Source organism: Lithobates pipiens, unplaced genomic scaffold (assembly GCF_037356315.1).
Source record: "Lithobates pipiens isolate NorthernLeopardFrog02 unplaced genomic scaffold, aLitPip1_a1.2 Scaffold_16, whole genome shotgun sequence".
Lineage (NCBI taxonomy): Eukaryota > Metazoa > Chordata > Amphibia > Anura > Ranidae > Lithobates > Lithobates pipiens.
Genome location: NW_027507748.1, coordinates 53,730,091 through 53,874,269, shown reverse-complemented (window position 1 = coordinate 53,874,269; position 144,179 = coordinate 53,730,091). Strand labels below are relative to the sequence as shown.

Sequence of the window (144,179 nt, the reverse complement as noted above, 5' to 3'; positions counted from 1 at the left end):
AACTGATGATTGCATGGCAGGCTGGAGGGTTGTTGCCCAAGGGACCGCCCCCTGTCTGTTGCATAACAAGTAATGCCTAGTATTCTCCTAGTGGTGGGCATAACAACCCAATGGCTAAGAGAGGAGCTGTGTCGGTTGGTGAATATAAGAGAAAAAAATATATATACACTTATTTTTGTTTTCACAATATTATATTTTTCACCTATTTTATTTGTTTACTTTTCTTACATAGCGGCACAATTGTATTTTTTATTCAAGAGTGCGGTGCGCACTTATATTGAAAAAAAAATGGACTGGCCGTGCGTCCAGGAGCAGAGGCTGTTTGACTGTGAAAATGCAAAACGCCAAAAAAACGTGGCTAAACATGGCTTAACGCTAGAACAAACTTTTAGTTGCGTTTGGTGTTTTTACGGTAAAAACACGTATAAACGCTATTCAAAAACATGGCTCTAAGTATGTTTTTAATGCTGCTTTTTCCTGATAGAAGCACTGGCTTTTTTTTTTAAATGTCCAACATACGAACAACTCATTCATCCAAGCGCCATTGGCTGTAATGGAGTTGGATAGTCTAGGTTTTTGGGAGCATGTGACCTCTTACGCTGGCCAATCGCCAAAGCTGGACAGTGTCATGTGAGCGTAGTAATGTAATCCACACAAGTAAGCTCTGGCACCGGCACTTACCCAGGGTGGTAGGAAGGGAGTGTAAGGAGAGACTGTCATTTTGCCCTGAGTAGACTATTTAAGGCATGCTAAAATGATCAGAGAGAGTCCACTTTCATATCTTCATATCCCAGGGCCTATTCGTGTTGCTCACAATCAGGCTTGTTGATTATCATCACTGGCCAGTGCACCATGGCTTCTATATTGTAGGGCTTGGGGACTACCAAGAAGGTATAGCCAGACAGGTTATGGTAAAAAACCACTTAAAAATGTGTCTGTGAAAAGTAACACCCCCCCCCCCCCTTTCCCTCAAAGCTAATACACTCCTCCTTTCACCACTACAGCTGGCACCAAAAAGCCTGGTAATAGCCCAGGGCAGTGATGGCAAACCTTGGCACCCCAGATGTTTTGGAAATGTAGTTCCAAAACATCTGGGATGCCAAGGTTCACCATCACTGGCCTAGGGGAAGCAGTGCTATCACCCTCTGTCAAGTGATTAGATCCAAGCACTGTTGTATGCTCCCTAACACGGTAAAGAACTGGGTGTGGGGTGGCTGAGCTGCTGGAGGAGTAAACATCAGTGGGTCGGAGGGGACCTTTTCACAGAGACTGTCACTTTGCCTGGATGGGTAAAGTACGTTTTTTTTTTTTTTTCTCCACGCGGGGCAGATCAGTGCTGATCCACCCCGTGGATATCCGCTTGCTCAGCGGGGACAGAGATGGACCTGTCACAGCACCACTCTCCCCTATGGGAGATCGGGTGACGACTGACCGCAGTGTCCATCATCCCCCCGATCCAATGATGGATGGAAAAATAGCTTTTTCCTCCGTCACACTTTTTCGGAACGGCTTGGATGTCAGCGGACATGTCACCGCTGACATCCAATGCTCCATAGAGCTCTATGGAACATCCGTTCAGGTCCGCCTGAAAAACTGACAGGCGGATCTGAATGAATCGTCCATGTGAAAGGGGCCTTAGTGTCTTTATAAACTAACCATAAAGTCTCTTTATGAAATCTCTGCTGTGCTTTTCATTCGTTAGGAACTATGTGCGCCACAATTGCAAAACGTTTTTTGCGCATAAGCAAAGCATTGCAACGACAGCGAGCTGGGGTTGACGTGGCACAATATTACACCCTAAATATAGATATAATAAACACTAAAAGATGGAGTTGGCCATAAAGAGAAGGTGCTCTGTGACACTTTAAGCCTGGGTTCACACTATTGCTAATTGAATGTGGGTTTTCCTGCATTCAATTTGCATGACAGGAGACCGTGATTGGCTCTCTATGGAGCTGGTTCATATAGCTCTGTTGCGGCTGCAGAGCGGCTTGCACAGGAGTCCTGTGCGTCTTTAGCTCCATTTCATCTCCAAATTCCAGTAAAAATTTGATGGGCTTGTTCGCATCACAGAATGCGGCTGCTGTGTTTCTGAATGCATGTTTTTGATGTTTTCCTCAGCAGTTGTTCCCTCCGCTTTTAAGGTTTTTTCGCACTGGTGTGAACTATGCCATGGGAACTCATATAACCTACTGTCCATGCAGTTTTGATGCAGAAAAAAAAAATTGCACTGGACTGCGCCTGGCGTGAACTGGCCCTTAAACTATCCAGGGTGTCAGTTGCACTGGCAGCATTTCCCATACACAGTAAATATAAAAGTGATTGTCTGTAGTTCATTAATCCCCCGTTATGAGTTGTAGATGCCGTTGGTATATCACTCAATTCTGATTACCCGCTATTTACCATCTGAGCAAAAATAACTCTGAATACGCTTCCATCAGCTAGAGCTTATTAAGTGTTTAGTTTCACCTAAGCGTGGGATTCCTACACAGATACTATTTATTCCAACGTGTACTTGTGGGCAGCAAATGAATCATAAAATAGGAACGTTAATTCAAGGTCAGGATTTTTTTTTATTTACACTGAAGCATAAATAAGAATAGCTACAAAACCTACTGGCCTTACTTACAGACCACCTATTCAAATCAACAAACCTACCCAATAGGACTTCATATAAATGCGTTTCATTCACATCCATTGAGAGACACACTGGGAGTCTTAAAGGATAAGTTCACCAAACAAACAAATGCATATATTTTTTGCAGGTAAAAAAAAAAAGTGCATTTATATTTGGAGCCTGTAAAGCATGTGATCAGCAGATCTCAAGCTCCTGAAGACCTCCCTGCTCCCATCTTCGTCTGGTCTTCCTTCCGGGTTCATGCTCTCAAGCCATTTGAATGGCCCTCAGTGTGCGCTGACCATTTCCAGTGACATTATCAACTGGACCCAATCTGACTATCTTCTAAACAGCACAAGTTTAACCACATGCTGACCGGGCCATACCCGAAAGACGGCTACGGCGAGGTTGTCTTATACTGGGACTTATCCATGGACGTTCCTTCCAGAATCTTGCTCCCATGCGCACCTGGGAATATCCGTTTTTTTTTGTACTCACCGTAAAATCCTTTTCTCTGTAATTCACCAACTGTCACAGCTCCTCTCTTAGCCATTGGGTTGTTACACCACCTTTAGGAGAAGACTAGGCATTATAGGTTATGTAAAAGACAGAACTTTCCAGTTCCACCCAAGGGCCAGTCCCTTAGGTAACAACCCCTCAGCCTGCCATGCAGTCATCCGTACGGCAACAAGCAGTATAACCTAAAGAAAAAACAGGAGGGGCGGGTGCTGTGTCAGTCGGTGAATTACAGAGAAAAGGATTTTACGGTGAGTACAAAAAAAAATCCTATTTATCTTATATTCACCGACTGACACAGCTCCTCTTTTAGCCATTGGGGCGTCCCCAAGCAGTGTCAAATCATAGGTGAGGAAACAGCATAAAACTTCATCCACCATGGAAAGTGGGAACTAGTGTAACTTTACCCACAAAACCTACAGTGTGTGGGGAAAAAACCCACCACAGAACCAGGGTACACCTCAACCGCACCAAAAAAACTGCGGTAATTAATGCAACAGTGCATTAACTTAAAGGTACTGTGTTTTTATCAAAAAAATAAAAAAAATTACACAATTGCAACTATACAGCCACTTGCAAAACCTTTCGGCCAAAACAGGCATCAGCCGATGCACTGACATCTACCTTGTAGAACTTCGTAAACGCGTGGACAGACGACCAGGTCGCCGCTTTACACACTTGAGCAACAGACGCTTGATGTCAGAAGGCCCAAGATGTTCTGATTGCCCTTGTGGAGTGGGCCTTGACTGGAAAGGGGGGCACCTGCCCCTTCAAGGCGTAGGCTTGTACTACAATCTGTCTAATCCACCTGGAAATGATGGCCGACGAGACCTCCATGCCTTTCTTTTGACCAGCCACCAAAACGGTGAGTCTGACTTCCGGAAGGGAGCCATGGCAGACAAATACGCCTTCAGACCCCGAACCACGTCCAGAGAATGAAGGGCCACTTCCTTAGGATGTGTCGACTTCAGACACAGAGATGGTAACAAAAAGTCCTCGTTGATGTGAAACCACCTTCGGCAGAAAAGATGGTTGTGGACGCAACCCCACCTTATCCTTGTGAATAACCAGATAGGGCGACTTGCAGGACAAGGCCGCCAGTTCCGAAACCCTCCTGCCCGATGTGATGGCCACTAGAAAGAGTTTCCCACTTTCTGGGAAAGAGTCAACAGGGGAATCTCTCTGATATTTTCAAACAGCGTTTTTTGAAGCGCCGATAACACCAGGTTCAGATCCCACGGGGGTAACTGTGGACGCATCGGAGGGACTACATGTCACACCCCTTGAACAAAAGTACTCACTAGAGAGCGAGATGCCAGGGGTCGCTGAAAAAAAAAGACAGCCAAAGCTTATATTTGTCCTTTAATGGTGCTCAAGGCCAATTTCTGGTCTACTCCTTGCTGAAGAAACAGCAGGATCCTGGATATAGAAAAGGAGCGCGGATGCCATCCTTTCTCCTTACACATGGAGATGTAGGCCTTCCAGGTACGATCATATATCTTCCGAGAGGAAGATTTCCGTGCTCTCAGCATAGTTGGAATCAGAGTCCAAAAGACCCCGGTTCCTCAACACCTGGCTCTCAATAGCCATGCCGTTAAAGCCAGCGATGGTAAAGCAGTATGGAGAATTGGACCTTGAGATAGAAGGTCCTCTCGGTTTCAGTGGAGGAAAGGCGTAGATCAGCTGATACTGATCCCACGGATTTCTTGTCCTGGACACGAATCTCGGCACCTTCCGATTGAGATGGGAAACCAGAAGATCAACGTCTGGTGTGCCCTACCATAGGCACAGTAGTCTGAACACCTCCGGATGCAATGCCCATTCTCTTGGGTCCAGCATCTGACGACTTAGATAGTCCGCCTGCCAGTTCTCCACACCCGGGATGTAAATGGCCGGTACATGTCGCTCTGCCCAACGAAGTATGCGGCGACCTCCTATGCGGCGGTCGAGCTTCTTGTTCCTCCTTGATGATTGATGTATGCCACTGAAGTGGCGTTGTGTGGCTGGATCCTGATCGGACGCCCTTGCAGTCTCAACGACCATTTGGAAAGGCATAGCCTGATCGCTCTCAGTTCGAGCAGATTGATCGGCAACTTGGATTCCTCCATCAACCAGAGGCCCTGAGTCGACTGAACTCCCATCACTCCACCCCAGCCGGATAGGCTGGCTTCCGTTGTGATCACTGTCCAGTCCAGGAAGTCGTTCCTACCTCTGAAATGAAGCACCGGGGACCTCAACCACCAGATCAGGGAATCCCTGACTAACTGGCTCACCTGGATTTGTCGATCCAGAGACAACGGAGATTTGTCCCATTTTGTCAAAATCTCCTTCTGCAGGACTCTGGTGTGGAACTGAGCATATGGCACCGCCTCAAGACTACCATGAGTCCCAGGACTCGCATGCAGAAGCGAACGACGACCACTTGTGGTTCATCAGCAGCTTGACTGAAGGGAGAAACACTCTCGCTTCCATGGAGTCCAGCATCAAGCCTAGGTACTCCAGACTCCAGTCAGAACTATCACCGACTTCTTTCGGTTCAACAGCCACCCAAATTCCTGCAGGGTCTGCATGATGATCGCCACATCCACCTCTAACTCTCAGGCGGAAGATGCTCTCAGGAGGAGATCGTCTAGGTATCCCACGATCGTGATCCCGCATTGCCCTAGCAACGCCAACACAGGAGCACCTGGTGTAGTGGTTAGCACTCTCACCTAGCAGCAATAGGGTTGCTGGTTCAAATCCCGACCACAACACTATCTGCCTGGAGTTTGCATGTTCTCCCTGTGCCTGCGTGGGTTTCCTCCGGGTACTCCGGTTTCCTCCCACACTCCAAAGACATGCTGGTAGGTTAATTAGACCCTGTCCAAAAAAATTGGCCATAATATGTGTATGTGTATGTCAATGTTGTAAGTGTGTCGGGACTCTACAGGTTAAAGGACCGCATAAATAGCTGCAGATAGACACCAGTGGCAAGGAAAGCGCCCTGAGGCGATTCAGTTCGTATAGGTAGCGCTATACAAGTCATTCATTTATTCATTCATTCACCTTGGTAAAGACTCGGGGGGCTGATGACAACCCAAAAGGGAGAGCCACAAACTGGTGGTGGGCTTCCCAGACTGCAAATCGCAGAAACTTTTGCTGCTGGAGGCATATGGGTATGTGCAGGTGCGCATCCTGGATGTCTAAGGACGCCAGGGAGTCCCCTTGATGGAGTGCAGCGACTACCGAGCGAACTGATTCCATTCTGAACCTCTGCACTTTCACAAAGTGATTGAGGGCTTTTAGATCCAAGATTGGACATACCTCTTCCTTCTTGGGGACTACAAACAGGTTTGAGTAGAACCCCTGGAAAAGTTCAGATTCCGGTACAGGTACAATCACCTCGCGATTCAGCAGGCCCCTTACTGCCCCCAAGAGGGCCCCCTCGTCAAGCCGGGAGTAGGGGTATGCTGGAGGGGAAGAATCTGTTTTGTGGCAAAGAGAGGAACTCTATCTTGTAGCCTGAGGAAATCAGATTGCAGACCCACTCATAGAAGACTTACAGAATATTTCTGGAACTCATAATTATTTGATGGCAACTATTGATGTGAACTCTCTTTATACCAGCATCGTACAAAAGGATGGGCTATTGGGCGTAGAAAAAGCCTTATATGAGCGGACTGATATGAGGCATGATCAGGTACAATATATAATCGAAGGGCTCCGTCTAGCAATGGAATGTAACTATTTTTGGTACGGGCAGCACTATTGCATGCAAACGAAGGGGGTAGCCATGGGGGCACGTTATGCCCCGAGTGTGGCAAACCTCCTCATGGATCTCTGGGAGGAGGAATACATTTATGCCAGGGCTATACCGGAGCTGAAATACCTACGGAGATACATAGACGATTTGATTGTGCTTTGGGAGGGCACAGCTGAGTCCTTTTAATTCCTCCATAGTCTGAATAAAAATAAATATGGATTAACCTTTAGTGGAAAATCAGACAGACAAAAAAATCGAGTTTTTAGATCATGACATTTTTAAAGAAGGGGACACCTTAAATACTAGAACTTACTTTAAAAGCACAGACCGTAATGGTTACATACCTAGATCAAGCTGTCACCACCCAAGATGGAAAGAAAATGTCCCTAAAGGACAACTCCTAAGAATTCGAAGGAATTGTAACTCAATGCTGGATTTCTCTACACAGGACGGATAGACTAATAGCACAATTTGTTGAGAAGGGATATAGCCAGGGCACACTGGTCAAGTTGAAAGATAAAATCGCTAGTATGGACAGAAAGACCCTCTTTAAGAAAAGTAAAAAAGAAAAAACAAAAATGGACTTATCCTTCATTACAGGCTACAACACACAGTATCGTGATGTTGAGAAAATAGTAAGGAAGTACTGGCCCATTCTACAGGAAGATAAAACCCTGGCTAATATCCTTCCAAAAAAAAACAATTTTGTATACAGAAGAGCCCCTAATCTTCGTAATTTGCTGGTACACAATGTAATTGATCCCCCCAGGCCTATAAAGATTTTTGATGAGATGAAGGGCTTTTATAAATGCAATAGATGTCTCCCATGTAAAGTGAGTAAAGCCCAACCCCGTAAACGTGAGTCTTTTAAGTCTAGAACGAACCATAAAGAGTACAAAATACGTAACCTTATCACATGTAGAAGCACACATGTCACTTATGTTATTGAATGTCCTTGTAAATTGCAATATGTAGGGAGAACCACTCGGCCCCTATTTGTTCGGATAAGAGAACACATAAATAACATCAAAAAAGGCTTTCCTAATCACAATCTCTCTCGCCATTTTGATCAGTTTCACCAAAGAGACCGATCAAAACTTGTCTTCTATGGGATAGACTGTATCACGAAGAACTGGAGGGGGGGTAATAATACTACATGTATATCCCAGAATGAAACAGCCTGGATATATTGCCTAGACACCTTAGCCCCTAAGGGGCTGAATTTGGATATTCATTTAAATTGCTTTATAGCCAATCCATAAAGCCCTTTTGCCACCTGTGTTTCTTTATGATACAGTCTTTATAAATAATCCCCTGTTACCTGTGTACTGAAAATATCCCTCCTACTTTATTCTATGTGGGGGTGTATATTTTATGATTTAATATTCTATGTTGCTGTCTTGGACTCATTTTATATATTAATACTATTCTCCATTTTCATTTACCTATTTATTTTATTTATTTATTTTTTTGCACTTTATATCTGGTTTCCTTTAACCTACCTCCTTGTTTCCGCCAGCCTATACTAAGGTACTTCCTGATGTTGATAAAGTAAGATAATTTCCGTACGAATTAAAAATTAAAAATGTATCTGCTTGTATCTTTTGATACAAGTGGAAGTTCCCTTGCCACTATGTTGATTGTGATCTTCCCCTATTTTGGGGTTTTGGGAGAAGCCCATAAGATAGCACCTCTCTTTTATTATTCATTTTTTAAGCATATTCTTCATAGATAATTTGGACATTGGGGTTGGGTTTACAAGGTAATAGATGGGTTTGGCATTTATACAAGATCTAGGTTTGCAATATGGGAAATGGCCACTAGATGGCTATTCCCCTCTTGTTTGCGGTGTTACTCATACTAATACATACCAGCTTTATTCCTGCCCTGCTTTACCTTAATAGTAACCTTATTAGTTCTAATACAACCTTTCGTAGCAGGGGTTAGGGGGGCCCCATTCATGGGTTAATAAGTAGCCCGTGTAAAAAAGCAGCCTGGTGTTATGTTTCATTTAGTATTGCCTTCCCCGCCCTAGCATTATTACTGTTGACTGTATGGGCTCTCCCTTTCTAAACAGCCTAATAAGCCGGCCTTATGCAATGTATGATTTACTATGGGTGGGTGGACTTTTTGCGTGGGTCGGCCTATTACATACTTCCTTTTGGCTTATGGGCGGCCTCTCTTTGAATATTTAAGAAGTGGGTGTGTGGATGCTGAAGACGTCCTATGACGAAACGTGTCTGACGTAATCACGCACACCATTTCCGGATTGCATTGAGCTTAGGTGGAACGCAGGGTGGAGCGCACGCTTATTCTCCTCGTATGCGTGCCGTTTATCGTTTTTTGCTGGGACTGTCAGCCTTAGTTCAGTCTGGAGGGTGATATCCTCCAAAAGGATCAGCGGCTATGACTTTCCTTTAGGCTGTCGCATCTGGGAGTCGTCTTACCGTGACCCCACGGCAGAGATAACTGCATTTAGGATCTTCTCCCCCTGCCTATATCTGCTTCATCTAGAAGTACCTTTGCTCACATACGTTTTTATTACAGAGAAGGTGTGCAAACACAATCTCCCTTCTCATCATTTTCTCATTTTTTCTCTTTTTTCCTATTTTCTTTTTTTACTTTTATTTTATTATTTTTTATGGTCTAAATTTTACAGTGTCAAATTTTTTTTTATCACCCTGTAAAAAGACTTTGATTATTTATTTGGTCTGGGACTGTACCATCTATGTATACCCCCCTAGGGGGTCATGTTATTTGTTTTTTAATAATTTTTTTTTTCCTTTGGTGTGCTAACCAATAAAGTTTATGGTTTTAAAAAAAATTAACCTTTTGAGACCTGGAATTACTACACTATGAGGCCCCCCTTTTTTCTTTCTGAGGACACTTCAATCTATCAACACTAGCCCTCCTTATACACCAAGAAAGGAGAAGAGAGTGGATAACTGCCTTCTCTTGGATTTTCCCTCTGTGGACCAGTCCCTGCTGCTTGAGATCTACAGGCCTGACTGCCCTGTGTGGGCTTAAAGTTCTGGTGAGTGGGGAGCTGAGGGGGTGAGCACGGAAGTCACCTGAATTATATCTGAGCACCAGTCACTTTAATTTGTACTTACCTGAAGAATTTGAGGATACATATCTCCCACCTGTTGTGGATTGCAATTTATAGGACTTTATTTGGAGTATATATGAATTTATCCATGGACTTTATGTATTAAGTTTATTTCTATTTTTATTTTTATTTTTCCCTCATTTTTGGTCTTGTTGTTTTTTCTCACTTGCTATTACAATATCTGGTTGCTTGCACAACATTTTGCAACTTTTGCACATTTTTGCAATTTTTTTGCATCTTTTGCACATTTTTGCTCATATTGCACTCAGTGGCCTTTACCACACTTTTTGTGTATCATAGCATTTTCTGTTATATACATACCTACTTATATATATATATATATATATATATATATATATATATATATATATATATATATATATCTTTAGCACTTTATAAGCTCGCACTATATTATTTATGTTTATATATTTGTCGTTGTGATCAACCTGTTTATTGGGCACATGGCTATATAAGTTGATATTAGTGTTTATACATGTACTCATGTGCTTGGTATATCTACCCATTTTTTGGGCCATTTACAATATACCATAGACAGTAATACTCACTAACTACATATTGAACTTTGTTATACACCATTGGGGCAAAGTTATATGGCCTTGTTTATCACTTGCTCTGCCTACTCTTCTTTTCTGCATCTATTTAGTGGATGGTGAGGGGTCCCACCATCAACCATTTATCGGTAACTTCTAGCCGGTGGTGCTGTATGTGGGGTTATATATTTATGTCTTTACATATATCTGCACACATCCCTTCCTAGTCACTACAGGTAGCGCCTGGCCCCCTTAATATAATTATTTGATACTTGCCATTACTTGCGATCCTTCTTAGGACTGCAAGATATAGGGGTGGCGACACCGTTTTTAGTGTTTTGTTAGTTTATACTGTGGCCTGCCCGTACCTCCATAGCGCGGTCTGGTTCCGTGAGACCTGTGTTTACTACAGATTGCAGACCCATTGGTCGGATAGTCAAGAGGACCACCGGGCTGCAAACTCCCGAAGGCGACCCCTCCACCTGAGTCATGGGTGGGGGCAAACCTTCATGTGGCAGCACTTTTGTTCGCAGGCTTGATATGCTTGCGGTTCCAGGGACGTTTCTGTCCTTCCGTAGTTGAGCTGTGGACGTTTAGCCGAAGCTTCCACATGAAAAAGCAGTTTGTGAGCGGAAAAAGAGGGCCCTTGCCTACGGCGTGGCTCTTTAGTCTTCCTGGCCTGTGGGAGTAGCGTACTCTTACCACCTGTGGCATTTTTAATAATGTCATCTAAAGAGCCGGTTGCCAAAGGTGGGAAGATCCGTCAGAGCTATTTTGGATGCCTGGTCAGCAGACTAGCATTTTAACCAAATCAGGCGCCTCAGCACCACTGCTGACACTGAAGCCCTGGATGACAGGGGAACAGTATCCAGGGCCGAGTCACACACGTACTTAAGACCTTGCACTAGTTGGTCTGCCAGTTCCACGCAGACAGGAGAAGCATGCTGCTCCCCCAATTCACGGTGCAACAGTTTTGCCCACTCAGTGTCTGCGACACAAGTGCGGATGCCAGTACTGGTCGCATGGTTGACCCTACAACTGTAAACAAGGAATGAGCCACTGCCTTGGCCTTCCTGTCCGTGGGATCCTTAAATATAGGAGTCCCCTCTACCGGGATCTTGGTTACTTTGTTTAACCTGGATACTGGAAGGTCCACTACCAGAGGAGCCGACCACTTTTTGAGAAGGCTCTCCTCAAAGGGGTAACGCACCACCATGTATTTGGGGACCGAAAAGGTCTGTTGCGGCGACCCCATTCCTTGTAAATGAACTTGTCAAAATAAGTCAGATATGGGAACACCTTAGGTGAACGGGCTGGCTTACGGGACCCAAAAGGGACCGCTACAGCAGCAGAGGGATCCGCTGGCTCCTGAATCTTCAGGGTATCATGCACAGCTGTGATAAGTGCTCCAACAATCGCTTTGTCGTGCACGGACCCGGACAGGGACTCATCCTCACTGTCTGAACGGTCCTGGTCAGCGTCTGAAATGACAGAACAGGGGTTACCAGCCTCAGCAGGGCCTGGGTCTGCGTCAGAGCTCTCCCCAGAGGACGGGGGCAGGGAGCGCTTTTTAGCACCTTTGCGCCCACACACCGCCTCCATCTTGTTACCTAAGGGACCGCCCCTTGGGTGGAACTGGAAAGTTCTGTGTTTTACATAACACATAATACCTAGTATTCTCCTAAAGGTGGCGTAACTACCCAATGGCTAAGAGGAGCTGTGTCAATCAGTGAATATAAGAGAAATGTGTGTTTTTCTTTTTTAAGCTTTGCGTTGCACTGCATCTAGTCCCCACTTGCAAGTGACCTTTGAGCACTGGGTTTTAAAGGGGTTGTAAAGTCAGAAGGTTTTTTTTTATATCTTAATGCATTAAGATAAAAAAAAAAACTTTCTGTGTGCAGCAGCCTGCCCTTATACTTACCTGAGCCCCATCTAGATCCAGCTATGTTGCAGGAATGTCTTGGCTGCCCAGGACTCCCCTCCTCATTGGCTGAGACAGCAGCGCCATTGGCGCCCACTTGCTGTCAAAGTCAGTTGGCCACTAAGAATAGAAAGGGGGCCGGGCTGCAGCTCAGTGCCTAAATGTATATAGGAAGCTGTGACGCTGCTCAGGTGCCCCCATAGTAAGCTGCTTGCTGTGGAGGTATTCAGCAGGCAAGGAGGTGCCAGGAGGTCCAGCCAGAGACCTGAGGAGGAGGATCCAGGCTGCTCTGTGCAAATCCATAACATGTTTGTTATTTTTAGTCTTATTTTTTTTTAAAAAGACATTACAATCACTTTACGTTTGCTGCAGAGCATGTCAGATTTCAGGGTGAGCATTGGGAGCTGCCTCATTTCCATTGGTTTGGCCATGAAGGGGGCTAACACTGACTCCTGATGTCATCCACTGGGTACAGCATGACGAAGCATCTACCTCTTGCAAAGAGTCTACAGTGACTTTTTTTTTATTCTTTATATTCTGCGATACAAATAGAATGTCCAGAACTCTAAAGGTCCTATCCTAGCTGTATTAGCCGAAATCTCGCGAGATTTCGGCTGCATTAGCCGCAGTGTCTCCTGGGATTACTTGGACGAGATCCCAGGAGACCGTGCGGGGTTCAGCCGGAAGTGATGCTGATCCCCGCAAGAGACCGCCCATCGCCGCAGGGGAGGAAAATCAAATACTACGAATTACAAAAGGTGGATTAATAAAAAAAAAAAAATGTGGCATTATCAAATGTACGGTCTAGAGGCAACAGAATGGGAAAATGTATTATTATGAGTGCAGAACCGCTTTAAGCATAGAAATTTGTAGAGAAATTCTGTTGACATGCAGTTAATCTCAATGATTTGAAACCAATGGTGGCTCTGGTAGCTGAGAGGTGTGTGATGAGCAAACTCATGGCAGAATGTTTTTCCATTTGTATAGAAGTAGGCGGAGTATGGAATTAAAAGGGGAGTTGGGGGGGGGGGAGAGAGATATAGGGTATTGGAGGGCTGGGGAAGAGGATAAAATGAATAGGGAGGTGGAAGAGGAAAATGACATTGTTCACTGACCCTCACTTGTTCCCAGGTTTTGAAAGTATTTCAGGCCTTGATTCTTTGGGCTGCAACATGTCTGAGTCTAGACACCAGGGAAAGGTAGCTAGTCCCATTGAACCAGGTGCAGTGGCTGTTTGGCACCATCAGTAAGTGCAATGCAATATCTGGAATCATGTAGTCCTCTTCTATCAGTCTTCCTTGGCTCCATCAGTTGTAGCTGGGTCTTCTCAACTGAGTTTTTTTTTTTTTTTTTTTTAAATTGTCAGGCAGAAATGTATGTTCCAAATTATCCAGTATTCTACAGACTCTGATCATTAGAGGCCATAAGCAAGCTCCTACACCCTGGCCAGCAGATTCTGTATTAGATTTGCCCACAGCCTTAGCAACTCCCAAGCCATTGGTCACAGAGAATGAATGATTCTGAATCCCTCAAGTCCTTGTCAGATATGGTTACAGATGAGGAGTCACACTGCTGTCTACTGCTCTAACTTCCAAGATAAGTCTATTCTAGCCCTTATTGATGCAACCTGCACTACACTGATAATAGAGGATCCTTCCTCATACACATAATGAGAATATGGCAAAATGATTGTCTTCTTTTTGTAGGTTTTTCTCATATCAAACAAGAGGTTACTAAGCTTACGAAAAATCTTGTATGACAGAATACATCTAGGGTATTCTTTCATTTCTGAGCGTGCATGGTCTAGCTCTTCCTATTATTTTTTATTGGAGGAATCCTGTACTGATTAAATGAAAACCGCATGATCTGGTATCATTCTAGAAAACTTGTTCCTCTAAAACTGTTTTATTACGAAGATTGGAAACCCCAACATGATGTTTGCTCCCCTTAAGTGCTTGCTGGCCTTGTATTAATTTGGTGCAGATTTTGTTGAGAAGTAGTCTCTTTCCTCTGTGGATCCGGCCAGGTCTCCCCCTTAAAGTGGTAGTATGGTCGATTTTTTAACTTTTACCTACAGGAAAGCCTATAATAAGGCTTACCTGTAGGTAAAAATAATATCTCCTAAACCTGTACGGTTTAGGAGATATTCCCCTCGGTATGCGCCGCTGACTGCAGCGGCGCATGCGCACAAGGGGGTTCTCTCCGTGAAAATCCGGCAGCGCTCGTGCGGCCGGACTGAAATCTCCCGCGCGCATGCGCGGGAGTGACGATATCGCGGCTCCGGCCACTCACAGCGCCGGAGCCGAGATACCCGGAAGAGACGCCGAGGGAGCATGTCGGCTCCCTCGGCGTGGATCGGGCCAGATGTCGGGGCCTCGTTCTAAGGTAAGTATTTCATAATGAGCTAGTATGCGGTGCATACTAGCTCATTATGCATTTTGCTTTGCAGGTTTAAAAAAAAAAAATAATAAATTGCGGGTTTACTACCGCTTTAACAAGACATCTACTATTCTGGTGGCCTATAGCCCTGCTTTTAATAATTTTAGCCAATAAAGAGTTGGACGCCTTCTCCAGCACTCTATTCCTGTTCCACCTTACACCAAAATGTGGGTGGGCCCAAAAAAAAAGATGCTGGGTGGTACATCTATGCTACGGCACACTCTACCAGAGCCCTAACTGCTCTGGTAGAGTGCGCTCTGATTTGAAAAGGTGAAATCCACCTTTTTAAACCATAAGCCTGAATAATAACTCACCAAAACCATTTAGAAATAGTAGATTTCAAGGCTGCCTGTTCCTTCCTGGGACCCTCTGCCAGTACAAACAAAACATCAGTTTTTCGGAAATGAGCAGTAGCTTTCAAATAGACCTTAACTGCACTCACTACATCAAGGGAATGTAGTGACTTCTCTTCCGCAGAATAACGTTCTGCAAAAAACTAAGGTAGAACAACGTCCTGGTTCAGATGAAAACCTGACACCACTTTAGGCAGAAAGATTGGATGAGGACGCAACACCACCTTGTCCTTGTGAATAATTAAATATGGCTCTTTACAAGAAAGAGCAGCCAACTCTGATACCCTTCTTGCAGAGGTTATAGCAATCAGAAAAAAAATAGGATTTTTGTACTCACCGTAAAATCATTTTCTCCCGAAATTCATTGACGGACACAGCTCCAGTAATCTTGACTGTAGGGTTATTATGCCACCTTCAGGAGAGGACTAGGCAGAACATGTAATACATGTGAAAAACAACAGAACTTTACAGTTCCGCTCAGGGAGCGGTCCCTCTGGCAATAACCCCTCACCCTGCTTCCTGCAGTTCAGTATGTCAACAAGCAGTATAACGTAAACCAATAGGAGGGGAGGGTGCCGTGTCAATCAATGAACTTCAGAGAAAAGTATTTTACGGCGAGTACAAAAATCAAAATCCTATTTTCTCTTTCATTCATGGACGGACACAGCGCCAGTAATCTTGACCGTAGGGACGTCCCCAGTGTCATAACGAGGGGTGGGAACAGCAACATAACTTCACCCACAACCACAACGGGGGAGTTCGCCATCTGAACCAACCGCATCAGAACTTTCGGTCAAAATGTGCATTAACATTCAAAAAGGTAACTAACTTTCTCTTAACAGAAGAAAGAGTGTAAAATTGCAACATTACATGGGCATCTGCAAAACTTTGCAGCCAAAGCAGACATCAGAAGATGCGCTTACATCCACTTTGTAAAAGTGTGACCAGATGACCAAGTCGCCGCCTTACACTTGAGCAACTGACGTTTGATGACGGAAAGCCCAAGAGGTCCCAATTGCTCTGGTGGAGTGGGCCGTGACAGGAAAGGGGGGCACCTGTCCCTTCAAGGCATAAGCCTGGACCACGATCTGTCTGATCCACCTGGAAATGGTGGAGGACAAGACCGCCAGTCCTTTTTTTCAGACCAGCTTCCGAATCAGAGTATGACTTCCGGGATGGAGCCGTGGCAGACGAATACACCTTCAGAGCCTGAACCACGTCCAGAGCATGAAGGGCCACTTCCTTAGGATGTGTCGGCTTCGGACACAGAGATGGTAACACAATGTCCTCGTTGATGTGAAACACCGAAACCACCTTCGTCAGAAAAGATGGTTGTGGACACAAAACCACGTAATCCCTGTGGATAATAAGATAGGGCGACTTGCAAGACAAGGCTGCCAGTTCCAAAATCCTCCTGGCTAATGTAATGGTCACTAAGAAGACAGATATACCCTTAGAGCTCGGACCACGTCCAAGGAATGGAGGGCACCCTCCTTAGGATGTGTCAGTTTAGAACACAGATATGGTAACACAATGTCTTAATTGAGGTGAAAAGCCGAAACCACCTTTGGTAGAAAAGAAGATTGCAGACGCAAAACCACCTTATCCCTGTGGATAACAAGATAGGGCGACTTGCAACACAAGGCCACCAGTTCCAAAACCCTCCTGGCTAATGTAATGGCCACAAGGAAGACCACTTTCTGAGAGAGCGTTAAAGGGATTTCCCCGATGTTCTCAAATGGCGGTTTCTGAAGCGCGGACAACACCAGGTTCAGATCCCACGGAGGTAAGGGTGAACGCACCGGGGGACTACATGCCGCACCCCTTACCAGAGAGTGAGATGCCAGGCGTCATTGGAAAAAGACAGCCAAGGCTGATATCTGTCCCTTGATGGTGCTTAAGGTCAGTTTCTGGTCCACTCCTCACTGTAGGAACAGCAGGACCCTGGAAACGGAATAGGTGCGCGGACGCCACCCCATCTCCTCACACATGGAGATATAAGCCTTCCACGTACAATGGTATATCTTCCGAGAAAATTTTCATGCCCTCAACATAGTGGAAATCACCGAGTCAGACAGACCTTGGTTCCTTGGCACTTGGCTTTCAACAGCCATGACGGTAAAGCAGGATGGAGAATCGGACCTTGTGACAGGTCTTCTCGCATTGATAATCGCCAAGGAGCGTCCGCCACCAGGCGTACTAGGTCGGCGTACCAAGGATGCTGAGGCCAATCTGGGGCAATCCGTAGCACTGGAATCCCCTCGGCCTCCACTCTGCGGAGCAGACGTGGTAACAGTTTGAGCAGAGGAAAGGCGTAAATCAGCCGATATTGCTCCCAAGGTGCCACCAATGCATCCGCCCAAGGATCTCTTGTCCTGGACACGAACCTCCGCACCTTTCGATTGAGCCGAGAGGCCAGGAGAACCACATCTAGTGTGCCCTACTGCAGGCAAAGAAGCCTGAACACCTCCAGATGCAATGACCACTCTCCTAGGTCCAGCATCTGGCGACTTAGATAGTCCGCCTGCCAGTTTTCTACTCCCGGGATGTATATGGCCGACAGGGCCGGTACGTGCTGCTCTACCCACCGAAGCATGTGAACGACCTCCCATGCTGCAGCCGAGCTTCTTGTTCCTCTTTGATGGTTGACATATGCCACCGCCGTGGCATTGTTTGACTGGATCCTGATCGGACGCCTTCAGTCTCATCGACCATGTGGAGAGGCATAGCCTGATCGCTCGAAGTTGGAGGACATTGATCAGCAGCTGGGATTCCTCCCTCAACCAGAGGCCCTGGGTCGACTGTACTCCCAGTACTCCACCCCAGCCAGTCAGGCTGGCGTCTGTTGTCATCACTGTTCAATGAAGAGGTAAAAACGACTTCCCAGACCGAAGATCTCAGCCACCAGAGAAGAGAGAGAGTCCCTAACCAACTGGCTCACCTGAATCTGTCGATCCAGGGATAACGGAGATTTGTCACATTTTTCCAATATCTCCTTCTGCAAGACTCTGGTGCAAAATTGGACGTACGGTACGGTCTCGAAGGAGGCCACCAAGAGGCCCAGGACTCGCATGCAGAAGAGCAGCGACAACCAACTGTGGTTCATCGACAGCTTCAGCATGGCTCTGAGAGTCTGCAGTTTGTCTGAAGGGAGAAACACTCTTCGCTTCCACGAAGACCAGCAGTAAGCCTAGGTACTCCAGGCGTTGAGTCAGCACAAGAACTGACTTTGAGGTTCAACGCCCACCCAAATTCCTGCAGGGTTTGCATGGCGATCACCACATCCTCCCTTAATTCTGAGGCGAAAGCTGCTCTCAGAAGGAGATCGTATAGTTAACCCACAATTGCAATCCCACATTGTCGCAACAATGCCAAAATTGGAGCCAATACCTTGGTAAAGACTCAGGGTGCTGAAGCCAAGCCGAAGGAGAGAGACACAAACTGGTAGCAGTCTTCCCCTACTGCAAATCTCAGAAACCTCTGATGCCTGGCATATTGGTATATGCAAGTACATGTCCTGGATGTCCAAAGACGCCAGGGAGTCCCCCTGATGTAGTGCGACTACAGAGCAAACTGATTCCATTCTGAACCTCTGTACTTTCACAAAGCAATTGAGTGCTTTCAGGTCCAAGATTGTAGTCCACAAAAATGAAGGGGTACATCCAAACAGATTGGAATAGAACCCCTGAAACCTTTCTGGAACAGGCACCATCACCCCACAGCTTATCAGTTCCCTTTCTGCCCAAAACAGGGCCTCCCGGCGAGCCAGGAGTAAGGATATGCTGGAGGGGAAAAATCTGTTTGGTGGCCAAAAGAGGAACTCTATCTTGTAGCCCAATGAAATCAGTTCGCAGACCCATTGGTCGGACAGCCAAGAGGCCCACCAGACTGCAAATTCCCGAAGGCGATCCCACCCACGCGATTGACGGGTGGGGGGTGGGGCAAACCTTCATGCGGTAGCACTTTTGCTCTCTGGCTAGTTAGGCTTGCGAGTCCAGGGACGCTTCTGTCCCTCAGTAGTCACCCTGTCGGACTGGGTGCGCTTTGCTCAAGTCCCGGGCAGACGAAAAAACCTCTTGAGCCGAAAATGAGGGCCCTTGCCTGCGGCGTAGCTCCTTACTCTTCTTGGACTGTGGGAGAAGAGTGCTCTTCAGACCTGTGACATTCTTTTTTTTTTTTTTTTTTTTTTTTTTCTTTTTTTCTTTTTTTTGCTACTTCAGCGGATTTTTCATGAGGTCCAATCAGATTAACGTTCATATACGTTATCCTCATCTTCACATCATTGTAGCATTTATTTTCTAATTGAGATCCCAAACAAAGATTCCCCTTTTTTTTTTTTTTTTTTTTTTTAAAACATTATAAAATTCAACCCTACCCATTTCTCCCCTTCTTCGCTCCCTTACGCCCCCCCCCCTCTCCCCCCGCCACCCCTCTCCCACCACCTATGCGTAGAAGTTCCAACCTTCTCAGAATCTGATATGCTCAGCGTAGCTCCATGATTTTTTAAATTTTTTCCACTCATGCCATAACTCTACTCCTGTCTGTCCCCTATCCTCCTGGCTTTCCCTTCGCCTAGTCATCCGGTAAGTCTCTTCCACAGTATCGATCCATTCCCATGTTGCTGGGCTTTCCTCTTTTTGCCAATTTTTTGGTATCAGTCCTTTGGCTGCATTTAAAAGATGTGGTACCAAAGAATTCTGATATTTTTTCGTTTCCTCCCTCGTACCGTGAAATAGAACCACCCATGGATCCTCGGGGATTGAGATATTTGTAATTTCTCTTATATGGTGTAATATTCTTTTCCAATATTCCTTTATTTTGGGGCACTTCCACCACAGGTGGGCCATTGTTCCCACTTCCCCGCATCCTCTCCAACAATCCCCGGATTTGCTTGGATCAATTTTATGCATTTTGTCTGGGGTAGCGTACCATCTGGAAATAAGTTTATAATTCATTTCTGCTGTTCTGCTATCGACTGCAGATTTATGTATAAGTTTAAGAATTTTCCTCTTAGTGCCATTATCACACAGTGTTCCCATGTCCATTTCCCATTTCTGCATATAGGGTAGACTCTCCAGCTCCCCTTCCTCAGCCAGGAGCCCATACAGCTTAGAGATTGTTCCCCTGGAGTCTTCTGTTAAGCAAAGCTTCTCCAGGGGTGACCACTCCTCTTCCGTTTTTAATGGCTGTGGTAGGCTACTGACAAAGTGAGCCAGCTGGAGATATCTCCACTCGTCTATTTTACCTAAATCCCCTTTGTGTTTCATCTCGTGTAGTGTCAAAATCTTTCCTCCTTTTATAATATCCCGCACCTGTGCCTTTTCTTTCAACCAGTTTCCGCTATTTATTTTTAACCCTGGCGGGAAATATTCATTTTCTTTTAATTCCAAAAGTGGCGAATTATATTGCTTATTTAAATGCTTATAGACCCTATCCCAAACCCTAAGTGTGTTTTGTGTCAATATACTAGTGCCTATATCTAATGTCCTGTGTTTTGGCGGGTTCCACACTATTTTATTCAACTGTGTTTTACTCAGCACATTCTCTATGTTAACCCATCTTTTTTCCTTATTGTTAACTTTTACCCACTCTATTAATCTCGACAATACGATAGCATTGTAGTACTGTTGTATATCTGGTACCGCAAGTCCCCCTTTAAGTTTGCTTCGCTTCAGGATATCAAAGGAGACTCTAGGTTTTTTTTTATTCCATATGAATCCCCCTAACAGAGTCTTAATCTTCGAAAAATAGAACTTCGGTATCTCTATGGGGATCATTTGGAATTTATAAAGGATCTTAGGAACAATGAACATCTTTAAACTAGTAATACGTCCCAACCAGGTCAAGGGTCTATTAACCAATCTATTGCACTCTTTCTTGATTTCATCTAGCAATGGAACAAAATTTAATTTAAATAAGTTCTCTAATGGGATTGTAAGTTTTATTCCCAAGTAATTTATTGCCTTCCGCCAGGGAAAACAGAATTTTTTTTGAAGCTCCCTTTTTTCCAGTTCGCCCGTATTGATATTAAGTACCACCGATTTGGCTATATTAATTTTAAAATTCGAAAGTTGGCCATAATGTGCTATAGCTTCCATTAATTTAGGCATCGTATTACTTGGCTCCCTGATATAAAATAACACATCGTCAGCAAACGCAGCCAATTTATGCTCTTCTTGTCCGATTAAGATTCCTTTGATCCGTGGATCCTTGCGAATCGAGGCAAGAAGAGGTTCTAGGGATAGCACAAACAGCAGGGGTGAAAGAGGACACCCCTGCCTTGTGCCGTTTTTCATCTCGAAAGGTAAAGAAAGCGTACCGTTGATCTTAATCCTTGAGATTGGATGGTAGTAAAGTGTCTTAATCCTTTGGATCATTTTTGGTCCCACACCCATTGTCTCCAGGGTTCTGAACATGAACCCCCAGTCTACCCTGTCGAAGGCCTTCTGGGCATCTATCGACAGGAGTAGACTCGGGGCCCCTCCCCCCTCACCCCGGGACAAAAGGAGCAATGTTCTCACTCCGTTATCCCTCCCCTCCCTTCCAGATACAAAACCCACTTGGTCGGGGTGGACTAATGACTTCATTAAAATCTTCATTCTACTGGCCAAAATTTTTGCAAACAGCTTTGTATCGGCGTTCAATAACGAAATAGGCCTGAAATTAGAGCACGAAGTCTCTTTCTTCCCTTCCTTCCGTATAACCGTTATAGAGGCAGTCCTTGCTTCTTCACTCAGTTCGTACTCAACCCCTAGATTATTCAAATAATTACATAGGTGGGGAATTAATAATTTCTTAAATTTCTTGAAATAGAATACCGAAAACCCATCTGGTCCCGGACTTTTACCAGATGCTGAGTCCATCAGAGCCTTATTTAATTCCTCCTCTGAAATAGGTTTCTCTAAGGTTTCCATTTCTATTTCTGAAATTTTTGTCAATCGGGCTCTTTCCAAATATTCCTCTATTTTTAGTTCCTTTTCTTCCACCTTGAGTCCTATAGGCTGGTCTACTGCATATAATTTCTCGTAGTAACCCCTAAATATTTCCGCGATCTCACTCGTTCCGTAAACCATATCTCCTTTATCTGACTGAATTTTTCCTATGTAGTTTCTGGATTTAACCCTCTGTAATCTTCTTGCTAAATATTTAGTAGGTTTGTTATCTCCATAGTACCTATCCCTAGCTAATTGATTAAACGTTTTTTGAGTTTCCTGTTCCATCAAGGTTCTTAATTCATCCCGTTTAATTACCAATCTTTGAAAAATTTCCTTATCCTGATTTGGGTGTTTTTTATGTTGCTGCTCTATTCTGAATATTTCTTCAATCAATGTTTTAATTTTTCCTGATCTCTCTTTTTTTCTTCTGGCTCCCATTGATATCAGGATCCCCCTAATATAGGCTTTGTGGGCCTCCCATAGATTCTGACTTGAAATATGTCCGGTATTGTTGATCGAAAAATATTGTTCTAATTCTTTACTGATCTTCTCCTCTCCCTCTGCATCCTGAATCAAACCTTCGTTCAGCCTCCAGGTGAAGGGCTTACGCTCTCCTCCCCTTAATTGCAGCTTCATCCTAACGGGGGCATGGTCGGAGAGTGAGACCACCCCAATCGAAGTCTCTTCCACCATTTCCAGAATTCTATGGTCTACAAAGATATAATCGATCCGGGAATACGTCCTGTGCACAGGGGAGTAGAACGTGAAATCTTTCTCGTTTGGGTGCTGTACTCTCCAAGCGTCTATTAATTGACAATTATGAAGTTTTTGTTTTATTCTATTTAATTGCACCTTACTAATCCCCTGTGCCCTGGACGTACTATCCAATCCCGGATCGACACAAAAATTCAGGTCCCCCATCAAGATTACTGGTCCTCTCCCAAAATCTCTTAGTTTCCCCAGGAGGCCCTCTAAATATTTTGTAGGGTCCCGATTAGGGGCATAGATATTAATCAGTGTACATTCCATATCTCTTAATTTACCTCTTAAGATTAGGTACCTACCCTCCGGGTCAACCATTCTATCTTCTAAATTAAACTGTATCTTCTTTGAGAAACCAATAGCTACTCCCCTTCCTCTACTTGTTATCGCATCACCGTAGTACCACACAGGAAACTCCCTTGAATATAGCTTAATATTGGCCTTATGAGAAAAATGGGTTTCCTGTAAAAAAATTACCTCTGCTTTATAAAACCTCAATTCCTTCAATATCTTATGCCTCTTGCTAGGCGAATTTAACCCTTTGACGTTATATGACATAAAGTTTATGGCTTGCATTATTGAGTCTCTAGATTACCTAATGAGAATATCTTTCTTACCTCCTCTACCATAGGTTTTCCTTCCCTCCCCTCACCCTGTCTCTCCCTTCCCCTACCCCCCGACCCTCCCCTTCCCTCCCCCCCCTCCCCCCCCCTCCACCAACCCCTCCCCCCACCCCCTCCCATTCTATCCCACCACCCACCCTCCCCCGGCCTAAATCTGGCCCTTGGCTCACCGAGTGGTCCGGTAATCCCAACCCTCGATAAGTCCTGTAGATTCTAAGGTACAGAGCAGTTTTCGGCCTCCCCATCCCCTCCCCCCCCCGGGACATTTCTAAGAGGGGGGGAGGGGTGGCCAGACCAGCCCCCCACTGCCACACAAATACTTAGACATAATTTCACACACTTCTCTCCCTTCCTCCCAGCCACCCCCCTCCCCCCCCAACACCCCCGGCTCCCCTTCTATCCAGCCCGGCAAAGCCGGTGCCTGAATACCCAAACTCTCGCAGAAATCCAGTAACTCGTCTGGGAAACGCAACCTAGCTGTCTTGCCATCCTTAAATCCTATAAGACAAGCCGGAAACCCCCAACTATAACGTATGTTCTGCATTTTCATCAGCTCCAACAGAGGTTTCAGAAGCCGCTTTCTAGTCAAAGTCTCTGCGGCTAAGTCTGGGAAAATTTGTAGATCTGATCCTGCATAATTTAAGATCTCTCTCCCCTTTAATTTTGACCATATCTCGTCTTTGTCTTCACAGAATCTGAATCTGACAATAATGTCCCGAGGCTTATTCAATCCTCCGTTCCTTAATCTACCTACACGGTGGACCCTTTCAATTTTGGGGAATCCATCCTCTCCTCTGCCCAGGAGTGGATTAAACACTTTTTTGATAATCTCCCTTAGGTCTTCTTGCTTGCTTTCAGGAACTGCACGTATTCTTAAATTTTGTCTGCGATTTCTATTTTCTTGATCCTCTAATTGATACAAGATTTTCCTCTGATTCTGATTAATTAATTTAATATGGTCTTTTACTCTTTCTAATTCTAGGGCTTGCTTTTCCATATTGGACTCCACTTCTTCCACTCTGTTTAATAGGTGGCCCAGATCCCCACGTAATAGAGCAATTTCTGATTTTATTGCGGCTTCAAGATTAGATAGCATTTCTCTCAGGACTTGCTGAGTTAGAGGCAAGTCTACTCCCTGGTGCTCTCCATCTCTACTCAACTCCATTTCGCTTTCGGTTGTAAGGTCATCCCTTGAGTGTTCCCTGCTTTTCCCCTGTTTTTTATCTTGACCCTTCTTTTTTCCTGTATTCGGGGGTATTTCTTCCGCCCCCTCCCCTTTTGGGCTTCCCCCTTGGGTCAGATATTGCTTAATTGTGCTGTCAGTTGTATTTTTTGGGGTTTTAAGGCCCCCACTCCGCCCATTCTGTTTGGAGGATTTATTCATTTTATTGCACGAAGATTAAAAGTTTTAAATTGTCACTCAATACGTGGGTTCCTGGATGTACTCCTATTCCATCTCAAAAAAAAAAAAAAAAAAAAGGGCCCACACCACGTTGTGCCCTCCTTAGCTAAAGCCTTCTACCATCTCCTGCACTCCTAGGTTTTTAAGGGGGGTCTTTTAAGACAGCACAAATAGGGTATAAGACCCCACAGCACTTGTTTAAACAAACATACAGGGTAATTTGATCTTAAGTCCGGGCCAATAAGACCAGAAGAGCACACAGCGAGAAGCACACACACCAGCGGAGCCCCCTAGTCAGTTTTTTTACCGCCTCATGTCCAGATCAACAGGTATTAAGGGAAAAAAGAAAAAAAAAAGAAAACGTTGAATTAAATATCCCCCTTAGCCGCCATGTCTCGTTCTTTTGGAGTCTGAAAAGAGATTGCACTCCATATATTTAGTATAGCCTCCTAATATGTTGCCCGACCAAGCTGGGGTTTCCGTTAAAGCCTCAGGTGGGGTGTCATTACCATTGCAGCTTTCCACAGATCTGCTCTTGGGTTTGCATAATCACACAGCTATTTTTGGAATGCTCTTTCACTCCCCTGATCCAGCAACTCTAGCAATAACCACCCAATCACTTTTTATAACCTTCAGCACAACTGCAACACAGATCACAAATTCATCATTGCTTATCTGCTCCACGTTGCCATTTGGTTTCGATCCTCTCCTTCACTTGTGGTTACGATGGATGAGAGCCCTTCTCCGTGCTAGGTGCTAGTGGTGAGCCGAGCGGCGAGGGGGGGAGGGGGGGGAAGACAGCGGGGACACGGAGAGCCCGCACTATATCCTCGTCCTGTCTGTTCCCCATGTGGCATCCAGCAGGGGGGGGGCGGTCTCCGGAGCGGTGGCGTCTAAGGTGGAACCGGGATGGATGTTTCCTCCAGCTGGAGCCTCTCACTCTCCCAGCTGTCTCCCGCACAGCACGCCGTCTTCTCGCTCCGACCGGCCTCTCACTGCTTCCTCCCTCAGAACCTGCGTCCTACGTCATCAGACCTGTGACATTCTTAATAATGTCGTCCAGCTAGGCTCCAAATAGCCGCTCACCAAGGAAGGGTAGATACATCAAGGCTTTTTTAGATGCCTGGTCCACAGACCAGCATTTCAGCCAAATCACTGCTGAAACTGATGCTCTGCAGAGCAAGGGAAGCGTATCCAGGGGCGCGTCACAAACGTACTTAAGGTCATGCTCTAACTGGTCTGCTAGTTCCATGCATACAGGAGAGGCCTGCTGCTTCTCCAGTTCACGGTGCAATAGTTTTGCCCACTCAGTAAGTGTCTGCGTTACGAATGCTGTGGCCAGTACTGGTTGTATCGCTGACCCCACTACTGTAAACAGGGAGCGGGTCACTGCCTCGGCCTTCCTGTTGATAGGGTGCATAAATGCAGGAGTCCCTTCTACCGGGATTGTGGTTACTTTATTTAACCTGGATATTGGGGGGTCCATGACCGGGGGAGCCGGCCATTTCCTAAGAAGGCTCTCCTCAAAGGGGTAATGCACCGCCATTCTTTTTGGGACCGAAAAGGTCAGTTGCGGGCTTCCCCATTCCTTGTATCTAAACTTATCTAAATAAGTCAGATACGGAAACACCTTAGGTGTACGGGCTGGCTTACGGGACCCAAAAGGGACCGCTACTTCAGCAGGGGATCCTGCTGTATCCTGAATTTTCAGGGTATCAGGCACAGCTGTGATAAGTGCTCCAACTAGCGCTTTGTCTTGTGCGGACCCGGACGCGGAATCATCCTCACTGTCCAATCGGTCCTGGTCAGCGTCCTCTGATACATCAGAGCAGGGGCCACCAGTCACTGTGGGGGCCGAGTCTGAACTCTCCCCGGACAGGGGCCTTTTTGCCCGCACCCCGCCTCCACCCTGGCAACGAGCGTTTCAAGGACCGCCGACAAAGCATCCAAAGGCACTGCACTGTTTGCAGACAAGCTGGTTGCAATTGCAGGGAGGTCTGGGGAAGAAAGACCAGTTTCTGATGCCATGTTGACCCACCCTGTCTGCCACCCTTGGGGACTTAGGACATGGTGCGGGGCCTCCACTGCAGGACTCACCACCCTGACCGACCGCTGCGCTGTTACAGGTGCCTGTTTCCAGTGTCAGCTCCCAGGTGTCCAGCATTCTGAGGTACAGGAACCAACACGGAGGAGAAAAAAAATGCACTGAGGCTACAAAAAAAATGTATAGAGAAAAATCACAGGGAAAATGGCTGCTGACCATGCTTCCCACAGAGACTTACAGAAAATGGCCGACAAGTAACTATGCACAGTGAATGAACACAGACAGACAATGGCGGAAGACAGCGCTATGGCGGCAGCACATACAGAGCCCACAGACACCAGAGAGATCACAGACAGCCTAGGGACACAGCCAGCCAGCGCAGCCCCCAGACAAGGATTAGAGCCCCCCGGAGGACCCCTGGCTCAGGTAAACACAGGATCAGCAGCCCAGTCATGCAGCATCTCCCCACAGGGTGGGGGTGGTGTAAAATAGGGACAGGGAGAGAAGACAGGGAGGAGAGTGACCCCCTAATCGACCTCCCAGGGAATGGCCAGCTGCTCTGTCCCACCGAGGCAGGAAGAGCTGTACTTAACATCTGGACAAGCTGGGGACATCCCATCACAGACCCACACCCTAGCAGTACGGGGTGGCTGCTGGCCACGGCACACTGTGACAAAGACAGCTGTAGTCCGGTCATATGTGTGCCCCAGAGCATTGCGCTCACCGGTCACCCCTGGAGCCTGAGGGGCAGGTCGTGGCCGACCCAGTGTGTAGCTAGGGTCTGCACACGCTCTATGGCCAGGCTGGGGAAACTACAAGGATCTATATTATCCAGCCTGTCACCCAGCCAGCTGTTGAGAGCAGATCACAGGTTTTTAAAATATTGTGCAAAAAGGCAAAAACAGAAAAAAAAATCCCCAGGACCGATGGTCCTGGCAGGGAGCCTAGGTCCTTCTTCACTAGGCAGAAGAAAAAAAAACTGAGCTGCAGGAAGCAGGCTGATGGGTTATTACCAGAGGGACCACTCCCTGGGCAGAACTGTAAAGTTCTGTTTTTCACATGTATTACATGTTCTGCCTAGTCGTCTCCTGAAGGTGGGTGGCATAATAACCCTACGGTCAAGATTACTGAAGCTGTGTTTGTCAATGAACGAAAGAGAAAAACAATTTTCTTGTCAAAAGGATCAAGGGAGTATACCGTATCGGCTCAAAGGGCTGTTTTTGCAATACCGACAAAACTAAAATTCAAGTCCCAAGGGTGTCTTAACTGGCGGATTAAGCCGCATTACCCCTGGCATAAAAACCTGGATCAAGGAATGCAAAGCAAGTGGTCTTTGAAACAATACCGATAAGGTCGAGACCTGACCCTTAATAGTACTCAAGGCCAGCATAATTTCTACCCCTAATTGCAGAAAGGCAAGAATTGTACCTATGGCATACTTCGAGGATGCCAACCCTTGGATTCACACCAGGAAACATATGCCCTGAAGACTCAGACTATAATATACGACTCTGGAAGCCGGTTTTCTCACATTAACCAGGGTAGATACCACTGTCCCTGAAAGCCCCCCAATTCTTTAGAATGTGGGTTCCAATAGCCAAACTGTTAAATTTAGGGTTTGTAAGGTAGGATGGAACACTGGTCCCAAGGGGTTACCAACTTATCCGTCCTGTATGCGAATGGATCCCTTGTCTTTGACACAAAGTTGTCCAATTTTTTGTTGAAACTGGACAACAATAGATCTACGTCCAGGGTCCCCCCATTTTTGGCATATAACCAGGAAGATTTTGGGGTGAAGAGAACATTCCCCCCGGGAACAGCTGCTGGTGACTCGAGAAGTCTGTTTGCCAATTTCTACTCCTGGAATGTAGACTCTGCCCAAGCCAGGATATTTTTCACCTCCCTCTGGGCTGCATGACTCCTGGTGCCTCCTTGGTGATTTAGGCCACCACTGTGGCATTGTTGGATTGGATTCTGACAGGACAATCCCATGACCTAAACGTCCAGGGCCTCAGAGCCAAGCGTGCCACCCAAATCTGTAGGATGTTGATGGGCAAGGCCTTCTCGGTTCTGGACCATTTCTCTTGGACAAACTTCTAGGACTTCTTCCCACCCTAAAAGGCTGGCATCTGTTACCACCTGCCAGGTAACTGGCATGAAGGATTTCCCTTTATGCAGATTTTTGGTCATCCACCACTAAGTGAGGCTCTGGCACACCTTTGGGGTCAGACATATTGGGAAATCGAGACCTTGGCCCTGTTTGTTCCAAGGAACTAGGATACTGTTTTGCAACAGTCTTGAATGAAACTGGGCATAGGGAGTAGCTTTGAATGAAGTCACCACCTTCCCCAACAACCTCATGCAATAGTGAATGGAGGGATTTTTCTTAGTCTTGACCACCTGGACCAGTTCCCTTATGGCGCTGATCTTTGCCTGGGGGCAAAAACACCTTCCTCCGGGCTGTGTCTTTGATCAGACCCAAGTACTTCAGCCTCTAGGATGATTTCTCTAGGTCGAGAATCCAACCCAGGTAGTTAACAGTGCTGACCACGCTTTGGTCCAAGCGGGCTACCAACCGGTCTACCAGCAGCAGGTCGTCCAGGTATGCCATTACTGTTATACGCTGAGCCCTTAGTCTGGCCAGAACCTTTGTAAATACCCAGAGTGCAGTTGCTAGAACGAAGGGCAAGGCCACAAACTGAAAATAGTGCCGGTCTACTTTGAAACACAGAAATTTCTGGCGAGTGGGAAAAATAGGCACAGGCAGATATGCATCTTGATGTCGATTGATGCTAGAAGTTCCCCTCGCTGTAGGGTGGAAAATACAGACCGGATTAACTCCATGCAAAAGGAGCAGATATTTAGGAATTTATTTAGATCTTTGAAATCTAGAATGGGTCTGACATCTCCATTTGATTTTGGTACCGTGAAGATATTTGAATAAAACCCCAACCCCTGGTCTTCCGTGGAAATTTCTATGATCACCCCTTGATACATCAACCGGTCTAGTGCCAGAAACAGAGATTTCATTTTCCCTGGATCTTTGGGAACGCTTGACCTTAGAAAACAAGGCACTGGGAATCCTTGAAACTCTAGTGTGTAACCTACAGATATTGTGGGGATGACCCATCTGCCCTGGATCCCTTCCTGTCAAGCCCCCCCCCCCCCCCCCACGAGAACTGCAGAAGCTTTCCCCCCAACCGAGCAGGCGGGGGCACCCCTTCATAAGGAGGCCTAGGGACTCTGTTTTGTATGCTTCTGCCCTCAGGTGCTTCTGTAGTCCAAACACATAGGTAAATAGTTCCAAAAAAATAAAAAAAAGTACATATGTATACAGCACGTGTTAGAAATATGCCTCTATGGAAGCATGCATTCATGGAAACATGAGTTCGTACAAATATGCGTTTATTGATAAAATATGAAAAGTGTGCGCTGTACATGCGCATTCATGTAGCACGTGTGCCATGGAACAAGCACCTTTGCAAAGCAAGAATGTGTTTATGAAATGATTCCTCATGATCGCATAGGAATACATGTCTGCATAGATACATGTTGCATAACATATTTAAGTAAACCTGTATTAACATGCCCCATTATGCAACTTTAGGCGATCGTGCATCCTTATGCTATCAAGCCTCTGTGTGACCAAGCACCCTTGTGCGATCAAGCCCCTCTGTGGTCAAGCATTTTTATGTTATCAAGTATTTTTATGTGACTATGTAAAAACCATGTATATCTATATAAACATGCATCTTTGTGTGACCATGTATCCTTAAGTGATCTTGTTACTTTATGCGATCACGCGTCTTTATATGATCAACAATAAACATGTTTTGTGTGGATGCATGTGTGGACAAACATGTCCACACATGCATATTGTACACTCATGATCATGTATTTTTATGCAAACATGTGAACTGGTAAAAAAAACTGTTATCTTTAGCAACTGTACATTTTAGCAACTGTACATTGCAGCAGTCATGCATTTTAGCTAGTGTGTAAGCAAGCATCTGCTCAACTGCAGTTGATTCCATACTTAGACCTGCAGGATACCAAGCACATATTCACTATATTGGAGATACAACTCCTTAAAAAGGCACCAATGCTCATGTTTTTTTTCAAACATGTACTTTAAAACACGCAATTAAGCAATAAATTTGCAAACGTGTATATTATGCTGTTCCAGCCTACAAGCAGTTAATAACACTTTTAAAGTGAACTGCTAATCATCCAAGGGTGTATCTACTTACAGATGCACAAGCCCCTCGGATAGACAGAAAATATGCAACATGTAATCATGACTTGTCTGCACCCAGTTCCCTTTAGCAAGTACTCACGGGCCACCGTTCTGTCTCCAAGGCCTATCTGAACCTGTCACCATATGGCAGGGCCGTCCATCCTCTTCCTGCCTATATAAAAATAGGCTAGACTTGAGCGAACCTGCACCCTCTAGTGGCTGGGGGAGAAACAGCAGCCCGCATGGTTAAGAGCACATAGCATGATTGAACAGCACACTGCTCCCAGTGGCCACCGGGAGAAGAGACAGTCAGATCTCTCTTTTTTTAAAAGAGAACCTGCAAACAAATGCAGACTTAGCATTCCTTGCTGCAGTACTCTGGAGTCCAATCTTCACGGCGAGTTTTGTCACGACAGACCTTCAAGGACTTGGGCCCCCTTTGTATATGGGGTCCTCTCCCTTGGACTTGTACAGCACCCTACCAGAGCAAACCTTTGGTATAGCATATATTAGGAGGATTCCGGGGTCCAGCCCTCAAGAGAGGAGCTTTACAGGCAAAACATTGGTCTTCTTCTCCGAGGCCCGCATACCATCCACTTTGGCCTCAACGGCACTTTGAATGGATCCAGTTGCATAGCTTGCTTGATCCAGTAAGGATCCTTCCAGGGGAGCTCTTCATGGTACTTCTTTAACCATGACCAACACCTTAAACACTGGCGAAAAAACTGAGGTACTCCCTGTATGGGAGGGGTTATACAGGGAGGGTACTTCCTGTCTTGGGTATTCCAGTGTCCATCGCCTGAAGGTGGCCTATAACCCACATCGTAATTATCGTACATCATGGGACACAGAGCAGCATAGTAAAGAAAATTCCTTCCTGATCCCCCCCCCCCCCCCCCGATCAGGAAGGAATTTTCCCTGGATCTAGTACCCAGTTATATTATGTACATTTAGAAAAGAATCCAGGCCTTTTTTTTTTTTTAAAGCAATCTACTGGCCAGAACCACTTCTGGAGAGAGTCTATTCCACATTTTCACAGCGCTCAAAGTGAATAACTCAAACACTAGGTTCACTATATGGACCACTTATGTATTTGTACATGTTGATCATATCCCCCTTAATCTCCTCTTCTTAAGAGAATTTAGTTCCTCTAAGCCTCTTATCAGTTTGGTTGGCCTTCTCTGCACTCTCTCCAGTTCCCCGATATCCTTTTCGCGAACTGGTGCCCAAAACTGAACTGCATATATGGGGTCTTACTAATGATTTGAACAGGGGCAAAATTATCTCTCTCTCTGGAGTCCATACCTCTCTTAATACAAGAAAGGACTTTGCTAGGACTTGTTATTATTAAGCTTATGATCTACCAGAACCCCCAGATCCTTCTCCACTATGGATTCCCCAGTTGTACTCCCCCTAGTATGTATGATGCATATTCTTAGCCCCCAAGTGCATACTTTAAATTTATCAACATTAAACCTCATTTGACACTTAGTTGCCAATCAAACAGTGCATTGAGGTTGGCTTGTAAGTTGGAGACATCCTGTAAGGACGATATTACAATGCATAGTTTGGTGTCATCTGCAAAGACTGAAATGCTACTTTTAATCTCACACCCTATATCATTTATAAAGATATTAAAAAGTGAGGAACCCAACACTGAAATCAGATTTGGTAGTAAGAACACACTCCTTTTTCAGTAGAAGCCTGAGGAGTGGACTACAAAGTCCTCTCCCTCTCTGACCCACTCCACTCCTTTGATGTAGAGACTTCCCCATGCTTGATTTGTCATCCTACAAAGTCTACCAAATCCTCAGACAAGCCTTCCTCTGCATGAAGATGTGCCCTCCCATTCCAGAGAAGGGAAGAGGTCTGTTAGCCTTTGACCCCTTTCACGCTAAAAAAGCGACTGAAAAACTCACAAAAACCTATTTCAATTAAAAATAAATGCTTTCACACTGGGGCAGTACGGTGAAAAAACGCCCCTCTCCATTGAAATGAATGGAAAGCTCTTCAAAAGCGCTCAGTTTGTTTTACTGTCAGTTTACAAGCGCCTCAGTGTGAAAGGGGCCTTTGTGAACACTTTGATACCTTGCATTCCAAATGCATGGGTGTGGGAAGTGAGGTTCAAGAGTTGAAAACTTTTTTGTTAGACCCCTTTCACGCTGAGGCGCTTTACAGGCACTTTCACCCAAAAAAAAAAAAAAGCGCCTGAAAACCTCAGGAAAAACTATTTCCATTAAAATCAATGAATGCATTCACACTGGGATGGTGCGCTGGCAGGGCGGTGAAAAAATGCCCCTCTCCATTGAAATGAATAGAAAGCTCTTCAAAGCGCTCAGTGTTTTACTGGCAGTTTATAAGCGCCTCAGTGAGAAAGGGACCTCACTTGCTGCCTCCTCACTTTATCCCTTCAAACCTTTCAGTCTCCTCACAGACAGGCAGATCTTCGTCTGGTTTTTACGGCAGTACAGTGTGTGTAATATATATATATATTATATATATATATATATATATTTTTTTTTTTTTGATTTACTCAAGTACAAGCCAATGGCCACCGCCCTCACCTAGAACTGGCCTTTGTGCAGCAAAAACCAGAGAAAATCCCTGCTCAACCTACCGACCAGCCTGCAAATTATTGAATTTTCCTGTCTAACATATGCGTAAAAAACAGGGGTTTAGTCTGCACACATTTGCAAATACATGCGTAAGCTGCAGAGCTCCATCAAGGCTCTTTTCTGTAGTCCAAACTATACATTTTGAGAGCTTCCATAATGCAAGCACATGCGGTACAGTGGTGTAGTGGTTAGCACTCTCACCTAGCAGTAAGAAGGGTCGCTGGTTCAAATCCCAACCACGACACTACCTGCCTGGAGTTTGCATGTTCTCCCTGTGCCTGCGTGGGTTTCCTCCGGGTACTCCGGTTTCCTCCCACAATCCAAAGACATGCAGGTAGGCTAATTGGATTCTGTCCAAAATTGGCCCTAGTATATGAATGAGGACCTTGGATTGTGGGCTCTTTGAGGGTAGGGACCGAGTGTGCAATGTACAGGGACAATTGTAGACACTCAGGTTGAACTGGATGGACTGGTGTCTTTATTCAACCTTACTAACTATGAAACTAACTATGAAACATGCATTATAATGGATAGGTGGAGGGCAGGTGAGCTTGGAGGGAGCCCTCCCTAAGGCCCCTTTCACACTGGGGTGGGAGCAGCGTCGGCGGTAAAGCGCTGCCATTTTTAGCGGCACTTTACCAACGGTCTGCGGCCGACTGGCGGGGCGGTTTTAACCCTTTTTCAGCCGATAGCGGGAGTTAAAACCGCCCCGCCAGTCGGCCGCAGACCGTTGGTAAAGTGCCGCTATACTGCCGGCAAAGCGCCGCTTTGCGGGCGGTTTTAACCCTTTTTCAGCCGATAGCGGGAGTTAAAACCGCCCGCAAAGCGGCGCTTTGCCGGCAGTATAGCCGCGCTGCCCCATTGATTTCAATGGGTAGGAGCGGTGAATACACCACTCCTTTCACCACTCCAAAGATGCGGCTAGCAGGACTTTTTTCACCGTCCTGCTAGCGCACCGCTCCAGTGTGAAAGCCCCCCAGCTTTCACACTGGAGTGAAAGGGGCCGTTTTTTTCAGGCGCTATTTGTAGAGCTTTAGCGCCTAAAAACCGCCCCAGTGTGAAAGGGGCCTAAAAGGCACAGGGTTGCACTGGACACATAGCTTTGGCTGTCATGCACAGCTGCACCAGATTTTGCACTCTCCTGTTTTAGTAAATCAACCCCCATGGTGTTCACTCTATTAACAGCAGGCCCTATATGACTGTCAAGATTTGTGGGTATTTATTAGTGAAGAAGTGTTAAGGAAAAAAACAAACACAGGAGGTGTACATGAATATTAATATTCACTTTAATATCTTAAACTGTACTTTATGTTCTTCCTGTTAATATGCCATAAAGTCCCTTATTAGAGAGTTGTGTGTTAAATGGAAGTACTGTAATTCAGATTTAGGTTAATTCTTCAGCTGCCACTTTCAATCCTGAACACAGTTTATTAAAAGTTCAGCAATCGTGGCCAATTCTGTTCTCCAGAAGATGAGTGACAACTTTAGGCTTCTTTCAACCAGCTGATGAATATTTACCTCAAAAATACCAAATGTTATCACCAGATTTTACAGTGCCTCTAGATTGCATCTTGCTGTGGAATTTGCGCAAAGACTGATTGGAGGTTTTTAAGTCATCGGATACTCGGACTGCTCCACTCTGATCATCTCTCACTCCTCAGATGACTCCGGTAACAGAAGTCAATGTCACACTCGACACAGCTTGAGTGGAAAGTTCTCCGTGATGAGATGGTCATCCTGGAGAACGACAACTACATTCACCTCAAATTCTGTCAAAGAGGAATAAAAGTTTAGTTGGTACAGTCTGCTGGGTGCAATGGGCCCCATTGTCACACTCAGAGTACAAGACAATACTTCACCTATTTTGAAGTTGGTGGTTTCCAAGGTTGGGCAGGTGAACAGTCTGGGGAATATCATGTAGATGGGTATTGAGAGGCCTCTGCACACATCACCCTCTGCTATCTGGATATTTTGGATCTCTGTGGCATCTCTGGCGTAGCCTTCTGCACAGCCTAAGAAAATAATTTAAACTCTTGTTCAAAACACTGTAGTAATAATAACCCTGCAATATTATAAGAGTGATAAAATCATGGCTGTTTGATAAGTAAGGCCAGGATTTTAGGCTTGACCATTCTTCTCAATGAATTAAAGGATTTTTTACCTTTACAGAAAGAATGTAAGAAAGTGGAGCTTACACCAGACAAAAGCCCAGAATTACCTATGGAGTTGTCGAGTTTTCAGTACCCCCACAGCCAGGATCCAGCAGTCAGAGGATTTGAATTCCCCACTCTTTTCTGTGAGCGCTTTCCGGATGGACCAGAAGTGCCATTACTGTAACAGCCCTGTCCAATCAGAATCAATCTAATCTGTACCAGAAGCATTGAAGGAGAAGAGCTGGAATTTCAAGTCCCCAAACTACTGACAGCTCAGCAACCCTGGAGGCAAGTACAACGGGGACCAGGGAGTGATGATGTCCAGTGTCAGTTCACCTTTACATTTTTTTTTCTGTAAAAAAGGTGGACCAACCCTTCAGGGCGCTTTCACAAGGGCTGTCTGATCAAGTCTGCCTGTCAGTTTTTCAGGCAGACCTGATCAGACATTGCAGTCTCCCCTATGAAACACTGGATATCCAATCCAATCTGATCCTGCCTGCAAAAGCCAGAAGGATGGCGGTCCTATTTTGCATCCATCTGGAGGATAGGATCGGATGAAAATGGACAGGCGGTCTGTTTCCATCCGATTTCCCCATAGAGGAGTGCAGGACTGTCTACTCTGCATACGGGAGCGAACAGGACCTGCGATCCACCTGCTGAGCAAATGGAATCCATTGCCCAGAGGCGCCGGTGTGAAAAAGGCCTCAAGCCTTTAAGGACAGCTGTACCTTCCTATAAATTCCTCCACCCAAACCAACCTCAATGCCCTTGATGGTGACAACGTGACTGTATTTCTAAAAGCCCTCTTATTACACTCCCCTTACCTACACTCCTTCACAGCCAGTGCTGAAATCAGTGAAGTAGTGTCATGTAAGAGTGCCAAGACATAGCAACTGGATTTGAGGTTTGTAAAGAATAAAGTATGGTTCCCTTTTAAATGGAATCCATCATTTAAATAAAAAAGGCAGCTCCCATTTTTATATTTGATAAAGTGTAAGCTCTGGGTCTGTCATCTTTATCCTCGCCTCATGCCCCACAACAATTTATATATATTATATGGTACCCCAACACCAGAAAAATATGATCAATTCTTATGTCTGTTGTGACTGATGGTACTGCCTAGACCAGTGATGGCGAACCTTGGCACCCCAGATGTTTTAGAACTACATTTCCCATGATGCTCAACTACACTGCAAAGTGCATGAGCATCATGGGAAATGCAGTTCCAAAACATCTGGGGTGCCAAGGTTCGCCATCACTGGCCTAGACTATCCAATCATATAACATTACCCAGAATCAAGAAGTGGTTATTCAATGGTTCAGCCCAGGTCTTTGAACGTGGCACCAATGCCAGATAAAGTGGAAATAAGGTGTTAACACTCCATTTCAGAACAGTCTAGAAGACACACTGCCTGCTCGCAGCATAGAACAGTGGAACTTTAGCTCCGCTTTAACCTTAAAGTGCCAAGGTACAGCTAACCTCACCTGCAGAAAAATCATGGTGAAAAAAATAGGGGTTTTAAAACAGCTTACCTGTAAAATCCTTTTCTTTGAAGTACATCACGGGACACAGAGCCATAGTAGTTACTATGTGGGTTATAGGCCACCTTCAGGTGATGGACACTGGCATGCCCTAAGACAAGAAGTGCACTCCCTATATAACCCCTCCCACTACTGGGAGTACCTCAGTTTTGTAGCAAAGCAATAGACGTGTATACCAAAAAAAGGGAGGGACCTCTGTGTCCCATGATGTACTTCAAAGAAAAGGATTTTACAGGCAAGCCATTTTAAAAAATAGGATTTTTTGTCCTCACCGTAAAATCCTTTTCTCTGTAGTTCACCGACTTACACAGCTACTCTCTTAGACCATTGGGTTGTAACGTCACCTTCAGGAGATGACTAGGCATAACATGTTAACATGTAATAATAAAAACTAGAACTTTCTAGTTCCGCCCAAGGGGCGGTCCCTTAAGTAACAACCCCTCAGCCTGCCTTGCAGCTTCAGGATGTCAACAAGCAGTATAACGTAAAGAAAAATAGGAGGGGCAGGTGCTGTGTCAGTTGGTGAAGTACAGAGAAAAGGATTTTACGGTGAGTACAAAAAATCCTATTTCTCCTTACGTTCACCGACTGACACAGCTCCTCTCTTAGACCATTGGGATGTCCCCAAGCCGTGCCAAAACAAGGAGGTGGGAAAACAGCATAAAACTTCACCCACAATGGCATGTGGAAACTAGTATAAAAACTTAACCCACAAAAACGGCAGTATGTGGGAACAACCAAAACTTTATCCACAAAAAAACAGCGTGCTCCTCAACTGAGAGGCACTACCTTCAAACCGCACCAGAACTGTGGTAACAAATGCAACAGTGCATTACTTAAAAAGGTAATGCGTTTTTACCATAAAAAAAAATAAAACAGGAAAAAATGTAAATGCAATTGCAATTATACAGCTGCCTGCAAACCTTTGCGGCCAAAACAGGCATCGGCCGATGCACTGACATCTACCTTGTAGAACTTTTTTACAAATTGTGAACAGACGACCAAGTCGCCGCTTAACACACTTGAGCGACAGACGCTTGATTTCGGAAAGGCCCAACACGTTCCGATTGCCCTTGTGGAGTGGGCCGTGACCGGAAAGGGGGGCACCTACCCCTTCAAGGCGTAGGCCTGTACTAAAATCTGTCTGATCCACCTGGAAATGGTGGCCAACGAGGCCGCCATGCCTTTTTTCGGACCAGCCACCGAAACAAGGAGTCTGACTTGCGAAAGGGAGCCGTAGCAGACAAATACACCCTCAGAGCCCGAACCACGTCCAGGGCATGAAGGGCCACCTCCTTAGGATGTGTCGGCTTAGGACACAGAGATGGTAACACAATGTCTTCATTGATGTGGAACGCTGAAACCACCTTCGGCAGAAAAGAAGGTTGCGGAGGCAACACCACCTTATCCTTGTGGATAACCAGATATGGCAACTTGCAAGACAAGACCGCCAGTTCCGAAACCCTCCTGGCCAATGTAATTGCCACTATTCAGATCCCACAGGGATAACGGTGGACGCACCGGAGGAACTACATGTCAGACACCTTGAACAAAAGTGCTCACTAGACAGTGAGACACCAGGGGTTGCTGAAAAAAAAAAATAAAAAAAAAAAAAAAGACAGCCAAAGCTGATATTTGTCCTTTAATGGTGCTTAAAGCCAATTTCTGGTCTACTCCTTGCTGTAGAAACGGAGCGCGGATGCAATCCTTTCTCCTTACACATGGAGATGTAGGCCTTCCAGGTATGATGATATATCTTCCGGGAAGAAGATTTCCTTGTTCTCAGCATAGTTGGGATCACCGAGTCCAAAAGACCCCGGTTCCTCAACACCTGGCTCTCAATAGCCATGCCGTTAAAATCAGCGATGGTAAAGCAGGATGGAGAATCGGACCTTGAGACAGAAGGTCCTCTCGTAACGGCAGTTGTCAAGGAGCGTCTGCCACCAGGTGCACTAGGTCTGCATACCAGGGAGGGCCAACTGGGGCAATCAGCATTACTGGCATCCCCTCGGCCCCCACTCTGCGGAGGAGACGCGGTAACAGTTTCAACGGAGGAAAGGCACAGATCAGCTGGTACTGATCCAACGGAGCCACCAGCGCGTCTGCCCAAGGATCTCTTGTCCTGGACACGAATCTCGGCAACTTCCAATTGAGACGGGAGGCCAGAAGATCCACGTCTGGTGTGCCCCATAACAGATACAGTAGCCTGAACACCTCCGGATGCAACGCCCATTCTCCTGGGTCCAGCATCTGGCGACTTAGCTAGTCCGCCTGCCAGTTCTCCACTCCTGGGATGTAAATGGCCGACAGGGCTGGTACATGTCGCTCTGCCCACTGAAGGATGTGAGCGACCTCCCGTGCGATGGCCAAGCTTCTTATTCCTCCTTGGTGACTGATCGGATGCCCTCGAAGTCTTATCGACCATGTGGAGAGACATAGCCTGATCGCTCTTAGCTCGAGCAGATTGATCGGCAACTTGGATTCCTCCACTGACCAGAGGCCCTGGGTCAACTGAACTCCCATCACTCCACCCCAGCCAGTTAGGCTGGTGTCCGTTGTGATCACTGTCTATTTCAGAGGTAGAAATGACTTCCCGGACCGAAGTGCTGGGGACCCCAGCCACCAGAGCAGGGAATCCCTGACTAACTGGCCCACTTGAATCTGCCAATCCAGGGACAACGCAGATTTGTCCCATTTCGTCAAAATCTCCTTCTGCAGGACTCTGCTATGAAACTGGGCATATGGTACTGCCTCGAAGGAGGCCACCATGAGTCCCAGGACTCATATGCAGAAGCGCAGTGATGACCACCTGTGGTTCATCAGCAGTTTTACTGCGGCGCTGAGAGCCTGCAGCTTGTCTGAAGGGAGAAACACTCGCTTCCATGGAGTCCGGCAGTAAGCCCAAGTACTCCAAGCGCTGAGTCAGTACAATCACTGACTTCTTTAGGTTCAACAGCCACCCAAATTCCTGCAGGGTCTGCATGGGGATCGCCACATCCTCCTCTAATTCTGAGGCAGAAGATGCTCTCAGGAGGAGATCATCTAGGTAACCAAAGATTGCGATCCCGCGTTGCAGTAGCAACGCCAAAACAGGAGCCAATACCTTGGTAAAGACTCGGGGGGCTGAAGCCAAACCAAAAAGGAGAGCCACAAATTGTTAGTGGGCTTCCCCAACTGCAAATCGCAGAAACCTCTGATGCTGAAGGCATATGCAGGTATGCGTCCTGGATGTCCAAAGATGCCAGGAAGTCCCCTTGATGGAGTGCAGAGACTACTGAGCGAACTAATTCCATTCTGAACTTCTGTACTTTTACAAAGTAATTGAGGGATTTTAGGGCCTAGATTGTAGTCCCCAAAAAGGAAGGGGTACGTCCAAACAGGTTGGAGTAGAACCCCTTGAAACGTTGCGATTCCGGAACAGGTACTATCACCCCGTGACTCAGCAGGTCCCTTACTGCCCCCAATAGGGCCTCCCGGCGAGCCGGCAGTACGGTTATGCTGGAGGGGAAGAATCTGTTTTGTGGCCAAGAGAGGAACTCTATCTTGTAGCCTGAGGAAATCAGATCGCAGACACATTGGTCGGACAGCCGAGAGGTACACCGGGCTGCAAGCTCCCAAAGGCAACCCCCACCCATGTTGCGGGTGGGGGCAAACCTTCATGCAGTAGCACTTTTGCTCGCAGGCTTGCGGTTCCAGGGACGCTTTGGTCCTTCAGATGTCATCCTGTCGGGCTGGAGACGCTTCGCCGAGGCGGACAAAATAGCTGCTTGAGAGTGGAAAATGAGGGCCCTTGCCTACGGCGTGGGTCCTTGGCCTTCCTGGCCTGTGGGAGTAGTGTACTCTTACCACCTGTGGTATTTTTTTATAATGTCATCCAATGAGGCTCCAAAGAGCAGCCGGTCGCCAAGGAAGGGAAGGTCCGTCAGGGCTTTCTTAGATGCCTGGTCAGCAGACCAGCATTTTAGCCAAATCAGGAGCCTCAGCACCATTGCTGACACTGAAGCCCTGGACAACAGGGGGGAAGAGTGTCCAGGGCCACGTCACAAATGTAACTAAGGCCTTGCACTAATTGGTCTGCTAGTTCCACACAGACAGGAGAGGCATGTTGCTCTCCCAATTTGCGGTGCGACAGTTTTGCCCACTCAGTGAGTGTCTGCGACACAAGTGCGGATGCCAGCACTGGTCGCATAGTTGACCCCACAACCGTAAACAAGGAACGAGCCACTGCCTCAGCCTTTCTGTCCATGGGATCCTTAAATGCAGGAGTCCCCTCTACCGAGATCGTGGTTACTTTGTTTAACCTGGATACTGGGGGGGTCCACGACCGGAGAAGCCGAGCACTTTTTGGGAAGGCTCTCCTCAAAAGGGGTAACGCACCGCCATGTATTTGGGGACCGAAAAGGTCCGTTGCGGTCGACCCCATTCCTTGTACATGAATTTATCAAAATAAGTCAGATACGGGAACACCTTAGGTGAACAGGCTGGCTTACGGGACCCAAAAGGGACTGCTACATCAGCAGAGGGATCTGCTGGTTCCTGAATTTTCAGAGTATCACGCACAGCTGTGATAAGTGCTCCAACAAGCGCTTTGTCGCACACGGACCCGGAAGGAAACTCATCCTCACTGTCCAATCGGTCCTGGTCAGCGTTATCTGAAAAGACAGAACAGGGGTCACCGCCTCCAACTTGGCAATGAACAAATTAAGGACCGCCGACAAAGCGTCCAGAGGCACTTCACTGTCTGCAGGCGAATCGGTTGCAATTTCCTGGATTTTGGGGGGAAGAAACACCAGTTTCTGAAGCCATGCTGACCCTACCCTGTCTGCCACCTGTTGGGGACTTAGGACAGTGATGGTCCCACCCTCCTAACTGCCGCTGGCTGAGGGGCTCTTTCCCGCAGGACTCACCACCCTGACTGGTTCTGCGCCGTCCAGCTAATAGTGCCCTGTGTCAGCTCCGAGGTGCATAGGAGACCATGCTGCGCTGTACAAAAACGTGTTCAGGCTTCAAGAAAATGGCCACAGAGCGTCCAGTATAAAGGACATAATCACAGGGAAAATGGCCGCCGAACTACAGTAAAATGGCCACAGAGCAAGCTGCTCCTTGGTCACACCAAAAATGGCCGCCAAGCACTGTATACCATGAGGGACAGTGAAGAACAAGCAGAGAAATGGCAGTGAAACAGCGCTGCAGCGATCTGCAGACACCTCCAGGGAGAGACCTACACATATCCAGGGCACAGCCAGCCAGTGCAGCCCCCCTGGAGAGCCCCTGTCTATGAACACACGCCGCTCAGCAGCATCCCCACAGGGAAGGGGGGGGGGGATAGGGAGGTGAGGGACTCCCGAATCGACCTCCCAGGGAATGCCCAGCTGCTCAGCCCCACCGAGCCAGGGAGAGCTGTACTTACCAGTCCTGCAGAGCTGGGAGACATTCCATCACAGACCCACTCTTCAAACAGTACGGGGTGGCTGCTGGCCCAGCACACTGACGCAGACATCAGTAGCCCGGTGTGTTCCCCCGGAGCAATTACGCTCACCGGCCGCCTCTGGAGCTGAGACATGTTGTGGCCGACCCAGCGGGGAGCTCTGGTCTACACACGCGCTCTGGCCAGCCTGGGGAGACTACAAGGATAAGAGAATCCAGCCAGTCACCCAGCCAGCTGTTGATAGCAGATCACAGAAACTTTAACCACCTTCAGACCGGACCATTTTGCTGGTAAATGACCAGAGGTCTTTTTACAATTTGGCACTGCGCTGCTTTAACTGGTAATTGCGCGGTCATGCAATGTTGTACCCAAACAAAATTTGCGTCCTTTTCTTCCCACAAATAGAGCTTTCTTTTGATGGTATTTGATTGCCTCTGCGATTTTTATTTTTTGCGATATAAACGTAAAAAGACCGCAAATTTTGAAAAAAAATGATATTTTCTACTTTTTGTTATTAGAAAAATCCAATAAACTCAATTTTAGTCATACATTTAGGCCAAAATGTATTCAGCCACATGTCTTTGGTAAAAAAAAAGTCAATAATTGTATATTTATTGGTTTGCGCAAAAGTTGTCACATCTACAAACTAAGGTACGTTTTCTGGAATTTACGCAGCTTTTAGTTTACGACTGCCTATATCATTTCTTGAGGTGCTAAAATGGCAGGGCAGTACAAAACCCCCCCAAATGACCCCATTTTGGAAAGTAGACACCCTGAGGAAATTGATAAGTGGCATGTTGAGCCCATTGAATATTTTATTTTTTTGCCTCAAGCGATTGAATAATGACAAAAAAAATTTTTTTTTATTTTTTTTTTCACAAAGTTGTCACTAAATGATATATTGCTCACACATGCTATGGGCATATGTGAAATGACACCCCAAAATAAATTCTGCTGCTTCTCCTGAGTACGGGGATACCACATATGTGGGACTTTTTGGGAGCCTAGCCGCGTACGGGGCCCCGAAAGCCAAGAACCGCCTTCAGGTTTTCTAAGGGCGTAAATATTTGACTTCACTCCTCACTACCTATTACAGTTTTGAAGGCCATAAAATGCCAAGATGGCACAAAACCCCCACAAATGACCCCATTTTAGAAAGTAGACACCCCAAGCTATTTGCTGAGAGGCATGTTGAGTCCATGGAATATTTTATATTTTGCCACAAGTTGCGGGAAAATTACAAACTTTTTTTTTTTTTTTTTCACAAAGTTGTCACTAAATGATATATTGCTCACGCATGCCATGGGCATATGTGAAATGACACCCCAAAATAAATTCTGCTGCTTCTCCTGAGTACGGGGATACCACATATGTGGGACTTTTTGGGAGCCTAGCCGCGTACGGGGCCCCGAAAACCAAGCACCGCCTTCAGGCTTTCTAAGGGCGTTACAGTTTTGAAGGCCATAAAATGCCAAGATGGCACAAACCCCCCCCAAATGACCCCATTTTGGAAAGTAGACACCCCTAAATTTAGGGGTACACTAGTGAGACTAGGTAATAAATGGCGGGTGCCCTGAAACTATAAAAAAAATAACTAACCAATCAGCGTCACCTGTAACAGTTATATGGTGATCACTGGTGAAAGGGTTAACTAGGGGGCAATCAGGGGGCTTTATGCGGTAGTATATGGGGGTCCCTGGAGCTATAAAAAGCTGCGGCGAACCTAAATACCTACCTGCCTAACTAGCGTCACCTGTGACACCAATACAGCGATCAGAAAAACGATCGCTTATTAGGCTGGGTTCACACTGGAGCGATGCGGGAACGCCACGAATCCGCGGCGGGTTCCCGCATCGCATGCCTCCCGGTGGCAGTTCACACTGCCCTATGCGAACTGCTGGGAGTGTCAGTGAAATGTTAATGACACCCCCAGATCAGTTCGCATATCGCAGTGCGATCTGCAAACTCGGATCGCATGGTGTGAACACCCATGCGATCCGATTCTGCTGCGGACCAAAAAAAGGGTCCCGTGCGAGTTTGCGGCGGGTGCGGCGGGTGCGGCGAATGGCTGAACTCGAATCGCACAGAGATCGGATGTGATTTGCACTGCAGTGCGGTGCGAATCACATTCGTTCTCATAAACCGCTGCAATGTGAACCCTGCCTTAGTGACACTGGCGACGGGGGGTGATCACGGGGTTAAACCTTTATTGGGGGGGGGTTAGGGGGGCACATTAGAACTAAAGGGGGCTAACCCTAACTGCCCTAACAGTTATTACAGTCACAAATGACACCAATGCAAAAAAAAAAAAAAAAAAAAAGCAATTGGTGTCACTGTGACGGGGGGGGCAGGGGTAATTGGGGGGTGATCGGGGGGTAAAGGGGGGGTGTGAGTGTGCCTGGCATGTTCTACTGTGTAGTGTAGTGCTTGTGCAACTCACCGATGCTCTCTCCTCGGTGCCGGAACGAAAACTACCGACACGGAGGAGAGAATACATCACTTCCTCTCCTGTGTTTACATTACAGGAGAGGAAGTGATGTCACCGGACATTTTCATTCGCCGGGAGCGATCGCGAGGGGGTGGCCATGAATGAATGGCCGTCCCCTCGTCCGGGATCGCTCCCGAACGAATACCGACCGCCGCAGGCACCGGGCGGGGGCCCGATTGGGCCCCCGACCCGCGGGAGGCAAGGGACGTACATGTAAGCCCTTATGCCTGCCCGTGCCATTCTGCCGACGTACATCGGCGTGCGGCGGTCGGCAAGTGGTTAATCTTGCGCAAAAAGCAAAGCTTCTGCATAAAAAAATAAAAATAAAAAAACATGGACCGATGGGCCTAGGTCCTTCTCCTTCACTAGGCAGAAAAAAACTGAAGCTGCAAGGCAGGCTGTGGGGTTGTTACCTAAGGGACCGCCCCTTGGGTGGAACTAGAAAGTTCTAGTTTTTATTATTACATGTTAACATGTTATGCCTAGTCTTCTCCTGAAGGTGGCGTAACAACCCAATGGTCTAAGAGAGGAGCTGCGTCAGTCGGTGAACGTAAGAGAAATCCTATTTTCTTATTGTACATAACGGGATACAGAGCCATACATAGCCATAGTAGTTACTATGTGGGATGTCCCATAGCAATGCCAACTGAGAGGAGGGAGACAACAAAAGTAGGGCACTAAAAGACTAGAGGACTTATACTGCAGCATGCAGTACACTGCACCCAAAGGCGATATCCTCATGACCTTTTACATCTATTTGATAGAACCTGGTAAATGTATGGACTGAAGACCAAGTTGCGGCTTGCAGATTTGAGTCATGGAGGCTTGGTGATGCACTGACAGCCCTGGTGGAGTGCGCTTTATTATGAAAAGGTGGTATTTTCCTTTTTAAGCCATGAGCTTGAACAATCACTTGACAAATCCATTTAGTAATAGAAGATTTCAATGCTGCCTGACCTCTCTTAGTACCTTCTTGCAACACAAACAAAACATCTGTTTTCCGAATCTGAGCGGTCATCTTCAAACAGACCTTGACTGTTCTCACCACATCAAGAGAATGTAGTGACCTTTCTTCCACAGAACGAGGTTCTAGAAAAAATTAAGGCAAAACAATATCCTGGTTTAAATGAAAACCGGACACTACCTTCGGTAGGAAATTAGAATGAGGACGCAATACAACCTTTTCCTTATGAATAGTGATGGACGAACTTCCGACGGGACGTTTCGCGAAACGCGAACGGACACAAACGTTCGCGAAAACGACCGTTCGCCGCGGGCTCCATTGACTTCAATGGGAGGCGAATTTCGCAAACCTTTAGGTCGAATTTGCGGCCACGGGGTAATTATTAGGGGGTAGCACGTAGTCCCACCACCTGGACAATAGCATAATACATGTATGAGGTGAATTTGGGATCGATAACTACAAGCATTTTTTTTTTATTTGGGAAATTGTTCTGACAATTCAGGACTATGGAGCTAATGAAGGCAATGGAGGAGAGGGAAGGTCAGGGACCAGGGTAGGCAAACAAGAGGGTGCAGGAGATACAGAGCACTGACAGCAGCACCGTAATACAGAGCACTGACATCAGCACCGTGACATACAGCGCTGACAGCAGCTCCGTGACATACAGCGCTGACAGCAGCTCCGTGACATACAGCGCTGACAGCAGCTCCGTGACATACAGCGCTGACAGCAGCACCGTGACATACAGCGCTGACAGCAGCTCCGTGACATACAGCGCTGACAGCAGCTCCGTGACATACAGCGCTGACAGCAGCTCCGTGACATACAGCACTGACAGCAGCTCCGTGACATACAGCGCTGACAGCAGCTCCGTGACATACAGCGCTGACAGCAGCACCGTGACATACAGCGCTGACAGCAGCTCCGTGACATACAGCGCTGACAGCAGCTCCGTGACATACAGCGCTGACAGCAGCTCCGTGACATACAGCGCTGACAGCAGCTCCGTGACATACAGCGCTGACAGCAGCTCCGTGACATACAGCGCTGACAGCAGCTCCGTGACATACAGCGCTGACAGCAGCTCCGTGACATACAGCGCTGACAGCAGCTCCGTGACATACAGCGCTGACAGCAGCTCCGTGACATACAGCGCTGACAGCAGCTCCGTGACATACAGCGCTGACAGCAGCACCGTAAGCAGCCCCAGGAGGAAGTCAGCACAGCACAGGGATGGTGTGATCCCCTCATAATAAGAACCCCCAGGAGGAAGTCAGCACAGCACAGGGATGGTGGGAGCCCCTCATAATAAGAACACCCAGGAGGAAGTCAGCACAGCACAGGGATGGTGGGAACCCCTCATAATAAGCAGCCCCAGTAGAAATATGACACCGCTCAACCTCTTCAAAGAGGAGGGTAGGGGCATATAGTACGGTGTGCTTTTTTGGGTCAGGGAAGTGAGCCAAATGAATTAAGAAGGTCTGTGTGCTTGATTCCAAAAATTGTTTATAGACATATACATGGTCTACTGATCACATGTGTTGAATTCCTCCGAGATCCATGCCTCATTCATTTTTAGAAATGTGAGGTAGTTAACACTGTGGTGAGCTAGGCGAGTACGCTTATCGGTCACAATCCCCCCTGCTGCGCTGAACGTCCTTTCGGACAGGACACTGGATGAGGGGCAAGCCAACAGTTCGATTGCAAATTGGGCAAGCTCTGGCCAGAGGTCAAGCCTGCCCACCCAGTAGTCTAGGGGTTCATCACTCCTCAGAGCGTCCACATCGGCCGTTAACCCAATGTAGTCGGACACCTGACGGTCTAGGCGTTCCCTGATGCTGGATCCGGATGACACCTGTCGATGGGTCGGCTGAAAGAATGACCTCATATCCGAAGTCACCAACACATCTTCAAACCGGCCTCTTCTTGCAGGCGCTGTTGGATTGGTACCCGCAAATCCTTCTCTGGGAGTGGGAATTGCTCCTCTGCCAGCGCACGCAAAAGCAGAATGCAGCATTTCTCGAAGCAAGGCCTGGAAGTGCTGCATTCTGACAGCCCTCTGCGACGGCGGTAACATTTCCGCCATTTTGTGTTTGTACCGGGGGTCTAAGTACGTTGCCACCCAGTACTGGTCCTTGACCCTCATGCTTTTTATACGGGGGTCCCTATTAAAACACTGGAGCATGAAGGCCCCCATTTGCACTAAAGTGGAAGCGGTGTGGTGGCCTGGCTCCTGCTCATCATCCAGGATAATGTCGTCCTCTTCATTCTCCTCTCCCCATCCTCGCACAACAGGGATCCCAGAAAGGTTTAAAGCATGCTCTTCTTGCTCCTGCTCATCCGCCCCGGCACCATCCTCCTCTGACTCCTCATCAGACTCCTGTTGTTGACTTGTCTCAGATAGAGTAGCCCCCCCTGGGAATTCATCCAGCATTGCGACTTCCTCATCTTCCCGCTCCTGCTCCTCCACAGCCTGATCAATGACACGACGCAATGCACGCTCCAGAAAGAAGGCATAAGGTACCATGTCACTGATGGCGCCATGGCTGCGACTGACCAGTTTGGTGATCTCCTCAAATGGCCGCAGAAGTCTGCATGTGTCGCGCATGAGCAGCCACTGGCGCGGTGAAAAAAAACCCAGCTCCCCAGAACCGTTTCTTTCGCAGAGTTCATACAGGTAGACGTTAACTGCACGTTTCTGCTGGAGCAGCCTATCAAGCATATAGAAGGTTGAGTTCCATCGCGTCGGGCAATCGCAAATAAGACGTCTGACCGGCAGATGGTGTCGCCGCTGAATGTCAGCAAGGCGAGCCATGGCCGTGTAAGATCTTCTGAAATGGGCCGAGATTTTCCTTGCCTGCCGCAAGATGTCCTGGACCCCAGGGTATTTGACAAGGAATCGCTGCACGACCAAGTTTAAGACGTGTGCCATGCACGGCACGTGCGTGATTTTGCCCTGTTTCAATGCGCTAAGCAGATTGGCACCGTTGTCACACACCACTTTACCAACTGTCAAATTGAGCGGTGTTAGCCACTCATCTGCCTGTGAACGCAAAGCTGAAAGGAGTGCCGGGCCAGTGTGGCTCTTTGCTTCCAGGCACAACAGACGCAGCACGGCATGGCAACGTCTCACCTGGCATGTGGAATAGGTTCTGGGGAGCTTGGGCGGTGCAGTGGAAGAGACGCTAGCAGCGGAAAAGGAGGAGGCAGCTGAGGAGGAGAGGGAGGAGGATGGAGTAGGAGGAGGAGAAGAAGAGTCAGGCCTGCATGCAATCCGTGGCGGTAAAACCAAATCTACACGGGTGCCACGGGTTACATGCTTGACGGCCGTCAGAAGGTTCACCCAGTGGGCAGTAAAACTGATATACCTTCCCTGCCCGTGTTTGCTAGACCACGTGTCTGTGGTCAGATGTATCTTGGCACCGACACTGTGTGCCAGAGATACATTCACTTGCCGCTGAACATGGCCATATAGCTCTGGGATGCCCTTCTCTGAGAAATACTTCCTTCCTGGGACCTTCCATTGTGGTGTTCCAATGGCCACAAATTTGCGAAAGGCCTCCGAGTCCACCAGTTTATATGGCAGTAGTTGGCGGGCTATGAGTTCTGACAAGCCAGCCGCCAACCGTTGGGCAAGAGGGTTATCCGGCGTCATCATTTTTTTACGCTCAAACATTAGGCCCACGGAAGCCTGCCTTTTTGCAGAAAAATGTGAGCTTGGCGTGATGGAAGGTGGAGTGGAGGACAATTGTGAGGAGAGAGGAGAAGGAGAAGTAGAAGACGAGGCTGGACGGTGAGAGCCTGCAGTGTGGCTTTGTGTGTTCCGTTGCTCCCACTGGGCTCGGTGATGGCTGCTCATGTGCCTTCTTAAGGCGGTTGTCCCTAGGTGAGTATTGGGCTTACCGCGACTAACGCGTTGACTGCAAAGATTGCAGATGGCAACGCTATTGTCAGCAGCGGACACGTTAAAAAAAGCCCACACTGCGGAGCCATGTGCCGGTGTCCTGGGAGCGCCAGATGTGACCGTACATGGTCGATGACTCGCTCCTGATACATTTGCAGTCTGCTTTGTCCCTGCTGTGCAATGTAAGTCATTGCTGCTTCTCCTCCCTATCTGCTGGTCCATATCTCCCTCTGAACTCCCCTCCTCTTCCTCTCTTGTGGGCACCCACGTGACATCACTAGACACGTCATCATCAACGTCACCTTCCCCACCGCTATAAGTAGAGTAGGCAGCAACACCGGGGACCAACCTCCTCCTTGGGCTGATCTGGGTACTGGCGTCAGACTGCTGAGTAGCGCTTGTTGCTACCTCCTCTTCCTGATCCAATACCAAGAGTGGCTGCGCATCAGAAATGTCCTCTTGATATGGATCGGAAAATAATTCCAGTGACTCAAGCGGAAGGTATGTGGTGGTGGTGGTGGTGGTCGTGTTGTTGGTGGTAGTGTCTTTGGGGGTGCACATAGCAGAGAGTGAAGAAGAGGGTGCAGATCGAGAGGATGAGGAGGGTGCAGAAGAGTAAGGCTGAGCGAGCCACTCAACCAAGTCTGGTGCATCCTTTAAAGTAATTGAACGCACCTTCTGCAACTTCCCACTTTGGCTCAAGCCTGTTGCTCCTGCCCTACCCCTACCACCCCTGCGGAAGGGCCTGCCTCTTCCTCTGCATGTCATTTTTTAAATGACCCTGTGACAAAACTCTTAGTCCCTATACCGCTGAAGGACTGCTGCAGTATAGGTGAGCGGTCAGCAGTGGTGCACGTCAACCCTATCTATTGTGGACCTATAGCGGTCCTTACAGAACAGCAGACTGTACCGCACTCAAGCCTATGTACCGTAGCACCCTATACCAAGTTACCAGTCCTTATAAGAACTTTTGTGGACCAAGCAGGTTGTGTATTAGTGTTTAGCAGACTGTACGTCAGTCCCTATACCGCTGAAGGACTGCTGCAGTATAGGGCAGCGGTCAGCAGTGGTGCACGTCAACCCTATCTATTGTGGACCGATAGCGGTCCTTACAGAACAGCAGACTGTACCGCACTCAAGCCTATGTACCGTAGCACCCTATACCAAGTTACCAGTCCTTATAAGAACTTTTGTGGAACAAGCAGGTTGTGTGTTAGTGATTAGCAGACTGTACGTCAGTCCCTATACCGCTGAAGGACTGCTGCAGTATAGGGCAGCGGTCAGCAGTGGTGCACGTCAACCCTATCTATTGTGGACCGATAGCGGTCCTTACAGAACAGCAGACTGTACCGCACTCAAGCCTATGTACCGTAGCACCCTATACCAAGTTACCAGTCCTTATAAGAACTTTTGTGGAACAAGCAGGTTGTGTGTTAGTGATTAGCAGACTGTACGTCAGTCCCTATACCGCTGAAGGACTGCTGCAGTATAGGTGAGCGGTCAGCAGTGGTGCACGTCAACCCTATCTATTGTGGACCGATAGCGGTCCTTACAGAACAGCAGACTGTACCGCACTCAAGCCTATGTACCGTAGCACCCTATACCAAGTTACCAGTCCTTATAAGAACTTTTGTGGAACAAGCAGGTTGTGTGTTAGTGATTAGCAGACTGTACGTCAGTCCCTATACCGCTGAAGGACTGCTGCAGTATAGGGCAGCGGTCAGCAGTGGTGCACGTCAACCCTATCTATTGTGGACCGATAGCGGTCCTTACAGAACAGCAGACTGTACCGCACTCAAGCCTATGTACCGTAGCACCCTATACCAAGTTACCAGTCCTTATAAGAACTTTTGTGGACCAAGCAGGTTGTGTGTTAGTGATTAGCAGACTGTACGTCAGTCCCTATACCGCTGAAGGACTGCTGCAGTATAGGGCAGCGGTCAGCAGTGGTGCACGTCAACCCTATCTATTGTGGACCGATAGCGGTCCTTACAGAACAGCAGACTGTACCGCACTCAAGCCTATGTACCGTAGCACCCTATACCAAGTTACCAGTCCTTATAAGAACTTTTGTGGACCAAGCAGGTTGTGTATTAGTGTTTAGCAGACTGTACGTCAGTCCCTATACCGCTGAAGGACTGCTGCAGTATAGGGCAGCGGTCAGCAGTGGTGCACGTCAACCCTATCTATTGTGGACCGATAGCGGTCCTTACAGAACAGCAGACTGTACCGCACTCAAGCCTATGTACCGTAGCACCCTATACCAAGTTACCAGTCCTTATAAGAACTTTTGTGGAACAAGCAGGTTGTGTGTTAGTGATTAGCAGACTGTACGTCAGTCCCTATACCGCTGAAGGACTGCTGCAGTATAGGTGAGCGGTCAGCAGTGGTGCACGTCAACCCTATCTATTGTGGACCGATAGCGGTCCTTACAGAACAGCAGACTGTACCGCACTCAAGCCTATGTACCGTAGCACCCTATACCAAGTTACCAGTCCTTATAAGAACTTTTGTGGAACAAGCAGGTTGTGTGTTAGTGATTAGCAGACTGTACGTCAGTCCCTATACCAATGAAGGACTGCTGCAGTATAGGGCAGCGGTCAGCAGTAGTGCACGGCAACCCTATGTATTGTGGACCGATAGCGGTCCTTACAGAACAGCAGACTGTAACGCACTCAGGCCTATGTACCGTAGCACCCTATACCAAGTTACCAGTCCTTATAAGAACTTTTGTGGACCAAGCAGGTTGTGTGTTAGTGATTAGCAGACTGTACGTCAGTCCCTATACCGCTGAAGGACTGCTGCAGTATAGGGCAGCGGTCAGCAGTGGTGCACGTCAACCCTATCTATTGTGGACCGATAGCGGTCCTTACAGAACAGCAGACTGTACTGCACTCAGGCCTATGTACCGTAGCACCCTATACCAAGTTACCAGTCCTTATAAGAACTTTTGTGGACCAAGCAGGTTGTGTGTTAGTGTTTAGCAGACTGTGCGTCAGTCCCTATACCGCTGAAGGACTGCTGCAGTATAGGGCAGCGGTCAGCAGTAGTGCACGTCAACCCTATGTATTGTGGACCGATAGCGGTCCTTACAGAACAGCAGACTGTACTGCACTCAGGCCTATGTACCGTAGCACCCTATACCAAGTTACCAGTCCTTATAAAAACTTTTGTGGACCAAGCAGGTTGTGTGTTAGTGATTAGCAGACTGTACGTCAGTCCCTATACCAATGAAGGACTGCTGCAGTATAGGGCAGCGGTCAGCAGTAGTGCACGGCAACCCTATGTATTGTGGACCGATAGCGGTCCTTACAGAACAGCAGACTGTAACGCACTCAGGCCTATGTACCGTAGCACCCTATACCAAGTTACCAGTCCTTATAAGAACTTTTGTGGACCAAGCAGGTTGTGTGTTAGTGATTAGCAGACTGTACGTCAGTCCCTATACCAATGAAGGACTGCTGCAGTATAGGGCAGCGGTCAGCAGTAGTGCACGGCAACCCTATGTATTGTGGACCGATAGCGGTCCTTACAGAACAGCAGACTGTACTGCACTCAGGCCTATGTACCGTAGCACCCTATACCAAGTTACCAGTCCTTATAAGAACTTTTGTGGACCAAGCAGGTTGTGTGTTAGTGTTTAGCAGACTGTGCGTCAGTCCCTATACCGCTGAAGGACTGCTGCAGTATAGGGCAGCGGTCAGCAGTAGTGCACGGCAACCCTATGTATTGTGGACCGATAGCGGTCCTTACAGAACAGCAGACTGTAACGCACTCAGGCCTATGTACCGTAGCACCCTATACCAAGTTACCAGTCCTTATAAGAACTTTTGTGGACCAAGCAGGTTGTGTGTTAGTGATTAGCAGACTGTACGTCAGTCCCTATACCAATGAAGGACTGCTGCAGTATAGGGCAGCGGTCAGCAGTAGTGCACGGCAACCCTATGTATTGTGGACCGATAGCGGTCCTTACAGAACAGCAGACTGTAACGCACTCAGGCCTATGTACCGTAGCACCCTATACCAAGTTACCAGTCCTTATAAGAACTTTTGTGGACCAAGCAGGTTGTGTATTAGTGTTTAGCAGACTGTGCGTCAGTCCCTATACCGCTGAAGGACTGCTGCAGTATAGGGCAGCGGTCAGCAGTAGTGCACGGCAACCCTATGTATTGTGGACCGATAGCAGTCCTTACAGAACAGCAGACTGTACTGCACTCAGGCCTATGTACCGTAGCACCCTATACCAAGTTACCAGTCCTTATAAGAACTTTTGTGGACCAAGCAGGTTGTGTGTTAGTGTTTAGCAGACTGTGCGTCAGTCCCTATACCGCTGAAGGACTGCTGCAGTATAGGGCAGCGGTCAGCAGTAGTGCACGTCAACCCTATGTATTGTGGACCGATAGCGGTCCTTACAGAACAGCAGACTGTAACGCACTCAGGCCTATGTACCGTAGCACCCTATACCAAGTTACCAGTCCTTATAAGAACTTTTGTGGACCAAGCAGGTTGTGTATTAGTGTTTAGCAGACTGTGCGTCAGTCCCTATACCGCTGAAGGACTGCTGCAGTATAGGGCAGCGGTCAGCAGTAGTGCACGGCAACCCTATCTATTGTGGACCGATAGCGGTCCTTACAGAACAGCAGACTGTACCGCACCCAAGCCTATGTACCGTAGCACCCTAGACAGACCAAGTTACCAGTCCTGATAAAGAGCTTTGTGGAACAAGTGAGTTGTGAATGATTAGCAGACTGCAGCAGAAGGGCAGCAGTCAAGTATAATATTCTTTCTATATTTGGAAGAAAGAATATTATACGTGTACAAGCCTATTACCGTACCACTGATACCAGTCCTGAAAAGAACCTTTGTGGAACTAATAGTAACAGCAAGTCTTTAAAATTATCCTCACTGCCTGACACACTGCTTCCTGCCTGTCCCTATACAAATTGGCAAAAAAGAGTAGGCTGGAACGATTAGCTGGAACAGCTCTTTTGTGGACCTGATAGTAACAGCTAATGATGATGATGATGATGATGATGAAGAAAGACTAATCTGGCTGAGCTGTCCCTAAAATAGCAGCATACAGCGCTCTGTCCCTTTATCTAAACTGACAAAAGAAACTCAGGCTGCTGACCTAACACCTATACCAGTCCTGAAAAGAACTTTTGTGTACCAAATAGCTAGCGTTTTCTCTGTCCCTACTCCACACAGGATCCTTTCCCTACAGTGACAGAAGAAAGAATGTAAAATGGCCACCGGATCGGGTGTATTTATAGGTTAGGGGGAATGTCCAAGTGTCCATGAGCTGTCATGTCTCAATTGGTTGTCCTGTAACACATGATAAACGTGTCACGAAAGGTTAAAGTTCTTGTATACATTAAACACGTAAGTCCGCCGGGGCGAACGACGGAAAAAGGCGTTCGAACCCGCGGACGGCGAAAGTCGGAAATTCGCCGCGAAACGACCGCCGGGCGAACCGTTCGGCCATCACTACTTATGAATAATCAAATATGGCTTTACAAGAAAGAACAGCCAACTCTGATACTCTTCTTGCAGATAACCAAGAATTTCCTTCTCAAAAAGGGACCAAGGGAATATCTTGTATCGGCTCAAAAGGCGGTTTCTGTAATGCCGACAGGACCAAATTCATGTCCCAAGGGTTCGTAGATGACCTAACTGGAGGATTAGTACGTGTTACCCCCTGAATAAAGCTACAAACCAGAGAGTATTACACAAGTGGTCAAAAAAAAAAAAAAAACAGATGAGGCCGACACCTGGCCTTTGATAGTACTCAAGGCCAGCTTAATTTCTAATCCCATCTGTAGAAATTCAAGGATCCTACCCAAGACATATTTCCTGGGGTGTCAACCCATGGATTCACACCAGGAGACATATGCCTTCCAGACTCTATAATATATGACTCTGGAGGCCGGCTTCCTAGCATTAACTAAAGTAGAAACTACTGAACCCGACAGCCCACAGTCTTTCAGAATGTGGGTCTTAACAGCCAAACCGTTAAAATTTAGCGTTTGTAAGGTAGGATGGAATACCGGACCCTGCGAGAGGTCTGGCCGCGGTGGTAGGATCCATGGGTCCCCTACCACCAACTTTACGATCTCTACATACCAAGATCTCCTGGACCACAAGAATCACCTCCTTCCCTTCCTGCATGATCCTACAAAGAAGGCGCAGAAGCAGCAAAACAGGAGGGAACGCATAGATCAGTGAAAACTGATCCCACAGACAAACCAAGGCATCTGTTCTGCATGCCAGTGGATCCTTTGTCCTTTACACAAAGTTGTCGATCTTTCTGTTGAACCTGGACACAAACAGATCTGTGTCTGGAATTCCCCATCTTTCACATATCGACAAAAAGATGTTGGGGTGAAGAGACCATTCTCCTGGGAACAATTGTTGGCGACAGTCCTGCTGCCAATTCTCTATTCCTGGAATGAAGACTGCCGATAGACAAGGAAAGTTGTCTTTTGCCCAGGATAGAATATGATTCCCCTCTCTCTCTGGCGCATGACTTCTCGTGCCCCCCTTGGTGATTGATATAGGCCACTGTTGTGGCATTGTTGGATTGCATCCTGACAGGACAATCCCGTAATCTGAGCCTCCAGGCGTGCTGCCCCGAATTTTTAGAATATTGATGGGCAAGGTCATTTCCGTTTTAGACTATTTTCCTTGGACAGATGCTTCTTCCAGGACTGCTCCCCAACTCAGAAGGTTGGCATCTGTTGTCACCACCTTCTAGGTAACTGGTAGGAAGGACTTTCCTTTCTGAAGATTCTTGGATATCAACCAACAACTGAGGCTTTGACGTACTTTGGGGGTTAGACACATCGGGAAGTCTAGAGCTTGGACCTTTTTGTTCCAAGTTGACCGGATACTGTTTTGCAGCAGTCTCGAATGAAACGGCCTTGAATGAAGCTACCATCTTTCCCAACAATCTCATGCAAAGTTGAATAGAAGGATTATTCTTTGCTTTGACCACCTGAATCAGTTCCCTTATGGAACTGATCTTTGCCTGGGGCAAGAACACCCTCTTCTGAGCTGTATCTATGATCAGGCCCAAGTACTGCAATCTCCTTGAGGGTTTTAAGGAGGATTTCTCTAGGTTGAGAATCCAACCTAGGTATTCCAGGTTGCTGACTGTGGTGACCAAACTCTGGTTTAGGCGGGCTACTGACTGATCTATCAAGAGTAAATCGTCTAAATAAACCCGAATCGTTATACCCTGAGCCCTTAATCTGGCTAAAGGGGGAGCCAGAACCTTTGTAAACACTTGAGGTGCAGTAGCTAGACCGAAAGGCAGAGCTATAAACTGAAAATGAATATTTTCTATCTCGAATCGTAGATATTTCTGGCGAGCGGGGAAAATGGGTACATGTAGATAAGCATCCTTGATGGCGATTGACGCTAGCAGTTCTCAACCTTGTAGAATGGAGACCAATGATCGTATTGACTCCATGCGAAAAGAGTGGATATTCAAAAACCGATTAAGATCTTTGAGATCAAAAATGGGTCCGACGTCCCAGTTTGGTTTTGGTACCGTAAAAAGGTTTGAATAAAACCCTAACCCTCGCTCTTCCATGGGGACCACCGATATCACTCTTTGAGACAAGAGATGATCCAAAGCCAGAAAGAGAGAGACTTCTTTTTTTCTGTGTCTCTGGGAACGTTTGATCTGAGAAAATCAGAAGATGGCAACTCTCAGAACTCTAGTCTGTAACCTAGAGATATTGAGGAAGCCACCCATTTGTCTTGGCACGGTTCCTGCCAGACCCTTGAGAACTGCAGAAGTCTTCCCCCCACTGGAGCGAGTGGGGGTGCCCCTTCATAAGGAGGTTTTAGAATTTTGTTTAATGGGTTTCCTCCTCCTGGGCCTCTTTTGACCCTGAGGTTTACCTCTTGAATTTGACGGTGGAGGCCGTCGCGACTCCCTGGAGGCAGATGCTCCTGGCACTGGAGGAGAGAAAGATACTTAAACTTCTTTTTAACACATTCGTTCACCATGAAATGGAAAATTAGCCAAGAACTTTTTGCATGGCTTTCATAGCGTCTACTATAAAACATAACACCTCTGATATGCCGGCCAAATCTTGGGCCTGCTGATCAGGAGTGATCTTGAGCACTTCTTTAAACTGGTATTTTAAGGACTGACATACCCCGATCGCTGCCAAAGCAGACTGAACCTGCCAGAGAAATATTGTTTTTAAACAGGAATTGCAACTTTGAGCATTGTCTACAGGACAAGTCAGGTTCTTGTTCACAGAGGATATAGCAGCATCAATTGCTGGAATCCCCCATGTTTTATTAAACTCTTCCTCCATAGGATAAAGTGTTGAAAACTTTTTTGGAGGAAAAAAACTGTTGTTTATATGGGTGCTCCCAGTCAGAATACATAAGCTTTTTCAGTAAGGTTGGATAGGAAAAGCATGAATAGGTTGGGGAGGCTTTAGCGAACCCAAGCAAGAAGTGGGCTCATCGACTAACTCTGCTACTGGTAGCAAATATGTGGAGCAGACCAATTCAGTGAGAGGATTGTACCAACAACCTTTCCTGTGAACCTGATCCATCCGTATTAGACTCTTCCTGGTCCCTCGAGAGAAAAGAGTCATCTCTCGCCCCCTGTTCCTCAGTTTGAGGGTCCTGGGTAATGGACGGGGACCTATTACACTTAATCCCACTCTGGAACGCAATTAAGGCATCAAATCTTTGTTCTAAACCTAAAATGGTTGAGGAAAAAACCTCTTCAGTAATATATACAGGGGCTGCAGTGCTAAAAACAGCTGTAACACCCGACGTCCCTGATTGCTCACTCTGACCAGCCATATCACTCTCAGGGGAGGAAGCCATCTTTTTTTAGATGATTTTAGGCTTCCTAGTGGCTGTAGAAGTCTCTCTAGAGCCCTTATTTGAGGTGTTTTTACCCCCCCCCCCCCCCCGTCCGACCATTGCCCAATGCACAAAGCAGAGGTACTACCAGAAGGAACGCATCCACTGCTTGAGCAATAGTCCAGCCCTGCCACTGCTATTAATGCTCAGCCTGATGCAACAGTAAATGTGTCAAAAGGAATGCCTGCGTCACTAAACCTCTTTCATGCCCCTCTTGCTCTTGAGTCCCTTCGCAGCAGTAAACATGGTGCTTTTAAAACACAGAACCCCGCGCAAATGTTGGAGGACGCCAACACTGTGCTAGGCCCCTGCCCCCCTCCCCTCTTTTTAAAAAAAAAAAAAAAAAAAAACAATTTTCCCGCACGAGTGCGGGCTTCTGATCCTATGGGATCATTGAGAGGGGGAAAAAATGGCAAGGAGAGAGCCTGGAAGCCGCCCAAAAGGGCAGCGTGCCGAACGTCTTTTTTTCAGTTTTTCTCCCAACGCTCTTCCTCGTGAAGAGGGGGAGAAAACAGCACAGGTGGAGGTGTCTGTTGAGGAGGAAAACCCCCCAGACTTAACGGAAGTCTGCAGCTGGCTGGAGGAAACGAAGCTGCTGTTTTGGACACAGCGTGATCTCTTTGAGGAACCATGAAAATGTATGCGCTCTATACAGCCCCCAGTGGTGACACATAGGCATGACAACATTTACTAATTTAAAGGAGACATGCATAAGAAAATTCAAAGATTTCTTAGAAAACTCCACTTACCTTTTCCGCCACAGGGTTTTCTGTGGTAAAACCAACAGACCCAATCTTTACCCTTCACGGTGGGTTTCGTTAACAAACCTTCAGGAGCTGGAGATCCTCGGGGGTAAACCACAATCCTGGGCCTGTAATAGCACCACCACCAGTAAAACTTTATGGCCTTAATACCACATGTACTGGATCCCGGGTCCAGCTCTCTAAAAAGAGAAGAGTTTACAGGCAAAACCTAATTTCTTCAGACACAAGGCCAGGGTACCATTCAATTCGGCCTAAAAGACACTTTGAATGGATCCGGCTGCATGGCTAGCCCCAGCAAGGATTGCTCCAGTGGAGAACAGCACATCTTTACTCGTGACCACTTAGACACTGTTGAAAAAACTGAGGCACTCCCAGTAGTGGGAGGGGTTATATAGGGAGTGGACTTTTTGTCTTAGGGCGTGCCAGTGTCCATTACCTGAAGGTGGCCTATAACCCACATAGTAACAACTATAGCTCTGTGTCCCGTGATGTACGATAAAAAAAGATTGCAACTGATATGCAAATGTTAAAAAAGTGCAAGGAAGAAGGTTTCATGACATTAAAAGGAAGCATAGGACCACACTGTAAACTCACCACAAGTCTCAACTCGTACCAGCTGCAGCTCAATACTCTTAATGGCGACCTCAGATGTCTCCACAATCAGCTCCCCTGTCAGAGGCTGTGTGATGAGGCAGTTGGTGGAGTCCAGGTGACCTCGGATGAGAAATCTTGGTAGAGAGACCCTCTGAAGAACAAGAGTCAGTCATGTTAAGGCTGCACACTGATACAATACATCTTTATAATCATCAAGACATCACTAAATGTATTTAAATGCCTGAATGTGGCTGGGTATCTGCATTTCTCAATTTCCTATACATCAACAGATTGAGAGAAAGAGTCAAGGTGGGCAAACAATAAACTTGTACTGCATGCAAATGTACTGACAACAGGCAGATAGGAGGAGAGTGCAAAGCTCTGAATAAGTAAGCAGAAGGATGACCCTATCAATCTGCTGCTCCCCAAGTGTCTAATCAGCAGGCTTGGGTGAAGTGCAGACACCCCTGTATACCTCAACTATAAGGTGTGTTATGCTCCTGGCTGCGCTATATAAATCTCTGGACTGGATAGACAGAAGCCTCCTTATAGGCCTTAAAGCTGGGTTCACATCGGTGCGAGGCCAGACATCACATGTGATTCACACCTCATTGCTGTGCATATCACATGCACTGCAAATTCAGCTATACAAATTGTATTTGCATTTGCAAAAAAATGGTGGAGGACCCCCTTTTTTTTTTTTTTTTGGGCCGCACTGGAATCTGATTGCATAAGTGTTCACACCCACACAATCCAATTCCTGCACCATTTGGCAGTTTGCACTGCGATCTGGCAACCGATCTGGGGGGTGTCATTAACTTTGTATTGACACCCCAAACTGCATGCCAGAGACATGCGATGCGGGAACCCGCACTGGAATTGAGCGGATTCCCGCATCACAATAGTGTAAACTAAGCCTAAAAAGGTCCCGAACATGCAGCAGTTGCAAAACATGATATAAAAGAATTCCAATCTGAATAGTAATCTATTCATAGACTGCAATGAATGAGCTGGAAAACAGACCTACATTTTCTTAATGCAGTCCTACTGGTCTCCTGGCTGATCTTGTGCGAAATTAGCAGTTCTGACTGCCAACACCCTAATATATCATCCTCACCATCCTCAATGGTCCATGGAGACTTACCAAGAGCTCAGGGAAGTAGACCAAATTATGCAACAAAGCTTAGCTGTTTCCTTCTTCCAGGTACCAGCATTTGGTGAAATCCGTTTTGCAAGGCATAGACCAGTGATGGCGAACCTTGGCACCCCAGATGTTTTGGAACTACATTTCCCATGATGCTCAGGCACTCTGCAGTGTAGTGGAGCATCATGGGAAATGTAGTTCCAAAACATCTGGGGTGCCAAGGTTCGCCATAACTGGCACAGACACTGACAGGCTGCCTCTGTGCTAGGCTTTAAAGTAGATGTAAACCCAATAAAGACAATCTCATAAGTTTCTATAAGGTAAAGTCATTCTAAAACCAAAGAATTAGGAATGACGCTCCAGGCTCCTTTCTTATCCAAATCCAGTGACTCCCACTGAGGGTGCAGGCGAGGGGAGAGATGGATGCAATATAAAAAGGGAAACCACCCTAGATGCTGCACACTGACAAAGCCCAACAATTACTAAGAGCTGCACCAGCCTAGGCTCTGTCCAGGCCACACCTCCAATGTGTGTTCGTCCTGGAGTGAAACGCGTTGGTGGCATGGCCGGGATAGCCTGGGCTGAAGCTGCTCTTACTAAAGTCACTGTTGGGCTTTGTCAGTGTGCAACATTTGGGATGACCTTATAAAAGTAAAGGACTTCTGGGGTGTTTTTCCAATATTTTATCCACAGCTTTCATTAAAATAATATATCTTGTTATCCTACCATGAAAGTACTTATCCAGGCACTTCCTGGGGCAACAACACTCTGTCCCCGCCTCCCAACTTGTGCTTCTGCATGGTCACCCGGGTTGCATTGTTGTCAGCACCAGAAAACCCGCCTATGAAAAACCATGCAGCTGTTGCAGGAGTGCATGTAGACAGGAAGTGGCTGCAAAGAGGCTACTGGAGGTCAGAAGCACTGAGGTGTAACACAGGCTTAAAAAAATAACACTGCTTTCATACACACATGATGAGCATGTAAATGACAGTTCACATAACGGGCTCTCCTCTCTTTTTTTTGAATTCCCAAAGCATACAGTGCACAATGCATATGCACTTTTGTAACGAATTGCAGTGATAAGGCCCTATAATTGCAGCTCTAAATTCCATTCACTGGGTTTACATTTGCTTTAAAGTGGTTGTAAAGGCGTTTTTTTTATCTTAATACATTCTATGCATTAAGATTAAAAAAAAAAAAAAAAAACCTTGTGTACAGCAGCCCCCCTAATACTTACCTGAGCACCATCTCTGTCCAGCGATGTCCACAAGTGCCTCGGCCAATTCTCCCTCCTGATTGTCTGAAACACACCAGTGGTGCCATTGGCTAACTGACTTTGACAGAAGCAGGAGCCAATCAGGAGAGAGAAGGGGCGGGGGTGAACGGGGCTCCGAATGGACACACAAAGCTGCAGCTCGGTTTGGGTGCCCCCATAGCAAACTGCTTGCTGTGGAGGTACTCGGCAGGAGGGGGGCAGGGAGCACCAGCCAGGGACCCAAGAAGAGGAGGATCCGGCTGTTCTATGCAAAAGGCAGGTAAGTATAACATGTTTCTTATTTTTAGTTAATTTTTTTTTTAGAACAGATCACATCACAATTACTTTAAGTTTGCTGCAGAGATTTTTATTTTAAAGGGGTTCTGCACTCATAATACAACATTTGCCCATTCTGTTGCCTCTAGTTAATATATCTCATAATGCCACCTGTTTTTTTTTTTGATTCACCTACCTTTTGTAATCTTCAGTACTTTATTTTAAACCCCTGCGGCGATGGGCGGTCTCTTGCGGGGATCAGCGTAATTTCCTGTTGAAGCCCGCACTGTCTCCTGGGATCTCGTTCGTGTAATCCCAGTAGACATTGCGGCTAATGCACCCGACATCTCGCGAGATTTCGGGTGCTACAGCCGACATCTCGCGAGATTTCGGGTGCTACAGCCGACATCTCGCGTGATTTCGGTAATTACAGCCGAGATCTCGCGAGATCTCGGCTGTAATTACCAAAATCACGCGAGATGTCGGCTGTAGCACCCGAAATCTCGCGAGATGTCGGGTGCATTAGCCGCAATGTCTCCTGGGATTACACGAACGAGATCACAGGAGACAGTGCGGGCTTCAACAGGAAATTACGCTGATCCCCGCAAGAGACCGCCCATCGCCGCAAGAGACCGCCCATCGCCGCAGGGGTTTAAAATAAAGTACTGAAGATTACAAAAGGTAGGTGAATCAAAAAAAAAAAACAGGTGGCATTATGAGATATATTAATTATAGGCAACAGAATGGGCAAATGTTGTATTATGAGTGCAGAACCCCTTTAACAAAAATATGTAAAAGAATCCATATTGACCTAAATTATTATTATTATTTTTTCAAAATTGTCTGTTTTTTGTTTATGGCGCAAACAATAAAAAATTTAAAAAGCAGGAGGTGATCAAATACCACCAAAAGAAAGCTCTATTTTTGGGGAAAAAAAAAAAGGATAATTTTATTTGGGTACAGCGTCGCACGGCTGCGCAATTGCCAGTTAAAGTAACGCAGTGCCGTGTTGCTAAAAATGGCCTGGTCAAGAAGGGGGAGCGTGGGGGTAAGTCTTCCAGATGGCAAGTGGTTAAGACCCATAGGACAGGGATATGTAGTTAGCGGACCTCCAGCTGTTGCAAAACTACAAGTCCTATCATGCCTCTGCCTCCGGGGGTATTGCTTGTGGCTGTCAGTCTTGCTATGCCTTATGGGACTTTTAGTTCTGCAACAGCTGGAGGTCCGCTAATTGCATATCCATGCCATAGCAGATATTAAATGACTTGGTAACCATTTAACCCCTTGCTGCAAAAGTGTAGCAAACTGGGCAACTGACACCAAAAGGATAATATACCACCAAGAAATATAAAATAAAATGAACTTTGATGGTGCTATACTAGGTTACCACCTTTAGGAAACTCTAGAAGTGCATTACCTCCTTAAACGCTGCGGCTCATAGTACACATCAATAAATCTTTCATTGTAACTTCAAATGCTTCCCAGCAGCCCACACGGATCAGTGTGTATTATAAACCGGCACCTTAAGGTGTACAGTACAGTTTGTTCCAATTTACTGTAATTCTACCCCAATTATAAAGAAGCCAAATTCCTCACATTCTGCCACTCTGTATATTAGGATCGTTTGGAAGGTTCACACTGTACTGTTCGGATGGGTCCAGGCACAAAACTTATTTCGCTTTCTCTGCAGCTTCTCCAAAGCAGTAGCTTGGCCAGATTAAGAGTAATGATCCTCAGTGCGTTGGCGGTTTTCGAGTCACACGCCATCAGTAGTCACCCTGAATTAACGTCTGGGGAAAGTGACAGGCGGCACATTACTGACAGGGGAACAGGGAATTCCAGGAGGGGGCATTTAAATCATTAACAAATATTTCTCTATGCTGCAATAAAAACAGGCTGTGAACATTCACAGGGCAGCCAAAAAGCCCATCATGTTCCAGACAGCAGCTCAGTGGCGGATTATGAAGTTACTGAAGGAACGCACATTGTTCTACTTCAAAAGATTTGTGTCCTTTTGCACTGACCAGATGGAGATGGACACTAAAGACCTGCAGCCTCTGCTGACAACACAAAGATCCTCGTATATCAAAGTGACAAGAAATGTTCTCATCCCCCCACAAGCACCAGAGAACTTTAGGTTCCAAAAGTCATTATCCAGGGCAGGCCTGACTGTTAGCAAATAGCAGATCTTAAAAAAGGACAAGGTCACGTTTTTTTTTAGAGTGGAACATGGAACATGTTCCCAAAGCTGCAGCTGCTCCCTGATCCTCCCCCCTCCCTGTAACAGCAGTATGGGGAGAAGTTCCCTGTACTAGCTGTCACTTTCTGAAAATAGTGCAGCCGCGCGGGGCTCCGCCCACACTGCCATGTCATTCATTCCCACAGCTGTGTGTGTGTGAAGGAGTTCATTTGCTTACACACTTGCAGAACTGCAGTCTGCCTATGTAAACAAGGCAGATTGCCGTTCTGTCAGTACAGAAGGCATATACACCATGTTCCTGTAAAGCAGAAACACAATCCATGCTGTCCCTTAGTAAAAGCACCTCCCCCACTACACTGAATCACCAGCTAGGCACACAAAAAGTGTCAGTGTCCGATTTGTCCACTGCAATATCTCGCTATAAGTCGCTGATCGCCGCCATTACTAGTAAAAGAAAGCGCACCAAATGCACATGTTTAGGTTTGTGTGTATGTGGGGGCAGGGGACTTAAAAATTAACCTTTAGGGCCCTTTCACATGGACGTGTCTGTGTACAGGCTCCGCTTTGCTCAGCGGGGGGGAAATCGCTCCATCGATCCCCGCTGAATAGGCAGATGATAGGTCGGTCTCTGCACACTGTGCAGGGACCGACCTGTCAGAGCGCCGCTCTCATCTATGGGGGATCGGATGAAGACGGACGGTAGAGTCAGTTTTCATCCGATCCGATGATGGATGGAAAAATAGGGTTTTCCTCCATCACACTTTAGCAGATCGGATGTCAGCGGACATGTCACCGCTGACATCCGTTGCTCCATAGAACGTCCGCCTGTGTGAAAGGGGCCTTATGCCGGCCATACACGGTTCGAATTTCGAAAGAATTTTCTTTCGAAAATCGTATCTAAGAATTTTCGTATGAATTTCGCACCATTAGTGGGCTGCAGCAACAGCCGATTTTCGTGCGGAAATAAAATTTGAGGAATCGGACATGTTGGAAATTTTTAGAAAAAGGATTTTCTAATCAATGATGGGAGAATCGTGCGAGAAACGTAATAAGAAAAGAAAATGTGCGGAGAGAAAAGAAGATTCCCAGCCAAGAAAATTCTTTTCTGTAGCAACATGAGGTGAAATTGAAGGCTTGGTCGGCCGAATTTCGAAAATCAATGAATCACATCATCGGATCACAAAAAAAACGAATTTTCTGATTTTGAAAAGTGTCTCTTTATTTTTTGTTTATTTTTATTTATTTTTTTGTAAACAAGTTATACTTACCTGCTCTATGCAGTGTTTTTTCACAGAGCATCCTTATTTTGGGTCCCCTACCGACACCTCTGGGTCCTCCTCTTCAGCCAGTGCCCCCAATAGCGAGCTACTTGCTCTGGGGGCACTGATATGTGCTCACTCCCAAGCCCTTCTTTATACATCCATAAAAAAACAAACAAACACACACACACACACACCAACACAGAGCCATGGCTCAGCCCTGCCCCTCTCAGTCTCCTCATTGGCTCACTGCCTGTGATTGAGAGTAGCAGGAGCCAAAGGCTCCCGCTGCAGTCTCAGCCAAAGAGGAACGAGAGACCCGGGAGAAGCTCAGCTCTTGTTTTCGTTTTCCAAAAAATTGTGACAAATAAATTGCACCTTCAAAACATTCACTATGCCCCCAACTAAATACTTTGGATTGTCTACTTTCCAAAAAGGGGTCATTTGGGGGATAGTTGTACTGTCCTGACATTTTAAGCCTCAAGAAATGAGATAGGCCCTCAGTACATCAGAATTGGTCAATTTTGAGATATATACAGTATACCAGAATTTGTGGACTAACTATCCTACAAACTAAATATTAATACAACAAACACTGATTTGGAGTATTTTGACCAAGGAAATGTAGCAGAATACATTTTAACCTAAATTTATGAAGAAAGATTTTTTGCTAAATTTTATAAACAGAAACTCAGAAAATAGCTTTTTTTTTTCCCCCCCCAAAATGGTTGGACTTTGTTTAGCAAAACATAAAAAAACCTAGTGGTGATTAACCACTTGCCGACCAGCCGCCGTCATTATACGGGATGTTCCCGCAAACCGTTGTAGCTGTACATCGGCTTCTATAAGCGGGGATAGCCAGCACGCGCTGCACTGCAAGGGTGGCGATGTGCGTGGCCGGTGGTTGCGATGACTGCCGGCCACGCCCAATTGCGGGCACGAGAGCCAGAACAGGGACGTGTGTGTGCGTAATCAAACAAATCCCTGTTCTGTGAGGAGAGAGAGAGAGAGATTGTGTTCCTACTAGCTAGGAATCAGATCTGCCATCTCTAGTCAGTCCCATTCCCCTACAGTTAGAACACACACAGTTAACCCGTTGATTGCCCCCTAGTGTTAACCCCTTCCGTACCAGTGACATTTACACAGTAATCAGTGCATTTTTATACCAGTGATCGCTGTAAATTGTCAATGGTCCCAAAAAAAAAGTGTTCGATCTGTCCGCCATAATGCCACAGTCCCAATAAAAAAAAAAAAAATAAATAAAAAAAAAAAAAAAAAAAAAAAATCGCAGATCACCATTAAAAAAAAAATACTAAATAATAATAATAAAAATGCCATAAATCTTTCGCCTATTTTGTAGATGCTATATCTTTTGCACAAACCAATCAATATACGCATATAGCGATTTTTATTGCCAAAAATATGTAGGAGAATACATATCGGCCTAAACTGAGGGGAAAAAAAATAGCTTTTTTTTTTTTTTAATTGGGGATATTTATTATAGCAAAAATTACAAAATATTGTGGTTTTTTTTTTTGTCGCTTTTTTTGCTTATAGCGCATAAAATAAAAACCGCAGCAATGATCAAATACCACGCAAAGAACGCTCTATTTGTGGGGGGAAAAAAAAAGGATGTAAAGTTTGGGTACAGCGCCCCACGACCGCGCAGTTGTCAGTTAAAGTGACACAGTGCCGTATCGCAAAAAATGGCCTGGTCATTGAGCAGGGGCTGAAGTGGTTAAATACCACCAAAAGAAGAGCATTCTTTTGTGTGAAAAAAAAAAAAAGAAACAATTTCTAAAGTTTTGCATGACCGCGCAATTGTCATTTAAAACGTGACATCGCTGAAAGCTGAAAATTGACCTGGGCAACAAAGGGGTAAAAGTGCCTGATATTGAAGCGGTAAGCCCCTATGTGATAACATAGTGCAAGTGACATGTTCTTTTTAAATGATACGTTCACTTTTTTTAAAAAAAAATTTTTTGGTAGGAGCCTGTAAAGAAACCAGTATACATACCTTTTCTGAAGCCGATCTGACCCGATCTCCAGCGGCTGAAGTATTGAAGAGCACACAGCCAGCAACGGCTGTGAAATGAATGGGGAGTGAGGTCATCCATAGACTTACTATGGGGCTTCCGTTGTCTGCTGTGTCCTCTGCACCCACCTCCACAGCGAAGCTGCCGCTGACAGCTCAGCGTGGGATTGGGTCAAGTCAGTTGCAGAAAAGGTATGTATACAGATTTCTCCTTTACAGGGCTAGAAAGGTTAGTGTTAGATCATGGATATCTGTAGATACAGGGATTTTGGTTTTAGGATGGATTGCTACTTTAAAAAGGAGACTTGAGACCCCTAATGTCACCTCTGCACTCATTTGAATTATGCGTGATTAGCTTCTTCCCCAGCCACGAAGACCAGCAAACCCTGGAGATGACCAGAGCTGATCACTTTCAATCTTATTCACAGAATTTTCACTTATCATTCACTCTCCATCTTGACAGGTGCCAGGGAGGTCCCGGGTACCCAGGAAGGACAGAGGAGTGTGGGACAGCTGCTGGAGAAAAAAGGAGGCCTGTGGGGGGGGGGTTACATAACCATTAATGTGGAATTGGAAAAAAATAAAAAAAAAATAAACTTTACAGCTGCCTAAGTCACTTCCACAAGAAAGTGACAGATCTCTCTGATGTGAGCAAATGTAAAAAAACTCCTGACTCCTATAGTGGAGGTTCACAGGCCAGTACTGCCACCGATGTATCCCTTACATTGACAGCACCGAAAGGGTTAAAACTGAACATATATTGTCTAAAAAACAAATCTTTATTAATAAAAAAATTATATATTACAATATACACATACACACCTGAATCTTGGTATGATTGCAGTAATCCAGCATTAAACTGCAAGCGTGCAGAAGCTTTCTATATTAAAGGCCGCTCATTGCTGCTCTCACGCTTTGTGCAAGGTGACTGGTCTGGTCTCCACCCCCTCCTGTATTTTTCTGTAGGCATTCTGTCATGAGTGGGCATGCTGGGACCCTCCCCCACAGCTCTTCTCTCTTTACAGGCTCAGCGATGTCACTGTTACATTTATATGATGATATTTGAGTTTTCCCAAATTGGACTTATATACTTTGCAGCTATTGAAAAATATTATTTAAAAGAAAGTTTTGTGACCAGTGCTCAGCTTTAAAAAAGGTGCACAAACCAAAAAGATGTACTGACCACACAAAATAGTGACACTTTGGGCCCAATTTGGACCTTTTCACTTAGGGGTGTACTCACTTTTGTTGCCAGCGGTTTAGACATTAATGGCTGTGTTTTGAGTTATTTTGAGGGGACAGCAAAATTTACACTGTTAGGGCTCCTTCACATGGACGTGTCTGTGTACGGAGCCCGCTTTGCTCAGCGGGGGAATCGCTCTGTGGATCCCCGCTGAGGAAGACGACGACAGGTCCGTCTCTGCACAGTGTGCAGGGACGGACCTGTCAGAGCGCCGCTCTCCCCTATGGGGGGGCCGTTGAGTCCGTCCTCAATCGATCCGATCCTCAGATGGATGGAAAAGTAGGTTTTTCCTCCATCACACTTTTTCGGATCGGAGAGGGTCGGATATCAGTGGACATGTCACCGCTGACATCCAACGCTCCATAGAGGCCTATGGAGTGTGCGTTCAGGTCCACCTAAAAAACAGACAGGCGGACCTGAACGGATCGTTCGTGTGAAAGAGGCCTTATACAAGTTGTACGATCTCTACTTTACATTGTAGCAAAGTGTCATTTCTTCAGTGTTGTCACATAAAAAGATATATAGTAAAATCTTAATGTGAGGGGTGTACTCACTTTTGTGAGATACTGTAATAATAATAATATATATATATATATATATATATATATACACACACACACACACACACACACACACACACACACACACACACACACACACACACACACACCCCAATGCTATGTGACCTCTATTTTTAGAAACAAAAAACCGTGAGGTTTGCCAATGTAAAACCCCAGCTGCAGCTCTATGTAATGCCAGACCCTCTGTGCATTAAATAGCAATACAATTTGAAAAGAGCGCTGTGCTTACTTAAATAATATTCTATATACCACCTCCTACAATGATATATGGTGGAATTGAATAGCATTTAAGTAAGCGTAGTTACCTTTAATTATCTGCCAAGAGATGTACATGAAAACTCACCTCTTTCACATTCTGTAACGTTTCAGGTGTGATTGTGAAATCCACTGGACTTGGGGTCAGCTTCGTCTTCTGAGGCTACAGAGACACAAATAAAAATGAAGATCCAAATCCAGTTGCTGCTAGGTTGGCCATACAAGGCCCCAGTATGAGAACGATCATATTTTACTGAATGGTGCGGTTCGCATACGTTGCAAAGTCAACGTGCAATAAAGTGGAAGAAAAGCCAAACTACTCTTAAAAATGCCCCCCCCCACCCCCCCACATTCTTCTACCTATCCTGCACACCCTGTGTAACAAAGATCTGTGTAGTTACCTTTAAACCAGTCTGGTCATGTGATCCTGTAGCTCTCCCTCTCATGTGTAAGGGAGCACTCGATATCTGCTCCCTCCTCTTCCCTTGCAGCAGCCACTCACTGACACAGGGGAGCCTAAATCCCGGTACACACAAGAAGATTTATTGGATGGATGATCGTTCATTTTCTTTTTTTTTGCATGCTAATCTCAGATTGAATCCGATGCGTTTACTAAAGTCACAAAAATTCTAGTACGACAGAATAAAAATTCAGAAGTGATGTCATGTGTTTTACTGCATTTGTATTGCATTTTCGAAAGATAGCTGTACTGATTAAACAAAAATCGTACGAAGAATATTTTCGTGCTTGTCCGATCAAATAAAAAAAACAAAAAATTGGATGATTGGCTCTCAAAAGCTCTGTACTAACGATCTGATGATCATACGATCGCTTCAAAAGCGGTATTTTTCCATACGATTTTCTAAACGCGTGTACCAGGCATTAAAGGGGTTGTAAAGGTAAAGGTTTTTTCACCTTAATGCATTAAGGTGAAAAAACATCTGACAGTGCCTGTACCCCTAGCCCCCCCATTTTACTTACCTCACCCCTCGAAAATCCCGCACTCTCCCCCGCCGTTCTTCACCACTCAGCCTGGATGCTGATTGGCTGGAGTGGATGGATGGAAAACAGCACAGCCATTGGCTCGCGCTGCTGTCAATCACATCCACTGACACGGATTGCCGGGGGACAGGGCCATGTGATACAGCGAGCGGCTATAGCATCACGTTGATGCTTCTCACCATGCAAGGGAGCTCGCATGAACATGATAAGTACCTGCGGGAGGAAGCAGAGACAGCCGCCGAGGGACCCCAGAAGACCAGGTTCGGGGCCACGCTGTGCAAAACGAGCTGCACAGTGGAGATAAGTATAACATGTTTGTTATTTAAAAAAAAAAAAAAAAATTTACTTTACAATCCCTTTAAGGCTCAAGTAACCAGACCAGACTGAATTAAAGATTTAAGAAAGATAGGCAAGTACAAAGATCCTTCCTACATTGGAAATGCAGATTAAGTAGGAGGCAACATTTTTAGAAAGAGTTCATGTTATGCTTTGCTTCCACTTTAACCCCCTTGGCACCGGCTGCCACCAGCCCTTTAAGGGGTTTACTATTCCAGGAGGTGGGGCATATGGCCACATGATTTGGCTGCCACAGATGCCACATGATCGGAAAAGTCCCCGATCGCAATCTGCGATCGGGAACTTTCCGTGATCCGCCAGTCACTGTGCACAGGGTACATGCTCTCGGCACAGCTCTGTCGGCGCTATTGAAATATGCGACCGCTCTGCGCTGAGAGGCCGCATATTTGCATGCATTCGGCGCCAAGAGGTTAAAATCTTAAAAACACGCTCCTATGTCATAGCACAAGGCCTAAGAAAGACAGCTGACAGAAGAGATTGTAATGTGTGTTGCCAGTTTTACATCCACTTAGAAAAAAATGTAAATACATTTTGCAAAAAATAAAAAAAAAATAATCAGTCTTCATACAATTCATCCATTTCATTTCATAAAACCTACACCCATTTCTATACCATTCTTTTCAGGGCTTATTCATACCACAGTGTGCGTTACTGTGCATATAAAGAATGTTCACAGAGAATGCATGCTGCAATGAGTTGTTATAATAATTGCAGAGCTAATCTTTTTCCTTTTTTTGTAATCAAATTTTACAGCCATGACCAAAAGTTGAAAATGACACAAATATAAAATTTTCACAAAGTCTGTCGCTTCAGTGTTTCTAGATCTTTTTGTCAGATGTTACTATGGTATACTGAAGTATAATTACAAGCATTTCATACATGTCAAAGGCTTTTATTGACAATTACATTAAGTTTATGCAAAAAGTAAATATTTGCAGTGCTGACCCGTTCTTTTCAAGACCTCTGCAAGTCTCCCCAGCATGCTGTCCATCAACTTCTGGGCCACAACCTGACTGATGGCAGCCCATTCTTACATAATGCTTGGACTTTGTCAGAATTTTTGGGGTTTTTTTTGTTCACCCACCTCTTGAGGATTGACCATAAGTTCTCAATGGGATTAAGGTCTGGGGAGTTTCCTGGCCATGGACCCAAAATGTTGAGGTTTTGTTCCCCAAGCCACTTAGTTATAACTTTTGCCTTATGGCAAGGTGCTCCATCATGCTAGAAAAGACATTGTTCCTCAGCAAACTGTTCTTGGATGGTTGGGAGAAGTTGCTCTCAAAGGAAGTTTTTGTACCATTCTTTATTCATGGCTGTGTATTCTTGGGCAAAATTGTGAGCGAGTCCGCTCCCTTGGCTGAGAAGCAACCCCACACATGAATGGTATCAGGATGATTTACTGTTGGCATGACACAGGACTGATGGTAGTGCTCACCTTTTCTCCGGATGTCCCAAACAATTGGAAAGAGAAAATGACTTTACCCCAGCAGTCCAATCCCTGTATCTTTTGCAGAATATCAGTCTGTCCCTGATGTTTTTCCTGGAGAGAAGTGGCTTCTTTGCTGCCATTCAAAAGTCTTCTCCTCACTGTGTGTGCCGATGTACTCACACCTGCCTGCTGCCATTCCTGAGCAAGCTCTGCACTGGTGGTGCCCCGATCCCACAGCTGAATTAACCGTAGGAGACAGTTCTGGAACTTGCTGGACTTTTTGGACTCTTGGGCACGCTGAAGCCTTCTTCTCAACAATTGAACCTCTCTCCTTTCCTGATCCGATAAATGGTTAGTTTAGGTGCAATCTTAGTAGCAGCAATATCCTTGCATGTGAATCCCTTTTTGTGCAAAGCAATGACTGCACATTTGCTTGCAGGTAACCATGGTTAACAGAGGAAGAACAAATTATTTCAACCAATACCCTCCTTTTAAAGCTTCCAGTCCGTTATTCTAACTAAGGCCCGTTTCACACTGGTGTGACATACGCTCTGACTTTGGGAGCACAAGTCACATGAGGTGTACAAATCAATTGTTCCCTGTGAGAGCCGTCTTAACTGGTCTGACACAAGTCGGTCCGACTTTGAAAAAGGTCCCTGCACTACTTTGGTCCGACTTCAGCCCATTCAATATCGCTGAAGTCAGATCCTTGTCCTTACCATCTGACTTGTGACATCCGACATGGTGATTATAGCAGCAGGAAAAGGAATTTATGTCACACCGAGATTGTTTTGATTGGTCAAAGAACAAGTGGGACTATGACAAAGTCAGAGCATAATTATATCCTGTTCAATAAAGTCAGATGGAAGTAGGACCGATGTTGCAGGGAAAAGTCGTATCAACAGTCATACAACAGTCGTGTCATACCAGTGTGAACCTGACCTTAATCAGCATTACAGAGTGATTTCCAGCCTTGTCCTCGTCAACACTGACACCTGTGTTAACGAGAGAATCACTGACTTGATGTCAGCTGGTCCTTTTTGTGGCAGGGCTGAAAAATGCAGTGGAAATTTTGGGGGGGAGGGGGAATTAAAGTTAATTTTCATAGCAAAATGGGACTTTGCAATTAATTGCAATGCAAATCTGATCACTCTTCATAACATTTTGGACTATATGCAAATTGCCATCTTAAAATCTAAGGCACCTCATGCTTTCATCCTCCCCCCACTCCCCTAACCAAGCCTCTCTTAAAAGAATATCATGCATATACTACTTAAGCCCATTCCATCACATTCACCATAACTCTGACATATTACCAATATATCCCAGCGTTAGACCTAACCTATACCACAACCGATTCCTCTACGCCCACTTACCTCTTAGAAATAGATGACCAAGACCACTTTATCCATAAACAAATAGACCTTTAAATGACCTTGTTGTTTGAGCCATTTGCAGCTCTTTGTTGTTGTCCACATGGACCTGTAGAATGACTCAGAAATGGACCAATGTTCTCAAGGTTTATGCATTGCTACATGACTCTCACTTGTAACGCAAATATGTTTTACCAATTGTTAACCATACAACTACTGTCCTAAATCTCTGTATGTTATTTTTTTCTCTTAAATAAAAAGCTTTATGGGGGGGGGGAAATCTGAGGCAGCAGTCAGTGAAAATGAATACTTGTGTCAGTCTCAAAACTTTTTGCCATGGCTGTATGTGCTGCAGAGCATTGTGATGCATTACAGCATGTCAGAACATACTGCAAGATGATGGAACATATCCTATTTTTTTTCAATGCACGCCAATGTGGCACAATGGTATCAAATGAGGTTAAAGTACATAAAGGAAATTATATTGTTGCATTGACTAGTTCTTACGCTCAGCAACACTGCGAGTGTAACTGAACCCCCAAGTATAATAGGCTAGATCTACAATCTTATTGCCCCATTTATGCCCAGCTTTGGTGACACCTCTGTGCAGCACCTACCTGTGAGTGAATGATAAACTCACACGATTTAGTCAAGTCTTTGGCCAGCAGAGATCGCTTCATATCACAGCGGAGGGTGTACTGGAAGAAAAATAGGACAATCCCAATATCAATTACAAATGTCTACATACGGAGGCAGAAAACACATTTTTTTTGCAGAGTGGTGAAGGGTTAGAACTTCTATGGTTTCTTGTTTATGCTGGTGACACATGTGCCTTTCAATTCTCATAGGGTCACAGGGACAGAGAAAAACAAACAATCTCCCTAATGAGGATGCAGACAGTAACAAAACTTTAAAATGGAACATCTGAATTTTTCCTACTCAAAAACTAAAAACATTTTAGCCCGTCTTGACAGCAAGCGAGGACAAAGATGGGAATAAAGGTCTGCTGAATACAAAACTAAATATGTTCTGACTGAAGTGAAATGTCAAGATTTGACTAAAAAGGCAAATTGGATATAATGGCGAGGGGTTACAATCACAGTCATGTTTTTTTTGCTGTCAGTAGGGTTGCACCGTTACCGAGCATTACCAGAGTACTTGTACTCGGGCAAATGCTCTGATGCTTTACCCGATACCTGGGCAGTCAGGGGATGATCGGCATGGCGAGGGGGGAGTTACAAGCACCCCGATATCCCTGTATAGATTTAAATGAAGCAGCTAGGAGCCGCTTCTCCTTCTCTCCCTCCCCGTGGCTTTCAGCTGCTTTACTGAAATCTATACAGGGAGGTCGGTGCTTGCAACTCCCCCACCGCCGCACCGATCATCCCCGACTGTCCCGTGTCCTCCTCCGGTCCCCCTCCAGATCCCCTCCGTGTCCCCCTTCCGGTCAAGATGGAGAGCGGAGGAAAGAGTTGGTATATATGTAATTTACTGACTCCTTCCTTTTCCGAATGAACAGTCAGTGATCACTGACTCTGTCCATTCATAACTGAGCATCGCAAGCTGTTTACAATGTCTCAGTATATGAATGGTGAGGAGCCTCTGTCTCCTGTCCATTCATCTTAAGTGCAGCTGAGGATACAGAAAAAAGGGACTGCGGAATGTGTCCTTGGTCTTTTTCTCTGTCTCAAAAGGGAGATATCTCACTAAAGCCGCCCCCCCCCCCCCCCCCAACAGGGCTGATAAAAAAATAAATAAAAAAATAAAGAATTGTAATAAACAAATATTTTGAAAGGTTTAATTGTAAAAATAATTGAAAAAATTTTTTTTACTAAAAAAATAAAAATAAATAATAATAATAATAATATAAATAATACACACTGATACCGTTGAAATGTCTTGTATTCTCCACAACACGCACGCCAAGTTCCTCAAAATCTGGGAACCATGGTTGACATTTGCCTTCCCTGATCTCCCCCTGACAAGCATGGGTCAGCTCTAACTGATGTCTCGAGTGACCCCAGGTTCTTGCTCCTCTTCTATTTTTTTTTTTTTTTTTACTTTTCCCTCTCTTCCCTGTCTTGCTCTCTGCCCTTTTTCTTTTCATGGGTTTTTCAGCCCTTTTTGGTTGCTTATTGGTGTCAGGACTGCCCACTAAGGCGGTGTTGACATAAAGGTCCTGACTACCTTGGTAATTATGGGGTCCCCCCCCCCCAAATGTTTTGTTCAAGTTGGATTTGTCCATTTGAGAAGAAGGCCTTTCCTCCTTTGCTTATGCTGTGCATGTGCACATGTCCTTGCATTGCTGTACATTTTTGATATACCTACAAGAAACATTATTGAACAAGAAAAAAAAAAAAACAGTGGGGGGGGGGGGTAGCCTGCTGTACACCATGCTATGCCAGCAATGGGAAAAAATTGAACAAAATGCTACATGCATTTGTCGCCCACAGGACAGGAGCAACAAAAACAATGGAGGAGATTTACTAAAACTGGAGAATGCAAAATCTGGTGCAGCTCTGCACAGTAAACAATCAGCTTCCAGGTTTTATTGTCAAAGCTAAATTCAACAAACTTAAGTTAGAAGTGGATTGGCTTCCATGCACAGCTGTGCCGGATTCTGAGTGCACCACCTTTAGTAAATCTCCCCCAATGTGTAGTAAGACTTATTCTTACAACATATTTAAAAAACTGTTCTGTTGCTTAAACTTCCATTGCACTTTCAATAAAACATGTTTGTCTGTATAAAAATGCCTAAAGGCCGGGTTCACATATCTGCGTGTCTGGTGCGTTTCTGTACACCGGTTCAGGTGCTATTCAGGTCCGAGTTTTAGCCTGAATTCGCACCTGAACTGGACCCAAACACGCACCGGACCCTTTTACAATCCTGACCGCAGCTGCCCCGGACATGTGTGAACTGACTACACAGATCCGGTCACACTTGCCTGTAAGACCGGCTTCACACATATGCAAATTGGTTGTGGGTTTCCCAGAATCCAATTCGCATGACAGGCAAGTGTGACTGGTTCTCAATGGAGCCGGTTCACACATGTCCGGGGCAGCCCAGATTGAAAAAGGGTCTGATGCACATTTGGGTCCGGTTCAGGTGCGAATTCAGACTAAAATTCGGACCCGAATCACACCTGAACCAGTGTACAGGGATGCAACGAACCCCATGCTGCAAACTGTGGCTGCAGATATGTGAACCCAGCCTAAAAGGAAAAGTATGTCCAAAGCTTTTTTGGCCTTCTCTCTATGGATCACAGCTCATTTTGCACTCCTGTGACTCGTTTCAGCCAACAGCCCGCTGTCACAGAGCCCACCCAGGCTTTGGAAAGATCCCAACCCACGCAGATGCCAGACCGGCAGATGGCTTAGGCTCTCAGCGAGCCGCTAAGAGCCTGAGCCAGCTGCTCCCGCCCCCTCCACAGCTCAGAGCTCCAGTGAGCGCTCAAGGGGCAGAGCAGAGAGCCGTTGACTGATGCGTAGTGGCACATCACTGCTACTATAGAGTCTTATGCCGATGGCTAATTACTGACTCTGCTTTGGTAAGAAAATGCACATTGAAGACATTTAGTACACAAAAAAATAAAAAAAATCTTAGTGCTGCATTTTGCATATATTTACAGCAAGACCATGCAAATGTATGTTGCATTTTTTGAGTAAACAATTAGTTTTTAATGCTTCATAATGCAGAAACATGCAGTTTTATTGGTATTGCTCTGGGTCACGCTCCATTACTGCCTGTGACCAGAATGAAACACATTTCTAGAACACAGAGGATATGGAAAGCCGCCTCACTCACCTGGATGTTGACAAACACTCCATGGTACGTCTCATATAGGACCTTATTGCTCTTCATGACAAGGGGGAATTCAAAAGGAATTTCTGTTTTACCACTGGGAACTTTTCCTGGCTTTACCATCTCTACAGTGCTGCTAATGATTTGAATTGGCTGAAATAAATCAATTGCCGCATTTAGGGACTTAATATTAAATAAGGGATTACATACTGCTCTATACAGACTAGCCAAAGACTTATGTTAAAAGGCAACTCCACTTTCATGGGACAAAAAATATAGATCAAAGCGGAAAGAGAAAAAAAAAAAAAGAAAGAAAGAAAGAATACAGCATTAATAATTGCGACTCAAGTCATATTGTGATTTAATGTTATTATCTTAAATTATCTTACCTTTTCAATCTGCAGCTCTGTAATTTTATGTAAAATGCAATGTAATATAGCTACCTGGAGGCGTTCTGAACACAGATGGTATAGAACACCCCCTGAAAATGTAATTTCTGGCTTGTGTGATTGGCTCACTGATTTTCCCAGAAGTCTGCCCTAAGATACAAGTCAGATTTTTGGCATCCCCTGCAACAAAAATGTATTTTGTGAGATACTCCCCAAGGAAAATTATGTCTAAAGGGATGCAAACCACACCAATTTCCTTATTAGAGCCCTGCAGGTGCAGCAGCTGAGAATTATAAAACCACTCCCATACAGATTCACTCCACACATGGACAAAGAAACAGAGCAATTTCTTCTGCAACAAAGTTTGTTAAAATCCCTGCAATGTACATAGATCACCCAGAGGGGAATGTTTTTGGAGTGGATTTGCTCTTTAAAGCAACAATCCAGGCAGAAATTAAAAACTGACCTAGTTGCATTTAGAATGCATTTTTATCTGTGTCGGATAACTGCAATGTAAAGATTTAGTGGTGGCCCAGTCTGACAGGTCTCCCTACAATCAGGCACTTTTACTGGGTCAGGAAACACATCCTTTCAGTATTAAAAGTTTAAAAAAAAAAAAAAAAAAAAAGTCTTCTTCCGGGAATAAAAAGAAAAAAACACACACACACACACACACACACACACACACACGTTAGGTGTCTTTTGGTTTTACATTTTTTTACTTGAATAAATATTTCCAAAGTAAGGTAGAACAGTGTTGCCCACACAGGGGCAATTGACCAACATACAGAGGCAGCAAAGATCAAGGCATACACAGTTGTGAAATTCAATAGTGGGTTCTCTGGGACCATGGGGGGCAGAATTGTGCAATTACTTGTAATAGTCCTCCAACAAGGGGTAGGGGGTAGGATTGCAATCTCGTCCCTTTAAACTTGAACACATATGAATTACACAGGTTCTGAGGCTAATTTAATGCAGATAAGGCACCAAGTCAGTTTAATTACCACCTTAATCAACCACAGAACCTGTGTAATTAATATGTGTTCAGGTTTAAAGGGATGAGGTGGCAACTCTAGTGGGGGGGGGGATATTGTTCAAGGGGAAAAGGGTGTCATGAGGAAAAAAGGAATGGGAAGAAATAGGTAGAGCGAGTGGGGCAATGATATATTTTTTTTCCAGGGGTCCAGGTCCAAAACAAAGGTGAAAAACTATAGATAGCCAAGGACAGAGGGATTCAGAGAGGAAAGGGCATGCCGTATTTATCGGCGCATAACACGCACTTTTTCCCCCCTAAAATCAGGGGGAAATCGGCGGTGCATGTTATACACCGATCCCCCAACCTTCCTAACCTTTTCTCACGCTCTCAGCGGCTTTCAGGTATTTTCTGCCGTTCTCGGCTATTTTTGGCGGCTTTCGGAAAGTCGCCAAGAACGGCCGAAAATAGGCGAGAAGGAACAAAAATAGCCGAGAACGGCCGAGTGTGGCCGAAAATACCCGAAAGCTGCCGAGATACACAGGACATCCATTGCAGCCTTGTATCTTTCGCCTTGTATCTCGGTGGCGTCATTTTTAAAATGGCAAGGAGACAAGCCTGCAATGGAAGGCTACAATGGAAGGCTACAAATGACTGACAAGGCTGCAATGCAAGGCTGCAAGTGACACTGACAAGGCTGCATTAATGGGCATTTCAATGTAAAATTTTTTTCCCTTAAAACTTCCCTCCTAAAAGTTTTTTTCTTTTAAATTCCCTCCTAAACTTGTGGTGCGTGTTATACGCCGATAAATACGGTAATTAAGCCATGGGTTCCAAATCTTTAGACTTTGGGCTGCAGGTCTTTGAGGATGAAGGGTAGTTTATCATTAGCAAGTATCACGTTTATGTGCTCTTTTACTTTCTGCAAATTGACTCTGGATTTCTTCCAGGCTTTCAATTAGGGGTCTTTTTAACCTCCACTGGGAAAATGAAAGCCTCGGGTAGTAATTCCTTTCCACCATAAGATGTCCAGCATCTTCCAGCTTGAATTACGCTCAGTATCAGACTGAGGACATGGTCAATGCAGGCCATCATTGTCCGCTGTGTGGGCCCCTGCAGTCACAAATGCAAATAAATGGAAACCAACATGCCACACCACAGCAAAGGCGCCACTCCTAAAATTGTATCTAGACCCCTTATCGGGTCTTCTCTACTCGCACCCTGTCAGCGTGAATAGAGGAATGCTGATAACCGGCACTTCCTAGTTACACTGTGATCAGATGTGGTTGGACACAGCTGAACACATGGTAAGGAGCCTACCACATAGGCTCTTTACCACGATCGGAGATGCGGTGTGTCGGAGCGACCCCCCCCCACTACCGATCGCCACCCACTACTGATCATGGCGCACAAGCAGCTTGCTTTGCTGGTTGCCATATGACGCCCAGTTAGAACGAAAGAGCCATCCCCGGGCTGTCATTCTGCTATAGGTCGGACGGGATGTGGTTAACCCTATGCGTCCAGTGCTATTTTTTTCACGGTTCTCAACATAAACAGATGCATTATTGAGGACCGCCCAGTACCTAAGAGGTGAAGAGGACCCTGTGTGAACGGAAATGGAGCATTACCGTCTGCTATAGTATATTTACCTTCACTGAATTGTAGAAGGCCTCAAAAACACCAACGCTCTTTGCACTAAGCTGCAGATTAACGGACCCCTCCATTGACAGGGTGATGCCTTGATGCTGAACCGTGTCCTTACTCATCACCACGACAACTCCCGATAAGACTTCCTATAAAAAGAGCAGAGAATGGTCAGTCATTTACACACACACACACACACACACACACACACACTACAATGAAAACGAGAACCGGACAGCACAGAACATTTGCTTATATTTATTTTTCTTTTCCGAAACTTTAGGCAAGCAAATACTTTTTATATACCAGTAGTTTTTATTTGGAGGTACATAGGCAATTGCAGTAACAAAGTATAAGACACTTAAAAGTTGCTCAATTGCGGAAGTAAGTCATGGCATAAAAGTTGGGTGGAGAGAAGGGTATAGGGAGCGGATAAATACAAAATTTTATCGGCCACCCCACCACATTTTTTGTTTGACACCCCATCTGTCAACATGGTCAGATTCTTGACAGCTAATGGTTTGGCAGCATAGTATGGTCAAAAGGAACACACCCAGCATGCTCATTGGACAATAAAGTAGCAGCATCATCTCTCTTATAAAAGATACTCTATGCCAGGGCTCGACAAAACCCGGGCGCCAGGTTGCATTGGCGACTAGAAATAGCGACCTCGCGCCTGGGGCAGCACAGCTGGGGGTATCCTGTCTCTGTGGACCCCCCCCCATCGTGATCGCGTCGGGCCGTTCCGCCGGCGGCCGAAAATTTAGGCCGCGGCTTTGAGGCCTTCTGCGGTCCTATGATTCCTTATGGAATCTGGCGCCCTCTTGTGGTCGCCGTTGGTATGACAAACCAGCAATGCTAATGAAGCTTCCTCTGAGTGTTTTATATTACCTGCCTCTTCTTCCCTTTATTTAGAACCCCCTAAACATTATATATATATTTTTTATTCTAACACCCTAGAGAATAAAATGGTGGTTGTTGCAATACTGTCTGTCACACCGTATTTGTGCAGCGGACTTACAAGCGCACTTTTGTTGGGAAAAATAATTTAGTTAATAAAAAAATAAGACAACAGTAAAGTTAGCCCAATTATTTTTTATATTGTGAAAGATAATGTTACGCCGAGTAAATTGATACCCAACATGTCACGCTTCAAAATTGCACCCGCTCATGGAATGGCGACAAACTTTTACCCTTTAAAATCTCCATAGGCGACGTTTAAAAAAATTCTACAGGTTGCACGTTTTGAGTTACAGAGGAGGTCTGGGGCTAGAATTATTGCTCTCGCTCTACCGATCACGGCGCTACCTCCTATGTGTGGTTCGAACGCCGATTTTATATGCGGGCAGGACAAGGCGCGTTTTTAAAATTATTATTTTTTCTTCTTATTTTAACTTTTTTTTTTTTTCCACTGTTCTTTTAAAAAAAATGTTGTGTCACTTTTATTCTTATTACAAGGAATGTAAAAATCCCTTGTAATAGAAAAAGCATGACAGGTCCTCTTAAATATGAGATCTGGGGTCAGAGAGACCTCGGATCTCATATTTACACTAAAATGCAATTGAAAAAAAAATTGTCATTTGAAAAAAATAAATAAAATGTCCCTCTTAGGCCGCGTACACACGGGCGGACTGTTCGCCCAACTTTGTCCGCTGAACAGTGTTTCAATTCATCTGATCACTCTTCATAACATTCAGGAGTATATGCAAATTGCCATCATATAAAACTGAGGCAGCAGACTTTGTGAACAATAGGATTTTTTGTATGCACCGTAAAATCCTTTTCTCTGTAATGTACCGACCGACACAGCTCCTCTCTTAGCCATTGGGTTGTTATGCCCTATTACTAGGAGATACTAGGCATTAGTTGTAATACAACACTCAGAACTCAGGGAGCCGTCCCTTGGGCAACAACCCTCCAGCCTGCCATGCAGCCATCAGTACGTCAACAAGCAGTATAACGTAAACATAAAAAAGGAGGGGCGGGTGCTGTGACGGTCATTGAATTACAGAGAAAAGGATTTTACGGTGAGTACAAAAAAATCCTATTTTCTCTTATATTCACCGACCGACACAGCTCCCATCTTGGCCATTGGGACATCCCCAAGCAGTGCCAAACGAGGGGTGGGAAATCAGCATAAAAACGTCATCCACCATGGCAAGTGGGAACTAGTGAAACTTTACTCACAAAAAAAACAATGCATGGAGAAATCCACCAAACCAAGGTACCCTCAACAGGAGCGACTACCCACAACCACACACAAAAAAAAACAAAACTGTGGAATGTAATGCAACAGCGCATTAACTTAATGGTACTGTGTTTTTAAGGAAAAAAATAAAAAATAAAACAGGAAAAAAGGGCCGCCTGCAAAACCTTGCGACCAAAACAGGCAGTCGACGCACTGACGTCTACATTGTAGAACTTGGTAAACGTGTGGTCAGACGAACAGGTCGCCGCCTTACACCCCTGAGCGACAGACGCTTGGTGTCGGAAGGCCCAAGACGTTCCGATTGCCCTTGTGGAGTGGGCCGTGACCGGAAAGGGAGGCACCTGCCCCTTCAAGGCGTAGGCTTGCACTACAATCTGTCTGATCCACCTGGAAATGGTGGCCGACAAGACCGCCTTTCTTGGGACCAGCCACAGAAAACAGAGAGTCTGACCTCCGAGCAGTGGTAGACAGATACACCTTCAGAGCGTGAAGGGCCACCTCCTTAGGGTGTTTTGGCTTAGGACAGAGGGTAATACAATGTCCTCATTAATATGAAAAGCCGAGACCACTTTCGGTAGAAAAGACGGTTGCGGCCGCAACACCACCTTATCCTTGTGGATAACCAGATAGGGCGACTTGCAAGACAAGGCCGCCAGTTCCAAAACCCTCCTGGCCGATTTGATGGCCACTAGAAAGACCACTTTCTGGGAAAGAGTCAACAGGGGAATCTCCCTGATATTTTCAAACAGCGGTTTTTGAAGCGCCGATAACACCAGGTTCAAATCCCATGGGGGTAACGGTGGATGCACCGGAGGGACTACACGTCGTACCCCCTGAACTAAGGTACTCACTAATGAGTGAGACGCCAGGAGTCACTGAAAAGAGACAGCCAAGGCTGAAATTTGCCCCTTAATGGTGCTTGGAGCCAATTTCTGGTCTACTCCTTGCTGAAGAATCAGCAGGATCCTGGCTATAGAAAAAAGGCGCGGATGTCATCCCTTCTCACACACGGAGGTGTAGGCCTTCCATGTACAATTGTATATCTTCAGGGAAGAAGATTTTCGTGCTCTTAACATAGTTGGGATCACCGAGTCTGACAGACCCCGGTTCCTCAACACCTGGCTCTCAATATCCATGCTGTTAAAGCCAGCGATGGTAAAGCAGGATGGAGAATCGGACCTCGAGACAGAAGATCCTCTCACAACGGCAGTCGCCAGGGAGCATCTGCCACCAGACGCACCAGATCCGTGTACCAAGGACGCCGAGGCCTTCCACTCCTCGAAGCAAGCGTGGTAACAGTTTCAGTGGAGGAAAGGCATAGATCAGCTGGTACTGATCCCACGGAGCCACCAGCGCGTCTGCCCACGGATCTCGTCCTGGACACGAATCTTGGCACCTTCCGATTGAGGCAGGAGGCCAGAAGATCCACGTCTGGTGTGCCCTACTTCAGGCACTGTAACCTGAAAATCTCCGGATGCCACGCCCATTCTCCTGGGTCCAGCATCTGCCAGTTCTCCACTCCCGGGATGTAAATGGCCGACAGGGCTGGTACGTGTCGCTCTGCTCTCCGAAGTATGCGAGCCACCTCCTGTGCAGCGGCTGAGCTTCTTGTTCCCCCTTGGTGATTGACGTATGCCACAGCCGTGGCGTTGTCTGACTGGATCCTGATCGGACGCCCCTGAATTCTCATCAACCATGTGGAGAGGCATAGCCTGATCGCTCTCAACTCGAGCAGATTGACCTGCAACTTGGATTCTTCTGTCGACCAGAGGCCCTGAGCCAACTGAACCCCCATCACTCCACCCCAGCCGGATAGGCTGGCGTCCGTTGTGATCACTGTCCATTTCAGAGGCAGGAACGATTTCCCGGACTGAAGCAATGGGGACCTCAGCCACCAGATCAGTGAATCTGACTGACTGGCTCACCTGGATCTGAGGATCCAGAGACAACTGAGATTTGTCCCAATTTGTCAAAATCTCCTTCTGCAGGACTCTGTTGTGGAACTGGGCATAAAGGTACTGCCTCAAAGGAGGCTACCACGAGACCCAGGACTCGCATGCAAAAGTGGAGCGACGACTACTTGCGGTTCTTAAGCAGTTTTACCGCGGATCTGAGAGTCTGCAGTTTGTCTGAAGGGAAAAAAACTCTCACTTCCATGGAGTCCAGCAGCAAGCCTAGATACTCCAGATGCTGGGTCGGTACAATCACCGACTTCTTTAGGTTCAACAGCCACCCAAATTCTTGCAGGCTCTGCATGGTGATCCCCACATCCTCCTCTAACTCTGAGGCAGAAGACGCCCTCAGGAGGAGCTTGGAGGACTTTTCTCTCAAAAATGTTTGGTCTTGCGCTGAGATAAGGTTCAATCTCAGCGCAAATGCTCGACAAATTTGCTCTGGTGTCGCTCCAGCTCGCTCTGCCCAAGAAGCCTATAGCGCCCGTGTGGAGTGAGCCATAGGGGGGAAAAAAAAAGGACATTCCTTTTTTTTAAATCTTGTAAGCTTCCACAATAGCTTGTTTAAATCCACCTTGCAATTGTGCCTTTCAAAGCTTGGAACCCCAATTTTTTTCCCGAATGCAAAATAAATAGAGCATTTGGATGCTTTCCGACAATTGCAGATACCATAAGACAGGCTCACATCCAGTTGGTGGAATTATGTTTTTTTTTCGATTGGTTGGGGACACACAGAAAGAAGGCAAAGCAATTTCCTAAGTCCTGTGGAATTTTCACACCACTTTAGGCAAAAAACCCTGGTCTGTACGCAATATCAGTCTGTCTTCAAAAATTTGCAGAAAAGGCTCCTTAATGGAAAGTACCTGCAGTTCGCTAATGCATCTGGCTGTGGAGATGGCCACTAAAAAGACAGTTTTGACCGTGACCCATTTTAAAGGACAGCTCTTCCTTTTGCGATCACGTTACCCAACCTTGCAATACTGTCAACATTTTGGCAGAAATTTGAACAGAATGGGTCTAATCCTGGCTAACCCCTTAAAGAACCATGATAACTAGCGGGCCTAATGCCATGGGTTGCTCCCAAAAAAGAAAAAAAAAAAACACAGACAAGGCCAATATCTGAACTTTCAATGTACTAATGGCCAGTCCTTGGTCCGCACAGTCTTGTAAAAACTCCAAGACGGCTGGAATATCTGCAGACACCTTCTTGGTGTCTAGCCACGAACAGAAAACCTTCCAAAATGTAAGGCTGCTTTCACACTGGGGCGGTATTCAGGCGTTACAGCTCTAAAAATAGCGCCTGTGTAACGCCTGAAAAAAACCGGCCCCTTTAACTCCAGTGTGAAAGCCGGAGGGCTTTCACACTGGAGCGATGCGCTGGCAGGACGGTGAAAAAAGTCCTGCTAGCCGCATCTTTGCAGCGGTGAAGGAGCGGTGTATTCACCGCTCCTATACCGCTCCTACCCATTGAAATCAATGGGACACCGCGGCAATACCGCCGGCAAAGCGCCGCTGCAGCGGCGCTTTGCGGGCGGGTTTAACCCCTTTTCGGCCGCTAGCGGGGGTTAAAACCACCCCGCTAGCGCCCGCACACCGCCGCTAAAACGACGGTAAATCGCCGCTAAAAATAGCGGCACTTTACCGCCGACGCTGCTCCCGCCCCAGTGTGAAAGCAGCCTAACAGTAACCCAAGCAATTTATTTATTTCAATGGGAAAGAATTGAATTCACCTCTCCGAGAGCCCCTTAGACCTCAGGAAGCTTTCCTCAGACACCAAGCCAACAATTTCAGCCTCTCTATTTTTGGCAAAAGAACTGGGCCCTGGGACAGCAGATCCTCCCTCTAGGGTAGCATGAGGGGAGGCTCTCCTGTCAGGCACAGCAGCGTGGAAAACCAAGGCCTTTTCAGCCAATAAGGGAGCACCAGGATCATTGTGGTATGCTCCTAAAACAAACTTCCTCAGGACCAGGGGAATAAGTTTGAACGTGGGGGGGGGGGGCATAGGCAAAAACGCCCACTTCTGAGCTGAGGCATCTATCCCCTTGGCCCCTACTTCGCTTTCCAGCAAGAAGTACACTGGAATCTTGGCATATGATTTGTTGGCGAACAAGTCCACCTCTGGAAGGCCCCATTTCTCTACCCCTAGCTGGAAGACTTCCCCGTTTAGTGAATATTCTGACTCATACACTTGGTGTTGGCTAAAAAATTCCCCAGGCACTGGCATCCATAGAGATATGGACAGACACCGGAAGAGACCATAGTAGACCCTGAATGAGGTTCTCTTCGTCCCTCCACCACTACAGAGATCTCTTGGTCTTTGGAGATAGGCAGAAGGTCGTGTCCAGCGATTCCTGCACGCTGTCCCAGCTACTCAGGATTTTGGCCTGGAGACACCTGAAATGGGCCCTCGCCCATGGTACTGCTGCCAGGAGACCCAGACCCGACATAGCTGAATGGAAAATGCCAGGCTGTTCTGAAAAAAGGCTGCTGTTGCCTTTACCTTTTCTATTTTCTCCTCTTTGAGATAGGGTTCTTGGTGAACTGTGACGCAGAAGATCGAGGTACTGTTTATCAACTACACCAGGTTTCCCAGAAAGCAAGTGGCCACCTCCACCTCCTTGTAATTGGAGCAGAGGGGGCAAAAAATAAAAGGTTGTCTAAGTATGGGATGACAGATTCCTTTCAGTCTCAGGGGGTCAGTGCCTCCGCCAGGATTTTCATAAAAATCCTTGAGGGATGAGGACAGGCCAAATGGCAGGGCCCTGAATTGGAAATGTCGGACCTGCTTTCCCCACTTGATTGCCACCCTCCAAAAACTTTTGAGATTCCTCATAGATCAGAATGTGTAAATAAGTGTCCCTCAAATCTAGGGAGGCCATGAAGCAACCTGCGGGAAGAATGGACTTCACCGTAAAGATTGTTTCCATCCAAAATTTCTTGTAGATCACCCATTTGTTCAGTGATTTCAAGTTCAGTATTAGGCAAAATTTGCCCAGACGGTTTCCTCAAAGGGTTTGTCTCAGCCCTCTGCCAGCTAACCACTTGCCCTCCTGAATATCCCCCCCCCCCTTCATGACCAGGCCATTTTTTTTGCGATAAGGCACTGCATTACTTTAACTGACAATTGCACAGTTGTAACCCAAATAAAACATATGTCTTATTTTCCCACAAATAGAAAACTTTCTTTTGGTGGTATTTGATCATCTCCGCATTTTTTTTTTCTCTTTGCACTAGAAACAAAAAAATAAAAAAATCGACAATTTTGAGAAAAAATAAAAAAAAATAAAAAATAACCACCACAATATTTTTTACTTTCTATAAAACATATCCAAAAAAATAAATAAAAAAATAAATCTAATTTCCATCAATTTAGGCCAATATTTATTCTGCTACATATTTTTGGTAAAAAAAATAAAAAAAAATCCCAATAAGCGTTTGATTGGTTTGCACAAAAGTTATAGCATCTACAAACACAAATATGGGATATATTTACGGATTTTTATTTATCTTTTTACTAGTAATGGCGGCGATCAGCAACTTATAGCGGGACTGTATATAACCAAAGAACTGTTCCCCCTTAAATGGGACTTTGAAGGCTAAAGACATTGATGTATGTAGAAAAAACCGGAGTTAGACTTACCGGTAACTCTTTTTCTAGGAGTCTTCCAGGACAGCCTTTGAGATATAGGGCTCCTCCCTCCGGGACAGGAAACACGTCAAGCCAATTAAATAAAAGGTGTGGTCCTCCAGGCCCTCCTCAGTTTTACTCCAAGAACCGCCGGGAGGCTCTGAAAGACATAACACACTAACAATCATGTTAATACACATCCTCACCACTTAGTCCAATTTAAACAACTTTGGGTGGGAAGCCAGGCTGTCCTGGAAGACTCCTAGAAAAAGAGTTACCGGTAAGTCTAACTCCGGTTTTCTCATATCGTCTTCCAGGACAGCCTTTGAGATGATAAGCAAGGAGCTCACCTTGTCAGGGCGGGACCACTGCCTGGAGGACCTTACGTCCAAAAGTCTGCTCTTTATCAGACCATAAATCCAGACGGTAATGTCTTGCGAACGTTGAGTAGCTGGACCACGTTGCTGCTTTGCAGATCTCCTCCGGAGAGGCTCCAGCCCTCTCTGCCCATGATGCGGAAACCGCCCTTGTAGAGTGTGCCTTAACTAAGGGTGCCTGCTTCCCCTCTAACTCATAGGCTTTAACTATCGCCATTCGTATCCACCTGGCGATAGACGCTTTGGACGCCTTGCAGCCCTTGCGGGCGCCCGAAAAATTAACAAAAAGTGAGTCTGACTTCCTGAAGACCTTAGTGGCTTCTAAAAAAATCAATAGACTTCTCCTGACGTCTAACAAACTTAAAGATCTCGCCTCATCCTTGTCTGAGGTTGAGAAAAAAGTTGGCAAAATAATATCCTGTGTCCTATGAAAAGTGGACACCACTTTAGGAAGAAAACTAGGATCAGTCTTAAGTACTACCCTGTCCTCTAAGATTAACAGAAATGGCTCTCTGACCGAGAGCGCTTGTAGATCACTGACCCTTCTAGCTGACGTGATCGCTATCAAAAAAACAGTCTTTAGTACAATCCACTTAAGTGAAGCTCCCTCTAATGGTTCAAATGGATCTTGGGTCAGAGCTCTAAGAACCAAGGCCAAATCCCAAGTAGGACAGGACTTCATTCTCACAGGCCTGGATCTAGATAGAGCACTTGAAGAAGTTCCTGACAAATGGATTCTGCTGAAGGGAGGACTGAAGGAAAACACTTAAGGCCGCCACCTGTACCTTTAGAGTGCTGATAGATAGGCCCAGTTCTACCCCTGCTTGTAGAAAATCTAGGACTGCCGGGACCCCGGGACTTGCAATCCCCTGTTCTCGCAACCAGGAATTAAACCTCTTTCCTACCTTGGCGTAAATTGCCCTAGTAACAGGTTTACGGCATTCTAACAAGGTCTTAATCACTCTCTCTGAGAAACCCTGTGACCTTAAGATTTGTTCCTCAGATACCAGGCCGCAAGCTTGAGCCTCTCTATCTGAGGGCACAGGATCGGCCCCTGGGAAAGTAAGTCCTCCCTGACTGGTAGAAACAGCGGAGGATGTACGGCCAATCTCTTTATGCTGGCAAACCAGGGTCTCCTTGGCCAAAAAGGAGCTACTAAAATGAGGTCCGTAGTTTCCGAACGGAACTTCTGCAGAACCTCCGCCACCATCCTTACGGGAGGAAAGGCGTAACACAGGCCAAACCGCCATGGATTGGCAAGGGCGTCTATCCCCCTGGCCCGATCCTGTGGGTGAACCGAAAAAAATTGTGTCACCTTCCTGTTGCCTTCTGTTGCAAATAGGTCTATTTCTGGCCTTCCCCAGCATGACACGATCTCCTCGAACACTTCCTTGTTGAGGGCCCACTCGTCCTGACCTATCTTCTGGCGACTGAGAAAGTCGGCCAGGAAATTCTGGGTTCCCTTTAGGTGAATGGCTGATATTGAGGACAAATTCTTCTCTGCCCAGCAGAAGATTTTGTCCGCAATTACCTGTAGTGCAGGGCTTCTGGTTCCCCCTTGCTTGTTCAGGTAGGCTACTGCTGTCACATTGTCTGAGCGAACTTGCAGATCCCCTGATGATGTCTTGCCCAGGCCACCGCTGGAAAGCATGATGTCATCAACCCTAGGACTCTCATCACCTCCCTGATCTGGGCTTCCCGACCAGATTGAAGCTGGGCTACCGCCTGCTCTAGCTTGCCGATCTTCTCCTCCGGAAGAAATACCCTCATTTCCACTGAAGAAATCCTGTATCCTAAATACAGGACCTCCTGTGAGGGGGTCAGCTGGGATTTTTCCTGGTTTATCAGCCACCCCAGTGAGCGCAGAAACCCCAAAGCCTCCTGTATGTCCCTCTGCAGCTGTTGGGCCGACTGGGCTATGAACAGTAGATCGTCCAGATATGGGATCACTGTTATAGCCTTGAGCCTTAATGGGGCCAGTGCCTCTGCCAGAACTTTTGTAAAGACTCTTGGTGAGGCTGAAAGCCCGAAGGGGAGAGCTCGAAACTGGAGGTGTAACACACCCGTGTTCAACCTCACCGCCAACCTGAGAAATCTCTGAGATTCCGGATGAATCGGGATATGCAAATATGCATCCCTGAGATCCACTGTGGCCATGTGACAGCCCTGAAACAGGAATTTGGTTACCGAGAAGATTGACTCCATCCGGAACCGCTTGTATTTTATAAATCTGTTCAGGGGACGGAGATTCAGTATTAACCTGAACTTCCCCGAAGGTTTCTTTACCACGAATACGTGGGAGTAAACCCCCAAGCCTCGCTCCTCCTGAGGTACCTGCACCATTACTTCTTGGTCCACCAGATCCCCCAGAAGAAGAGCCAAAGCCTCTGCTTTCTCTTGGTCCCTTGGTAACCTTGTTACTTGAAAGTTCGGGAGGGGAACTGAACCAAACTCCAACCTGTAGCCGTTCCTTACAAGATCTCGAATGAACGGACTTTCGGTTGAAGCTTCCCACTGTGGGAGGAACTTCCCCAGTCTTCCTCCCACCGGGACGCAGGAGTCACTGGGTTTTAGGGGAGGGTTGAGGAGGATTGAATAAGATACCTCCTCTGCCTCTTCCCTTGTGACCCGTCCAATTCTGGGTAAAGAGACAGAAGGACCCTGCATCCTATCCATCATGTTTTTAAAAGATTGGAAGGTGGATGCAATCTCATCCTTTACGGATGTTAAAACATTGTGACAAGCTGCCACCGAGTCCTCTTTTACCAGGCTACTGACACAATCTGGGCAAAGCGGCTTCTCCCAACCGGTGCCTAACTTAGCCCCACACACGGCACATTTCCTTCTGGGTAAAGGTATCTGGGCTCTGTCCTGTTTAACCTAAAAACAAAGAAAAACAGGGTCCCATTAAAATACCACCCCTGACCACACCACTGTGCTTCTAGGGTCTGTTTAGGAAGTGCCCCCCTTCACCAGCAGGTTCTCCACCCCGGGAAGGTGCTACGGGTCAGAGTGACCCCCCACCCGCCAGTGTAAGTCCTGGTCTGCCCTCACCAAGCTTACCTGAGAGGTACTGGAGCCTGTTGAACCGGAGTCCACCTGCACAACCGCACTCTCCATGGTTCCTGTGTATCACTCAGTCTCTCTGAGCCTTCACACTGCTCCAGGCAACCCTGTAGTCACACCGCCGCGCCCAAAGGACTGGAACGGGTCCTGCGGCGCCCCCTGATGACGCGAATCCGGCGGAAGTGCGTCTCTCCCACTTCCGTACGCCAGAGCGCAAAAACTCCGCCCCGACGCCGTGCGTTCTTACGAACGCACCGCTCACAGTACCCGAACGCCGGTCGGTAGAGCGAACGTCTCCCGCCGCCTCCGACCGACAGGTACGAGCGGTTAGCGCTCCGAGGGGGAGATTGCCGCGTATCGGGGTCCCGTTCTCTCCGAACGTTTAAATGGCAGCGGGGACTGAAAGCTACCCTCTCCTCCCTTCGTTCGGACCGAGGGGTGCTAAGGGTCAGGTCCATCAAGGCGCTCTCCCCAGGTAAAACCCCTGAGAAGGAGCTCCCCTTACCAGTTCCAAGACGTGCTCCTTCCCGTCCGGCAGGAAACACAAAAACTGAGGAGGGCCTGGAGGACCACACCTTTTATTTAATTGGCTTGACGTGTTTCCTGTCCCGGAGGGAGGAGCCCTATATCTCAAAGGCTGTCCTGGAAGACGATATGAGAAAATATTTTTTATTGTTACATGAAACAAATGATCAAACATAAATGATCAAACAGAAAAGACATCCGATAACAAATGTTGTATGATAAAACAAATATAATGCAACAGTGTATATAAAATGGCACTAGTACTCTCCAGTGGATGGTGATCCCTGGTACCCAACGTGTTTCCAGTTTAATACTTTCATCAGGGGTAGAGAGTAGGAATGAGTACGATCAAAAATAATTTAATTCAATCAGAGTGGCTTCATGTCACAAGTGAGGCAACTGTCAGGATGGGGGGGTGCAGGTAAACGTCAGCTTAGGAACAAAATAGGTACAGAACATTTAATTCCCAAAGCTGTTAAATAACAGATGAGCAGCAGCAGCTGAATTCCAGTGGTTAGGTGCGGACTGGCATGTTCTCATTTATCTGGTGTGTGCTCTGGCAAACAGCGGGAAATGAGCTAGCCAAAGCCTTGGAATAAGGCTCCCAAATCAGTGGGTAACCAGGTAGTCCCCATCTTCCTGCATACACCAAATATAACGGATAGCAGGGGTCAAGTCCTGGGGAAAAAAGTGTGGGAACTCCCACCCAAGATCCACTCCCCCACCAAAAAAAATAAAAAAAAAATAGGACACCGGGGCACATCAGGGCATGGGGCACATTATGGGGCACATAGCACATCAGGGCATGGGGCACATAGCACATCAGGGCACATTATGGGGCACATAGCACATCGGGGCACACAGCACATCAGGCCACATGGCACATAGCACATCAGGGAATGGGGCACATCAGGGGGCACATTACAGGGCATGTGAGGGGATCTTACTTGCCAGTATGCAGAGTAGCGCAGGAAGCGTCTGTCTGTAGTAAGTGCTCTCTCATATCATGCAGCGCTGCTCGCTCCCCGGCCGCCGCTCCTCTCTTCTCGTCTATCCCAGATGATGTCACAAGCCAATGGGGATAGACGAGAAGAGAGGAGGGGCTGCCGGGGAACGAACAGTGATGAGTGACATGAGAGAGAACCTATTACAGACAGGCGCTTCTTGCGCTAGTCTGCATACATCTCATTCGGCTCGGGCGGCTCTAGTCCTGCAAAGGGAACAGCGTTCCTGCTTTGAAAAAAGTGCAGGGACGCTGTTCCCACGCATTCCAGCAGGACTCGAGCCCTGATGGATAGTATTTGTCTCAGTGACATCTCCCCTCTCTCTGCAATGCCTGGTGACTGCGTCACTGCAGTGGACAAATCAGACACTGACACTTTTTTTGGAGACCAGTGACACCAATACAGTGATAAATGCTAAAAAATATATACTGTCACTGTACTAAAGACAAAAATTCTTATCTGAATGCTCCTTTCTGTATTGTACTAATGACACTGGCAGGAAAGGGGCGATGAAAGGATTGAATGTGTCCCTAGGGAGTGCTTGCTAACTGTTGGGGAGGTGCTTGTACTGTGGGAAGGCAGGGATCAGTGTTCCTGCTTAGCAGAAACACAGAATCACTACCTCTCCTCCTCACAGAACGGCAGTCTGCCTTGTTTACATAGGAAGGTCGCCATTCTGCCTCTCTTGGGAACGGTCGGTGGGTCACGGCAGAAATTGCGCCCACCGGACCCGCTGATTGGACACAGCAAGAGCAGGTCACTGGCGGTGCGTACCCCTGACCCAGAAGTGCGGGATCACATACAGGTATGGGATCCTGTGCAGAGGAGTTGTTTTGCAGAGATAGAGATATAGATATATACACATACACCGTATACGGTCAGCAAGCGGTTAAAGGAAGTTGAAAAATAATAGCAAAATAAGCAGGTAAAAAAAAAAAAAAAAAAAACACAGCAGACTAAAATAAACAAACTGCTGTGTTAATGTTCGTGACAGACTGCATCATATATGTCATTTTTGATTTTGCCTTTATACCACTAAACATGACAATAATAATGGTAATGTGTGCACTGAAAATACACCAAGGTTTTTATTTAAGAACTTTTAAAGCACCTGCTTATATCAGTCTCAGGAGCAAACAGAAGACACTGGCATCTTTGACTTTTGCAGCGGAAGTATTATAGACCTCATCACTGAGAGAAAGATCATTTTGAGGCTACAGAACACAACAGCAAATCTTTCCAGTGGTACTGCAGATATGCAATCCTGCTTTTGGACACCAGGTGGCGCTCATCAAGCACCTTCCCATGTATTCATTGCTACAGAAACACTTTAGTTGTCTTATAATCATTAGAAGATTATTATTAGAATCGAATGCATCTAAACAAACATTTTTTACATGAAGGCTGGGTTCAGACTTATGTGATTCCTGTGCGGGTTCCCACATCACACTGCTCTCTGCGAACCGCTGCGGGTGTCACTGCAAAGTTAATGACACCCCCAAATCAGTTCGCAGAACGCAGTGCAAACTGTGAAAGCAGACGGGAATCGAAAGTGCAGGGGTATGAACATCAATGCGATCCCATTCCAGTGTGGATCAAAAAAAAGGGTCCTGCACCATTTTGGTCTGAATGCGATGCAAATTTAGCCATATAATCGGTATAGCTAAATTCACATCGCACAGACTTTGCATGTGATGCGCACAGCAATGCGGTGCGAATCACGTGCGATGTCTGGCATCGCATAAGTGTGAGCCAGATTCTGAAAGTTAGAGCGACTGAAATATTTTAATGTGTAATAAAATTTCAAAACGATCGGTTTTTGGCAATCTACTTTAATTTTTCATGAAAATACTTGCTGATCCTACCAGCAAGGTGTCCTCCAAGGTTAGCGATGGCCATCTGCAGGCTCATCTAGGCTCTGCAGCGTTGCCACCGTTTTGTGCATGCTCTGCTTCTCCTTACCAACTAAATCCATCTTGAACTATGCCCACTGATCCCTGCGGTGTCACTTGATCACTTCTCCTGCACTCCACTCAGCTTGGCCTTTGGCTACCAACTCTGTAGGGGTAACAACCATTTTAAATCCCAGTTCAACCCCCAGTTCAGACCGAAGCCCTGGACAGGTAAGTGTCTTTATTTTAAAAGTCAGCAGCTGCAGTAATTGTAGCTGTTGACTTTTACATTTTTAATTATTTTTTTTTTTTTCAGGCAGGCGGAACTCCACTTTAAGGCGAAAACACCCATCATTACTATTAGCTCCAGTAGACTCCACTGTAGACAAGTGCACTGCCAAAAAATGTGTTTGTTTTGATTTAATTTGTTTTTTGGGTCATTCGTTATGATCGCAATTCGTAAATTCAAAAAAAGAATGAAAATTCTAAATAACGAAACTATTAAATTATAGGTTTGGAATTTTCTATCAAAATTTGCCTGTTAGCGAACGTATGCAACAAATTTATCCGAAGATACAAATTATCTGAACTAATGAATGCCGCATCTAAACAAATGGAACGGAACAAATTAATAATAAAGAATAATAAAAAGTGTATTATTATTGTTATTATTAATTTGTTACGTTCCATTCATTTAGATGCGGCATTCGCTATTTTCGGATAAATTCGTTACGTTCGCTAATAGTCAAATTTTAAAGGAAATTCCAATACCTATAATTTAATAGTTAGTTATTATTTCAGATTTTTTTAATTTTACGAATATTCCGAAAAATTTGTTAAATGGGTTTTTTCGTTAATTTTGAGGTTTCCAAATTAACAAAATTTGTCGAAATTTGTGAAAAAACTAATTCAGAACAAAACGAATTGCACACGTCTACTCCACTGTAAGTTGTGATCCAGTATCCTAAACTTACCATAAGGGTTAGAGGATGTAAACCTGATGGGTTTTACTTCCTCTTTTTCCCCTGCACAGTAAAAGCATAATGGGCTTTTATGCATCACATACTAGCCCATTATGTTGCACTTACCTGCAAAGGAAGCATCCACCTTCACCCCTCTTCCTTCCGAGGGCCGCAGACTCCTACTCTCTGACTGACTAGCCGTAGTCGCGCAGGAGCCAACGGTCACGGCACATGCCATTTCTTTAGTGCGCTTGTGTTGATGACATCGGCACAAGCGTATATGGTAAATACCTCCTAAACCGTACACGTTTAGGAGATATTTCTAGACACGTGCACAAAAAAGAAAAAAAAATGGTTTTGTTTCTTCACGTTTCCATTCATTCATAACGATTTGTAATTTCGTAGAACTCGGGTTTTTATATTTGGACTCGTTCGTATTTTCGTAACAGATATATTTTCTTTAATGGGAAATGATTCATAATTCCGTTAGTCTAATTTTCTTTGATTCAAAATTCATAATTTTGTTCGATAATAATTTTCATTTATTCAGTACACTACTCGTAATTTAGTAATTGTTACTTTTGTGATATTGCCTTTTTCATCGATTCATACCTTCTCAGAAAATAAAGAATAATGATCCTATGCTCGCTTTTCTAATAAGTCCTGTACTTACTCCAGTCCAGGAGCGGACTGACAACTCATGGGGCCCCCAGGCAATAGATTATGGGGGTCACACAGTATACAATCACACAGTATACACAGACATGTTTCTATTGGCTGAGAAGGTACTGGAGAGGTGGGGCAGCTATAATCTCTGGATTTTTAGACCAAAAGGATGTCGGTAAGGGCCGGTTCACACTGCAGGCGATGCGAGGCGACACCGACTTGCCTCGCCGCGACCTGCCGCGACCTCAGCGGCAACTTGCAGATGACTTCTGTATAGAAGTCAATGCAAGTCGCCCCGAGGTCGCCCAGAAGTAGTACAGGAACCTTTTTTCTGAGTCGGAGCGACTCGAGTCGCTCCTCTCAGAACGGTTCCATTGTACAGAACGGGGGCGACTTGCCAGAGCGCGGCGAGGCGAGTCGTGTCGCCTCGCATCGCCCGCAGTGTGAACCGGCTCTAAGGGACATTTCAGAGACAGATGTATAAAAAAAAAAATAAAAAAAAAATAAAAAACACACAGATTTTTACATACTGTCCCTGGTTTTACTGAGGCTGGCAACCCTTATGGGGCCCCCTAATGGCCCGGGGCCCTCGGGCAGTGCCTGAGTGGCCAACTAGTCAGTCCACCCCTGCTCCAGTCCACTCCCTCAGTCACCAGACCTCCTCCTCAACTGAATCTTAAAAGATTCAGGAATGCAGTGCGACTCAGACACAAAAGGGATAAGCTGATTGGCTAAAGATATTAACCGCTTCCCCACCACCTCACGCAGATATACTGCAGCAGAAGGGCACATACAGGCAGAACCACGTACCTGTACGTTGCCCTTTAAGAGGCGGGTTGCGGGCGTGTGTGCCCGCCGGGAGCTTCGTGAGCGCGAGTCCCGTGGACTCAATGTCTGCAGGCATACCCGCGATCGTCTCATGGAAAGGAAGTCACGTTTACAAAGTAATCAATTCATTTTTTAATTGCACCGATCGCTGTATAAATGTGAATGGTCCCAAAATTGCACCAAAAGTGTACAATCTATCCTTCATAATGGTCGCAGTCATTGCTAATCGCCACTATTTCTAATAATAAAAAAAATTATTAATAAAAATGCCATAAAACTATACCCTATTTTGTAGACGCTATAACTTTTGTGCAAACCAATCAATAAAAGCTTACTGTGATTTTTTTTTTTTTTTTTTTACCAAAAATATGTAGAATACACATCAGCCTAAACTGAGGAAAAAAGTTTTTTAATATATATTTTTGGGGGATATTTATTATAGCAAAAAAAAATTTTTTTTTTCAAAATTGTAGCAAATTTTTTTGTTTATAGCGCAAAAAAATAAATCCGCAAAAAGTGATCAAATACCACCAAAATAAAAAACTCTATTATTAAGGCAACAAAGGACGTCAGTTTTGTTTGGGAGTCACGTTGCAGGACTGAGCAATTGTCAGTTAAAGCGACGCAGTGCCAAATTGCAAAAAAAAATAAAAAAATGGCCTTTGGCCAGCCAAATGGATCAGGCTGAAGTGGTAAAGTGAGATAGATCACTAATACACTGCCCATTCAAAAGAACGATTGGAGAACACGAAATTACGAACATACATATTAAGATACACTTACACTGTCCATTCAAAAGAACGATTCGAGAACATGAACAAACAACATTACAAACAGACAAAGGACTGAAAATTTGTAAAGCATTCGTTATAGATGTCATTTTCTTTCTTTTACTGTTTCTTTTACTGTTTCGGAGTTTCATAAGTTTGTCCGTTTGTAAGTTCATATTTTCGCGTGTTTGTTACTTTGCATATTCGTAATTTTCGTATTTTGGTTCTTTCAGCTATTCGGATGTTTCGGATTGATCCGAATGTACGAATACTAACAAATTCGTTACCCACCAGAAAGAGCGGGACTATACCCACTTCTCCTCCGTACACAAAACTTTTACAAGATTAGATTATATTTTTGTAGGACAACAACTGGTAGCCTTTTTAAAAAAAGCAGAAATTAAGCCAATTACTCTGTCAGATCATGCCCCTGTAAGTGTCCAACTAGATATACAGGGTCAGATGGGGACAGGAAGCGCGTGGAAATTAAATGATTCACTCATCCTTGAACAAGATGTAAGTGTAAAAGTCCTGCAGGAATTAAGTGATTTCTATACGACGAATGACACAGGAGAGTGCTCGAAGGCTACTATTTGGGAGACCCATAAGGCGGTTATCAGGGGGACCTTGATTGGAATTGGCGCAGGGAAAAAGAAAGACAGGGAGAAGGCGAAGAGACAGTTATATAAGGAGATTGAGGAGTTAGAACAAACTTCCAGACCCAGAGGGCTCCAGGAATCACAGGAACTACAAAAAAAAAAAAGAGAACTAGAAGAATATCTAGAACAAGAGAGGAGGACAGCTTTCCATAGAATAAATAGGGAGAGACACTTGTGGGGTAACAAATCAAGTAAGTGGCTATCCAGAAGAGTAAAGGAACAGAAGAACAGGACTTATATATCGAGGATCAGAGATAGGGAGGGGGAGATGAAATTCGCAACACCGGATATTGCAGAGAACTTCCAGGCATATTATAGTGCATTATATAACATAGGAAGGAGAGGAGAGGGGAAGGAGAAAAGGAAAGAAATAACCAGGGATTACCTAGAGAAGTTTAAAAGCTTAAAAGTGTCAAGTGAAGATCTGCAGGAACTAGAGAACCCTATTTCAGTAATGGAAGTGGAAAGGGCAATTAAGGAAACAGCTATAGGGGGAAGTCCCGGACCAGATGGCTATTCCATCATGTACTACAAAAAATTTAAAAATTTCCTAGCACCCAAGCTTTGCGACTATTATAATGAGGTGGGGGATGGGGGGGCCTTCCGTGAAGAGGCCCTGCTTGCCCACATCTCATTGATTTTAAAAGAAGGAAAGGATCCAGCAGCGATGGAAAGCTATAGGCCGATCTCATTACTGAATGTAGACGTAAAGCTATATGCGAAAATTTTGGCAGAACGATTTAAATCTCTCCTCCCCAAGTGGATCCATACCGACCAAGTGGGTTTTGTCAGGGGACGAGAGGGAAGGGATAATGCTTTAAAGTCAGTAATGCTGATACAGGAAGTAATTAGAAGAGAGACTCCCACTCTGCTCTTGTCGGTGGATGCCGAGAAGGCATTTGACAGAGCAGATTGGGAGTTCATCAATGAGACCCTGGAACATCTGGGGCTGGGCGAGAAAATGATGCAGAGGGTAAAAGCATTGTATAAAAAACCGACAGCTAGGATTAGGGTGAATGGCTCCCTGTCTCGCCCCTTTGAATTATTCAACGGGACGAGACAGGGATGCCCTCTTTCCCCGATTCTTTTTGTGATTGCCCTGGAGCCATTATTGGCAGCAATTCGGGACAATCAGGACATACGAGGAATAGCAGTAAGAGGGAAGGAGTATAAGGTGTCTGCATTTGCGGACGACCTGCTCTTGTATGTGACGCACCCCAGAGTATCAATACCAATGATAGTGAAGGAATTAGAACAATACGGTCGAATATCAAATTTTAAAATCAACCTATCTAAATCAGAAATATTAAATTTGAATGTATCCAAAGAAATTCAGAAAGACCTAACCGCAAGCCTACCCTTTAAATGGAGTGGAGGGGAACTGAGCTACCTAGGGATTAAATTGACGGCAAAAAAAACGAAATTGTATGAAACAAATTATATACCCTTGCTTAATAAAATTAAATCCCAAATGGAAAATATGAAACATAAAAGAATATCGTGGATAGGCAGAGTGAACGTAATAAAAATGTTTATACTGCCAACGGTACTATATACATTCCAAATGCTCCCCATCGCCCTCCCGAGTAGTTTTTTTAGAAAATTAAAATCTCTTGTTCTTGCATTTATATGGTATCCCAAAAAACCTCGCATTGCTCACAAGGTCCTAGTAAAGGAGAAGGAAAAGGGAGGAGTGGGGCTACCAGATTTTAAAAAATACTACGAAGCCATAATATTATCCAGGATAGCAGATTGGATACATAACTCAGAGGGGAAGAACTGGGCAGAGTTGGAAATAAGTTTAAGCGGGACAGACTTAACAAAAATGATTTGGATACCATCCCAAGTAAGGAACTTAGGAATAGGCGCTAGCACGATCACAAGGCACACACTGAGAACATGGGACAAAATAAATAAGTCACACAACTGGACATGTAACTCCCCCTTAATGTCACTACTAGACACAAAATATTTTATACCAGGAATGGAAGAGCGAATGTTTTATAGCAGATGGGCACAGAAAGTAGAAGTAACACTGGGTGAGGTGATGATAGGAGACAGGATTTTAACATATAGGGAAATTACTCAACAATGGGGAAATAGACCCTTAGATAAATGGAGATACAATCAACTAGCACATTTCACACAAGGGCTCCCACAACCCCTACGAGGAATGAATGATTTAAGGCCACTAGAAAAATTATTTAAGGACCCACAAAGTACAGTGAAAAGGATATCCAAAGTATACAAAGTATTAAGAGGTGAGGGAGAAGGGGAATTACCCATATATTTAGGGAAATGGGAAAGGGAACTGGGGACTCTGAGAAATGACGAACAAAGGAATAAAATATTAAAAATGACACACACACTAGCGAAAGACTCACGAACATATGAAATGGCATATAAGTTAATAGCGAGGTGGTATATGACTCCCATAAGAATGCAGAAATTAAGAAAAGGAGAGGACTTGATGTGTTGGAGGGAATGTAATGAACAAGGCACGTTTAAACACATTTGGTGGGATTGCCCAAAAATAAGACCCTTTTGGGATAAGATAATTGAAAATATCTACCTGATAACTGGAATGAGGATCAGGAAATGCCCATGGTCTTGCCTGTTCCACGACACAGACATGGGAGTAAGACAGTATAAAGCTACTCTTATCCCCTACCTCTTGAATGCAGCCAAGGCCGTAATCCCAAATCATTGGGGAGACCCCCAGGGGCCGACAATCTTAGAGTGGGTGAAAAGGGTGGAGCAGAGTAGACTGATTGAAGATTCGATCAATAAAACCCTGGAGCCAGAGAGTGCAACCCAAGGGAAATGGCAACAATGGCTGACATTTATAGAGAGTGGGACCTGTCTTGTCTGAGTAAATAGGAGTGGGGAGTAGAGGAGGAGAACGAAGGACACGGGCGGAGAATGGGGGGCACAACTCCGTCCGACTTTTTTGGGTTTTTTTTTTTTTTTTTTTTTTTTTTTTGCCCGTGAGGGGGGAGGGAGGGAGGAGATGTATTCTTTTAAATGTATTTTGTAAGAAGAGAGGGCTAAGGAGTCGGTAGCTTTGTAATAGGTAATACGACTCCACCCTCAAGATCTGTAAAATAACGTGTGAATAACTTTTGAAAAATTCTGTCTTTGAAAAATAAAAATAAAGAATATATAAAAAAAAAAAAAAAAAAAAAGAAAGAAAAAAAAAAAAAAAAAAAAAAAAAAACAAATTCGTACGGAAATCTATTTGTTACTAACCGAATCGCACATGTCTAGATATTTCCAGTACCTGTCGGTAAGTCCTATTATATACTTACCTGTCGGTAAAAGTGGTTGTACAGGGTTTACAACCACTTTAATGTCCCCACTGTACAGGCCAGTGATGGTGAACCTTGGCATCCCGGATGTGTTGGAACTACATTTCCCATGATGCTCAGCTACACTGCAGAGGGCATGAGCATCATGGCAAATGTAGTTCCAACACATCTGGGGTGCCAAGGTTCGCCATCACTGGTATAGGATGATGCACAAAACTCCGCCCACACACTCCCCACCATCCAGGCGGGGGGGGAGGGGTGTTGTTTTGTCACATATGGCGGCCCGTCACATTTGGCTACCCGCTGGATTGCGCATGCACGATGCCACCACATGCATTCCACCCGAGTCCAGGTTCAAGCCCCACCATCGAAGCACGGCGAGCGAGGCCACGCCCGAAGCACGTCGAGCAAAGTGTGCCCGCGAGGGACTCTGTGCTGGAACGCATATGGCGGGGTCACGCATGCGCACTCCAGTGGGTAGCAAAATGTGAAGGGTAGCCGAATGTGACGTGACAGGAGCACTGCGGCAATAGGACAGGCAAGGTATATTCAGCAATCCCCTCGACATAACAAGCACTTCACTTCATCAGTGCGGACTCAGAGATATAGTGGTCAATTGAGGTAAGAAGTTGGTCATCACTGATTGGAGAGCTCTGGCTCCCACGCAGTTTAAAAAAAAAAAAAAAAGGAAGGCAGTGTCAGACCTCTGCAGAGGGACCGCTGCTTCCACACAGACAGTAGGGGTCCTTCTCTAGAGCATGCAGGCAGGGGACAGGCTTTTCTACTCAAGTGGTTTCCAAGGAAACCCTGAACTCTAAACCTGTGAACACTCCAGTGCTGCTGCCTCTGGGATGTATTCAGTTCATTATGACCTCTCCAAGTCCAGCACATTGCAGGGTCAGCCCCTCCCCTCTGTGGTCACCTTACCCCCTCCCTGTAGACTTTATTAGCCCTCTTGATCTTGATGTCCAGCACAGTCCCCATCTCCTCTCTGTCACCAGGGTGCTTCCTATGGAAGAAGAAAGTCACATGACTGGATGCGCACATAGTCACGTGGCACCACTGCTTCCTTTTTTTTTTTCTTTCAACCAGCTTTATTGAGCCGCAGCCAAATCGCGTGTCCCCGCCCACCCTGGTTACCGCGGCGACGGGGAGTTGGGCGGTGACGTGGCGCTGGTGGCGCAGTTAAATTAGAAATGCGCGGGAGAATGGGGGGGCTGCCCCGCGCGCTGACTCATGACAGGGATTACCACACGCTGGCCGTATGATGGCAGTCCGGTGGTCAAATATCCCGTGCTCGGGTGTGTTTTCATACAGTGTTGGTTGGGGAGAGCTCTTCCTCTCCTCAGGCTGTGTACTGGCGCCGCATACAAAGCACAGCGAGCCCCCTTCCGATGGGTCAGGGCTGACTGACGTAGAGAACGGCCGTGTGACGCACATTTATTATTCCCCAGACTGCCTTCCCCCCCTCTCTTCCTCCCCCTCTCGCTAATGATGCAAGCAGGTGAGTAACACGGCCCGCTGTCTCCATGGCGCTCTCCGTTCTGTTACCTCACAACAGCGACCGTGCTGAGGCGGCCACACGCAGCCAAACTGTGAGGTAGCGGACGACCCCGTGCGGCGGTTTTTTTTGTTTTGTTTTTCTTTTTTTTTCCCCCCCTTCCTTCTTCCCTCAACTCGATCTGAAAATCTATTGGTCGAGGAGATGCGAGCGGCAGATCCTATTGGAGCCCGTGCGCGAGGGGGCGTGGCTCCCACCGAGGTCCACCCGCCTGTTGTGGAGCTCGCGCTGGACAGATTAACTCTTCCGCTCCTGGGAGGCAGCGCGAGCCTACCAGATAAACAGACGGCCCTTAAAGGGGCAGTGCGCTTAAAAAAAAAAAACATGAATGTGGGAGAGCTGCTAATGTGACCAACACTGGAGGAGTTCAGCTGCTTGAAGCTGCCAAGTTGTTGTTTTTTGCGATGCAGCTGCTGAGAGACTGAATATTGAAAGAAATGTGCACTGCATCTAAAATAAAGAGGTGTGACTAAATGCTGGCTCCTATTCCCGAGCCTGCCCGGTCATGCTTTTTAACCCTTTACCTGCCAGCGCTGTTTTTGTGTGTGTGTTTTTTTTTTTTTTTATTTCATGCATTGTAGCGCTACTGCAGAAGGCACCACTGTCAATGATGGGTCCTCTGCTCCGCCATGACTCTATAAGTTGCTCGGGTCACCACTGACACGCTTTTTGGTTCTCTACTAAAGACCATTTGCAACGCACTGCTGGGAAACGAATCACCAACTTGCACTTAAAGTGGTTGTAAACTCTCCCCTACGACTTTATCCCAAGTAAATCAGCATAAAAAACCTTTATGATCACTGCATGTAGATATCTACTTGCTTAGTATTGTTGTAATCCTTTTTTTTCTTTAGAAAAACGTTGCTGAGCATGCCCAGATCTCCCCTGATTTACGGCACACTCTCTGTCTTGTCTATCTGTTATCAGGACTTCCTACTGCACAGCACTGAACTCCCTGGAGTCTGCTAATCACTCAGAGCTTCCTTCTACACACCATGTGACCTCACATACAGTGTAAACCAGGGAATGGGACAGCGTTACTGCAGTCTTATCAGCTGAAGCTGATAGGACTCATACAGGCACTAGGTAATCAGCACAAGTAAATACTATAAAATAAAACCAGTCAGCTATGAACAGGGAAGCAGGGTTGCCATAGAAACATTGAATTGAGAAGGAGGCTTGGTTAACAGTACAGGAAGTGCTCAATGTAAGGGCGGAAATACACTCCACTGTGGACTCAGAAAACAATACTTAAAGTGGTTGTAAACCCTTACAAACCACTTTGACCTACAGGTAAGCCTAGATTAAGGCTTACCTGTAGGTCCAAGAAATATCTCCTAAACATATACGGTTTAGGAGATATTTGCCCGAAGACGGGCACCGCTGTCTATGGCGCATGCGCCGTAGACAGCGGCACGCAGGCGCACTGAGCACGGCATTTCCAACAATGGAGCTGCCGCGCGTGTCGGCTCCCGTGGGCATGCGCGGGAGTGACGTCGTCATGACAGCGGCGGAGCTGCGAGACCCCACCGAAAAGATGGATGCGCCGGACTACAGGGGACAGCGGTGACATCGCTGGCTCCTGTGTCAGGTAAGTGACACATAATGGGCTACTATGCGATGCATAGTAGTCCATTATGCTTTGCCTTTGCAGGGAATGAAAGAGGAAGTAAACCCATCAGGGTTTACTTCCTCTTTAAGATGGTGCTGCCTAACCCCTGGAAACAAGTTTTTCAAAGTTTCTTTAAACAGTAAGTAATAGGTGATTTGGGCTGGATTACAGTGGCTATAGTTTGATAGTTACTTATTATAATGGACTAAATGAAAAGAAGCATCAGAGTGGGAGAGTTTACTTCCTCTTTAAAGTAACTACAGCACTGTTACCTTGAACCTTAAAGTATAGTTCCACCCAAAAATGGAACTTCCGCTTTAAGCACTCCTCGCCCCCTTACATGGCACATTTGGCATGTCATTTTGTTGGAGGAAGGGGGAGTGGGGGCTTCATTAGGAGGGGGACTTCCTCCCAGGGACCGCCAAGGTGGCTCCTCCTTTCGCCTTAGGCGGCCCCTCCCTCTATGCGATCTCCCAGGACACGCGACAGGTCCTAGGAGATCGCCTATCCACTCGGGGAGCACAGCGCAACTCATGCGTGCCCGTCCGTGAAGCCCAAAGCTGTCATGGCCGGGTGCCCAGAGTGGCAATGAAGGCGGAGAGGAGCGGCACCCCTGTTCGGCCGCATCGCTGGACCGCGGAGCAGGTAAGTGTCTGTTTATTAAAAGTCAGCAACTACGCTTTTTGTAGCTGCTGACTTTTAATAAGCCTGGAACTCAACTTTAAGTGGGTTACTAGAGTCTCTAAAGAACCTCAACCAGTTCAGAAGAAGCAAAAAGGGTCCAGGTGTACCCCTGTGCATACAATCCCAACAGTGATGTATAGGGGAGGGCTGGCAGCCTTAGGCCTGGGGGGCAAGTCCAGTCAAGTGGCCCATTGAACTATTGAATCACCTCACCATCCATGCCCACCTTGTTTTTCAAGTGTAGCCTCGCCAGTGCCCATCATTGCAGCCTCACCAGTGTCCATCCAATGGAGAGTGTACACAGCAACTATTCTGCACAGATAAACTAACCATTAAAAAAAAATTTAAGCTAATGCAAGCTGACACTTAAAGTGGAGGGTCAACCGAAAAAAAAAAAAATACATAAAAATGTCCCTAAAAATCAGAATTTTTCTCAAGTCATCTTCCAGGACGGCACACCTGAGAGATGAGAGGCTCCTCCCTACAGGAAACACAATCAATCGACAGCTGTTTTAAGTCCCCACCCTTCCCCTTGATCCTCAGTTTTTGATTGTGTTTCTCCCTACACAGCGAAACTGTTTGTTTTTTTCCAAATGACCCGAAGCCTGGGGCTGGTGGTCTCCCCCTGGGAGCCGGACCACAAGCCTGGGAAGCCTCTGGGTCTGGTAGGATATTCTTGTCCTTCCTGGGGGGTTCCCCTATCTTTTCCTCAGGGCGGGCAGCAGAAATTGGAAGAGCCCCCCTGAGAGCTGAAGGACCCTGGGTACAGTGGTGTACCCAGAACTTCAGGGGCCATTATCCTGTCTCCCCCTCCTTACCTGTACAGGTGGCTGTTCAGACGGGGGTGCTGGCCATTGGTTCTTTCCAGGGGGATCTTGTCCCCGACTCCTGGGTCCCCGGTAGCTCGCGTGGGCTGCCGGAGAGGGCGTGGCAACAAGCACCCGCGTCATTTTCAAACTTCGGGAAAATGGCAGCGGCGTTCTTACCCAGGAGGGAAGGCTGTGAGTCAGTAGGAGCAGGCGCCCACATCCTCCTTTCTCTAGAGCGAGGAGGCACCAGTTTACTACGGTGTATGTCTGCCTTAACCACCTCAGATATGAAGATGGGAATGAGGAATGGAAGGCATTGCCCCCCCCCCATGTATATAGACTGACTGACTGGTACAGTGCAGGACACAGCCTAACCTAGCACCTCCCTATGGGGACAGCAGTTGGGGGGGGGGGGGAGCACTTTGGCGGCTATCCTCCTTGCGTGTGGACCATAAGGATGGAAAAGCAAGCCCGCTGGCTGTGGCAAAAAGAGGAAGACGACAACGGTGAGTACTTTACTTTCCTTTTGCCGTGGGAAATTAGCTGCAAAATCCCCAATTCCAGCCAGAGGGTTTCTGGGCATTTGAGATCTCACCTGGGGTCTGGATTCAAATAGCTCTTAAGCTTCTGCTAAAAACACCAGCTGCAGCCCCTCTTACATCAGAGAAGCTGTATGGTGGACAGGTGGTGCAGAGGAACGAGTGTGCCTAAACCACCTCAGATGAGAAAGAGGTAGGTAGGCCATTGCTCCCCCTTCCCCGTGTATATACTGACTGGTGCAGTGCAGAACTTGGGGTCGGGATACAAATAGCGCAGACGCCACTGCTAAAACCACCAGCCACAGCTCCCTCTTACAGCAGAGACACTGTGGTTATCGCAGCAGTAGGTTGCCAGCCTCTCCCTACATGCCCAGTTGTGGTACATTTAGTAGGGATGAATATAGCGTACAGAGGGGACCTGGTAGATACAAAGTTACTTACAGGCCAGGTATACCACTGAACAAGTTATTAATTGGGCAGTGGTTGGTGGATTCAGAAGCTCCCCTGGTCAGCAGGTGCACTAGGTTACCGGCCCTATTAGCCCAGCTGCTAGGAATCTGAAGTTGCTTCACAATGTTTAAAAGCTGACCTAACATTCAAGGATGGGCAGAGACCAAGCTACTGTGTGGCACAGTAGGGGTTCCCTTGTCACAGATCCTCCTTTTGGGGGTTGCTTGCTATAGGTAACTTTCATAAGCTCCAACCTCCCACTCCACCTTTACACTGTGTTTATATTATAGTGTAGGAGGTAAGAAGAAACTTTTTTTATTGGTTTGGGCTACAATCCACTCAGTGGCAGATCTAAAGGCGATTCACCATAGATCGCTCCCTACATCCTTTTAATTGAGGATTTTCTGTGCAAACCTATGCAAGAGCTACATAATTGATTGCTTGAAGCCTGCAAATAGCTATTTACCTCCCAGGCTAAACTGGTAACCACCTCTTCTAGAGAGGTCTTAAATTGGTCTCTAGGGCTGGGCTCATTGAGACTTTAGTTGCTAATCAGCACCACCTGGATATGTGCTGGCTAGCGTTTGCTCAGTCTATGGAGGTAAGGTAGGACAACAACTACTACTAATAGTAGGGTGTCCAACCATTTTAGGATCTGTTCCTTCTCTGGTGGTGAAGGTTTAGTATCTACAGCCCAGGCTATGCCTATGAAATAAATTGCCTGTTGGTTATTTCATAAAGGGATAGACCATGACTCCTCATTGGCTGCACACCAGTAGACCTCAGTAGTGAAGGTTTGTGCTTGCTGGGATGTTTTTGTGGCACAGCAGAAATACACATTGAGATTTGTGACATCTCTGCTTAATAAGGACTATATTGCTGTACATCAGAAATGCACTGCACTGAAGCTTGTTTTCTGTCCTTTATATACTAAAGGTACTGCTTTGTTTGGCTACAGATCAGAAGAATACAACAGTGAAGGTGGTCTGTACTTTCTGGTTTTGTGTTGCACAGCAGAAATGCACATCATTGAGTCTGGTGACATCTCTGCTCATAATGGTTATATTGCTGCACATCAGACATACACAAGATTGAGGTCTGTCTGTGGGGCTTTGTGTCCTGTTTTACTGCCTTGTTGGTTACTTATCAGAAAGGCAGCAGTGAAGTCTGATGGTCCTGATTTGCGTGGCGCTGTGCTGATTCAGACAGTGCTATTAACAGCAATGGCTGCCGAGTTTAAACATGCGATTTGACATGTTGAGTCGCATGACAAATCATTTCAATATGGATGTGCTATCTCTATTCATAGTGTTTTATTGTTGCACATCAGATTTATACAGCATTAAGGTCTGTGAGGTTTTGTGTCCTGTATTACTGCCTTATCAGAAAGGCAGCAGTGAAAATTGATGGTTCGAATTTGTTGGGCTACATAGTAGAAATACAAATTGAACCCCTGCCAGGTGTAGTACATATACTGCCTTTGGTAATCCATGTAGCACCACAAAGTGGTGTTGTGCTGATTTTAGCCATGCGATTTGACATGTTGAGTCGCAAGGCCAAATCGCTTCAATATGGATGTGCTATCTCTATTCAGAATTGTTATATTGTTGCACATCAGACATATACAAGATTGAAGGTTGTCTGTCCTTTTATGTCTTGCATATACTGCCTTATTGGCTGCATATCAGAAAGGACACAGCAGTGAAGGTTGCTTGTCTTTTTCTGATTTTGTTTTTGCTGCTCAGCTGAGAGACACATTGAGGATGGTGGCCTCTCTGCTCAGTATTGGTATATTACTACACATCAGACATACACAAAGATTGAATGTTTGTGTCCTGTATGTCCTATATTTACTGCCTAATCGTTTGTATATCAGGCTAAGCAGTGTTTCTCATGGATCTACCTTTCTGCATCTTAGGGATACACAGCAGGGGTTTGTTGGCTGCAATCCTCCAGGGAGTCACAGCATTGGGGACCCCTTACTTGTTCGACCTGAAAATTGCTATTTGTTTTTTGTTCCCTGCGACCTGTGTAATCTTGAGGTCTGTGGATCCAGGAATCAGGGACTGCTGGTGTCGCACAGACACAAATGGTACCCATTGGAAGCCATAGTATATGACTTCTCATGCGTCTTGCAGTCCCAAGTCGCAGTTTTGGTCGCACGGGTGTGGGAACCCTAAACTTATCTGTCCCTTCTGATTGAGGTTTTGCTACACAGCAGGAATACTCATCATGACGTTATTGTTTTATTTTGCAGCAGACCAGAAAGATTGCAGCTGTAAAGGCTGTCTGTCTTTTTCCTCAGTGTCTGCTTTTATGTTGTTGCACAGCAGAAATACTCAAGATTGAAGCTTGTTGGTGCTTTCTGTTTCAGAAAAACACAATGCTGCAGGTTGCTCGTGTCCTTTCTCAGTGTTGGTTCTATCTGAACTACACTACAGAAGTGCATGACAGAAAGGATTGTCTTGTGTTCCATATTTTTCCCTGTGGCATAGCAGAAATGCACAACACGGGAGTTGGTGTTCATATTAATCTTATAACTGTGGTGGTTTGTCAGAAATACACAACATAGAAGTTTGGGTCTTTCTGTCTTTATAGCCTTGTTTTGCTGTACATAGGTAAAGCACAACAGTAAAGGGGGTTCCTGTCCTTTCTGTATTTATATATCAGTTACGACCTAGCTAGCTGCACTAAAGAAATACGCAGCATTTAGGGTTTGCTTGAGTCTTAATGTTTTTACGTCTTGGCAGCACATCAGAAAACCAGACTATGAGGACTGTTTGTCTACGTTGAGGTTCAGATTTGGGTCTCTTCCCATATTTGATATATTGGTTTAGCTAGTCACACTCAGGCACACAACATTGTTGTCTATGCTTGTGTCCTTTCTGTCTAAATCTATTGTGCCGTGCCCACAATCTATGATCATTTTATTTGTGATATTAATAATGCATGTATCACCTTTTTGTATTTCAGCCTTCTTTTCCATGGAGGGGCCAGGAGTTCGGGCTGCAGCTGCCACATGTCAGAAAACCTTGACCACTTGCATTCAGGGATGCCAGAACCATTTCCTAGGGTTGAAGCCCTGTAGGGTTATGGGACACTGGAGGAAGGGGATAATGATTCGCCCTGTTTAGTAAGAACTTGGAGAGTTCTGTTCAGAGGAGTATTAGGGCCTAAGGATGAAGTATAAAGATGTATACCCGATCGAATAGGTTTCGGCTCGGTGCATGGCCTTCATTTTGCCCTTTTAGCAAAACTAGACATAGCAATATGGGTAGTCTACTCCTGCTAGGGACTTTAATCTCCTGAAGAAGGCTCTCAGGCGTAAGTAAGGACATAGATTGGGCGTGCCTTAAACCCAGGGTTCAAGCTTCTGTTAATCTATTTCCCTTAAGTAGGCTTCCCTTTAGTCTTTTGCTGACATAAAGATAAAAAGGAAGCAGTTTTATTTCCCTCAACAGGATAGTGTTAAGACAGGCCCTCTTATTGATTAATGTAGTGTCCCTGTCTTACACAGGTCTCTTATTTATCTTTTTAGTGGTTCTAAGTAGCACCTACAGGCATAATAGGCCATGGTTGTTAGATGTATGAGATAGGCAACATTGCTAACCTACAAGTTTAACATGTTTTCTGATTCCATTTTTAAGAGCCCATTTCACCTAGATACTGCATCTGAAGCGGAAAAGGCAGGAACATCTGTGGAGCAGACCTGCAGATCAGCCGCATGATCCAGCTAAGATGCCTTCATCAAGCATATGAGCGTATGGAATGGAGGTAAAGCTCACTGCAGAGCCAAGGTTCGCCAAGAGGGTTTTGCAGTGGCCCCACCCTAAGGTAGGCCTGAGGTACTTGTTTATCCTCTCAGGTGTGCCGTCCTGGAAGATGACTTGAGAAAAGTACCAGTTACTTACCGGTAACTGTCTTTCTGGGAAATCTTCCAGGACGGCAGGCCTACTTCCCGCCCGTTGGAGGAGGGAAAATTCTAGAACACTAGAAGGTGAGTACCTATGAGGAATGATTTCCCTTGTGAACCTGGTTCAGGAGTTACTTCTCTACAAACTGAGGATCAAGGGGAAGGGTGGGGACTTAAAACAGCTGTCGATTGATTGTGTTTCCTGTAGGGAGGAGCCTCTCATCTCTCAGGTGTGCCGTCCTGGAAGATTTCCCAGAAAGACAGTTACCGGTAAGTAACTGGTACTTTTTTTTTTAAATCTACCAGAAATGGCTGTTGCTAGGCAGATCGTCCTAATCTGCCACTTCCTACTTTGCGGTGATCTTCAGTCTCCTCCTCCTCGTGTTGTCTTCCGGGGAAGGTGGCGTGGCGTGTTCTGGGAACTGTGGGTGTCCCAGAACACATCTGGCCATTCACAAAGCGCTGCACGATTTACTTCACTGCCTGTTTCCCTGAGTTGGAATGGTGGCGCAAAGAGCCGAGGGATGGGGCGGCCGACATCGCGGGCACCCTTGACAGGTAAGTGTGCTTATTGTGTAAATGGGAAAAATGCCACGCTAAACCCAAAAAAAGAAGGTGAAGCTGCTAACACACAAACAAAACCAAGTCCCAATAGTAATGTTGAAAAATAAGTGTAGCGCAAAAAACAAACAAACAGGTGTACACAATAAAAATGTCAAAATAGGTTATCCTTGATATACTTAAGGAACATAGGTAAATAATAACACGGTGATGTGCAAATGTCACACATAAATCAAATAGCCAATGTTCATATATAAAAAGTCCACTGAGTAGAGGAATACCTCTAGGATCCAAACGGAGGCAACATGGGGGTCACAGCAGACTAAGATGACATCATAAAACGTATTCTGAGGAAGCAATCGGTACTCTTACCGGAGCAGGTGGACGCGCAAGCCGTACATCAGTGCGTCGAGAAGGCTTGTAATACTGGTTTCCCAGTGCAGGATGATGCCCGGCTGGAGAAAGGCACGGAGACTGTAACGCCAATCTGGATGGAGTTGGTTGGTAGTTCCAGAGCGATAATTCCAGAGTGGAAATTTCCACACCAGTCTCAGATGGGGTACTCAGGGGGCAACCATCAATGCTCAAGTGTGGTGAAAGAGAGGACAAAAAGCCCCACATAGCGTAGTTCAACAACGGTTGGTTTATTAAAAAAATAACCATACAATGACATGCAGGTAAAAGATTAAAAAGTGATCACAAAAAAATATATAAAAAGAAATGTGGGAAGCAGGAGGAGCTGGACCGACGCATTTCGACTAAATAGTCTTCAACCTGGGATATGCCAATTTAAAAAAAGTCTCAATCAAACATATAAAAGAATACAGTTCAGCGCAAAAAAATTGAAAATTAAGAAACAATATCTATTGGATGGAAAAGACAGTCCTGTCAATTGAATACAAAAAGGAGCCTCCTAAGGTGCAATGCAGCCTGATCAATGGGGCAGGACAAATGGGGGCGTGGGATGTGGGGGTGTTGGGGTCTCTCACCTGGCAGCTCTGGTCAACAGGTCCTTGTATGTCACAGCCTCCTGGGGGTGTGATGCTCCTGGTCCTGGGGTAAAGTTGCTGCCAGCAGCCCGAGCCAGTCACGCATCCCGACTCCCTGGCGCGCCCTGCCTCCAAGACTCCGGTCTCCTGGAGTTGTAGTTTCCTCTGCGCTTGAGCACGGACTACAACTCCCAGAATGCAACAGTGGCCGGCCGCCGTGACCAAGCCCGGCCCGACTTTCTGAAGAAGGTAAAAAAAATGGCAGAGGCCGTCGACCATTTTTAACATAGAAGAAGATTATTTATGAGAATTGAGTGTATGGGACTGCCAACATCCTTAAAACATAGCCTGGGGGGAAATTGCCGCCCCCCCCCCCCCCCGCCGGTGATGTATGCATTCTTAGATTGGGGGTACTCCTGGAGAAATTGAAAGTTCCTGGTGCCTAGTAGTCAATGTTTGGTGCCTTTTGGTGGGGCCTTTCTTTAGGTGGTGCACTGTCCCTTTTAAGAGTGTTAGCAGTTGCCCTCTGTTATCCACTAAGTGGGAGCAATCTCTGTTCGGATAACAGAGTTTGGTGGGCATTTAGGACACCCAGTTAATTTCCCTACTTCCTGGCAGGTAGCTAATCGGGTGCCAATGGCTTGGCGAGCAGCAGTTCCTATCGATCAGGTCCCGTATCCTCATACAGGCTGCAGTCTCTCAGTTCAGATCCTGAAGACGCAGCGTCTCTTTCTCTCTCTTGGTGCAGGTCTGTCTCCTCTCCTTGATGCGGGGGAACAGGCACAGAAACAGGTCCTCTTAGTTCCTCTCTAATGGCTCTGGTTAATCGGCTGTTAGGCACAGCCCTTGACTGCAGGTCTGTCCCCGTTGCTGTTTTCCCAGGACTTCCCTGCTCTCAGCAGATTTGCCTGGGAAACCGGTGAAGTTGCTCCTCCTATTGCTGCAGTGGCTTGTGGGAATTGAAGTCCGGGATCCATAAATCTCCATTGACAAGTATGGTAAAGCACCCCTTTAAGAACTACAGCTCCCATAGTTCATAGAACCTGCACAGTGAGTGTGTGGTGGGTTAAGCCCACACACAGAAATCTGCTCAGATCTTGGTGCAGCAGTGGGGGAGAGAAACCAGCATCCAGCAGATTTACAGTCCAGACAACACGTGGATGTAGAGCGATCAGATCGGAACCACGCAGTCGGGCACGCCTCTCAGCTGCAGCTTGGTCATGGGAGGGGAGACCAATTTTAGGTCTTAAGATTACATAAAACCCCCAAAACAATATATTTTTCGGAAAGCAGAGGCCCTAGAGAATATAATAGTGGTCGTTGCAGTTTTCTTATTTGCAAAGCAGTTTATCAAATGCAAATTTTCTCTAAAAATACACCAAAATAAATTTTGGTGCATCTAACACTAATCGGATACCTACTTTTTTGGTAAAATATTAAAGATGATGTTGCATTGAGTAAAAATGTTGAGATTAAAAATTGTGCATAGCTGTTGCCCCCCGCTCTACAGAATGGAAGAGGGAGGATAGATCTGCTCCACCTCCTCCCTGTGTCCGCCCACAAACCCCAGCGTGCAGTCAATCCTGTGGCTGTGAAGGGGTTGTGTGGGTGGGAATTTTGAAGCAGTGCACGGCACTGCCTAAGCCTCAGGAGAACAGCTAGCCTTGGGTGAGTGAAATTCTGTGACTGAACTCACCCCTCTATGTCTTCCTTCCTTCCATGTGCCTAAAGCCGCGTACACACGATCAAACAATCCTGTGGAAAAGTCCGGCACACTCAAGTCCGCCAGACAATCCACCTGTGTGTGAGCTCCGGCTGACTTTTTTTGACCCAAAAGTCCGGCGGACTAAGATTGTAGTTTTGCACATCAATCGCATTTCGGCGGACAATACGGCCGCGTGTGTGCTAGTCCGCCGTACTTTCGAAATTAAATGACTTTTCCCGCCCGGAGAAAAGTCCGCTCATTTTGAGCATGGCTCCAGGTAGCCGGGACTAGCGAAGGAGGCGTCACTGGCCCCGTCACCTGGTACGGACTTAAAGGGGAATCCCTACGCCGAGAAAACGGCGTGAGGGTCCCCCAGGTCCATATAAGACCCTTATCCGAGCAAGCGCCCCCCCCCCCTCCTGAGCCATACCAGGCTGCATGCCCTCAACATGGGGGGTGCCTTGGGGAAGGGGGGGCCGCGCGCACCCCCACCCCAAAGCACCTTGTCCCCATTTTGATGAGGAAAAGGGCCTCTTCCCGACAACCCTGGCCGTTGGTTGTCGGGGTCTGCGGGCAGGGGGCTTATCGGAATCTGTGAGCCCCCTTTAATAATGTACCCTACCCATTGACCTGTGAAAAAAATGTAAAAAAACACAACACACAAGAGTTAAAATAGTTTATTGCACAGCTCCGGGGGTCTTCTTCCGTCTTCGGGGGTCTTCTCGCCGGACTCCTCCGCTATCTTCTGCTAGCTCTTTTACTAGCGGAGGAGCCCGGCTTTCTTCTTCGCCGCCGCCCTCTTCTTCCGACTTCGGGGGTCTTGTCCCCCTCTTCGGGGATCTTGTCCCCCTCTTCGGTTCTTCTTGCCGGGCCACCGCGCCTTCTAGCTCTTTTACAAACGGTGGCCCGGTCTTCTGTCGCCGCTGTCTTCTGGCCTTCTGTTCTTCTCTTCTTGAGCTGTTGCCTCGTCGCTGTCTCTGGTCACAATGACAGCGACGCGGCATGCGGCGACTTATATAGGGACATCCCCGGATGATGTCCCCGCCCATTATGATGTCCCAGTCCCAGAGGATGCTTGTGACCAGAGACAGCGACGAGGCAACAGCTCAAGAAGAGAAGAACAGAAGACCGGGCCACTGCTTGTAAAAGAGCTAGAAGAAGGTGCGGTGGCCCGGCAAGAAGAACCGAAGAGGGGGACAGGACCCCCGAAGTCGGAAGAAGAGGGCGGCGGCGAAGAAGAAAGCCGGGCTCCTCCGCTAGTAAAAGAGCTAGCAGAAGATAGCGGAGGAGTCCAGCGCAAAGACCCCCGAAGAGGGAAGAAGACCCCCGGAGTTGTGCAATAAACTATTTTAACCCTTGTGTGTTGTGTTTTTTTACATTTCTTTCACAGGTGAATGGGAAGGGGTACATTGTACCCCATACTCATTCACATAGGGTGGGGGGCCAGGATCCAGGGGCCCCCTTATTAAATGGGGCTCACGGATTCCGATAAGCCCCCCCGCCCGCAGACCCCGACAACCAACGGCCAGGGTTGTTGGGAAGAGGCCCTTGTCCTCATCAACATGGGAAAAAAGGTGCTTTGGGGTGGGAGGGCGAGTCCGTTCAAAGTACGGCGGATAGTCCGGCGGACTCAGTCCACCACAAAAGTGCCATGTGTGGGCAGGTAGCTCGTTTGGAAAGTCCGGCAGACAGTCCGGCGGTTTGTCCGCCAGACTAAGTCCGCCTGATAGTCTGATACGTGTGTACGTGGCATTAGTGGTCCTTCCTGCCTTCATTGAGCCATACAGATCCTTCCTGCCTTCCATGTGCCATAGTGTTCCTTGCTGCCTTCCATGTGCCATAGTGTTCCTTGCTGCCTTCCTTGTGCCATAGTGTTCCTTGCTGCCTTCCTTGTGCCATAGTGTTCCTTGCTGCCTTCCTTGTGCCATAGTGTTCCTTGCGGCCTTCCTTGTGCCATAGTGTTCCTTGCGGCCTTCCATGTGCTATAGTGATCCTTCCTGCCTTCATTGAGCCATAGAGATCCTTCCTGCCATGCATGTGCCTTATTGTTCCTTCCTGCCATCCACGTGCCATAGTGTTCCTTGCTGCCTTCCTTGTGCCATAATGTTCCTTGCTGCCTTCCATGTGCCTTAGTTGTCCTTCAATGTGCCATAGTGGTCCTTCCATGTGCCATAGTGGTCCTTCTTGCCTTCCACGTAGCATAGTAATCTTTCCTTCCATAGAACAGTGATCCTTCCCTCTCTATAATCCCTAAGGCTGGTCTTACACCATAGTGTTCCTTGCTGCCTTCCATGTGCCATAGTGGTCCTTCTTGCCTTCCATGTACCATAGTGATCCTTCCTTCCATAGAACAGTGATCCTTCCCTCTCTATAATCCCTCAGGCTGGGCTTACACCGCATCCAATTTGCAGAACATTTGCAAACATGTAATTTTCAATGGGTATGGTTCACATATGGGTGTTGCATCCGCACTCCGCATTGCACAAAGATCATGTGCGTTTTCTAAGCAATGCGGTGTGAATTGCAGGCACATAAGCTTTGATGGGTATGCATCTGATTTGCAGATGTGTTCAGTTCTGAACAGGAATGCTCTCCCTTTCCTCCTATACCTCCCCCCTCTCCCAGGTCAGCTGATCTGCAGCTACAACAAAGAGGAACCACTGTATGAATAATTTTTATCTTCACACAGAAAATGGAGCTACAATTTGCAATGCGCACATTTTAAAATGTTAAGATGCCATGCATTGTAACAACAGGCCCCTATAGAATGGACAGTGACATTTTAGTGTGTAGGCTGGTGCGATCGCTCCCTACGGTAAAGTTCATGGTTGTGCATCTGCATTTTTATACATTTTATCATTCCCTTCGAAGTTTGAGGTCAAAATCACACCAAAGCTCCTGTACCATTCCAAGTAGCATGGAAAAGTGTTGCATAGGTGTGAATGGGCCCAGTAGACCATGAACAGGATTCCTCTTGTAGTGCAACTGCAAAATGTGACAAAGACACATGTGAATGGTGACTAAGGCTTTCTGAGTCACTGAGCTGCAGAGAACAGATCAGGTGGTCTGGTTGGTACAATGTTTATATATCAGCAATATATTATACAGTAGAGTATCAAGACCAGGGGCCCCAAACTTCCTAGACAAAGGGCCATTTTGCTGGCCAGTAAGTCCAACAAAAAAAAGGCTCATCATTGGTATTAATGAGTCATCATTGGCATCAGTAGGAGGAATAGTGCCTCATCATTAGGAGGAAAAGTGCTGCTTCAGTGATGACAGTGGGGGGAATAGTGCTCCATCATTGGTATCAGAGAAATTAACCTCTTGCTGGCCAGCACACAACAATTTATGTTGGCACAATGGCATGGCTGGGCAAATGGGCGTACAGGTACATCCCCTTTAATTTGCAGCATTGTGGTTGCACGCCCACCACGTACTCCGTGCCCACAGGTCCCGCAGACTCAATATCCGCCGGGGTCCCGCAATCGTGTCACGGAGCAGTAGAATGGGGTGATGCCTTTGTAAACAAGGCATTTCTCTGTTCTGCCTCGCAACATGACAGAGATCTACTGCTCCTTGTCATCGGGGGCAATGATCTCTGTCATGTTTTAATGAGACAATCCCCAAGTCAGGAAAGTACAAATACCCCCCAAATTACCCCTTTTAAAAAGTAGACATTCCAAGATATTAAGTAGCATGGTGAGTTTTTTTTAAGTTGTAATTTTTTCCCACAATTCTTTGCAAAATTAAGATTTTTTTTTTCAAAGTTGTCATAGTCTCAGATTATTTCTCACACACAGCATATGCATACAACAAATTACACCCCAAAATACATTCTGCTACTCTTCCCGAGTATGGCGATACCACATGTGTGAGACTTTTACACAGCCTGGCCACATACAGAGGCCCAACATTGAAGTAGTACCTTCAGGCGTTCTACGAGCATAAATGACACATCTCATTTCTCAACCACCTATTACAATTTTGAAGGCCCTGGAGCACCAGGACAATGGAATTGCCGACAAAATGACCCCATTTTGGAAAGCAAACACCCCAACGTATAATCTATGAGGCATAATAAGTCTTTTGAATGGTTCATTTTTTTCCAGAAGTTTTTGGAAAATGTGAAAAAAAAATGCATTTTTTTTTACACAAAGTTGCCATTTTTTTAAGATATTTCTAACACATAGCATGTGTAGCAGATGACATTTTGGACAAAATGTCATACGCATGTAAATTTAGTTTTTGCCTCAGAACAGTAAGGGTTCCGAGGGTTAATTACATAGGTAGGCCTTAACATCAGTCTGGCCAGGCTGTGTTTGGATGTTCTGCCTGGTCATGTGAACGGTGAGGTGCACATGACAGGCCAGAACCAGGCCTGGTTGGATGTTTAGGTATCAGCCTTCTCGGAAACAATCAGTGGGAGTGCCGGGGCCCCCTGAGGAGTCTGGGAAGGGGTACTTTAGTGGTGTGGGTCATGTGTTCAGGGAGAGGAGTTCGTGAGACCCGTGTGGTCTGTTCTGGTTCCAGACCCGGGGTACCCCGTGAGGGGTCCTGGTCACGGGGTGTTTGACATCCCACAACATGTTCCTATTAGAGGCCCCTGGTAGACCCGTCTGGTCTGGGGTAGGGATCCATCTGTTCCCGAGTCTCGGACCCGGCTGGTCTGAGGCGCAGTAACTGAGGGAGGATTCAAGGTGTCGCCGGCAAGTAGCATCCTGGGAAGTGCCTGGCTACTGAGTTGGGAAGGACATTGATGAATTCATGCTTTTCCAGTACCATTGAGGAGACGGGAAACGTTCCAGTTACTGAGGAAAAGGTTTCTGTTCATCCTTAGTTACAACTTGTACACATTCATAGGATAGCTTCAAGTTTTGAGTCACTGGTTAGAGATCTGTTCAGCCTTGAAGTACCTAGCTGCGAGTGGCTACTCTCTGGGTGGAATTAGAGACTTTGCTAGACCTGCAGTTCAAGGTGCCTGAGTTCTACACCCGTGCCCTCTGTTCCCACAAGAGACTGTGTTATTGGATGTTACTACTGCAAAATAAAACCTTTGTTAAAGAACTTTATCTGTGTCAGTGTTCAAGTCGTTGGGTATCTACCCTGGGAACCCCTAGACGTGGAAGAGCAGGCCAAGAGAAGGTAACTGGTAAGCCCAATAAGTCAAGGCCGCCCAGCAAGGGTTGTGGCCGCTACATATGTATATAGCAAAAATTGCGCCCCAAAATATATTCTGCTACTCTTCCCGAGTATGGCGATACCACATGTGTGAGACTTTTACACAGCCTGGCCACATACAGAGGCCCAACATTGAAGTAGTACCTTCAGGCGTTCTAGGAGCATAAATTACACATCTCGTTTAATTCCTACCTATCACACTTTTGAAGGTCCTTGAGCACCAGGACAATGGAATTACCCACAAAATTACCCCATTTTGGAAAGCAAACACACCAACGTATATTCTATGAGGCATGGGCTGCAAAAAGGGGTACTCTGATGGGCTGCAGATAGGTACTCGGGTACTCTGATGGGCTGGTGACAGGTACTCAGATACTCTGATGGCCTGGTGACAGGTACTTGGGTACTCTGATGGGCTACAGATAGATACTCGGGTACTCAGGCTGGTGTTCGGGTAGGGTGACAGGTACTCGGTACTCATATGAATGTGACAGGTACTCGGGTACTCATATGGGCCGTGACAGGTACTCGGGTACTCATATGGATTGTGACAGGTACTCGGGTACTCAGATGAACTATGATAGGTACTCAGATAAACTGTGACAGTTACTTTGGGTGGTGACAGGTCCTCTTTATTGGAGGGGCAATCAGTTTGTAGTGGGTGTACACCATAAGTGGTAACAAGATTTTACCGCAATCTCCTCACACATGGTGCAAAGTGGGGCGGTACCATCTATGATCAAGCGGTGTCTCCATGACACACAGCCACCGAAGAAACAGGGATGCGCACATGATCATGCGCATTCCCTGTTTAAATGAATGCCCACCCAGAATGAGAGCCGCGCCACCTGGCCGTCATATGACAGCCGGCGGGCGGCAATCGGTTAAGAGGACATCACCTGCAACCTCCTGTAAGACTGTTCCCTAATTTGGGCAACATGTCTGATACCAGAAACTGGTCCAGTTGGCTGGTCGGACCACCACCCACTATTCCTTTTTTTCAATGAAAGGCTATGCCTGCTGGGATACAGTTGTGCTCATAAGTTTACATACCCTGGCAGAATTTATGATATCTTGGCCATTTTTCAGAGAATATGAATGATAACACAAAAACTTTTCTTTCACTCATGGTTAGTGTTTGGCGTAAGCCATTTATTATCAATCAACTGTGTTTACTCTTTTTAAATCATAATGGCAACAGAAACTACCCAAATGACCCTGATCAAAAGTTTACATAAACCAGCTCTTAATACCATGTATTGCTCCCTTTAACTTCAATGACAGCTTGAAGTCTTTTGTGGTATTTGTGGATGAGGCTCTTTATCTTCTCAGATGGTAAAGCTGACCATTCCTCTTGGCAAAAAGTCTCCAGTTCCTGTAAATTTTTGGGCTGTCTTGCAAGAACTGCATGTTTGAGATCTCCCACAGTGGCTCAAAGATATTGAGGTCAGGAGACTGAGACGGCCACTCCAGAACCTTCACTTTATTCTGCTGTAGCCGATGACAGGTCGACTTGGCCTTGCGTTTTGGATCATTGTCACGTTGGAATGTCCAAGTACGTCCCATGCGCAGCTTCCTAGCTGATGAATACAAATGTTCCTCCAGTATTTTTTGATAACAGATCACAGGTGAGGATGGTTACCTTTAATAGCCTTCAAACCCCTTTGTGTCAACTTGTGTGCATGTTATCAGGTCAAAGTCACCAGGGTATGTAAACTTTTGATCAGGGTCATTTGGGTAGTTTCTGTTGCCATTATGGTATTAAAGCGGAGGTCCACCCTAAAGTGGACCTTCCGCTCATCGGAACCCTCCCCCCCTCCGGCGCCACAATTGGCACCTTTCAGGGGGGAGGGGGGTGCAGATACCTGTACAGTACAGGTATCTGCACCCACTTCCGGGATAGCTCTCTGCGGAAAGGGGCGTAGATTACGCCCCTTTCCGCAAGTGCCCCGCTGCCTGCTGGGAAACACACAGATCCCAGAGGCAGCGGGGACCGTCCTTATTGCGCAGCGCGACTCGCGCATGCGCAGTAGGGAACCGGGAAATGAAGCCGAAAAGGCTCCATTTCCTGATTCCCATACCCAAGATGGCGGCGGCAGCACCCGAGAGACGATCTAGAGATCGGCTTCGGGTGCCGACATCGCGGGCGCGCTGGACAGGTAAGTGTCACTATTTTAAAAGTCAGCAGCTGCAGTATTTGTAGCTGCTGGCTTTTAAAAAAAAACAAAAACGCGGAGTCCTGGCGGACTCCCGCTTTAAAGAGAGTAAACACAGTTGATTGATAATACATGGCTTTGGCCAACCACTAACCATGAGTGAAAGAAATGTTGTTGTGTTATCATTCATAGCCTCTGAAAAATGGCCAATAAATCATAAATTCTGCCAGGGTGTGTAAACCTATGAGCACAACTGTATGTGACATACGTATCCTGGGAGGCATAGTGGGCAATGTGTGTGCCATTCGCCTAATGTGAATCACGTGCATGGCGAGACGGGTGGATATTCTATTAAAAAAATGTAATAGAGGTAAACAAAAAGGGAAAAAAATGCCCTATTCCTGCAGAGGACGAGAGGAGTGTTTTGTTGCATGTTTTCTGGCAAAACAGCAGCTCTCCATACCTCCCATCTTTTTGAGATGAGAACAAGGGACACCTATTCGCAAAAGTATATAGGCATAGGACTCACCCCCCTCCCCCCAGCTTGCCCCCTTAAAAGAGAATTATACAAAAAAAATTATTACGGTAGTTAAACCCACAACTGCTTTTTTTTTTTGCTTTTTTTTTAGCACTACTTTTTTTTTAAACTGGCTTTTAAAATTTACAAATGCAACAATTAAAAAATGGGATAAAAGGTTTAGCACTGGGAAACACGTTTTTAGGGCTGGTTCACACCATAAAAACACACTCCAGATTCATGCACGTTTCTAATGTGTTTTTGGTGCATTATGCGTTTCCGTATGCATTCCAGTTGCTTTTTTTTTTTTCACTGTATTGGGGTCCATTGCATTTTTGATGCACTCCAGTGTGTTTTTGATGCATTTTACCACGTTCCAGTACAGTTCAGTGCAGAAAAAATGCAGCATGTTCTGCTTTTTTTCTGGAACTGGAAAACCCTGGATCTGACTGCATAGGTGTAAACTATGCCATTGGAAACTATATAAACTACTTTCCATGCGTTTTTGATGCAGAAAAACACATTGGACTGCATGTGGTGTGAACTGGCTCTCCCGATCTGTTCCGGATGCATTTCTGCATGCAGATTTTTAGCGAATTTTTTATGTGTTCCAGTGCATTTTTGATGCGTTTCCGGATGCATTCCATATGCTTTTTCCCACTGTACAGGGGTCTGGTGCATTTTTTATGTGTTCCAGTGCATTCTGGTGCATTTATGATATGTTTTACTGCCTTCCAATACAGTCCAGTGCAGGAAAAATGCAGCATGTTCTGCTTTTTTTTTCTGGAACTGGAGCGCCCTGGAACTGACTACACTGGTCTGAATTATGTGATTGGAAACCACTTGCTTTCCATGCATTTTTGATGCAGTAAAAAAAAAAAAACTTGAATGCATGTGGTGTGAACTGGTCCTGAAAGATAAAAAGTGCGATTTATATACAGCTACATAGATCAGACCAAAATGAGGGACACATGAGGCGGAAAGAGGGACAGAGGGACTTTGTTCTAAATCAGGTACAGTTGGTAGCTATGGAAATTTGAAGTCTAGGTAAATCGTTCTAACTCCTAGGCTACAAATCCTGGCTGCTATGGCTAGAACAGGGGTCTCCAAGCTTTCTAAATAATGGGCCAGTTTACTGTCCTTCAGACTTTAGAGGGGGATTGTGGACAGTGGGAGTAGAAAAGGTCCCAGCATCAGTGGGAAAAAATAATGCCCCATTATTTCAGTAAGAATAATTGCACCCCATTATTGGTGTAACTGGGAGGAATAGGGCCCTGTCTTTGATGTCATTGAGAGGAATTGTGCCCCATTGTTGGTGTCAGTGGGAGGAAATGTGCCCCCTTCATTGGTGGGAATTAGGAAGGCCATACATGGGTTGAATTTCGAAAGAATTTTCTTTCAAAAATCTTATCTAAAAATTTCCGTCTGAATTTTGCACCAATAGTGGGCTGCAGCAACAGCCAGTTTTCGCATGGCCATTGAATTTGAGTAATCGGGCATGTTGGACATTTTTAGAAAAATTTAAGATTTTCTAATCAATGATGGCAGAATCATGCAAGAAATGTAATCAAAAAAGAAATGTGCATGAGCAAGAAAAGAAAATTCCTGGAAATAAAGAAGATTCCCAGGCACAAAAGTTATTTTCTGTAGCAAAGGAGGTGGAATTGAAAACTTGGATGGTCGAATTTCGAAATCAATGGTGGCACCATTGGATCACAAAACACACAAAATTTCTGATTTTCAAAAGAAAATTATTTCAAAATTTGACCATGTATGGCCAGCCTAATGCCCCATTGTTGGTATTAGTGGGTGAAATAGTGCCAGGGGCCAGATAAAAGCAAGTAAAGGGTCGCATATGGCCCCTTGGCTAGAAGAACGATTAGAAAAAGGCCTCAATGCTGTGAAGAGTAGATATGAAAAAGAAAATGGAAATCTAGAATACAGAACTCCATATACTTCTGATGATGACAAAATACAGGAACATGAAAGTATATACTGTATACATGGGAAAAAGCCACCACTCTCTTTCTGCACAGCTGAGATAAACATGATATTTTACCTATACAGAAACGGATGAATCTGTTAGGCTTTGTCAGATGCAAAAATCATTCTGACCCCCCCCTAGGGCTATTTGTACCAAGAAAAGTTCTGTGGTATGTAGACCACTTATGCCTAAATCTACTTCCTCAAGCACAATATTCCAAACGCACACATTTCTGAAACTGGCTGTAAATGTAAGTGGATATTGCAGCAACCACCGACTGGGACCTGAATACATTCAAAGTGAAAAGTATGTCACCAGCACACTGAAGATGTCCACAATGGGTCCAAAGTTTTATTTAGCGATCACATTGTTGTTATAATAGTAACCCGTTGTAAGCCACGCAGGGCCCCTTCATCAGGCATGTGACGTGAAGTCCTACGTGGCTCCGGTGCTATTATAGTTATGGTGTGATCGCTAAATAAAGCTTTGGAACCCATTCTGGAGAACCTTGATCTGCTGGTGACTTACTTTTCACTTTAAATTCACTTCCTAACCCATAGAAATTGTGAGCTGGAGGTGGGTGCATTTTTTTTTTTCGCTCTTGCCATTGACTTGATTGGTTGCATCCCTTTGGCACCTTACTTTATTTATGCCCTTTAATATGAGGCTCTATATACTCTCCTTTGTCCCTTTTATCTAGGTTTTGTTCCTTAACCACTTGACCACTGGGCACTTAAACACCCTTAATAACCAGACCAATTTTCAGCTTTCAGTGCTCTCACAATTTGAATGACAATTACTCGGTAATGCAACACTGTACCCATCTGAAATTTTCGTCCTTTTTTTCCCACAAATAGAGCTTTCTTTTGGTGGTATTTGATCACCTCTGCGTTTTTTATTTTTTGTGCTATTAATGAAAAAATACCGAAAATTTTGTAAAAAAAAGCATTTTTCTTCATTTCTATTAAAAATTTTTGCAAATAAGTAATTTTTCTTCATAAATTTGGCCAAAAATGTATACTGCTAAATGTCTTTAGTAAAAATAACCCAAATTAGTGGATATTATTTATTCTGCGTGAAAGTTATAGGGTCTACAAGCTATGGTGCCAATCACTGAAAATGTATCAATTTGATCACAGCTGATGTACTGACAGTCTATCTCATTTCTGGAGACCCTAACAAGCCAGTAATGTACAAAAACCCCCCAAATGACCCCTTTTTGGAAAGTAGACATTCCAAGGTATTTAGTACGTGGCACGGTTAGTTTTTTGAAGTTGTAATTTTTTCCCACAATTCTTTGCAAAATAAAGATTTTTTTTTATTTTAATTTTTTTTCACACCAAATTGTCATTTTACCAGGCTATTTCTCTCACACGGCATATACATTCCACAAATGAAACCCCAAAATACATTCTGCTGCTCCTCCTGAGTACGGTGATACCACATGTGTTAGACTTTTACACAGCCTGGCCACATACACAAGTCCAACATTGAAGTAGCAACTTCAGGCGTTCTAGGAGCATAAATTACACATCTAATACCTCAACCACCTAGAAGCTTGTAGGCTTCCTCACTAGTAAAATATTTTTTTGCTATTCTTGTGGCTGGTGAGGCTGCACTGCAGAGCACTGTCGTGGCACAGGCGGCACAGGTGGGCACTGATGGACACAGGCGGCACAGGTGGGCACTGATGGGCACAGGTGGGCACTGATGGACACAGGCACCACTGATGGACACAGGCGGCACTGATGGGGCACTGCAGTGGCACAGGTGGCACTGATGGGCGCAGGTGGCACTGATGGGCGCAGGTGGCACTGATGGGCACAGGTGGCACTGATGGGCACTATAGTGACTTTGGTGGCACTGGTGTGGCTCTGGTGGCACTGATTAGCACACAGGCGGCACTGGTGGGCACAGGCGGCACTGGTGGGCACAGGCGGCACTGGTGGGCACAGGCGGCACTGGTGGGCACAGACGGCACTGATGTGGCACTGCAGTGGCGCAGATGAGCACTGATGGGCACATATGGCACTGATGGGCACAGGTGGCACTGATGGGCACAGGTGGCACTGCTGGGCACAGGTGGCACTGGTGTGGCACTGGTATGGCACTGGTATGCACTGTAGTGGCACTGGTATGCACTGGTATGCACTGGGGTGGCACTGGGGTGGCTCTGCTGGCACAGAGGTGGCACAGAGGTGGCACAGAGGTGGCACAGGTCGCACAGGTGGCACAGATGTGGCACAGGTGATAGATGGCACTGGTCTGGCACTGGTCTGGCACTGTTCTGGCACTGTTGTGGCACTATTTGGGCACTGCTGGGCACTGCTGGGCACTCACGGTTATGTTTTAGTTTCACTGGAATGTTCTCCTCTCCTCTCACGCTGCATCGGTGTGAGGAGAGGAGACTGATGACCTTAGCTTGACCCGGCAAGCCGAATTGTTTACATTTGTGATCGCTCCGTCATTGGACGGAGCGATCACGTGGTAAAGGACCGCTGCCATTGGTCCTTTACCGCGATCCGTGTTGCGCCGGGTCCCGTGAACTCGGCGAGCACGGATGTTCCGGCGTGCGCGCCCCAGGGGGCGCGCACGAACGATTCTCCGGGAGGCCGTTAATTAACGGCCTCTCAGAGATAGCAAACCGACCTATAGCCGTTAATCGGCTATAGGCCGGTTATTAAGTGGTTAAACTAGATCTTCACTGCATCTGAGCAACACAAACCAAAAACTCTTTATTTATTTTTTTCAAATAGCAATTTTTATTGTTTTTTATCAAAATAAAGATAGAGGAAAAAGACATTCAAAAATATAAGCACAATGTTCACAGGGAGCACTTGGTTAGGCCCTTGTACACACGGTCAGAGATTCCGACGGACTGTGTCCGATTGGACCGTTTTGTTGGATATTCCGACTGTGTGTGGTCTACATCGGACTGTTTCCGTCAGAGTATCTGACGGTCCAAATTTTCCAACTTGTTGGTAAAATTTTCTGCCAAAATGCTCCGATCGGACATACTCCGATCATGTGTAGAGAATTCCGATCGGACAAAGTGCCACGCATGCTCAGATCAAATTCCTACACCAAAGCTATTGGCTACTAGCGTGAACGTAGTCCCGTCATAACGAAATAACGTAATCACGTCGGATTTTCCAACAACTTTGTCCGACCGTGTGTATGCAACAGTTTCGGACAAAATCCGTCAGACAAAATCCGACGGATTTGGTTGTCGGAATCTCCGACCGTGTGTACAAGGGCTTAGAGAATAAAAGCAAATTAAAACAACCATGGCTATTACAACCACAAATAGCAACATTTCAGTTAAAACAGTATTACCTTTGGAACATTGTCTAATTCGTTTTTAATATCCAAAGGATACTCCCCATCCATGTCCCAATGCTTTATTTTGTTGAGAAATCACATGATTTGTGGAGCATTTACTTCCTGGAATCCATCTACCCTTAGTTCAGGTATGCATGCAGGAGTGTGTGCTTAGCTGAGAAAACCCTTCCTCCTGAAGACTCCTGAGATGCATGACTACATTTGCCTAGGCAAGAAACCAGGAAGTAACTGAATTTACTAATGCTAGCATCGGAGGCTTAAAAATAATTAAAGAAATTGCATACCTTCCTTTATGATTTGTACCTATAGGTAAACCTAGAATACGGCTTACCTATAGGTACTGTAAACATCTCCTAAACATGTGCCGTTCAGGAGATATTTACTGTATAATGCACAGATGATGTCATTGGCGCATGCTCTCTGAAGGAACAGCTCCTCTTCCTTCAGGAGCGTGTGCCGTGACCGATGTCTCCCACGCACATGCACGGGAGTGACGTCACACTGCTCCAGCCAGTCACACAGCCAGAGTCCGCAGCCCTGGAAGGAAGAGAGGAGAAGATGGATGCGGTTTGCAGCGGAGACAGCACAGGCTTAGTTTGCAGGTAAGTGTCACATAATGTGCTAGTATACTAGCACATTGTGCCTTTACTTTGCAGGAAAGAAAAAAAGGGGGAAAAACCCTGGAGTTTACTTACTCTTTAATGTTGATTGGGAGAGTGAAGTTCCACTTTAACTTTCTCCTTTTCCAATCCTTTCGTTATATTTTTCACTGAGCACTGTGCTCCAGCTGCTTCAGCACACACTGGTGAGAACAGCTCCGTAACTTCCCTCTCTGTGGAAAACCTCTGTACTCTTCTTTCTATACATAAGCTCAGTTCACAAAGCTTTACCATCAGGATAAGGATCTTTCTTTTAGCTATGTGACTGTAGAAGTGTAATTTCAGTCAAAACTTAACTAAGCTTACTACTTCCACCCCCATTCTTAGCCTATTCAATATAAACTGTAAAAGGAAAGATGCCAGTATTAGCTTATTCTGAAGTTTCTCCGGTCCAGTCATATGATTTCCCCAGCAGCAGTTTCAGCCTAGAGGAAAGAGCAGCAACAACGAATGCAGGTGGAGACAAAAAAAGGCAGCTAAAAATCACACCTTTAATAAAATAGCAAAACATAATAGTTCAGAGACTTTTAGTGAAAAACTGAAGCCAAGGTTTGGATACCAGAGCCGGTAATCAGCCGAGGCAGGGTCAGGAAGCCAGAAGTCAGCATAGTAAGGAGCAAAAACAAGAATCGGAAGAGAAGTCCGTGAGGCCAAGTCATACACAGGAACACACTGGAGATCACAGCCCACACAAGGGCACAGAGGAAATAAGCAAAGTTGTTTAAAGGGTAAGTTCACCTTTACAGAAAAATCTGTAAGGTGAACTTACACAGGACCCCCTCCCAATCCCCCCCCCCGGTCCCACTGACCCGGAGTCCAGCGATCACCCACACTGATGCATCGGGTCGCCACTTCATTGGTCGGGGGATTAGAAATCCCCTGCGTCAACCAATCAGAACCCGCGTAGCCCATCCTGTCACTGAATGCGAAGAGGAGAGAAAACCGTGGGGATTTCAAATCCCCAGACCAGTGAAGCAGCTATACGTTCTGTTAGAACGAATGATTTGCGTACTCCAAGTGAGCGGAACGCGGTGTGATGGGGAGGGGGTCCAGTGTAAGTTCACCTTACAGATTTTCTATAAAGGTAAACTTACACTTTAAGGCCTGGTTCATACCTATGCATTTTTTAGGGCATTTTCAGTTTTGTAGAAACACACTACAGTCCATTTAACTTGGTTTCCTATGGGTCACGTTCACATCTCTGCATTTTATGGAAAGGGCCAGGAACTTTTTTTGGTTCCATAGACTTCAATGGATCAAAAATGTGTATTGAAAAATGCACCTGGAGTATGCAAACTGCAACCTGCATAGGTGTCAACCAGGCCTTAATAGCCAAAGGGGACTGGATGTCGGCTGGACTAATGAGGCAGATAATGGTAACGAGGTGAGTCACTATGGAAAGGAGGAGTGGCTAGTAATTAACCGACAGCTGAGCAGCCTCTGTACACTGAAAGAAAAGAGCTGCTCATAAATAGCAGGATCCCAGCCCTGACAACATCACCCATAGGCGTACTATGGGGCAGCCGCTGTTGGCTGTCCCTCCTCTACACTAAAGCCAACGCTGGGACCCAATCATGGGACTGGACTGTAGAGACTTCATAACAGATTAGAAAAAAGGGCATCTTTCCTTTTTACAGTGTAGATAGAATATGTTTAGGATGGGGGTGGAAACAGGTTTAGGCTTAGTTAGTTTTTGACTGGAATTACAATTTAACCATTCAAGATGTTCCCTTTAAGAAGACAGAGCTCTGCAGACACTGCAACCTGCATTTTATGACTTGCACAGTGACGTTGTCAGCACTACTTACTTTCCATGATCCAGCGCCTTCCCTGTCTCTATGATGCTTGACCGTACGCACTTCTGGGTTTTACCTGGAGTGCTGAGTCCACGTCCAATCAGAGCAACATTCCTTCTCCTTGACTGCTTGCATCCAACCAGAGTGGCGCCCTTCTCAGCGAAGCCTATTTCTCTTGGTGCTGCTTCATGTTGATTGTTTTTTCTTTTCCAATAGTTTTAATTGTTATTACAAGAAAAAGTATAAAAGCCAATGTTAGAACAAATAGCAATGTTGATTGTTTTTTAAAGCTGAAGTCCCACTCTGCTTCCTTGGAGAAAATGTCCCTGTGTTCCCTTTGCTTATTCCCTAGTAGTTTTCAGTACCCTGACCTCTAGCTTGTATCCTGGTATCCTGGCTATTCACGTCTGCTGCTTACCCTGACCCCTGGCATGTTCTGACCTTTGGCTTGTATCCTAATTATCCTGGCCTGCTGCCTCAGAATTTGGTTCTGTTTTTTTAGTCCGCTGTCTGTTCTGACCTCTGGCTGATGACCCATTCTGCTCTGCTGTAACCCACAGTTCACTCATCTGCTCCAGACCAATTTCCTGTAGACTTTCTGTTTTCCGTGGTGCTTACAGAAGGGTGGATCTGAGAGTTGTAAACTTAGGAATCCAAACCCCTGTGATGGGGTCCCTGTCTTGGACTCTTCAAGCATCTGCTTTCATCTGGGATCATCCTTAAACACACTGGCAAGTTCTGATCCAGATCCCCGATCTTATCTGTTTATAGTGTTCCAGTGTGGGTCCAGTTTTACAGATCCAACTCCCAGCCTCTTACCTGTTCCGATTTGATTCTGAGTGGTTATTATGTCACAGATACAGCTCCTGGGTCTATTTAGTTTCATAGTGCTTTGACCTACCGTTCGGCAGCTACAGGTCTATATTTTTTGGGTACACCTACCGCCTCCCTTTGGGTATGCCATACAGGTGCTACAGTAACAGGTGTAGCGTGAATATCTCAAATTCAAAATGTCACAATAATTGCTTTATTAACCACTTCTTTATCACGTTATAGTTGTTCCGGGAGGGCGTCTATAGATGTCCTCCAGGATCCACAGCCCTCGCACGCCCCCTGAGGCATGCATCTGGCATGCTCTGTGATCAATGTGTCCTTTGGACATGGCTGATCACAGATCGTAGTAAATGACCAATCAAAGTGGCCCTTTACCATGTGATCAGCTGTGCCCAATCACAGCTGTTCACAATATAAACAGACTTGCCGGTTATCGGTAGCACTTTCCTTTATGTGTCGTGACAGCATGAGGAAAGCAGAGCCGGTGACCAGCCAGAGTCACAGGGAACATGTACACAGATAATCAGTGCAGCCCCATCAGTGCCAATCAGTAGTGCTCATTAGTGCCGCATATTAGTGGCCATCAGTGCTGCCTCATCAGTGCCAGCTATCAGTGCCTCATTAGCCATATAAGTGCTTCCTCATTAGTGGCCACCAGTACCACCCTATCAGTGCAGCCTCATTAGCGCACATCAGGGAAGAAACAGAAACAAAAAAAAGTTATTTTTTTCAAAATTTCCCAATTTTTTTATTTTGTTTTGCAAAAATTTTTAAAAAACAGCAGTGATTACACACCACCAAAAGAAAGCTCTATCTGTCTCAAAAAATGTATAAAAACGTAATGCAGTGTTGCATGACCATTGCCATTCAAATTTCGATTGAGCCAAACATTGGCCTGGTCAAGAAGGGGGTAAAAGTGCTTAGTAAGCAAGTGGTTAATATACCCCTAACACTTTGTATTCTTTAGAAAGCCACTACAGTCTAGGTAGAAAAGTCTGTCTCCTGCCTGTATGCTGCAGAGGAGGACCTCTGCTCTCTATGTGGAAAGAAAACAACAGAAACACTTACCTAAATCTGCATTGTCTTTGCAGTGCTCATTTTTAAAAGCAACAGAGTAGTTTTAAAATTAAATATGCATGGATAAAATATGCAGTGGGCTGATCTCATTCATGCACTTTTCTACAATGTATATACAGTATCTCACAAAAGTGAGTACACCCATTTTTGTAAATATTTTATTCTATCTTTTCATGTGACAACACTGAAGAAATGACACTTTGTTACAATGTAAAGTAGTGAATAATAGAAGTGGCCTCACATGGCAAAGGACATAAATTAAACTAGATAAATAACATGCACCATCATCCAAATTAGATTAAATAAACAATGGTAACTCTGGTCCCCAACCAGAGAAACCAAAGAAACACAAGAGAAAAGGAGCAGGAGGACTATTCTGGTGCACAACAGCAGTAATACAAATATAGTTAGACATCAAAGTAAAAAAAATATTTTATATTACATTTATTGAAAAAAGCAATTTTGACAAAGGACAATATAGACAATCAATGGCTAATAGAAGCGGTGAAGTATTTTGACTAGTTTCGCTTTTTCAGCTTCTTCAGGAAATACAAACATCTACAAAATATATGATATAGCTTAAATATAAATGTAAAAACATGTATAGGGGAATCAAATAGGGGAAAGAGGGGGAAGAAAAAGGGAAACACATCAAGAAATCACATAAAAAAGGCATCAGGGTCTTACCCCAAGGCTGCAGCCCGTTGAAATTCTCAAGCACCGCAAGGGTCTCTACCAGCGACTGGGGTCGGTAAAATAGTCAAAAGCAGGCCAAAGTCTATATAAAAGTGTAGAAAGCGTACTATATAAACATGCTGGAGACAGCACATGGAATAAGGTTGAGGTAAGAGTAGAGCCACGTGCAAAATTTACCCAACCAAGTGAAGGAATTAATTGTGAACAGATGAGGAAGAGTAAAAGGTGATGTGAAATAGAGCCCCTGTCAGGAACCATGAAACAGACAGAGACAGAAGTACAATCAAATCACACTTGTTTATTAATAAAAATAAAAAGGTAAATAGGAAAAAGCGTAGTCAAGCATAGCCAGAGTCCAGTAACCAGATCGGGTAGTCAGCCAGTCCAAAGTTCATAAACCAGATCGGGTAATCAGCCAGTGCAGACCTCAGGGATCCAAGGAAAACAACTGCAAGCAGGATAGAAGCCAGGAGGGATGTCAGCAAGCCAGTCTTGAAACAAACAGCAGGAGATGGAGATGGTTCCTAGTGATGTGACCACGCGAAGGCAAAGGAAAGAGTGAGCTGGAAGGCTTTAAATAGGCAGGTCAGACGAGCATCAGCAGGAACAGCTGGTAACTGTGGAAAGAGAAGAGAGCTGGCAATTATCCGACAGCTGAGCGGCCAGCCCAGAGGAGGAAGCCCTGACAGCCCCAAAGCGTGAAAAAATTATATAGAAAAGTGATGCAAAAGTGATGCAAGTCCTCCTGCTCCTTTTTCTCTTTTGTTTCTTTGGTGTCTCTAGTTGGGGACCAGAGTTACCATTGTTTACTTCAATGTAAAGTAGTGAGTGTACAGCTTGTATAACCGTGTAAATTTGCTGTCCCCTCAAAATAATTCAATTCACAGCCATTAATGTCTAAACCGCTGGCAACAAAAGTGAGTACACCCCTAAGTGAAAATGTCCCGAATTGGGCCCAAAGTGTCAATATTTTGTGTGGCCACCATTATTTTCTAGCACTGCCTTAACCGTCTTGGGCATGGAGTTCACCAGAGCTTCACATGTTGCCACTGGAGTCCTCTTCCACTCCTCCGTAATGACATCATGGAGCTGGTGGATGTTAAAGACCTTGCGCTCCTCCACCTTCCATTTAAGGATGCCCCACAGATGCTCAATAGGGTTTAGGTCAGGAGACATGCTTGGTCAGTGCATCACCATTAGCATCAGCTTCTTTAGCAAGGCAGTGGTCATTTTCGAAGCGTGTTTGGGGTCGTTATCATGTTGGAATACTGCCCTTAGGCCCCGTCTTCAAAGGGAGGGGATTGTGCTCTGCTTCAGTATGTCACAGTACAAGTTGACATTCATGGTTCCCTCAATGAACTGTAGCTCACCAGTGCCAGCAGCACTCATGCAGCCCCAGACCATGACACTCCCACCACCATGCTTGACTTTGTACTCCTGTCCTGGTTGCTGCCACACATGCCTGACACCATCTGAACCAAATAAGTTTATCTTGGTCTCATCAGAACACAGGATATGGTTCAGGTAATCCATGTCCTTAGTCTGCGTGTCTTCAGCAAACTGTTTGAGGGCTTTTTTGTGCATCATCTTTAGAAGAGGCTTCCTTCTGGGACGACAGCCATGCAGACCAATTTTATTCAGTGTGCAGCGTATGGTCTGAACACTGGCAGGCTGACCCCCCCACCCCTTCAGTCTCTGCAGCAATGCTGGCAGCACTCATACATCTATTTAGCAAAAACAACCTATGGATATGACGCTGAGCACATGCAATCAACTTCTTTGGTCTGCCATGACGAAGCCTGTTCTGAGTAGAACCTGCCCTGTTAAATAGCTGTATGCTCTTGGCCATCATGCTGCAGCTCAGTTTCAGGGTCTTGGCAGTTGGCAATCTTATTATAGCCTAGGCCATCTTTATATAGAGTACAAATGATAAAAAAGTGTAGCGCCAAGAAATTATTGTGCAAACTTTGTGAAAATTGTATAACATCCACGTGTGTAACCACTAGGAGGAATGGCTATGGACCATCTTCATATGTATACAACCAACCTAATAACAATTATGAAAATCAGGGTTTTCACGAGGACCCATACACACGAAAACGAGGTCAAGACCCAAGAGAGGGTGCCGAGGGGGAAGGAGATTACAGAGGAGGAAAGAGAAGAAGGATTTAACAGGACAGGGCGTTTTCAAACGAAGTACAAAAACATTTACTCATGAAGAAATGTCTGTACTTGATAAAGGGTTGAAATTCACACCCAAGAGATTGGATAAATGTAATACTTTTATTGACATACATAAATAATTTGTAAGATTAGCATTCAACGGTATTTAACAACAAATCCATTTAGGACAGATTACCATGCTGCTACATCAGGAACGGTCCACTCCGGATTATCTAACCCATCCCTATTCATACCCCCTGTACCCACTTCTCCGGTGGGCAAAATCTTTAAAGATTTAGTACTCAAAGATCTTGCTAAACTTCCTGTGAAACAAAGTCACCGACCGCCCTTCTCAATGACTGGATTTAGATCCTTATGTGACCAAAAGGACGTGGTCATACATCCGGCTGACAAGGACGGTGGCATTGTTATTTTGGATAAGGAACAATATGAGACAGAAATGTATAGAATCCTGAACGAACCTGGTACTTATAAAAAAACTTCCAAATAATCCCACAAATATGTTTGAAAGACAACTTAAAGACCTTATCAATAAAGGTCATGAATTAAAAATTTTGAATAATAAAGAGAAATCTTTTTTGATTCCTACTGCCCCACGTATTCCCACAATATATTATTTACCCAAAATACACAAGGATCCAGTTAAACCTCCGGGCAGACCTATAGTGAGTGGCATTAATTCAATAACCTCACGTATAGGCCGATATATTGATTTTTATTTACAGCCTCTCGTTAGGAAAACACCATCGTATCTTAAGGATACTGGTGCTACAATTAGAAGATTAGAGAACATTGAGCTCCAGGACTGTTGCATTATCACCACAGTGGATGTGGCGTCTTTCTATACGTGCATACCGCATGGAAGGGGCATAGAAGCAGTTTGCCACTTTCTAGATCGTGAACACTCTCTTGCACCATTTCAATGTGAATATCTTGTGGAGCTATTAGAATTTGCCACAGAGAATAGTTATTTTTGGTTTAATGAGTGTTATTATCTTCAACAACGTGGTGTGGCGATGGGGGCCAAATTTGCCCCGAGTCTTGCCAAACTTTTTATGGCCAAATGGGAGGAGGATGTCATCTATGTCCAACAGAACTCCTCCTGTGGAATGGCACTTCACAGTCCTTAAAATAATTCTTTGAGTTTTTAAATTATAATGACAGAGGTATAGTGCTGTCATATGAAATGAGCCCCAATAATATAAATTTTTTGGACCTAGAGATAGGAATAGAGATAGGAAGAGATAGGAATAGTTAATAACAAATTTGAGTTCAAAACATACTTTAAGCCAACGGACCATAATGGTTTTATATCTGTTGACAGTTGCCACCACAAGTCGTGGTTGAGTTCAGTTCCACGCAGCCAATTCCTCAGGCTTCGAAGGAATTGTACTGATGTGGACTCATTTATTGCACAGTCTGAAGTCTTGAAACAGAGATTCCATGATAAAGGTTATGACATCAAGGCCCTTGATGGAGAAGTACAAACGGTAATCAACACGAGTAGAGATAGTCTCGTAGCGTCTAAACCGCAATGAGAGTCCGATGATAGTTTTAAATGGGCCATGTTAACATAATTTTCAGTTCAACATAAACAAATTAAAAACATTGTAAACAGACACTGGGATGTTCTCAGGAACGATCCTATCCTTGGGTCCAAACTACCTGAGCAAGCAAAAGTTCTTTTTAGAGGAGCACCTTCCTTACAAAGCCGTATTGCACCAAATATTATAAATCCACCCATTCGCCCTTAATTTTTTCATAATTTAATTGTTTTTTTTCCCTGTAAGAAATGTGTCGTATGCCAGTATAATATATCAGGGAGGCAAAAAACGATTGAGTTTATGTCATCAGTTACTAATAAGAGATATACTATTAAAACATTTTTTACGTGTAGTACTAGATATGTGGTGTATTTAATTACTTGCCCTTGTGGCATGCAATATGTCGGAAGGACAACAAGGACATTTTCAGTGAGAGTAGGGGAACACATAACTTTGATTAAAAGTAAAGAATCTAAACATAGTGTCCCTAGACATTATAAAGAATGTCACAATAGCGATCCAAAGGGAACACAATTCATTGCTATTGATAAATACGTACCCCCGTGGAGGGGCAGCGCTATGACGAGAGGGGTGTCGCGATTAGAAACTTACTGGATCTATGTACTCCAGTCCCACTCCCCGTTTGGTATGAACGTGGAGTGGGACATTAACGCTTTTATCAATGAAGCATAAAAGGAGATGGGCATATAAAGGAGATAGGAAAATAAAAAAAAAATTTTTCTCTTTATTAAATTCATTTTTGGTAAATTCATTGTTTGTGGGACATGGAGAAAATTTTTTTTTATATTTTTTATAGTCTATTCAAAAAAAAATTTTTGTATATTTGTAATTTATGATTGTGTTGTTTTTTATAAGTAAGCCCCGCAGCAAGATTTATTCTATTTTATTTCCTGTGTCAATGCGGAGTACAACTAATTTACAATTTTTTTTCTGTAGTTGAGGCATATTTGCGTTACATGGCCACTTATACTATCATTATATATTTAACGAGGGTTCACATTTGTATTCAATTTTTAAATTAACTTCGGTCAAATTTTAACATGTGGACCCATGGTTTTCTGTGTTTCTGGCACATTGATACTTTGCTCGGGGGTGACGTGGGATAAGTTTGTGTCATTTCCGAGATGTAGGCTGTGTGCCTTTTTACGGATATATTGAAAGGCGTGGGTGTGGTTTGCACATCAGTGTATTCATTGGGGACCTCCCGGCGGTGACGTGGTGTGTTTACTTCGCGTCACTTCCGTGTGTGACTCGGGTACCACTCACTAGCCTTTAGTACTTGTTGTGTTCTCCCAGAAGTGACAAGGTTTTTACCTCAGAAGAATTTTTTGAAGTATAGCCTCAATAAGAGATAATTGTTAATATACAGTGTACCATCATCCAGTAGTAATTCAAGAAGGGGAAAGGTAATTTGAAAGTTATGGGAGTGGGAAGGGAGCTGTACAAATAAGTCTCCTTATACCAATACCCAAACCAAAATACCAAAAGGAAATGTTGGACTATACCGGTACTAAGTTGGATACATAAAGATCAGAAAATATATAGTAGAATTTCATATAGATTTTAATACAAAAATTAAAGCAAATTTACATAACACAAGAAGAAAAAATTATTACACAAAGACATACCGGTATCATATTTAAAAGCTCGTACACCCCAGGTTCATATGTACAGTTACTCGTGGTGGAGTTCCATTCTAGGGGTACAAGTGAGGAGTTCCTCGACTAGTTTCGGGGAGTTTTCCGCTTCATCTGGAGGAGATCTAAAAATTGGATATACATTAGACAATGCTTACCTATTAGTAGTTAATATAGTTATACAGTCGTATGAATGTATGTAAGAGGATAAACAAAAATAAATGTAGACAAGGATATACAATAGTATTTACAAAAAGGGATTGTGGGAGAAATTTATTACCTAAGAAAAAAAAAAAAAGGGGGGGGGGGGAAGGAGCAAGCATACCAAACATAAAACCAGAGTCGAGTCCACTCCAAAGAATTTCCACCACCGGCGGACATGGGGTATATAGTGCATATGATGGAGAGGTATAGAGGTATAGGTATAGAATATGAAGGTCGAAAGAGAAAGAAATAGCATAATTTGGTATAAATGTTACCTGCTAGGGACCATGCATCGGGTAGGTGACGTTGGCCACTGTGTGTTTGAGGGTTTTTGACCCGAAGGGTTAAATATGTGTTTTAGCTAACCACGCTAGCTGTAAAACAGAGAGGGGGGGGGAGGGAAGGAAGGGGGGGGGGGGACACAGGGAGAGGAAAGGAAATCCAAATAGTATGATGAGGTATGTTATAAAACTATAAATTAAGTTATAAAGCTCATTAGGACAAAAGGAATACCTGACAGGGGGGTATCCCAATAGTATGATCGATGGTTTTAATTAGACACAGTATTAAGAGAAATTACTGCCAGTAATTACTAGGTATGGAGGTCAAAATATTCCACACCCATCCAAGATTGGTCGACGGGGGTGAGGACTTCTCAAGTTCAGTAGTTCCAAAAGGCAGTAGAGTATTCCTATGAATAAATATATAGAAGGATTGGGTCTTATATAAAGAGTGCCCCATATGGCCATACATAATATAAATAAATGGTAAATTGGGTAATGAAGCAGTCTGATAAATAACCACATACCTGGTAGTCTAGATAGCACAAGTCAAGCTGAGAAACAACAAGTTCCCATCCATCACATGGAATGCAAGCCCAGAACAGCGGTCAATCAAGACCGCTGTTATATGGGATCCCCAACGGATGTGACGTCAGACGCCGCCGCCGTTCCCGCCGGCGGGAAGCCCATCATCACACCGCCAACACCTCCACACTAGACAGGTGTGCGCCAATCAGGCGTCACACCGGAAGTGCGCTGGAGAAGGGCGGAAGTCATCAGATAGACCGATGTACAGCCCAAAAGAACCAGCAAGCCTAAAAGGAGGGGAAGAGAAGGGAATTAACTCCCCCTCCTGGCCAGGAGGTGTACATGTCCACCAGGGGGAGAAAGGAGAGAGAACCAAACAACTTCCGGAAAAAGACAAACCATATGATACAATCATCCAAATAGGGGTAAAAAAATAAAAAATAAAAAATGTTTTATTGTTTATTTAAGTAAAAACGTCTCCAATAGTACAAATATAATGAAACAAAATACAATGAGCAGAATAAAACAAAATAGATACATAATGAATTAAATTTACAATGTTATTACAATCTTACACATTAGTATAAGAGGTTACCAAGGTCATCAGAGAGGACAATGAAGGGAAAGGAAAGAAAAAAAAAATATATATATGAATTCCAAATTACAAAAAATATTTGTATGAAATGGTTTCATTCAACCCGGGAGGGCGAGTGGCCTCAAGATGCTCAATCCAGAGGGTTTCTCTCTGGAGGATAGTCCGGTCCCAATCACCACCCCTAGGGCTGGGGGGAACCACCTCCAATACAAAAAATTGGACAGCAGAGGTGTCAAACCGATGGTAAAGGCCGATATGTCTCCCAATCGTTGTTAGCTTACCATTGCCTGAGTCATATCTGTCACCAATACGCTGTCTGAGCTCACGAATTGTTTTGCCGATGTAGAATGCTCCACATCGGCAAATCATCATGTAGACAATGCCTTTAGTACTACAATTAGAAAAAGTGCGTGAATAAAATATTTCACAATTAGATAATATAAACGTATTACCTTCCTTTATCCATGGGCAACGAGGGCATTCATTACATCTGAATGTACCTCGGGGGTTATGTCCCGATAGTGCTGGTGCAGTGTAATGACTTTTAGTAAGGTGATCACCTAAGGGACCGTGCTCTACGGAAAACTAGCTCCGGAGTGGGGCAGACCAATTTGGATAGTACATGATGGTCAGTAAGTAGGTACCAGTACCTGTTTAGGATGTCTCGAAGGTTTGAATGGTGAGCAGAATAAGTGGTAATAAATCTAACAGACTCCTTCTCAATAGGTTTGGGTCGGTGATGTAAAAGTGTGTTGCGAGGATATTGGTTTACTCTGTTAAAGGCTTTCCTAAGGCAGGTTCTAGAGTATCCTCTCAACAGGAGGCGGTCCCGCAGTGCATTAGCTTGTAGTTTAAAATCTAGATCTAGCGCACAATTTCTGCGTAAACGCAGATACTGTGCATATGGTATGCTGCGTATTAATGGTTTGGGATGGGCACTGGTAGCATAAAGGAGCATGTTTCCTGCTGTAGGTTTACGGTATAAATCCGTATATAGAGTACCATCAGGGTGTTTTAAAATTAAAAGATCTAGAAAAGAAATTCTTTCAAGATCTATGTGGAATGTAAATTTTAAATTAAATTGGTTATTACCTAAGATTTGGATAAATTGTAAGAATTTATCTCTAGTGCCTGTCCAAACCAGGAACAGATCATCTAGATAGCGATACCAGAGTAAAACATCTTCTAGAAAAGGGGTTAATTGATCACAAGAGTGGACATATCTCTCCCAACCTTCTAAAAATAGAATCCTCCGTATTACCCTCATCATATAGGATGAGGGTAATACGGAGGATTCCCTCCCTTTACCTCCTTCCTTTCCTCACCTTCCCCATTCACCTCAATCCAACCCTTCTAATGTATCGAATGCTATCCCTAAAAAATTTTGTTTACGCTCACGCCGATTCCCTGACCTTACCACCTGCCCGGCCATTTGGACATTTCTTCAAACTACTATTAAAGATTTAAAAAAACAACAGTGGCACAAAATTCACCCTAATTTAGAACCTCAACAACTTCGGGCACTTAGATCCCTACAGAGACACTCAGACTTAATAGTGAAGCCTCATGAACAATACAAGGATATGTGTATGACCATTCTGAAAAATAATACTTGGTATTGTCCGATCGAGCAATCAGTTACCACACTATTTTATCAGGAACTCGTGGACCTTTGCACTGGGGCCCACAATTTGGGCCTCATTGACAAAGAGACCCTTGAGTTCCTGATACCCAAATTCCCCATTGTCCTGACATTCTATGCCCTCCCAAAAACGCACAAAAATCTTAAATGCCCCCCAGGCAGACCTATTGTCTCGGGCAGGGGTTCCCTAACAGACAATTCCAGTAAACTTGTTGATGCATATTTAATGCCACATGTACGTAGTCTACCATCCTACATTAAGGATACTACCGACTTGCTACAACAGCTCGATGGGATCCAGGTGCCTCCAGACGCCCTCCTCATGGCGATAGATATCGAGGCTCTTTACTCGAGTATCCCCCACGAGTTGGGCGTCCGGATAACTGGATCCTTCCTGGATGAACAGGACCTTAACACATGGCCATTTAATAAATTCATTTTGTCTTTATTACAATTTATTCTTACTAAAAACTTCTTTTTATTTGATACCCAATACTACCTACAGACCCAAGGGGTCGCAATGGGCACATCATGTGCACCCGCATATGCAAATCTATTTTTAGGAGGTTGGGAGAGATATGTCCACTCTTGTGATCAATTAACCCCTTTTCTAGAAGATGTTTTACTCTGGTATCGCTATCTAGATGATCTGTTCCTGGTTTGGACAGGCACTAGAGATAAATTCTTCCAATTTATCCAAATCTTAGGTAATAACCAATTTAATTTAAAATTTACATTCCACATAGATCTTAAAAGAATTTATTTTCTAGATCTTTTAATTTTAAAACACCCTGATGGTACTCTATATACGGATTTA

At 45.6% G+C, this 144,179-nt stretch overlaps 1 protein-coding gene across 2 annotated transcripts; it reads right to left on the bottom strand.

The window, feature by feature from the left end:
* Positions 1 to 35,130: 35,130 nt before the first annotated feature.
* Positions 35,131 to 105,335, bottom strand: VPS26C (VPS26 endosomal protein sorting factor C). 2 transcript variants are annotated; one of them, XM_077479910.1, is made up of 8 exons: positions 105,216 to 105,335; positions 81,824 to 81,967; positions 78,816 to 78,965; positions 75,628 to 75,708; positions 70,938 to 71,012; positions 60,602 to 60,752; positions 35,726 to 35,878; positions 35,131 to 35,635 (listed from the first exon to the last, which is right to left on the bottom strand). In XM_077479910.1, the coding sequence occupies exons 2-8, from the start codon at positions 81,938 to 81,940 to the stop codon at positions 35,553 to 35,555; spliced, it is 810 nt and encodes a 269-aa protein (XP_077336036.1). In that variant the 5' UTR covers positions 81,941 to 81,967; positions 105,216 to 105,335; the 3' UTR covers positions 35,131 to 35,552. The 2 variants fall into 2 exon arrangements, with proteins under 2 accessions (XP_077336036.1, XP_077336035.1); XM_077479909.1 differs by lacking the exon at positions 105,216 to 105,335 and adding an exon at positions 104,592 to 104,748.
* Positions 105,336 to 144,179: the final 38,844 nt, after the last annotated feature.

What these genes read in the sequence shown, in the direction of transcription:
- VPS26C (XM_077479909.1), bottom strand. Translation starts at nt 104,711, where the DNA reads ATGTGCGCATCCAGTCATGTGACTTTCTTCTTCCATAGGAAGCACCCT. An exon ending in GAGTGTTTGTCAACATCCAG is followed by an intron (nt 75,709 to 78,815) that starts GTGAGTGAGGCG and finishes TTTTTCTTCCAG; the next exon opens with TACACCCTCCGCTGTGATAT. An exon ending in AACCACCAACTTCAAAATAG is followed by an intron (nt 35,636 to 35,725) that starts GTGAAGTATTGT and finishes CCTCTTTGACAG; the next exon opens with AATTTGAGGTGAATGTAGTT.